Source organism: Trachemys scripta, chromosome 1 (genome assembly GCF_013100865.1).
Source record: "Trachemys scripta elegans isolate TJP31775 chromosome 1, CAS_Tse_1.0, whole genome shotgun sequence".
Classification (NCBI taxonomy): Eukaryota; Metazoa; Chordata; order Testudines; family Emydidae; genus Trachemys; species Trachemys scripta.
Window position 1 is genome coordinate 141,747,077 of NC_048298.1, and position 114,327 is coordinate 141,861,403.

The 114,327-nt window shown below is 43.4% G+C and overlaps 1 protein-coding gene and 1 long non-coding RNA gene across 2 annotated transcripts; both read left to right on the forward strand.

Moving 5' to 3' along the window:
• Nucleotides 1-13,250: 13,250 nt before the first annotated feature.
• On the forward strand, nucleotides 13,251-86,827 carry WARS2 (tryptophanyl tRNA synthetase 2, mitochondrial). Its single transcript, XM_034787986.1, has 6 exons — nucleotides 13,251-13,338; nucleotides 47,012-47,269; nucleotides 76,591-76,671; nucleotides 79,802-79,887; nucleotides 83,047-83,165; nucleotides 84,851-86,827. The coding sequence occupies exons 1-6, from the start codon at nucleotides 13,285-13,287 to the stop codon at nucleotides 85,297-85,299; spliced, it is 1,047 nt and encodes a 348-aa protein (XP_034643877.1). The 5' UTR covers nucleotides 13,251-13,284; the 3' UTR covers nucleotides 85,300-86,827.
• An 11,114-nt stretch (nucleotides 86,828-97,941) lies between these two features.
• On the forward strand, nucleotides 97,942-102,098 carry LOC117870993. Its single transcript, XR_004644119.1, has 3 exons — nucleotides 97,942-98,095; nucleotides 99,544-99,653; nucleotides 101,771-102,098. It is a non-coding gene; the product is annotated as an uncharacterized LOC117870993 (long non-coding RNA).
• The last annotated feature ends 12,229 nt before the right edge of the window (nucleotides 102,099-114,327 follow it).

Sequence of the window (114,327 nt, forward strand, 5' to 3'; positions counted from 1 at the left end):
GTCACAGACTCTTCAAAATTTCTCATATAGTTAGAACTCAGTGAAATTTTATTCATAGGCTACATTTGAATATATATTTCTTTACAATTAATGGTCATTTTCCCCCACAAGTCTTCATACCTAAAAGTTTCTTGATCTGTAAATACCTTAACTCTGCCCTGTAGGACAAAACCATATGATTTATGATTATGATTAAGACATTTTAGTATTTGTAGTCCCAGATTAGATTAAATTCTTTTTTAAAACTCATTAGATTTTCTTCATTATTTTCTCCTCATAGTTTACTACAGGATTGAGTTAAGGTTATTTGGCTCTCCTAACTGTGCAATTCCTTACTTTAACAGGTTTGGACTTCTTTAAAATTTAATTTTAACTGAATTTCCTGGGACCTCAATACTTGGCTTTTAGATAATTACAATATACCTGTAATGTATTTTGTACATATAAAATCAATGAAGCATATATTAAATAGATTAAAAACTGACAGATTTCCAAAAATAATTGTGATTGGGGAGTCATCAGATAAGGGTGTTTTTATGGGTTTTCTTTAGAGATCTGATCTTGCTCTAATGCTCTTGAATGTCTTTATCAACAATCTGGAAAAAAATTATTGCTGGTAGAGTTTGCAGATGACTAAGGTTGGTGGATTAGTAAATAATGTTGAGGACCAGACTGTTATACCAAGTGATCAGGATTGCTTGGTAAGAAAGACTCAGTCAAACAACGTGTCTTTTAATACAAATAAATGCAAGGTCATACATCTAGGAACAAAGAATGTGGGTCATACTTACAGGATGGAACGCTGTATCTTGGAAAGCAGTGACTGAAAATAATTTAGGAGATCATGGTGAATAAGCAATTGAACATGATCTCCCACTGCTATATGGTGGCTAATGCTATACTTGGATGTATAAACAGAGGAATATTGAATAAGCAGGTTGCATTAAGTGAGACTGTTACTGGAATACTCTGCCCAGTCCTGGGGTCCCTGCTTCAAAAAGGATGTTGAAAAATTAGAAAATGTTCAGAAAAGAGCTACAAGAATTATTTAAGGTCTGAAAATCCTGATTTAGAGTGAGAGACATAAGAAAAATCTATTTGTTTATCAAAGACAAGATAAAGAACTTATTTTATTATTTGGAGAGAAGATTTCTGAGAACAGAGGGCTCTTGCTGAGATGATTTAGTTGGGGTTGGTCCTGCTTTGAGCAGGGGGTTAGACTAGATGACCTCCTGAGGTCTCTTCCAATCCTAATCTTCTATGATTCTATGATTCCTTAGTCTATTGGACAATGGCATAATAAGATACAATGGCTCGACGTTGGAGTGAGACTAGTTCAGACTGGAAACGAGGCACAATTTTTAACAGTGAGAATAACTGGAATAATTTGCCAAAGGGGTGGGGTGGGGAGGATTCTCTATCACTTGAAGTATTTAAATCAAGACTGAATATCTTTCTAAAAGATATCTTCTAGCTCAACCAGAAGTTATGGGCTTTAGCAGGAATTATTGGGTGAATTCTTTTCAGAGTAGCAGCCGTGTTAGTCTGTATCTGTAAAAAGAACAGGAGTACTTGTGGCACCTTAGAGACTAATACATTTATTTGAGCATAAGCTTTCGTGGGCTACAGCCCACTTCATCGGATGCATGTAGTGGAAAATACAGTAGGAAGATATATATATATATATACAGAGAACATGAAACAATGGGTGTTACCATACACACTACAAGGAGAGTGATCAGTTAAGGTGAGCTTTTATTAGCAGGAGAGAAAAAGAACTGTTTGTAGTGGTAATGAAAATGGCCCATTTCCAGCAATTGACAAGGATATGAGGACCTGGGGGTGGGGGGAGGAATAAGCATGGGGAAATAGTTTTACTTTGTGTAATGACCCATCCACTCCCAGTCTTTATTGAAGCCTAATTTAATGATGTCCAATTTGCAAATTAATTCCAATTCAGCAGTCTCTCGTTGGAGTCTGTTTTTGAAGTTTTTTTGTTGTAATATTGCAACTTTTAGATCTGTAATTGAGTGGCCAGGGAGATTGAAGTGTTCTCCAACTGATTTTTGAATGTTATAATTCTTGACATCTGTGTCACATCATGTGTTCATTTATTCTTTTACATAGAGACTGTCCGGTTTGGTGATCTGTGCTATATAGGGGTCAGTCCAGAGGATCATAATGGTCACTTCTGGGCTAAAATCTATGACTACATGTTCACACATATATGGATGTATTTAATAACATCCTCAATATATTTCATAGTAGGCTGAACATAGCCAAACTATGAGCATACACAGGATTTAAGATGTCCTCAGTTTAGGGAGCCAGACTAAAGGTTAAAATGGTTGTAAAATGTCCAATAGCTGGTGTGAGGGAAATATATGGGGAAGATAGGATGGGTGTTGGATACGTTGTTGGTGTGTATAAGGTGAGATGTTGCTGTCTTGTCAATGAAGGATGAATCTGAGAATAGTCTATGATCATATTGATGGAACATACTCCAGGGAGGACAGATGGCTGTGTGGTAAGGGCACTGTACTGGGAGTAAAGAGCTCTGGGTTGAATTCTTGGGCCCATCACAAACTCCTGTGTGACATTGAATAAATCACTTAATATCTCTGTGCCTCAATCTCACATCTGTAAAATGGGGATAATACTTCTCCACCTCCCAGGTGTGTTGTGAGAGTAAATTATTCATTCACGTTGGGGGGGGGGCTTCACCCAGGGGCGCTGGAACAATTTTTATAGTGGGGGTGCTGAGAGCCATTGAACCAAACTGTAATAAACCCTGTATATTGTGGAAACCACCTCAAGCCAGGGGGTGCAGCAGGCCTCCACCAGCACCCCTAATTCCAGCACCTCTGGGTTCATCTAACTACCTTAGACAGATATTTTTCTCTTACGTTATAAATATATATTACAATCTTAGCACTATTTTAGCATATTTTTTGTTTGGGAATATCACTGTCAGTTTGGACGCACTGGAGACAGGTTCCATAGATAAGAGGAACAGCAAAGGAGATAAGGTCTAGTAACTCTCTTCAGAGTAAAATCCTTCAACTCTACTCCATGAATAGTTATTTAAGCAGATGGTGCAGAGTATATTAATTTAATCCAAGAAAATAATATAGGGCCCATTGCAGATGTTTTGCACATATAGAAAAGAAATTGTCATTCCACATGACAGAACCTTCTCAGCACCCAAGAAGAGAATGATGACTGGGGATCATGTGGAGAGGATGATGTTTAAATGTCTGCTGTCAGAACTGTAATGATTTATTATAAAGCCTGCTTGATCTCGGTGGATCAGTGTGGGAAGGAGTCTGTGACTCTGGTGAAAACTATTTTGGATAATATTTGTATTTGTTAAGCTACATTGGTACCTGGAAGTTTTAAAAGGAAGAAGTGTGTGGGAGGGAGGGGGAGAGCAGTTGAGGTGACATCCCAGCCATTCAATTCCCCCCTCCCCCCGCCTTTCACTTCTGGGTCATGTTCTTGTAAGACTGCTGTATAACATGAGGAAATACTGTATATATCTGCTTCCCCTCCCGATAGTTCTCTCTCATATACACACACTCTTCTTCCCTTCCCATCCCTCTCTTGTATTCTGGAAATGCATATAAAAATAGGTATCAGATCAGCACTAAAACTTTTCTTCATGTTGTCTGATTTGGATATTAATGCATCCTTTTCTTTCAGCCTGGGGATTTCATGTCATTTTTAAGTGGATAGATATTTCCACTGTCCCCCTTATTACCAATTCATATTATCAACATCTAAATAGCAATACTGCTACAAACTGAATTTGGGAAGCCAGAGAAATGAAAATGTAATTATTAATTATTATTTATGTGGCATCCAAAAATGTGCTAGGCACTTTGCAGACATGGAATAAGACATGGCTCTGCCCTGAATATGATTGGAGCTGTCTTCAGACATTCAGACTGGACAAACTACTGGAAATAATAGCAGACTTCAGCTTTTTTATTTACCATAGTAAAGCAACCTGGTCTAGAAACTCCTTATTGCTGCAAACTAAAGGTGTGTGTCTGGGGAGGGAGAGCTTTTCCCCTTGATGTTCCAGGACGTGGAAACACAATCCTTTTTCAGACACAGATGTTTGCAATAGAAAACTTTCACCCTGCACTCCTCTGTTTTTAATCTACCCATGACAGGAAACACAGATTCAAAATGAATGTTAGAACAGAGTCACCACAACGGGTGATAATACAAAAGAACTTATAGGAAAGATCTCCTTCCCCCAAAATAGTAGAGAGAGAAAATTCCAGTAGATTTTAGGTGTATGTATTTCTGCTATGTTATCAATGCAATTGTTTTTCATGTACTTCAGAGAAAATAATCCTTACCAAACTGTGCCATATAGTACTGTGCAAATATCTCTGGTTTCTGTGCACAATACACATTTACTGTCTCTGTCAGATACTCAGCTCTTTTCAAACCACTAAGTTGCTTCATGTGAAAAGCTCTGAGAACAAAACAGAAATGTCAGTTGTTAAAGCTTCCTCTTCTTATGTGTGTAAAATTTTTAATGGAACAGATATGATTATTTGATCCACTCCCTAGCTCCTCAGCCAGTCTCCAGCCCTGCTCTAACTCCTTAGGTCAGGCCTGCTCCCAAGCTCTGTACCCCCAAAGACATGCAAACATATACCTCTCAAATACATATTCAAACATTCACATGTACAAAGATAATAGAAGTGTAGACTGGAAGGGACTTCAATAGGTCATCTAGTCCAGTCCCTTGCACTCAAGGCAAGACCTGGGCTTGGTCTACACTAAACCCCCAAATCGAACTAAGGTACGCAACTTCAACTACGTGAATAACGTAGCTGAAGTTCGAAGTACCTTAGTTCGAACTTACCTCGGTCCACACGCGGCAGGCAGGCTCCCCCGTCGACTCCGCGGTACTCCTCTCGTCTAGCTGGAGTACCGCAGTCGACGGCGAGCACTTCCTGGTTCGACTTATCGCGTCCAGACAAGACACGATAAGTCGAACCCAGAACTTCGATTGCCAGCCGCCGAATTAGCGGCTGGGTGTAGACATACCCTAAGTAATAACTAGACTAGACCATTTCTGACAGATGTTTGTCTAAACTGTTCTTAAAAACCTCCAATGATGGAGATTGCACAACCTTCCTAGGCAATTTATTCTAGTGCTTAACTATCCTGACAGGAAGTTTTCCCTAATGTCTTACCTAAATCTCCCTTGCTGCAATTAAGTCCATTGCTTCTTGTCCTATCCTCAGAGGTTAAGGTGAACTATTTTTCACCCTCCTGCTTGTAACCACCTTTTATGTACTTGAAAACTGTTATCATGTCCCCCCTCAGTCTTCTCTTCTCCAGACCAAACAAACCCAATTTTTTCAAACTTCCCTCATAGGTCATGTTTTCTAGACCTTTAATCATTTTTTGTTGCTGTCCTCTGGACTTTCTCCAGTTTGTCCACATCTTTCCTGAAATGTGGCACCCAGAACCGGACATAATGCTCCAGCTGAGGCCATATCAGCGCGGAGTAGAGTGGAAGAATTACTTCTCATGTCTTGCTCACAACACTCCCGCTGATACATCTCAGAATGATGTTCATTTTTTTGCAACAGTGTTACGCTGCTGACTCATATTTAGCTTGTGATTCACTATAAACCCCAGATCCCTTTTCGCAGTACTCCTCCCGAGGCAGTCATTTCCCATTTTATATGTGTGCAACTAATTGTTCCTTCCTAAGAGAAGTACTTTGCATTTGAAGAAGTGTTTTTCTACCCACAAAAGCTTATGCCCAAATAAATTTGCTAGTCTTTAAGGTGCCACCAGACTCCTTGTTACTTTGCATTTGTCCTTATTGAATTTCATTCTATTTACTTAAGAAGAACATCAGAAAGGCCATATTGGGTCAGACCAAAGGTCCATCTAGCCCAGTATTCTGTCTCCCGACAGTAGTCAATGCCAAGTGCCCCAGAGGGAATGAACAGAACAGGTAATCATCAAGTGATCCATCCCCTGTTGCCCATTCCCAGCTTCTGGCAAACAGAGGCTAGGGACACCATCCCTGCCCATCCTGGCTAATAGCCATTGATGGACCTATCTGTGACGTTGCAGTCTATATGGTTTTATAAAAATATGCTAATGAGTGAATATAATGTAACTGGAATAGGTTTCATGCAAAAGGTCTCTTGGAAGGTATCATTACAAAGCTTATAATCTACTGAGTGTGATCATCCTATTTGTATAAATGTACCACTCTTGTATCTGAAACTAGAAATATGAAATATAACTCTGAGACCCTATTGTAATTATGCAAAGTGTGGGCCATTAATGGTGGTTTGGAATCTTGATGACTCCTATTAACCAGGACAATTGTCTGCAGATGTGTGTTTTACCTGTAAATCTTCCTGTATACATGTGTGCTGGCAAGTGGGCAATGAAGTCTTGCAGTGACATGTGATCTTGTCACCTGAACTGGAATCCATCTTTAACCTGGTGTCTTTCCATTGAGAAGGAGGGGGTGGGAACCCAGAGAGGGACAAAGGATTCCCGCCTTATGCAAAAGATATATAAAAGGGTGGAAGAGAACAAAGGAGAGAGAGGAACCATCATGAACAATCCCCTAGCTACCACCTGAGCTGGAACAAGAGCTGTACTAGGGGAAAGAATTGTGCCCAGGCCTGGAAGATGTCCAGTCTGAGGAAAAAACTTACTGAAGCATCTCTGAGGGTGAGATTATCTGTATTCAGTTTGATTAGACATAGATTTGCATATTTTATTTTATTTTGCTTGGTGATTTACTGTCTGTTTCGCCATGGAACCACTTAAATCCTACTTTCTGTATTTAATAAAATCACTTTTTACTTATTAATTAATTCAGAGTATGTATTAATACCTGGGGGAGCAAACAACTGTGCATATCTCTCTATCAGTGTTATAGAGGGCGAACAATTTATGAGTTTACCCTGTATAAGCTTTATACAGGGTAAAACAGATTTATTTGGGTTTAAACCCAATTGGGAATTGGGCATCTGAGTGTTAAAGACAAGAACACTTCTGTTAGCTGCTTTCAGGTAAACCTGCAGCATTGGGGCAAGTAATTCAGACCCTGGATCTTTGTTGGAGCAGACTGAGTGTCTGGCTCAGCAAGACAGGGTGCTGGGGTCCCGAGCTGGCAGGGAAAGCAGGGGTAGAGGTAGTCTTGCCACATGGGGTGGCAGCTCCCAAGGGGGGTTCTGTGATCCAACCCGTCACATTATCCTCCATGAATTTATCTAGTTCTTTTTAGAATCCTGCTATAGTCTTGGCCTTCACAACATGTTCTGGCAAGGAGTTCCACAGGTTGACTGTGCATTGTATGAAAAAATACTTCCTTTTGTTTGTTTTAAACTTGCTCCCTATTAATTTCATTTGGTGACCCCTAGTTTTTGTGTTATGAGAAGGAGTAAATAACACTTACTTATTTACTTTCTCCACACTATTCATGATTTTATAGACCTCTAGCATATTCCCCCTTAGTTGTCTCTTTTCCAAGTTGAAAAGTCCCAGTCTTATTAATCTCTCCTCATATGGCAGACGTTCCATACCCCTAATCATTTTTGTTGCCCTTTTCTGAACCTTTTCCAATTCCAATATACCTTTTTTGAGATGGGGCAACCACATCTGCATGCAGTATTCAAGAAGTGGGCATACCATGGATTTATATAGAGGCAAAATTATATTTTCTGTCTTATTATCTATCCCTTTCTTAATGATTCCCAACATTCTGATAGCTTTTTTGACTGCTGCTGCACACTGAATGGATGTTTTCAGAGAACTATCCACAATGACTCCAAGATCTCTTTTTTGAGTGGCAACAGCTAATTTAGACTCCATCATTTTATATGTCGAGTTGGGACTTCAGATCATTTCTCTAGATCATTTTGAATTTTAATCCTATTCACCAAAGCAATTGCAATCCCTCCCAGCTTGGTATCGTCCACAAAATTTATAAGCATATTCTCTATGCCATTATCTAAATCACTGATGAAGATATTGAACAGAACCGGACCCAGAACTGATCCCTGCAGGACCCCACTCAATATGCCCTTCCAGCTTGATTGTGAGCCACTGATAACTGGTGAACCCACAGAGTCGGACAACCACATCAGCATAGGTGCTTTCAAATCTCCTACTGAAGTTGTTCCACTTTATATGAATAATTAAATATTAATTTGGGCAGAGAAAGAATGAGTGACTCTAAGAGCACTCATTTCAGAGGTGGCAGATCCCTATTCAAATTAGGCATGTAAATACTGTTTAAAAAGTTAACTGTTTAAACAATTAAAAATATTTATTTTAAATGGTTAACCAATTAAGCAGCTGAGGTTGATCCTGCCGGCCAGCCGGCATGGCTGGGGTTGCTTTAGCCAGGGCTGCTCTGGCCGGGAAGTGCGGCTGGCCCTGCTTCAGCTGGGCGGTGTGGGGCCAGTGGGGCTACCCAGCCAGCCCAATGGTTAATTATTGTCCCTGTTTTAAAATATACACCTTATTTCCAGCCTGAAGCTGTTTAGCTTCAACTTCAAGCTATTGGATCATGTTATATTGTTCTCAGCTAGATTGAAGAGCCCATTATTAAATATTTGTTCCCCATTTAGGTACTTACAGAATGTAATCATGTCACCCCTTAACCTTCTGTTTGTTAAGCTAAATAGCTTGAACTCAAGTCTTTCACTAGAAGGCATGTTTTTTAATCCTTTAACCATTCCCATGTCTCTTCTTTGAACCCTCTCCAATTTATCAACATTTTTTTTAACTGTAGACACCAGAACTGGACACAGTATTCCTTGCAACGGTGGTAGCATTGCCAAATACAGAGTAAAATAACCTCTCTACTCCTTGAAATTCCCTTGTCTATGTATCCAAGGATTGCAATAACCATTTTGGCCACAGCATCACACCGGGAGCTGACATTCAGTTACCAATGCCCCCATTTTTTTTTCAGTCACTGCTTCTCAGGCCAGAGTCCCCCATGCAGTAAATACAGCCTACATTCTTTGTTCCTAGGTGTATACATTTAGCTGTATTAAAACACATATTATTTGCTTGTGCCTAGTTTACCAAGTGACCCAGAGCATTCTGTATCAGTGACCTGTTCTCTTCATTACATGAATGTTTTAATTAAGTAGACTGCATAAGGATTTATTAATTTTTTCAACAATTTGACACTAAATTGAAGTATTTCTGTGAAAATTAACTTTTAAGCAGTATTGTATGTGTGTTGAATGTCTCTGTTCTAAGGTCCGGCTACTAATCTGATCTAACCTACACTAAAACATAATCTGTGCAGATGACCTGAGGCTGAAAATAAGAGCTGAGCTTCCACCTAATGTTTCTTTATAAACTCCATCAAATGGCAGAAATGCCTCATATTTCGCATCTGTGGGAGCATATTATGGATTGACAAAGGCCCCCACTGCCACCCATACTAGTACAGCCTGGAATATATTACCCACCGTACTGCAGTAGGACGTTGGGGCTAGTACTGACTCAGAGAAGAGTGGCCCCTCCTGAATTAGTGATGCCACTCACTTCCTGCAGCCAGAAGTGGACTAAACAGTAGCTGGAGCCACCAAAATGCTGGGAGACCCTCGTAGACTGGTCTTCTTGCTCAAAAATTGACAGGCAGCTGGAAGCTACACACTGTCATCTTCTGCTCTGCCATTGAGCCACTGTTGCATCTGGCTCTTCCTAATTGTTGGGCCTGAATTACACAAATCCTGCAATAATCCACCCCTGCTTTTAGCACCGTGCAGGCTCCCAATCCTGGATCTGAGCCTGCCCATCTCTGTTCATCGGGAAGAACTGGAAGTGCTAATAAATAAATACAACTATGACATTGTTGGCATCACTGAAACTTGGTGGGATAATACACGATTGGAATGTTGGTGTGGATGGGTACAGCTTGCTCAGGAAGGATAGACGGGGAAAAAGGGAGGAGATGTTGCCTTATTATATTAAAAATGTACACGCTTGGACTGAGGTAGAGATGGACATAGGAGACAGAAGTGTTGAGAGTCTCTGGGTTAGGCTAAAAGGGGTAAAAAACAAGGGTGATGTCATGCTAGGAGTCTACTACAGGCCACCTAACCAGGTGGAAGAGATGGATGAGGCTTTTTTTAACAACTAACAAAATCATCCAAAGCCCAAGATTTGGTGGTGATGGGGGACTTCAACTATACAGATATATGTTGGGAAAATAACACAGTGGGGCACAGACTATCCAACAAATTCTTGGACTGCATTGCAGACCACTTTTTATTTCAGAAGGTTGAAAAAGCTACTGGGGGGAAGCTGTTCTAGACTCGATTTTAACAAATAGGGAGGAACTCATTGAGAATTTGAAAGTAGAAGGCAGCTTGGGTGAAAGTGATCATGAAATCATAGAGTTTGCAATTCTAAGGAAGGGTAGAAGGGAGTACAGCAAAATAGAGACAATGGATTTCAGGAAGGCGGATTTTGGTAAGCTCAGAGAGCTGATAGGTAAGGTCCCATGGAAATCAAGACTGAGGGGAAAAACAACTGAGGAGAGTTGGCAGTTTTTCAAAGGGACACTGTTAAGGGCCCAAAAGCAAGCTATTGCGCTGGTTAGGAAAGATAGAAAATGTGGCAAAAGACCACCTTGGCTTAACCACGAGATCTTGCATGATCTAAAAAATAAAAAGGAGTTATATAAAAAATGGAAACTAGGACAGATTACAAAGGATGAATATAGGCAAACAACACAGGAATGCAGGGGCAAGATTAGAAAGGCAAAGGCACAAAATGAGCTCAAACTATCTAAGGGAATAAAGGGAAACAAGAAGACTTTTTATCAATACATTAGAAGCAAGAGGAAGACCAAAGAAAGGGTAGGCCCACTGCTCAGTGAAGAGGGAGAAACAGTAACAGGAAACTTGGAAATGGCAGAGATGCTTAATGACTTCTTTGTTTCGGTCTTCATCGAGAAGTCTGAAGGAATGTCTAACATAGTGAATGCTAATGGGAAGGGGGTAGGATTAGAACATAAAATAAAAAAAGAACAAATTAAAAATCACTTAGAAAAGTTAGATGCCTGCAAGTCACCAGGTCCTGATGAAATGCATCCTAGAATACTCAAGAGCTAATAGAGGAGTTATCAGAGCCTCTAGCTATTATCTTTGGAAAATCATGGGAGATGGGAGAGATTCCAGAAGACTGGAAAAGGGCAAATATAGTGCCCATCTATAAAAAGGGAAATAAAAACAACCCAGGAAACTACAGACCAGTTAATTTAACTTCTGTGCCAGGGAAGATAATGGAGCAAGTAATTAAGGAAATCATCTGCAAACACTTGGAAGGTGGTAAGGTGATAGGGAATAGTCAGCATGAATTTGTAAAGAACAAATCGTGTCAAACCAATCTGATAGCTTTCTTTGATAGGATAACGAGTCTTGTGGATAAGGGAGAAGCTGTGGATGTGGTATACCTAGACTTTAGTAAGGCATTTGATACGGTCTTACATGATATTATTATCGATAAACTAGGCAAATACAATTTAGATGGGGCTACTATAAGGTGGGTGCATAACTGGCTGGATAACCCTACTCAGAGAGTTGTTATTAATGGTTCCCAATCCTGCTGGAAAGGCATAACAAGTGGGGTTCCGCAGGGGTCTGTTTTGGGACCGGCTCTGTTCAATATCTTCATTAACGACTTAGATATTGACATAGAAAGTATGCTTATTAAGTTTGCAGATGATGCCAAACTGGGAGGGATTGCAACTCCTTTGGAGGACAGGGTCATAATTCAAAGTGATCTGGACAAATTGGAGAAATGGTCTGAGGTAAACAGGATGAAGTTTAACAAAGACAAATGCAAAGTGCTCCACTTAGGAAGGAAAAATCAGTTTCACACATACAGAATGGGAAGAGACTGTCTAGGAAGGAGTACGGCAGAAAGGGATCTAGGGGTTATAGTGGACCACAAGCTAAATATGAGTCAACAGTGTGATGCTGTTGCAAAAAAAGCAAACATGATTCTGGGATATATTAACAGGTGTGTTGTGAGCAAGACACGAGAAGTCATTCTTCCGCTCTACTCTGCGCTGGTTAGGCCTCAACTGGAATATTGTGTCCAGTTCTGGGCACTGCATTTCAAGAAAGATGTGGAGAAATTGTAGAGGGTCCAGAGAAGAGCAACAAGAATGATTAAAGGTCTTGAGAACATGACCTGTGAAGGAAGGCTGAAAGAATTGGGTTTGTTTAATTTGGAAAAGAGAAGACTGAGAGGGGACATGATAGCAGTTTTCAGGTATCTAAAAGGGTGTCATAAGGAGGAGGGAGAAAACTTGTTCACCTTAGTCTCTAAGGATAGAACAAGAAGCAATGGGCTTAAACTGCAGCAAGGGAGGTTTAGGTTGGACATTAGGAAAAAGTTCCTGTCAGGGTGGTTAAATACTGGAATAAATTGCCTAGGGAGGTTGTGGAATCTCCATCTCTGGAGATATTTAAGAGTAGGTTAGATAAATGTCTATCAGGGATGGTCTAGACAGTATTTGGTCCTGCCATGAGGGCAGGGGACTGGACTTGATGACCTCTCAAGGTCCCTTCCAGTCCTAGAATCTATTAATCTTGAGCTAGCTGATCACAAAGCTATCAGGGAACAAGTCACCTATTATTTATAACCCCAGTGATGTTTATTGCTCTTGGTTCTGTTATCCTGAGCATGGCGAGGGGAGTGGGGTGCAAGATCATGCTGGATGGTTACGGTTAGGGAGAGGTGGTGGCCTTCTCAGTGGGGCTGGGGGAGAAGTGACAGGCTTCTGGAGGTGCTCTGTGCAGGCGGGTCTGACCCTTGGGCTGGGGATGGGGCTGGAGCCACGAGGAGAGCCGGCATCTCTGTGCAGGGACATGGCCCGTGCAGGAGTCTGTGTGGGACGGGACGGGGGGAGCTGTGCACGCGGCGGGGTGGGCAGATGCCCTGGGGAGCTCGGGCGCTGCGGGGGGGAGGCGCTGGTAGGGGCCGCGGGCAGGGGCGTGAAGGGCCTGGCTGGGGGGCGTTGGGACGACGCAATGGGACAGGAGGCAACACGCGCCGGCGGCAGCACCAGTGGGAGGTGGGGGGGGCTCTGACGAAGCTGCCGGCCCCGCCCCCGGGCAGGGCGGTAGATTATATTTGGGCCCCGCCCCTTGAAGCGGGTGCCAGGCGCGCAGGCGCTAGCAGTCAGCGAGGCCACGTGCGCAGGCGCAGGCTCCCCGGCTCGCTATTCCCCTCCCCCCAGCCATGGCGGCGCCGCGCGGCGTGATCCGGGCCCTGCACCGCGGGACCCTCACCCAGGTAATGGGCCGGGGCCCCTCCCCTGACCCTCCTGGGCGGGGCCCGCGCGTCCCTTGCCCCGCCCTCGGGACCCCACCCGGGCACCGGCCCCACGCTGCGCCCCGGCCTCTCCCTGCCCTGGAGCCGCCCCGAGCGGGGAGTCAGAGTCAGGGGCGCCGGTGCGTTTCCCGGCTCAGCCCCGCGCCGCCGCTCTCTGGCGCGCATCATCCCTCGTCTGGCCCCGTGCTCCGCCCCCACCGCATCACTGCCCCGCCCTGCATCACTCCCCCTCGTCCTTCCTCAGCCCCTCATCACAGCTCTGCCCCCTGCACTGCATCGCCGCGCCAGCCTTCTGCTCCACGCCGCCCCTCTGCCCTGCATCACCAGCCCTCTGCGTAGCACCACATCCCTGCCCAGCTCTGCAGCACATCGCCCCGCATCCCTGTCCCTCCTTCTGCTCAACACCGCGCTGTAGTCTGCCCTGCTGCACCACGTTCCCACCCTGCACTGCCCCATCCTCTGCACCACATCGCGGCCCTGCTGTTTGCTTTGCACCACATCCACGCACCTCCCATGTGTATTGCCCTACCTTTCTGCAGCATTGTGCCACATCTCTACCCCGCCCTCTGCACTGCATCCTTGCTCTGCATCGCCTGCCTGCACCACTTTACCAGATCAACACCTCCCTGCTGTGCTGCAACAGTGCACGACTGTACGGTCATGTTGCCTTGTATTTACTGTAAGAAAAAAAAAAGTCAAATTTAAGTTAGGTTTAGCTGGCACATGTGTGAGCTAAGCCCTACTTTACACTCATCCACTGTCCCTAGTCAAGACAAAGCCTTTGGCCTTGTCTGGACTAGGGAGAGCTAGTCCAATTTAGCACGTTAAAGGAAGACTATTTTCATAGATTCATAGATTATAGGACTGGAAGGGACCTCGAGAGGTCATCGAGTCCAGTCCCCTGCCCGCATGGCAGGACCAAATACTGTCTAGACCATCGCTGATAGACATTTATCTAACCTACTCTTAAATATCTCCAGAGACGGAGATTCCACAACCTCCCTAGGCAATTTGTTCCAGTGTTTAACCACCCTGACAGTTAGGAACTTTTTCCTAATGTCCAACCTAGACCTCCCTTGCTGCAGTTTAAACCCATTGTTTCTGGTTCTATCCTTAGAGGCTAAGGTGAACAAGTTTTCTCCCTCCTCCTTATGACACCCTTTTAGATACCTGAAAATTGCTATCATGTCCCCTCTCAGTCTTCTCTTTTCCAAACTAAACAAACCCAGTTCTTTCAGCCTTCCTTCATAGGTCATGTTCTCAAGACCTTTAATCATTCTTGTTGCTCTTCTTTGGACCCTTTCCAATTTCTCCACATCTTTTTTAAAATGCGGCGCCCAGAACTGGACACAATACTCCAGCTGAGGCCTAATCAGAGCAGAGTAGAGCACAAGAATGACTTCTCGTGTCTTGCTCACAACACACCTGTTAATGCATCCCAGAATCATGTTTGCTTTTTTTGCAACAGCATCACACTGTTGACTCATATTTAGCTTGTGGTCCACTATAACCCCTAGATCCCTTTCTGCCGTACTCCTTCCTAGACAGTCTTTTCCCATTCTGTATGTGTGAAATTGATTTTTCCTTCCTAAGTGGAGCACTTTGCATTTGTCTTTGTTAAACTTCATCCTGTTTAACTCAGACCATTTCTCCAATTTGTCCAGATCATTTTGAATTATGACCCTGTCCTCCAAAGTAGTTGCAATCCCTCCCAGTTTGGTATCATCTGCAAACTTAATAAGCGTACTTTCTATGCCAATATCTAAGTCGTTGATGAAGATATTGAACAGAGCCGGTCCCAAAACAGACCCCTGCGGTACCCCACTCGTTACGCCTTTCCAGCAGGATTGGGAACCATTAATAACAACTCTCTGAGTACGGTTATCCAGCCAGTTATGCACCCACCTTATAGTAGCCCCATCTAATTTGTATTTGCCTAGTTTATCGATAAGAATATCATGCGAGACCGTATCAAATGCCTTACTAAAGTCTAGGTATACCACATCCACCGCTTCACCCTTATCCACAAGGCTCGTTATCCTATCAAAGAAAGCTATCAGATTGGTTTGACATGATTTGTTCTTCACAAATCCATGCTGGCTGTTCCCTATCACCTTACCACCTTCCAAGTGTTTGCAGTTGATTTCCTTAATTACTTGCTCCATTATCTTCCCTGGCACAGAAGTTAAACTAACTGGTCTGTAGTTACCTGGGTTGTTTTTATTTCCCTTTTTATAGATGGGCACTATATTTGCCCTTTTCCAGTCTTCTGGAATCTCTCCCGTCTCCCATGACTTTCCAAAGATAATAGCTAGAGGCTCAGATACCTCCTCTATTAGCTCCTTGAGTATTCTAGGATGCATTTCATCAGGCCCGGGTGACTTGCAGGCATCTAACTTTTCTAAGTGATTTTTAACTTGTTCTTTTTTTATTTTATCCGCTAAACCTACCCCCTTCCCATTAGTATTCACTATGTTAGGCATTCCTTCAGACTTCTCGGTGAAGACCGAAACAAAGAAGTCATTAAGCATCTCTGCCATTTCCAAGTTTCCTGTTACTGTTTCTCCCTCTTCACTAAGCAGTGGGCCTACCCTGTCTCAATGAAACTCTTAAAATATGTTCACTAACATCACTCCATGAAATCCTAGTCTAGACAGTATTTGGTAATAGTTTTTCTCAGGGTGATGGGGAGCCAGAGCCTGACTTTCTAACCTTTTTTCCATAGTTTGCTGTGTTTATATGTGCGTTTTAGAACTTTGCAAAGCAAACCCTTTGGGCTGAAATTTATCAACCCTCTTCTCAGCCCAGACGTGGAATAGTTGGAAAACTGGTAAACTGTTTACATCAAAGTTATGTGAATCAGGGTGGATGGGAATAATTCAGTTTATCCAGAAGTATGTAGTGTAATAAGAGGGTTTTTTTTACGAATATTAAAAGGTTTTACCAGTCTTCCTCTTGTAGAAGAAATCTTTTTCAGGACAGAGCTTACAAATGTTATGAAGAAATAGGTCCCTGGGGCCAGCTGCATCGGCCGATTGGTGTGGCTGTCCCCAGGGCTGCCTGAGCAGCTGGTCCCAGTGCCAGCTGCTTGGGCGGCCCTGGGATCAGCCACACGGGCTGCTGCAGAAGTCACAGAGGTCACAGGAAGTCAGGGAATCCGTAACTTCTGCAACCTCTGTGACAAACACTGAGCCCTACTTATGCTAAACACTCTATTACATCTTGTATTTAGCTGAGACACTCTGATGGAAGCTGCATTACTGTAGCGCTTAAGTGAGAGGTCCCCAAAGTGGGGAGAGGAACATGCGGGGGGCACAGCCGGCCTAGGGACAGGGGGAGGGAGTGCCACCCAGCCCCTCCCTGCCCCCAGGTTTGCTCTGGTCCCACCTCAGCCTGGCTCTGGCTCTGATCCTGCCCCCAGCCTTGGCCTGTGGCCACGGCCCTGCTCCCAGCGCCACCCCCAGCTGTTTTCTCCTCCCACACCTTCAAGCTGCAGCCCTGCTTCCTGCTCTCGGGGAGCAGAGGGAGTGCAGACAGGGGTAAGGGGGGCATGACCCTCAAAAGTTTGGGGACCACTGGCTTAAGCGAAGACGCTCCTACATTGACGGGAGAGCACTCTTCTGTCAACATAGTTAATCCACCTCCCTAAGATGCAATACCTTTCTCCCGCTGATAGAGCGTGTCTACATGGTGGGTTAGGCTGGTATAACTATGTTGGTCAGGGGTGTGCATTTTTCACAACATAGTTATTCTGACCTAAACCCCAGTTTTAAGGTATAGGTCTGTAGTGTAGACCAGACCTGAGTAAGTTTCCCATACCTGAAGAACAGTTCTGTGTAAGCTCAAAAGCTTGTCTCTCTCACCAACAGAAGTCGGTCCAATAAAAGATATTTCCTCACCCACTTTGTCTCTCTAATATCCTGGGACAGACACACTACAACTACGCTGCCTATATCTCTACATTAGGGAACATTTTTAGAAAATTTCAACCATTGCTGTCAAGGTTCCTTCCCCACTCTGAACTTTAGGGTACAGATGTGGGGGACCTGCATGATAACCTCTATAGTGAATTACCAGCTTAGATCTGGTTTTGCTGCCACCACTCCCAAGTGGATATTGTTAATCTTTCCAGCTATACTCTTAGCCCAGCAGAAGAGTCTGTCCTATCTCGGGGCCTCTCCTTTTGTCCCTCCAGACCCATGAATATGATACAGTTCTGCGGTGACCTAGAATCCTACTTTCGACGTCTCCGACTCAAAGAATATTTCCAACATACCTCTGAACAGCATACTAACCCACAGAATCCTCCCTACCAGCACTACAAAAAAAAAGGATTCTGCATGGACTCCTCCGGACGGTCGAAACAACAGACTGGATTTCTACATAGATTGCTTCCGTCAACGTGCAAAGGCTGAAATTGTGGAAAAGCAACATCACTTGCCACATAACCTCAGCCATGCTGAACACAACGCCATCTACAGCCTCAGAAACAACCCTGACATCATAATCAAAAAGGCTGACAAAGGAGGTGCTGTCGTCATCATGAATAAATTGGAATATGACCAGGAGGCTGCTAGACAGCTCTCTAACACCACATTCTACAGGCCATTATCCTCTGATCCCACTGAGGATTACCTAAAGAAACTACACCATCTGCTAAAAAAACTCCCTGACAAAGCACAGGAACAAATCCGTACAGACACATGCCTAGAACCCCGACCAGGGGTATTCTATTTGCTACCCAAGATCCATAAACCTGGATATCCTGGACGCCCCATCATCTCAGGCATTGGCACCCTAACATCAGGCTTGTCTGGTTATGTAGACTCTGTCCTAAGACCCTACGCTACCAGCACTCCCAGCTATCTTCGAGACACCACTGACTTCCTGAGGAAACTACAATCCATCGGTGATCTTCCAGAAAACACCATCCTGGCCACTATGGACGTAGAAGCCCTCTACACCAATATTCCACACAAAGATGGACTACAAGCTATCAGGAACAGTATCCCTGATAATGTCACAGCTAACTTGGTGGCTGAACTTTGTGATTTTGTCCTCACCCACAACTATTTCACATTTGGGGACAATATATACCTTCAAGTCAGCGGCACTGCTATGGGTACCCGCATGGCCCCACAATATGCCAACATTTTTATGGCTGACTTAGAACAACGCTTCCTTAGCTCTCGTCCCCTAACGCCCCTACTCTACTTGCGCTACATTGATGACATCTTCATCATCTGGACCCATGGAAAAGAAGCCCTTGAGGAATTTCACCATGATTTCAATAATTTCCATCCCACCATCAACCTCAGCCTAGATCAATCCACACAAGCGGTCCATTTCCTGGACACTACTGTGCTAATAAGCGATGGTCACATCAATACCACCCTATACCGGAAACCTACTGACCGCTACACTTACCTACATGCCTCCAGCTTCCATCCAGGACACACCACACGATCCATTGTCTACAGCCAAGCTCTAAGATATAATCGCATTTGCTCCAATCCCTCGGATAGAGACAAACATCTACAAGATCTCTATCAAGCATTCTTAAAACTACAATACCCACCTGCTGAAGTGAAAAAACAGATTGACAGAGCCAAACGAGTACCCAGAAGTCACCTCCTACAAGACAGGCCCAACAAAGAAAATAACAGAACACCACTAGCTGTCACCTTCAGCCCCCAACTAAAACCTCTCCAGCGCATCATCAGAGATCTACAACCTATCCTCAAAGATGATCCTTTACTCTCACAGATCTTGGGAGACAGACCTGTCCTCGCTTACAGACAACCCCCCAACCTAAAGCAAATACTCACCAGCAACCACACATCACTGAACAAAACCACTAACCCAGGAACCTATCCTTGTAACAAACCCCGATGCCAACTCTGTCCACATATCTATTCAAGTGACATCATCATAGGACCTAATCACATCAGCCATACCATCAGGGGCTCGTTCACCTGCACATCTACCAATGTGATATATGCCATCATGTGCCAGCAATGCCCCTCTGCCATGTACATTGGCCAAACCGGACAGTCTCTACGCAAAAGAATTAATGGACACAAATCTGACATCAGGAATCAAAATACTCAAAAACCAGTGGGAGAACACTTTAACCTGTCTGGTCATTCAGTGACAGACCTGCGGGTGGCTATATTACAACAGAAAAACTTCAAAAACAGACTCCAAAGAGAGACTGCAGAGCTAGAATTGATATGCAAACTAGACACAATCAACTCCGGTTTGAATAAGGACTGGGAATGGCTGAGCCATTACAGACATTGACTCTATCTCCCCTTGTAAGTACTCTCACACCTATTATCAAACTGTCTGTACTGGCCTAGCTTGATTATCACTTCAAAAGTTTTTTTTTTTTTTTCTCTTAATTAATTGGCCTCTCAGAGTTGGTAAGACAACTCCCACCTGTTTATGCTCTCTGTATGTGTGTATATATATCTCCTCAATATATGTTCCATTCTATATGCATCCGAAGAAGTGGGCTGTAGTCCACGAAAGCTTATGCTCTAATAAATTTGTTAGTCTCTAAGGTGCCACAAGTACTCCTGTTCTTCTTTTTGCGGATACAGACTAACACGGCTGTAACTCTGAAACCACTCCCAAGTGCTAACTCCCTTCCCTGGGTAGCCTTGAGAGACTTCTTCACCAATTGCCTGGTGAACACCGATCCAAATCCTTGGATCTTAAAACAAGGAGAAATTAACCATTCCCCCTCCTTTCCCCCCACCAATTCCTGGTGAGTCCAGATCCAACCCCCTTGGATCTTAAAATAAGGAAAAATCAATCATGACACGCCCCCCAAATCACAGATAGTGTTGGACAGCCAGTTCCACACTGGCTGTGATTTCTTCCTGGAGCTCTAGGAGAAAACAGAGTTAATAAGACACATGCACTTTTAGACATACTACTGATTATATAAAACCTAACAATATGTCCCACATTCCAAGAACAATTTTTAACCAGTTGATTTTGGGAAACTTTCACGGGAGAGTGCATTAGCCACTTTGTTAGAAGCTCCTGAAATGTGTTGTATTTCAAAATCAAAATTTTGGAGAGCTAAACTTCACCGAAGAAGTTTTTTGTTATTCCCCTTGGCGGTATGAAGCCACTGTAGCGCAGCATGGTTGGTTTGCAGTTGGAAACGCCATCCCCAAACGTATGGGCGTAGCTTTTCCAGCATGTACACAATGGCGTAGCATTCCCTTTTGCTGATTGACCAGTGGCTTTCCCTCTCAGACAGTTTCTTGCTGAGAAACACGACAGGATGGAATTTTTGATCCGGTCCTTCCTGCATTAAAACTGCTCCCACATCACGCTCGGACGCATCTGTGGTTACTAGGAACGGTTGATCAAAGTCTGGGGCCCTTAGCACAGGGTCAGACATGAGTGTCGCCTTAAGCTGGTTAAAGGCCTTTTGACACTCATCAGTCCACTGAACTGCATTTGACTGTTTCTTTTTGGTTAGGTCTGTCAGTGGGGCGGCGATTTGGCTGTAGTGTGGTACAAATCGCCTATAATATTTGGCCAAACTTAAGAAGGATTGGACCTGTTTCTTTGACTTTGGGACAGGCCACTTTTGGATAGCATCCACTTTGGCCTGTAGGGGGTTGATAGTTTCTTGACCCACCTGGTGTCCAAGGTAAGTTACTTTGTTTAGGCCTACTTGACACTTTTTTCCCTTAAGAGTTAGTCCTGCCTGCCTTATGCGCTCAAAGACTTTTCTTAGGTGCTCCAGGTGTTCTGCCCATGAATCAGAAAAAATGGCCACATCATTGAGGTAGGCAACTACAGATTCTCCCAATCCCGTTAGGAGACCATCTACAAGTCTTTGGAAGGTGGCAGGTGCATTTCGCAGCCCGAAAGGGAGCACATTAAATTCATACATCCCTGCCTGGGTGATGAAGCCTGACCTTTTTTTGGCGGGTTTATCTAGTGGTACTTGCCAGTACCCCTTGGTTAAGTCTAAGGTAGAGATGAATTGGGCATGTCCCAATTTATCCAATAGCTCATCTGTGCGTGGCATTGGATAGTTGTCGGGACGAGTTACAGCATTTAATTTACGGTAGTCCACACAAAAGTGTATTTCCCCATCTGGTTTGGGAACTAGAACCACTGGAGATGCCCATGCACTCTTAGAGGGGTGGATTATACCCATCTGTAGCATGTCCTGGATCTCCCGTTTTATAGCAGTTTGGGCATGAGGTGACTCACGGTAGGGTGGGGTTCTAATTGGGTGAGCATTACCTGTGTCAATGGAATGGTATGCCTGTTCGGTCCATCCTGGGGTGGCTGAGAACATTGGCGCAAAGCTAGTGTACAGCTCCTTGATCTGCTGTTGCTGCAGATGTCCAAGGGTCGCAGAGAGGTTCACCTCTTTCACGCCACCATCACTTTTTTCTTCATAGTAGACACCTTTAGTCCACTTCGCGTCAGCTGTTCCCTGGGCTGTAAACTGGGAAACTTTTTAATTCTCTGGAATAAAAGGGCTTAAGAGAATTAACATGGTATACCTTAGGCTATATGTTGGAGGTGGGGGATGCTATGAGATAGTTAACAGCTTCTAGGTGCTCCTGGACCGTGAATAGTCCTTTCCATGACGCTTTCATTTTATGGGCCTGGAGCACCTTTAAGACTATGACTTGGTCTCCTCCTTTGAAGGACCGTTCTCTGGAATGTTTATCATACCAGGCCTTTTGCTCTTCCTGAGCATCCTTTAGGTTTTCTTTAGCAAGGGCTAAAGAGTGTCGGAGGGTGCTTTGTAGGTTGCTTACAAAGTCTAGAATGTTAGTTCCTGGAGAAGGCGTAAACCCCTCCCATTGCTGCTTCACCAACTGTAATGGCCCCTTAACCTCGCGGCCATACACAAGTTCAAATGGTGAAAACCCTAAACTGGGATGTGGTACAGCCCTGTAGGCAAAAAGCAACTGCTGCAACACTAGGCCCCAATCATTGGAGTGTTTATTTACGAATTTACGTATCATTGCCCCCAGAGTTCCATTAAACCTCTCCACCAGGCCATTGGTTTGATGGTGGTAAGGGGTGGCAACCAAGTGATTCACCCCATGAGCCTTCCCACAGGTTTTTCATGGTCCCTGCCAGGAAATTAGTTCCTGAATCTGTAAGGATGTTGGAGGGCCAACCTACCCTGGCAAAAATGTCTGCTAATGCCTGGCACACACTTTTAGCCCTGGTGTTAGTTAGCTTAGAGCTACTGCTTCCGGCCATCGGGTAGCAAAATCCATGGAAGTCAGTATGTACTGCTTTCCTTTGGGAAAGGACCCAAAATATCCACAGCTACTCGCTGAAATGGGACTTCAATTATGGGGAGTGGCTGGAGAGGGGCTTTGACCTGGTCTTGGGGTTTTGCCATTCGTTGGCACGCCTCACAAGACCGGACATAATTAGCAACGTTCTTGCCCATTCCCTCCCAATGGAAGGACTTCCCCAACTTGTCTTTGGTTCTCTTCACCCCAGAATGGCCACCGGGATGATCATGGGCTAAGCTCAAGAGCTTTACCCGGTATTTAGTTGGAACTACCAACTGTTTTTGAGGATGCCAGTCTTCCTGGTGTCCACCAGAAAGAGTTTCCTTGTATAAAAGTCCTTGTTCTACATCACAACCGGGATCGGTTAGAAGAGCTGAGAGGCAATGTGGTGCTCCATGCCGCCACCCAAGCTTTCTGAAGGCTGTCATCTGCTTCCTGCTCGGCCTGGAACTGTTTCCTTGATGCTGGAGACATCAGTTCCTCCTTGGACTGTGGACTTGGACTTTGTCCCTCTGGAAGCGATGCAGGTGCTGGGGTCGTTTCCGTCGACTGAGAACCGCTCTCCGCTGGTGCACTATGGGTATTTCAGGCTCTGGCTGAGCCTCTTGGGTAGGATTATCTGCTGTTTTTGCCAGTTTAGGTTCGCTGGTACCCTCTGGTTTTGGAATTGTAGATGGGGTTGCAAGCGCTGGACTCAGTGCTGGCAATGGTTCTGGTGCTGGTTGCTTTGCCAGTTCCGGTTCTGGGACTGGCTTTGGCTGGGTTTCTGGGATTTGATCCACTACGGCTGTTGCAGTCGTTGGCAGGGGATCCTCTGTCTGGGTCTCTGGTAACACAGACGGGGCCCTGGTGGACGGCTCAGGAACAGGGATGGGTGTAAAAGCTTGCTTAGCCTCGCTGCGGGTGACCATTCCCACCCTCTTGGCTAGCTTCACGTGGTTGGCCAAGTTTTCCCCCAGTAGCATGTGGATGGGATAATTGTCATAGACTGCAAAAGTCCACTTTCTTGACCAGCCCTTGTACAGGATAGGCAACTTGGCTGTAGGCAAGGTTAAAGACTGTGACATGAAGGGTTGAATTGTAACCAGAGCCTCTGGGTTAATGAGTTTGGGGTCCACTAGGGATTGGTGGATAGTCGACACTTGTGTCCCAGTGTCCCTCCACGCAATAACCTTCTTTCCGCCCACTCTCAAGGTTTCCCTTTGCTCCGAGGATATTTGAGAGGCATCTGGGCCTGGGGATCTTTGTTGTGATTGTGATGTAATGAACTGTAATCGGTTGGGGTTCTTTGGGCAGTGGGCCTTTATATGTTCCAGTTCATTACATTTAAAACATCGTCCTGCTAAGGTATTACCAGGGTGAGGTTGGTTGGTGTAGACAGGTGTGGTGGGGTGAGAAGGCGTTTGGGATTTTTCTTGGGATGTAGGTGGGGCCTTGGGTTGCTCCCGGTGATAGGGTTTTGTTTTGGGTTGCCCCTTCTGATATTCGCTCCAACTGCTACTAGTTTTTTTCTTTTCTGCCACCTCCACCTATTTGGCTCCAATCTCCCCTGCCTCGGTTACAGTTTTGGGCTTCCCATCTAGGGTGTACCTTTTTATTTCCTCAGGAACACCCTCTAAAAACTGCTCCATTTGCATTAGGAAGGGCAACTCTTCTGTAGATTTAACACTTGCTCCTGATATCCAGGCATCACAATTTTTCCCAATGTCATTGGCATGTCGGGTAAATGACACGTCTGTTTTCCACCTTAGGGCTCTGAACTGCCGACGGGCATGCTTGGGTGTTAGCCCTATTCTGATTCTGGTCTTGTTTTTAAAAAGTTCATAACTGTTCATGTGTTCTTTAGGCATTTCAGCCGCCACTTCGGCTAAGGGTCCACTGAGCTGCGGCCTCAGCTCTCCCATGTACTGGTCTGTAGAGATGCTGTACCCAAGGCAGGCCCTTTCAAAAAATTTTAAGAAGGCCTCAGTATCATCGCCTGCCTTGTAGGTGGGGAATTTTCTGGGATGGGAAGCGGTACCTGGAGAGGGGTTGCTAGGGTTGGCTGGTATTTCCTGCCTAGCCCTTACCAACTCCAGTTCATGCTTTCTTTCTCTTTCCCTCTCCTCCATCTCTTTTTCTTTCTGCTCCATAGCTCTCTCAGCAGCTTCTTTCTCGAGTTTTTTTAATTTGAGCAGTCTCTGATGTTTCTTTTCATTTTCTTCTGCTTCTGGTCTGGCCAGCTCTAGTTTAGTTGCAGCCTCACTGGTAGTCATTTTCCTGCTTCCCTGTGCTGGGTCACACCCCCTCTGCAGTTCACTGAAACTGGAGTGCATTCAGCTCAGGGCTGCTTAGTTAACAGAGACTTTCTAACTAGCTGTACCCGAGAGGTAGAAAGAAAAAAAAAAAACAATTCAGCTTGTAAATTCCTTTTGCGGGCTGCTTGCTCACAGCTTGAAACCCTCTCTTAACAAAGACCCTTGTTAAAAAAAACGTAACACCTCTGCCGTCAGCTAAGAGATAAGATATGTATCTACCTTCCCAGCTCTGTGTTCTAAGCAGCTACACAGGAGAAAAAAAAATCTTACTGGCTTTTGGTTCCTTTAAAATCCCACCTCTACCACCATGTCAAGGTTCCTTCCCACTCTGAACTTTAGGGTACAGATGTGGGGGACCTGCATGAGAACTTCTAAACTGAATTACCAGCTTAGATCTGGTTTTGCTACCACCACTCCCAAGTGCTAACTCCCTTCTCTGGGTAGCCTTGAGAGACTTCTTCACCAATTGCCTGGTGAACACCGATCCAACCCCCTTGGATCTTAAAACAAGTTAAAAATCAATCAGGTTTTTAAAGAGAAGTCTTTTAATTAAAGAAAGAAAGGTAAAAATCAGGATGGAAAATAACTTTACAGGATAATCAAATTCAAAGAGCCCAGAGGAATCCCCTCTAGCCTTAAGTTCAAAGTTACAGCAAACAGAGATAAACACTCTAGCAAAAGGAACATTTACAAGTTGAGAAAACAAAGATAAACCTAACACGCCTTGCCTGGCTGTTACAAGTTTGAAATATGAGAGACTTGTTCAGAAAGATTTGGAGAGCATGGATTGATGTCTGGTCCCTCTTAGTTGCAAGAGCGAACAACCCCCAAAACAAAGAGCACAAACAAAAGCCTTCCCCCACCAAGATTTGAAAGTATCTTATTGGTTCTTTGGGTCAAGTGTCAGCCAGGTTACCTGAGCTTCTTAACCCTTTACAGGTAAAAGGATTTTGGTGTCTCTGGCCAGGAGGGATTTTATAGTATTGTACACAGGAGGGCTGTTACCTTTCCCTTTATAGTTATAACAATTGCTAATACTGGTTTAGCTCTGTTTGTATTCGCAAAATTGAGAACCCTAGTGTAGATGGGTCAGTGGCTGCTGCTGGGATTGTTAACACTGTCAGACCTTCATTGAGCATGGTTATGTGACAGTGCTAAATAGATTGGTAACAACAGAATTGATGTTAACATGTCTTAATCAAAACCATGTGGATTTGCATTATGTCGGTAGAGGGTGATTCTTGCTGAACAAGAATTTTTCACCTCTAAGGAATAATGTTAGATAAAATGCCACTAATCCTAAAAATAAATAAAAATAAAAATGTAGCCTATACCTAGGACTGCACTGAGTTTTAATTATATGGAAAGTTTGAAGAATGTGATAAGGTGGAGTTAAGGTTGTTTGAATGCCCTGTTTTATAGTGGATGCTACACTGGGGCCTATCTCATTCTTCTTGAGAGTGCAGAGACATGAGGATAATGCAGTGTTTCTGGGTGAGGTGGAAGTTGGAAGTGGCAAAGATCTATTTGATCCCAGACCATCCCATGAGGGCCAGTGCAGGATTGTTTAGTACAGTGTAATTGTCATGCTTTTTTTCTAGTCCAGTTTTAAATTACTTGAAATGTGACTTCCATTGCTTCCTTAAAAGACTGTACACAGAAGAGCTTGTACATGATATTCTACCTCAGTTTTCGTTTTTATTACTATTATCCTTCTCCTAATTTTATGCCTTTGAACTGTTAGTGTTGGGTTTGCTCCTAGGCCTCTCTTACCAGTCTTCTGTTCTGATATAGCGTATTGGATAGCTTCACAGTCATTTGCTCTAAGGATTGAATATCCCTTTCAGATATCCCTTCAGACAATGGTGGGCAGCCTGTGGCCCGTGGGCTGCCCGCGGCCCATCAGTGTAATCCGCTGGGGGGCCACAAGACAGTTTGTTTACATTTGCACAGCCACCCGCAGCTCCCAGTGGCCGCGGTTCGCCGTTCCCGGCCAATGGGCGCTATGGGCAGCCGTGCAAATGTAAACAAACTGGCGGGTTGCCAGCAGATTACCCTGATGGGCCGCAGGTTGTCCACCACTGCATTAGGGACATTGTCTAGGCTAGAATTAAGCATCTGCTCTTTTCTCACTTTCAGAGGTCAGAGTGAGCCAGTATGTAGCAGTACAATGTACACTTCTGAGAGTCTCATTGAGTTTTGTGGCATTTAAGCTTTCATATAATAGTAAGTTACAAGAACTAGCCTCGTTTTTCAGACAGAAATTATAGAATCATAGAAATGAAAGGTCTTTGAGGTATGTACTAACCCTGTTCATCTCAGTGGCATTTTAACAATGAAGAATGACATATGATCAGTATTAACTTCTCTAGTGATCATTTTAATAGGAAACACCCCTTCATTCTGGTGTCTTGGCAGGGCGTGGTTAGAGTCCTACCACTCGTTCCCTCTCTAGCCCATAATTGAATCTCTTTGTTGAGCCTGATGTTAAACTGACAGTCCCGCATGCTGAATTTCTCTGTAAATATCCCCAGAGCAGGTTGTGATTGTCACCGTTTCAAGGGTTAACTGCTCCTTCTGACTCCCCCCACCCCGTCATCCTTGAGGACATCCATTTAAAGTTTCAGGCTTCCAGTAGTCACCTCTCATGAACAGAGACCTGTGTCTCTTTCCCTCCAGACGGGGAAGTTAGATTTGCAGTCCCTCTGCACCTCACAGTGATTTTCTCAGCAGATGTGACTGGGTTCGAGCACCTGGCGTTAACCTTTCTCCAGGGGTACAGCAGTGTATACCAGTTACCAAGCAACCTTCACAGAGCCAAATACATTCATTCTTAGAATAAAAGTATTATGGAGAAAACATATAAAACAACAGTAGAAGTTCCTATACACATGCTAAAAGTTCATCCCATTAATCTTACGGAATCCTAGTAAGCCATAGTCCTTCCAACCCTTCCGCAAGGATTGGGGATCCTTCTTCTTGGACAGAGGGTCCTGTCTGTTTACTGGGTCAGAAAGGAGGCCCTGTGTCCCAGGCTTTTGGTATAAACTCAGCCTGTTTATACCAAAAGCCCTTTATTTGTTTTGAGTCTCTGGAAAACAGAGTGTGAACCAATATATGCAAACCTCTCCAGGGGGTGATACTGCTGTAGAGTAGTTTAGTCTCAGTGACTCACCTTAGTCACCCCCTTCCCCCTCCCCCCCCCCCCCATTTTTAGTTCCTGAAGGCACTGTGGTAACCCTCCCCATGGAGTACTATGTAGTCATACATAAACCATGCATACATTTAGACCACTGGTCCCCAGAGATACTGCCTGGGGTTGCAATATCTATCAGAGTGATGTGTGTGAGATTATGAACTCTCTGTATGTATCTTTATCAAACTGCAAATTCCATTTCGAATGTGCAACTTGTTTGCCTTCTCTGTTGTCCTTTTACTTCCATCTTGGGCTGGAATTCAAGGGATAGTTGCCCAGGCTGTCAATGGAGGATGGTTAAACCTTGATGGTCTTCTATTCAAATAGAAGTACCCTACACAAAAGACTGGCTGCTACCCAGGAGAACTAGTTTATCAGGGGGAGGTTGCCTGACAATAAAGTCACCTGGTAAAGGTCTGTGGTCACCTGTTGAAGCTGATCGGTGTGGGTGGGTGGGGGAGTCATCACACAACAGGAGATTGGAAGGTTATAAAAGGGCAGGAGCTGCTCTATTCTGCATCTCCAGCTATTTTCACCAGACCAAGCTGAAGAGAGCTGCTGCTGCAGGAGCCTTGATGAGGTAGGGGGGAGACCTGGCTGTCTGAACAGAGAGACACTCAAGGGCTGGGTGAGCTGGAGTAAGGGGCGTTTCATTCAGGATGCTTGTTTTCTAAATGAATTGTGCTTTCTCTTTAGTAAAGAGTGACTGAGGTAGAAAGACTGTGTTTTGCTATTTGCTTCCCGCAACCGGAAGGCTCACAAGGTATTCTGGGGAACGTTCAAGAGCTGCTGGGGAGCCTTGGGGAAGATGGCACTAGTTTCAGGACCTAACAACTGAACTGTGGGGTCCTCATTGCCAAGAGTGGCATCAGATGCAAGGTCTGCACCTGGAATGCATGCATAGAGGCCCAAAGGCAGGGACAGTGCCTAAACTCATCTTGCCAGAGCTGAGCCCATGTTATGTGGCTTCAGCGTTTAGATCCTCTCACAGCTTTCTGGCAAGTCTGCCGTAGGGGGAGCTTGTCCAGACCTGTGACAAATACAATGGGGCAGTGGAAAACTTCCTCCAAACTGGCCTGCCCTCAGAGAGCCACCTCTTGGGGTATGTCAAGAGTAGAGTGTGTAGTCCTGTATTCACTGAATTTAATTGACAATTTAGTTAACTCAGGTTAACTAAAATATGATTATAAATTCAAGTTGAGATACTCCACAGCTCTTTGTTGCAGGACACCAAAATTGTTGGTTTACCCTCGGACTCCAAGGTTAGATGAACAAACACTTGTGGAATTGACTTTGTTCTCCTATTGTAACTCAAGTTCAGACAAACCTGAAGATTGAGGTCAGTTAAGTCTCCTTGGACCATTTAGCCCTTGACCTCAGCTGAAGTTGCATATAAGAGGGCTGATCATGGTGGTTTTTAGTGACTTGAGCATCTGTTCGCTAGGAAATGGGCTGACACCTTTCCCCTCTATTCAGACAGGCCAATGAACAGCCTTCAGGAGCCTCACTTGTTTCTGTTGGGTTTAAAAGATCTACCTAATACCTGTTAGCCAGAACAAACAATACTTGATTCACCACAGGTGTCCAGCTTGAAAGTGCTCCCCAATCTCTGCTGCAAGAAGGAATATTTTCTGTCTTTGACCAGTCCCACACTATTACCGACTGGCTGCCACAAGGGTGGGGGAGGGGGGTTCTCTGTTATTCTTAGCCCCCAGCTTCTATTTCTGTGAGTTCTTCGAAGACTTGCTGCTGTTTCTCTGAGCTTTTCTAAGCAGAAGAATGAAGTTGACCAGATTCTTACTAATTTCACTGATCCCCACAGGACTTAGAATAGCAGCAGTGACAGCTTACAGTACTCTGGCCAGTTTTCATGCTGTTGCACCTGGTGATTAGCAGCAGAGGTAGAACTGCATCAGTTACAACATTTTGTGTTTAGACAATAAAGGCTATACAGTTTGCAGAAGTGGAGTTTTCACGCACTGAGGGTAATGATTTGCTTTTTATGCAATCTTCACACTGGGCTTTTTCTGCCACCCCGAAGAGTCTCCTACTATCTAGGTTTGGGTATTTGACCAGTCTAAAAATAACTAGTCATTTGACCAATCACATATTGGTCAAATAATGTCAAAAATGGTCAAATATTTTAAAGCATTAATTTATTAAAACAATAACGACAGTAACAAAAAAAAAGTGAGACTTTATGGTCTCCAGTAGGATTAGCCTTGTGTACTTATGCCTAGTAACAAAAAACATTTATGAAACAGAGTTATTTTAACACAGAAAAATGTGTAACACAATGAAATTAAGATTAAAAAATGAAAGAATGATGCAATCAAAAAGGGAGGCAACTGCTTATATCAGGATATTCTTGATGGAGTATTTGACAATATTTGGCTGTGGTCAAATAATAGATGCTCAACTGGACAGTCAATTGACTGGCTTGCCAAGCCTAATCTGGTACAATGGTAGCACTTAGTGTCCCTCGTAAAACAGAGATCCCACTATTTTAGAATTGACACTAAGATCTATAATTGTCATACTCAGCACCCTTCCCATGTACACACCTCTTGTTCCAGCAAATGCATTCTGGCATACATAAGGATTTGCACTGGGAGGTTTCTGAGAGTGTAGTGTCTTTTGCGATGTGGACCATTGTCCAGTAAGATCTAAGGTGAGAGCGCCAGGCCTAATATAGGATTTGAACTCTCCTCTCCAGAGGCTAGTGCACTTGTCTGTCTGCACTCCAAAATCTGCCACATTTTCCAGTTCAAATTATCTGGAAACTCTTACTTTCAGCTTCTGACGTATGACTGTCCCAGAGCTAATGCAGTTCATTGTAACTCCTTTTAACATGTGACTCTGTATAAGCAGCTGTACCTCCACCTCAAGCCATGCTCCAATCACATATTTCAAGATGTGCTTTGTTGGGATGGGTCAGAACTTGGACTGGAGAAGTCCAGAGAATATGTATGTCCTGCCTCATATGGTATTTATGATAAGTACCATCTTACTTTGTGAGTCAATATTGAGCCAATGCTGGAGTGATACTGGGGAAGGAAGGACACTGTGCTGCTGGAGGTGCTATCTACTAAATAAGACAAAACTTAGGTCCTTATATGGATTTGGTGTTCACTTACTCCCCAGGCAGTTAAACTGCTGCCATGTTTCACTTCAGAGGTTGCTAAATCATAGTGATTCCTGTGTATATTTTGTGTATAACATTAAGCTTGTAGATAACTTTGGGATTCTTCAGGATAAAAGTGTGGCTATAAGATACTTAATAATCAGGAGTAAGTGAAAATTTTGGAACATTTATTATTTGGGGTTTTTTTAAGATGCTTTCTTGAATCCAGGAGAACATGTCATATTGCTGTGTTGCATTGTCTTTTCCTCCAGGAAGTTAGAGAAAATTACAGCTGGCATTTGGGATACACCTTTGCCACTACTCTATCAGCCTGTCTCAAGGATGCATTACTGGAAAGTTAGCAGTTCAGGGGACATCTGTTTTAATGAAGAGATCTTGCTTATATGCAGCAATTCATGCTAGAGAGGCTGTATTCAGGAAATGAGGATTTCCTGTGTAATATCCTATATTTCTGTGTAGCTCCTTTTAACCTGAAGAATTCCAAAAGCACCTTGTGACCTTAAACTGTAATGTACTGCTTAGATTCTTAGACTTTAAATTTTCAAAAGTCCCCAAGTCCCATTTTCAAAAGTGACATAGTCACTTAGGAACCTAACTCTCATTGAAAGTCGATGGAACTAGGGCCTGGCCTACACAATGGAGCTTAAAGCACCTTTCTGCTGGTGTAACTGTCCAAACTAGGGGGTTGCATTGCTTTGATTATTGTTTTCTAAACTCATGTTGTTATAGTTGTACAAAAATTGTGAGGACCAGCCCATAGTCCCACTGACTTTCAATGGGACTTGTAGTCCTTAAGATGCTATTGAAAAGGTGTGTCTATCACTGTGGGGCCTGAGCATCTTCCTGTAATTATTCTACATAAACATCATTGCCATGCTTGAGATGTAATTGGGCATCAATTCTTTAGTGCACAGCAAAACTGTGCAACAGTTTAGGACATGAAGAGAAGCAGAATTTTGAATCCAGCTGAAACTGCAGGGGGAATTTAGTGAGGCAGGATGTAATATGAGTTGAAATTTCACCAGGATGCTGCTGTTAATGGCCCATACAAAAAGTGCCATAGGCTCTTTAATAACCCAGTGTGGTCAGATTCTCAGTTTTGCATCCCCTCTGAGGACTGATTTAAACAAGCTGATTACCACGTTCAGTTAAGAAGAAAAAAGTTTCAAGTGATTTCTTGACCTGTTCAAAGGATTTTGCTTGTTGCCCAACCCCGAGAATTGTCTGAGAAGCCAGCATTTCACATCAGTCAAGTGTAGACCTTGAACTGATGAATTTGCTCTTTTACCATCTGGATACAGTAGAAGGGATGATATTTTTGCATTGGCTTACTGGATACTATCCAGAAAATAACATGGCTTGGGCATCAAAGAGCTAGATCAGAAGTGGTGCCTACCCTTTGGGATTGACTTTTTTTTAAAACATGGTTATGAGACATCCTGGAATGAGATCAGAGTTGCCAAAATTTATGATTTTTCTCTTTTGCCACCCCTAAATATTCACTTACGCATTCAAGCGTATCTTGGAGTTAAACCTCATTGTCTCTCTAAATGAGATCACTCCTGCCTGGGTAGCAGAACCAAGAGGGATGGGGGGTCAGCTTTGTCTCCTTGTAAACTCATGCACAGCAAGGGGTGGGGGTGGGGACCAGAGGTGAGAGTGGGACCAGCTGCTCTAGGGCCTGGGATCATTGCAGGGAGCGGGAAATGGAGGGGCTAGAATGGGACCAGGGGCAGGTAGAAAACTCTGGGACCCTCCTTCCCAACTTGGGGCCACCTCCATGCCTGCCAAGTCTTAGTACCTCCTCTCACTCCCCCTCCTGTCCTTCTACTTCTGCCATCCCCTGACTCCTGCAGTGCACCATGCATTTAAACAGAAGGCTGTGAATATCTCTGGGGCCTTAAACTTGGTATAGTCTAATGATGGATGACCAAACTTTGCCATACTGAGTATTGTGTTGGTAATTTGTAATGAACCTATAGGCCAGTGGTGGGCAGCCTGCGGCCACCTGTGGCCCGTCAGGGTAATCCACTGATGGGCTGCTTGACAGTTTGTTTGCATTGTTCGCAGCAGGGCTTTGGAGCTGTGCTCTGGCTCCACTCCAGCTCCAGGCAAAAACCTGCAGCTCCCCTGCTCTGGAGCTGCTCCGCACTTCAGCTCCCGGCCAATGGGAGCTGCAGGAAGCAACGTGGGCCGCAGGGACGTGCTGGCTGCTGCTTCCCACAGCTCCCATTGACCAGGAACGGCGAACCGCGGCCACTGGGAGCTGCAGCCGGCTGTGCCTGCGGATGGTCAGTGTAAACAAACTGTCTCGTGGCCCGCCAACGGATTACCCTGACGGGCCGCAGGTTGCCCACCGCTGCTACAGGCCATCCACACCAGACTTACATAAAACAGGGCAGATCGCAAATGGCCTCTCATCTTTCTTGCAGAGGAATGGTTCATGAAGACTACAGACCCAATCATGTGATGCTGCTTGGCTTAAGATAAATAATAAATAAGCTGTGACTTTCATGAGAGGCACTTTGGCCACCCTAGTCTTATGGGAAGAGTCCTCTGGATTTTAAATATCTTAGAACTCTATTAAGTGGCACACTGCTAAATACCCTGGCACTCGGTAAGGATTGAATTCACATTTTCACCTGTAAACTAATAGTTTTCTTTTAAGTCTACCCTTAGTCACTGCAACATTAAGGAAAATACGGCTTCCACTTTTGCAGCAGCCATAAAACCAACTGTTAGTTGTGTTGGTGTCTGTTAAATATGCTGATACATTAAGTGTCTAGATGTGAGAGGGTGCTAGGTTGAATTGGTAGTTTCTTACCATGTTTTAAGTGAATGCAGCATTAGTGAAAATTCTTGGATATACAGAAGTAGAGATTGAAGAATTGTCTATCTGAAGAATAGGTCCAACACAGAAAATGAAGGTGAAAGCCTCCTATCTGCCTGATCTCGACTAGGGAGCTTCAACCCCAACCTAGATTGAGCTTCTTGAGGGGGAAATGCAACTTGTGTATTTGGTGTGTTTGTTGATATTTAGGCCTGGTCAACTTTAGAAAAGATTTTTAAATCTTAGTTCAGTAATGTTGCAACACAAACTATGTTGATTAAGTAAAGGTTAAAACTGTTTAAATATGTCTATGTGAGGGATTCACACTGATTTAATTAGTTCCATTCTAAATCCATTTAAATTGGTATAACTTTTCTAATATGGAAAAGAAGTGCCAATTGTGTTTTTTGTGATGTGCACATTTGCCCACTAAGGAATGCACTGAGACTCCCAACTCGAACAGACTTCAGAGTGCCATCAGATGGTGTAAACTTTCATTTCCACCTGAGCTAGATTTGAGCCAGCGACCACAAAGTGAAAGTTTTTAAACAGCTGTGTTAATTTTGGCGCCATATAAAAAGTAGCTAACCTTTCCAGCCTTCAGGCAATTGCCAAACAAAATAACCAGTAGAAAAAATTATTTTCTGTTTTTAAGATGTATTATGAACAATTGAATAGTTAAAACACAAAACACGTTTTTAAAAAGCCACTGTAAATGTGACTTGATACTGTTTGTCCTTGTTTGTGTTCCTTTGGGCCAGTCTTGCTAGTATACAACTGCACACTTGAACCAAAAGTGCTATAAAATAAAAAACGTCCCCTTCATCTGAAGGTCAGCGAAGGAGACATTGAGATTGTATGTTTGTAAGGCACTTAGATATTACTGTGTTGATTGCAATATAAAAACTTAGCTAGCTAGTTCACTGAGAGGGAAGCAGGCAATTGGGAATTTGGTTGCCCTCTCCTAAAAAGAGACTGGGAAGTCTTCTTACAAATAAATGAAACAATTTTTGACATAATTCAGAGATTAGAAAAAGGAGGCGTCCAATAAATTAGCTACTTGCCCTTTGTATGTCCAATGGTCATTATTCTTAAAAGGTAATAAATACATACTGTCTTTTCATATTCTGAAAATAAGTCTTGCCTCTGTATTGCTTACTCCTCATTTCTAAAATCACTTTTCTTTTTGGAAACAAATCAGACTTCTTTCCAGCAGTCTTATGTGGTGCAAATAAATGGAGGTTTCTTCTATTTCTGAACGATAGTACACACAAGGCTGTAAGTACTAAATACTAAGCTACATGTCCTTCCAGAACATCTCTGTCTAGGTAGAACACAGAATGGTTGCAGAATTGTCAGTGTTCAATTCTTATCTATAATGGGTTTTTATAATCTCTTCCCCAAAACTTGTTAGAATAAGACAGGATTGGATCACATGATCTATTGAGCCTCATTCTCATTTCTTGCACAGCAATGCTTCTTTTTTTTGGTTTTTTTTTGGCTTTGTCTACACTGGAAAGTTGCAGTTTTCAATTGATTGGTATAGTTTAAAACAGTACAACCCTATAGTGTGGACATAGTTATACTAGTGTAAAAGTGCTTTATATCAGTATAATTATTCCCGTATGGAAAGGGAAAAATTTCCCTGCTGTAGTATTTGAAGTGTATTATGGCTCCCCCTGACTCTGCCTTTCTGTCTTCAGTTAGTGGATGTGTTTCTCAAAGCCCATTGGTTACCACCTTCATCCTGGCCTCTGGAGGGACTAGAAGCAGTAGCTGAGTGGCAGTGAGGTGTTCCCAGAACTCCACCTTCTATCCCCCTCATTGCCACCACTTCCTCAAAACACAAGAGGAATTCACTGACTAAAAACTTAGTGCAGAGTTAAGTTTGACCAGCAGCGCATCGTACCCCTCCAGAATGTCAAATGAACCTATATTTAAACCTCTGAAAACCAGGAAATGTAGAGTTAATGTACGTACCATCCCTGCACTGTAACAGTAACTGTACATTCTCTGTGTGATGCTCCAGTGCGACCCCTTTAACAGACATCTGTGAGGACACAGCACGGGAGTGTGATAGGAGGAACTGTCAGAGCGTGTCCTCACTAAGGGAAAAGTTGTGTTTAGGGCAGGGCAGAGGTGAAAGTAAGCCGGTACGCCGTACCGGGGCAGCCCAGCTTCCCCAGGGGGCAATTTAAAGGGCCTGGGGCTCCTAGCAGGGGCTGGAGCCCTAGGCCCTTTAAATTGTCACTAGAGCCCCACTGCTGGAGCCCTGGGGTAGGGCTGTGGGACTCTGGGGGCTATTTAAAAAGTCCGGGGCTCCTGCTGCTTCTACTGCCCTGGCCCTTTAAATAGCTGCCAGAGCCCCACTGCCACTACTCCAGGGCTCCGGCGGTTATTTAAAGGGCCGGGGTGGTAGAAGCAGGGGAGCCCTGGGCCCGTTAAATAGCCCCCAGAGCCCAGGGGTAGCGGGGGGCTCCAGGGGCTATTTAAAGGGCCCAGGTCTCTAGCTGTCTCTGCTGCCCCGGTCCTTTAAATAGCTGTGGGAGTCCCGCTGCTTCCCCAGGGCTCCCGCAGCTATTTAAAGGGCTGGGGTGGTAGAAGCAGGGGAGCCCCGGGCCCTTTAAATAGCCCCCAGAGCCCTGGGTTGCTGCTGCTACCCCGGTGGTGGGGACACTTACCTTACAGGGTGGGCTGGCTCTGGCTCTGACTTTGACTCGCTCAGCCACTCCCCTTCCACCCTAGGCCCCGCCCCTTCCAGGGCCCAGAGCTGGCCCCAGCGTACCAGTAAGTCACTGGACTTACTTTCACCCCTGGGGCAAGCTTAGTGGCACCAGCAGGCTACATCTGTCTTTTGCTCAACTCTGTCACCTGCTTTTCACAAACCATTCAAAAATTAGTAGATATTATCATCCTTTGACCCTTGTCCTAAGGGCTCTCTCTGCAACATACCTACACTAACGTCTGCATTATTACGTATGCTACCAGACTGCTACAGATCCGCATGGCAAGAATAGATTTTATGCTCCTATGCTTGCACAACCCGCATAAATTAGCACAGAAACGAGGGGTCTGTGATCCCTTTTGGGGGCACTTCTCTCCCCTGCTACTGCAGTGTTAGTCGTGTCAACCTTCTGCAAGTAATCCCTGCACTAATCAATACTGCTGTCTGTAACAAAGTGAAGTGCAGTTGCAGTCTCTTATGTAGATGAATAAGAGAATGCAGTTCTGTGTGACGCAGCACATCACTTAAAATGGCCCATTTACTTCATACATTCAGTACTTGCCAGCGCCAGGTTTGGGGCGGGGCTGTTGTGTATCTTAAATCTTTCTTTCCAGGTTTTCAGAGTTTCAAGTATAGGTGCATATGGCATTTTGGAAGGGTACAAGGCACTGCTGGACAACCTTACCTCTACATTAACTAAGTTTTTGGACAGTGCATTAATATAGTTTCTTAGTGCATGTCTATATTCAAAAAATTGCGTGGAATAAGTCTTTAATTACATCAATGCAAACCCCTAACTCTAAATGCACTTAAATAATTTAAACTGCATTTATACCAGTTTATCTTATTTTGATTACCAGCTTAAGCTAAACCAGTTTAAGTATATTTACATTAGGAGTGTACACTGATGTAATTAAATTGATTGAGTTACATCAGCACAAAAAATTGATGTCTAAACCAGCCCTTGGTTTCCCTGTTTCTTTTAAAAAGAAAGTGACAGAAATGCCTATACCTGATGATGATAGCACTTCAGTGGTCCCAGGTAGGCTTTAAAATGTATACCTCAGTTGCAGGGGTTTAATGAGGTAGGGTAAGTTCCTACCTTTCTTACTGCTTCAGACTTTTTTGTTGTTGTAAGTCTAGGTTAACAGGCTAGCATATCATTTAGAAAACAAATGCTTTTTATTTGCAAAATATTAATAAGGGAAGTAAAAATTATGTGCAGCCCCTAAAGATACAAGAGTTCATATTTACAGCCAGAGAATTTCTCCTGTCCCTGAAGATGAGGCAAGGTTTGGTTTTGTTTTGTTTTGTTTTCTTCTCCAACCCCCTCGGGAAGATCTTACTTATGTTTGATCAGACACTTACAATGTCAGGCACTTTTCTTTTGACTGTATTCACTTATGTATTGTTCTTTCTTCCTTCTGACACTCTGGTTTTCAGTCTTATGTGTTTCTCTTCTTTTGACAAATTTCAAGATGTTTCAGTTGGAAACTATGTGAGCCTTGGATAAAATAACGATAAAAAGGAGAAAAGTCTGTGAGTGATTCTTCTCTGTTTCCTGAGTCATTCCAGCCCCATTAATCAGTGCTAGTGCTGTGGAGGCTGTGTGGTGTGTTATGTCGCCAGCACAGCAGCTCCTCAGTCCCTTTCCCCCACCCCCTGCGTGCCTACACAGTGGGGAAAACTAGAGAGGGAAGCCATCAATCTTTCCCGTCACCACATGCCAACAGTGATTCCCCTCTCCACTTCCTGTTCTCTCTGTCTTGCTCACCACCTGTGTTTAGAATTAGCTCTGATTCTACTAATCTCACTCTCATCCTTACCTGATCTGCTCCGAGAAGATAGCAAATTGTCATACTGCTATAGTATTTGTGAGTAGTGACCACTTGAGTTTGGATTGTAAAATAATTTCCCTTATAACAATCTGTTGTGACTCTCTCCATTTTCTGTAACATTTATTCTTAGGGCTGAAACTCTGCTTGCTTTCACTTCAGCCCAATGATGAACTTTTGGGAGAGTTTTAAAAAACTGTAGTTAGCCATTTGTATTATTTGCAGGGATTGAAATATATACTATGCACTGTCTCGTGAGAGGACTAAACTAGCTAGAGGCAGATATAGCAGGTGAATGGATGAGGGTTGGAGGCAGCCTGCAAAATAAGTCCACAGGCAGTAGTTGGGTTAGAAGCCCAGTCTTTATGCTCAGCTGCTGGGAGGGTTCTTATCAGAAAGCTTTTGTACCCTGTTTGGGGCTTGGTCTTGATATCTGCATCTCACTAGTAGGCGTTTTGAAAATTAGAAGTCCCATCCCCTCCTCTTTTGGCTACTAATAACTTGGAGCCTCCGGGTTCTACTCCATAATCTCATCAGTTTGTCTCTGTCGAATAATATGGCCAAGTAAAACCTTTATTCTCACTGTCATGTAGTTTGTAGCCTGATCTAGATTATGAATAAAATTCCCAGCTATCACTTTGAGGGTTGACAGGTTCTTGTCCCAAGATCAGGCCCAGTATTTTTAAAATTATTGTATAGTTGAGAACCCCGATGTGCACAGATACAACACTCACAATGTAGGAACTCTTTTATATTTACAAATAAATAATTTAATAATACATTTAGCAAAGTCTCCCACACTTTAACTCAGTAAGATAGATAGAGATAATACAGAAGTACATCTGAACATCCACACTCACACCATCCCTTCCAGGACAACCTGAAATGTTAGCCATTATCTTCCTCATCACCGTCACCCTCCTTATCTTCGCCAGTGGCCATCATTCTGGCCCCTCTCAAGGGCTACATCTCTCCCCCTACTGTCCTGGGATGCCACTTTTGTAATATGTTACACTGACGTTATCATATCTAATGCATATTCAGTAGGGGTTTTCCCCCTCTTCCTTATATGTATTTCCTCCCCTTACCAATGTTAAGATGTCCTTCTTCTACGGGTTAGTGTATTTATGATTTCACCTCATTAACATATATGTCAATTCATTACCATGGCACTCTTGCAGTCAGATGTTCCGTCCAAAACCTTCCAGAAGCTGGTGTGAGTTCATATGCTGTGCTTGGCTGATGTCCTTATAGACAAAATTCCCCCCTACACTCTACTTCCAGTTCCCCAAAACTTATGAGTTACCTAAGTTTATCTATGCCAAAGTTCATAGGCCTCAAGCCTCATGCTAACTGCTGAAGCCAATGACTTACAGGACACAAGCCTGTAGGTTCCTTGCATTATTGCTGACTATAAAAAGCAGAATATAATGCAAAGCAGTGAATATAATAGAGGTAAGCTGGCCCACTAGGCTACAAGCTTGTATATAAATAAACTTTCTAGACAAAAAATAAATTGTTTATGGCCTTGGTAGAGTTAAGGTTGTAAGCAATATGCTTCTCAATTATTTAAGAAGAAAACTCCTACGGGAACGTTGGTAGTTTTTACAAAACCCCAGCAGGTGTTGGCCCGTCTGTTCAAAGCTAAGATTTTGCTAAAAACAACAAAATATTTGGAAAGAATGGAAATGTCCAGTTAAGAGCATCCAGATAACCCTAACTCTGCTCTTATCTGCTGCCACCCTTCTGTTGAGTGTATAATGGTGATATTCTTATAGACTTCTGGAGGGTTTTTGATAGGAACTGAGCTTTAAATCCACTTTATGTGCATAGCTTAAGTTGTCTGAGGAGCCAGAGGAACAGTAATACATGTTTGATACATGTGATCCCCCTATGATCTCGATGTGTAAAACTACTTCATTTGGGGTTCGCCTTTATGAAGTTCATAACCCTAAATATGGTAGCCATGGTCAAAATTTTGCGAAGGTGAGTAGTGATTTTTGGGTCCCTCGATTTGTGGGTGCTCATTGAAGGTGCATGAATTGGCCTGATATTCGTCAGAAGGTGTGTCCACAGCAGTTGCTGAAAATCAGATCCCGAAAAGGTGTCTTAATGAGCACATACAAACTGAGGCACCCCAAATCAATAGTCACCTTTGAAAATCTCTGGTCCATGTGTCTATGCTAACTTTTGCAGTATGACAGCACTCATATTTGAAATTACATAGAATATCATTCAGAACAATTCCTAAAAAGTGTTCACCTCTGGTCAAAAGATTTAAATCTGTATTTTTTTTCCCAGTGACTGACTGCTCATGGCCTTAAAGAAGGCAGAAGTATTTTGCTGTAGTGATGTAAAGACAGGTGTACTTCGGTTTATATGCTACAGCAGTAGTGCTCAGTTAATCAACAACAGTACAGTAACTTTAGTCACTGACAATGATTAAATGTGCTTTTGAAGATGGGATTATCTACTGCCTTTCAGTTGTTCCCGGGGTTGAGATACAGGTCAGAGTTAGGGTTAGCTTTTCATGGCTGTGCTTTCTGCTGTTTGCTTTTTGGGGTTTTTTATGGAACCTGAACTCGGAAGTTCCAAATTAATAATGTTTCTGTAATTTGAGAAAACTACAATGTTGTCAAGCCTTTTCCTTACAAGATAGATATTTACAAACTTATTTAAAGATTAAAGCTTTTGCCTGAGAGTTTTCTTAGTTTTTGAATGCATTTTATTGCAGTTTCTGTCACTTAGACATCTGTTAGGGATGTCTAAAAGTTGTGTATACTAATTTGGACATCTGTACAGTTTGGAGAGACATTAACAAAATAAACTTGTTTGCAGTGTTGTTGTAGCCTTTTTAGTCCCAAGATATTAGAGAGACAAGATGGGTGAGGTAATATTCTTTATTGGACCAACTTCTGTTGGTGAAAGAGACAAGCTTTCAAGTTTACACAGGACTCTTCTTCAGTTTGCTGAAATAAACTTGAGTTAGTTACAAGTCATAGAATGCAATAGAGAAACTTCATTGTGAAACTTTGGCTGCAGCTGTTTATGTCTAATGGAGCATATGACACGCTACTTTGAATGGTGCATGGAGCATTAGAGAGAACATGGAACATAGCACATATGTCTGCCAGCATCCTAAAGTTTGAATGGCATAGCCACTTAGATGAAGATTTCAGGCAGCCACACTGGTCAAGAGCTTGGAAGTTTCTTCATGTGCATTATGAATGGCACGTGGGGACATGCCTTATCCTGAAATAATTGTTTTAGTCCCTATAATAGATAAACCATCTCCAGACTCCTCGGAAATAGCAAAAGGCCCTCTTCCTTGTTGTCTAAGGACAGCTCAGGAAAACATACGGGGGGTGGGCAGGGGCTGGCTGGCCATTTCCCAGGTCAAACCACTTTTGATCTCTGAAGGGACAAAAACAAATGAGGAAATTTTTCATAGTCAAACACTCCATTCATTTTCGTCACTCCTGAATTTTGGAAATGTCTTGCCTTATTTGCTTCAACCTTTTCAGAAATCTTTTTTTCTGGCAGAGGGCTCTGTTTGCAAATGTTCAGGCAGACTAAGTGGCCCTTTGAAGTGCCTGGTGTGCAGTGGGTGTTCAAAATCAGCTTGATAATGGTATGAAGAATCTATATAGTGTGTGTGTGTGTGTTTATACACTCCCAGCAGAAGTAAATATAAATGTACCCTTCTAAATGAGCAGTATAAGCAAACTGCTAGTGCCATTGTGGTTTAAAAAACGCAGTTTATGGCAATAGACAGATTTTCTGTCCTTTTATCCAGCAATTACACTACATTCTCCAGTTTCAACAGATGGATTTCTTATGGAAACCAAGTTTGGTAGCTGAGGAGGAGGTCCAGATATTGTATGCATCCTCATCTCTAATATGGAGGTGTAGCCGCTTGAGAAGCTGGGTCTTTACATAGAATCATAGAATATCAGGGTTGGAGGGGACCTCAGGAGGTCATCTAGTCCAACCCCCTGCTCAAAGCAGGATCAATTCCCAACTAAATCATCCCAGCCAGGGCTTTGTCAAGCCGGGCCTTAAAAATCTCCAAGGAAGGAGATTCCACCAGCTCTCTAGGTAACACATTCCAGTGCTTCACCACCCTCCTAGTGAAATAGTGTTTCCTAATATCCAACCTAAACCTCCCCCACTGCAACTTGAGACCATTACTCCTTGTTCTGTCATCTCTCACCACTGAGAACAGCCGAGCTCCATTCTCTTTGGAACCCCCCTTCAGGTAGTTGAAAGCAGCTATCAAATCCCCCTTCATTCTTCTCTTCTGGAGACTAAACAATCCCAGTTCCCTCAGCCTCTCCTCGTAAGTCATGTGCTCCAGCCCCCTAATCATGTTTGTTGCCCTCCGCTGGACTCTTTCCAATTTTTCCACATCCTCCTTGTAGAGTGGGGCCCAAAACTGGACACAGTATTCCAGATGAGGCCTCACCAATGTCGAATAAAGGGGAACGATCATGTTCCTCAATCTGCTGGCAATGCCCCTACTTATACAGGCCAAAATGCTGTTAGCCTTCTTGGCAACAAAAGCACACTGTTGACTCATATCCAGCTTCTCGTCCACTGCGACCCCTAGGTCCTTTTCTGCAGAACTGCTACCTAGCCATTCAGTCCCTAGTCTCTAGCAGTGCATGGGATTCTTCCGTCCTAAGTGCAGGACTCTGCACTTGTCCTTGTTGAACCTCATTGAACCTCATCAGGTTTCTTTTGGCCCAATCCTCTAATTTGTCTAGGTCCCTCTGTATCCGATCCCTACCCTCTAGTGTATCTACCATGCCTCCCAGTTGAGTGTCATCTGCAAACTTGCTGAGAGTGCAGTCCACACTATCCTCCAAATCATTAATAAAGATATTAAACAAAACCGGCCCAAGGACCGATCCTTGGGGCACTCCACTTGAAACATGCAGTTCTCTATCTTGATGCCAAAAAGAAGGCAACATGCAGGGGCCGGTGGTCTCTAAAGAACACTCTATAAACAAGTCACACGGTAGGATTTGGTGTGGGCCATACTTTGGTTGTCCTGCAATAAGGGCCCTACCAAATTCACAGTCCATCTTGGTCAATTTCACAGTCAGAGGATTTAAAAATTGTAAATTTCATGATTTCAGCTATTTAAATCTGAAATGTCACAGTGTTATAATTGTAGGGGTCCTGACCCAAAAAGGAGTTGTGGGGGGGAAAGAGGTTGCAGTATTGCTACCGTCACTTCTGCACTGCTGACGGTGGTGCTACCTCCAGAGCTGGGTAGCTGGAGAGTGGCAGCTGCTGACCAGGAGCCCAGCTCTGAAGGCAGAGCTGCTGCCAGCAGCAGCGCAGAAGGAAGGATGGCATGGTATGCTATGGGTCCTCAGTCAGCAGCTGCCACTCTCCAGGCACCCAGCTCTAAAGGCAGCAGCGCAGAAGGAAGGATGGCATGGATTGCCACCCTTGCTACTGTGCTGCTGCCTGCAGAGCTGGGTCTTCTGTCAGCAGCTGCCACTTTCTGGCTGCCCAGCTCTGAAGGCAGTAGCACAGAAGTAAGGGTGGCAGGGTATGGTACTTCTGCGCTACTGCTGACGGGGTGCTGCCTTCAGAGCTAGGTGCCTGGCCAACAGCTGCCGCTCTCAGGCCGCTCAACTCTGAAGGCAATGCAGAAGTAAGGGTGGTAGTACCGCAATCCCCCTAAAATAGTCTTGTGTCCCCTCTGCTACTCCTTTTTTGGTCAGGACGACCGGTTTGAGAAACGCTGGTCTCCCCCTATGAAATCTGTATAGTATAGGGTAAAAGCACACGCCACACCAGATTTAATGGGGGAGAACAGATTTCACGGACCGTGCTGCATTTTTCATGGCTGTGAATTTGGTAAGGCCCTAGCAATAAGGTAAGCACAGACGTTTTAGTTATGATTAGACTTGGCAGGATTCAATTTAAATCGATAGGTGTCAGTAAATGTCATTATCAGATGACACTCTGAAATCAACAACAACAACAAAACCCATTGGTAATAGTTGTTCCGAATGAAGCCTGCCCCTCGCACCTTGCAGGTGTCACTGGCCCTGTGGCCATGCAGGGAGCCCTCTGCAGCCCTGTTGTCATGGGAGTGAGCGAGCGGGGCTGTAACAGCAGGGCTGTAGAGGGCTCCCTGCACAGCTACATGGTCGGTGACACCTGATCCCTGCAGGCACAAGTCACGGAGGAGCCTGCAGTTTTTACACTTGTCCAAGAGTATCCCCATTATTTTTTGTGGTTTTACAATCACATTTTTTTCCTATTTAAAAAAAAAAAAAAAAGACCTCCCATAAATGGGAAGCTCACCATCTAACTAGTCATGAAGGGGAAACAATGAAAACGGTTATAAACAAAATGCCATCAAATCCTCAAAGTAAAACTGGGAGAATTTTTTTCTTATCTTAGTTATAGGAATCTTAGATGTTACTTGTAACAGTAGTAGATAATCACACTTCTATTTGAAAGATTTTTTTTAAGTTGATGTCCTTTTAACATGTAAATTTCCTATGTTATGACTAATCTTTGTAGTGGTTCCATAGTTAAGATTGAAAGCAGGGTTACACTTGCACACCCTTAACTTTACAAAAAGTATTTTCACATAACATTGTTTAATTATTTTCAAAGTACACAGGAATTTTTCTGGTAAGTTTGGAGGTAATTGATCGAACCCTGCCAGCTTAAGTTTCTGAGGGTACATCTATAATAGTGCAAAAGAAAAAAAAAATGCGATAGCAAGTTACAGAGCCCAGGACTACAGATTTGGACTTGCATTACAGCACTAAAAATAGTACTGTGGATGTTTCTGCTTGGGCTGGAATTCAGTCTCTGAAACTCAGTAATGGGGGTGGGTGGGAACATCTCTGTAGACCTGGGCTCTCAGACTTGCTGCCGCTGGGAGTTTTTTGCAGTGTAGATGTACCTGAGCGAATGATCTGCCTGAGAGCCGGGACAGAGGAAAATGAACTTTCCAAAAATGTTAGTTGTCATTTAACCAAACTGTATATATTAACTCTTTTTAATCTTTCTATTAGAACACCTCTATCAATATTTTCCCATCAATAGGGATAAACCTTTTATGTTCACTGGAATGAGAAGTCAATTTCTTTTGATACTTTGAACATTTTGAGGAGAAATGTCTGAAATTCCCTTCACTGTCATCCTGAGCTTCTGTATCAATATGATTAACATGCTAAAAGAAAAATTTAAGTTACAGATCCAGAGCAAAAATGTAATCCCTTGCCTCTGTTGAAAAGTAGTCATTTCAGAATTCAATTTCAGCCAGTGCATTTGTTTTTACATGTAATTTGACTGGTTAAAATTATTCTAGATTTCAATATTTATTTAAGGTAAACAATAGGAAGTTTTAATGACTGATCACAATAACTGTTTCTGGACAATCATGAGCCAGGATATCTTTTTTTTTATGTAACAATTATACTTACCTTGTAGGAGGAAATCATAGAATCATAGACATCTAGGGCTGGAAATATACCTCAAGACCTTATCTATTCCTGCTAGCCCCCTGCACTGAGCAGTACCAAGTATATCTAGGCCATCCCTGACAGGTGTTTGTTTAACTTGTTCTTAAAAACCTATGATGATGGGGATTCCACAACCTCCCTTGATAAACTATTCCAATGCTTATTATCCATGTCTTTCTTAAAGTGTGGTGCCCAAAACTGGACTAATGCCAGTTACAGCAGAACAGTTACCTCCCATGTCTTACATATGACAGTCTTATTATAGTTCCAGAACTATGTGTCTTTTTCTCAGTTGCATCACACTGTTCACTTGTCTTCAATTTGTGATCTACAATGATCCTTTTCAGCAGTACTAGTGCTTTTTTCCTATTTTGTATTTGTGCATTTGATTTTTTTTCCTTCATAAGTGTAGTGCCTTATTGTCTTTATTGAATTTTATCTTGGTGATTTCAGATCAACTAAACAATTTCTCAAGATCATTTTGAATTCTGATCCTGTCCTCCAAAGTGCTTGCAACTCCTCCCAGCTAGGGATCATCCGCAAATTTTATAAGTGTTCTCTCCACTTCCATTATTGAAGTCAGTGATGAAAATATTTAATAATACCAGACCCAGGACAGATCCGTGCAGGTCTCCATCACATACATTCTTCCAGTTTGACAGGAAACACTGTAAAATAAAGAGTAGAAGGAAATGGAGAGTAGGTGAGGCACAAACAATGTCTGAAAAACAGTGACAGCCACAAGTGAAAGAAGCTGTGAAAAAGCAATGATGGTATAAAGTATTAAATGTTTTCATTACAGAATAGCGTCATGGATCGAATTTTCTCTGGTATTCAGCCAACTGGGAAGCTCCACCTTGGCAACTACTTTGGAGCCATCCAGAACTGGGTGAGGCTTCAGGAAGAGTACAACTCTGTGTTATACAGCATTGTAGATCTGCACGCTCTCACAGTACCACGGGAGCCAGCAGTCTTCCATCAGAGCATCTTGGATACCACTGCCACTCTCCTTGCCTGTGGTATCAATCCAGAGAAGTGCCTCCTTTTTCTGCAGTCACAGGTCAGTGTCCCAGTTATTTAAAACTTGATTCTCAGACATGGCTATCTGGTGTTCCCTATGCACCTTGCTGAGCACACATAGCAATGTGCAGGTCCTTTATTCTTTTGTACTGACTGTCCTAGAAATTCTTAGTGGTGTTAGATTCCAAACTCCTGCCTTCACTAACTCTCTGCAAAGGTCAAAAATTTGTTCACTAAGTCCATCCTGGGATACATATATTTCCCAAACAGTTTAGGAGTTTGTGGATCTTAAGTCAAATTTATTAAAAAACAGTGAGTCTTGGTAGCAATAGTGAAAGCTTGTAGTGTAGAAAGGCAGAGTCCACTCTTGCAACCACAAGTGGAGCTACAGAGATGCTGAATAGAGGGTCTGAATTTTACCAGTTGTAGACAAGTCCTAGTTTTCATTATCCTCCTCCTTGAACTTGGTTTTTGTCCATGGTTTGTGTGGAGTTTCCTGTGCATCTGTCAAACAGAAGTGCTGCAGAAGACAAACCTTAGAGGATTCCTTAATTCCCTGCCCTTTTGAGTGAGATTCTCAAGTAGGATAGATTTCATATAACGTTCCTTCACTAGTACTACTATGTCTACTAAGGCCTGCTCTACATTAGAAAATTCCACTGGCTTAACTAAATGGATTTTAAATCCGTCTAGTTAACCCAGTGAAGACTTCTAATGTAGATGCACTTAAACCAGTTCAACTTTTGACTAAACCTATTTATTTCTATTTGAGAAATTATCTCATGGTTTAAACTGGCTGAACCCTGGCTTAAGTGCAGTGGGGCTGGCACCAAGTTAACTAGATTGATTTAAATTGGTAATGCAACTTTTCTAATATAGATATGGGTAAACTGTGATCCTTTTGATTCTAAACATGCTAGCCTGCCTGTTTATAATATCTGGCATCCCTCACAAAGGTATTTATGCAGATACCACCTCCCTAGAGAGACTATTGTCTATGTATTAAATGTCCATTGTGTGTTAGTCATTCTCTTGTTCAGAGATTCTCAACCTTTTTCTTTCTGAGACCCTCCCTTACTTCCTCTCCCCCCAACAAGCTATAAAAACTCCACGGCCCACCTGTGCCACAACAACTTATTTTCTGCATGTAAAAGCCAGGGCCAGCGTTAGGGGGTAGCAAGCAGGGCAGTTGCCTGGGGCCCCATGCCACAGGGGTCCCCGCGAAGCTACATTGCTCAGGCTTCAGCTTCAGCCCTGGGTGGCAGGGCTCAAGGCCCCAGGCTTCAGACCCATGCAGTGGGGCTGGCCCTGCTCAGTCGATCCCCTGAAACCTGCTCGCAGCCCTCCAGGACTCTGGTTGAGAACCACTGCTCTAGTTACCCTCTTTTGGTAAACCAGTTCAGAGGTTCCTTTTTTTCTTCTTCCTGGTGTGTTTTATTTTTTATTAGTTAACTTTTTAACCCGCATTTACAGCATACCATCCTCTGGAAATTTGTCTACACACATTTTTTAACTTTCATTAATTAATTATTAACTAGCTCAAGTTAGCTAACACATTTGTACATGCTAGTCTGGATAAGTCCACAGGCAGTTTTGTGGAATGTCATTAGTATGTACGTATATGTTTGCCAATTAAATCAAGTTTAAAATTTCCTCCAGTGTAGACCTATCCTGGGTGAATGACTGTTATCAGAAATAAGTTTGGGATGCTAAATAGCTTCAGATGTTTTCTGTCCCTGACCGTAGGTGTTGACCAAGAGATATCTCATTGTCTTTTTTGAGGCAGGTATTATGTTTTGCCCATAATTCCTTTTTACCAGTATTTCTCCTTTATAGGAAATTTCAATTATTGACAGACCAGAAACCAGTCTGTCACAAGCCTTCATTTCGCCCAAGTGATTGTATGAATCATAGCTGAGTTCTTTTTGGAAGCCAGTGTAGCCGCTAATTAAATTGAATTGATAGTTCTATGTTAAACCCCAGTGTCCCTAGTGAGTGATTCCAGCTCCTGTGTAGCTAGAGTTTTATAACTTATAATACAAACAAGATTTCTTAATTGTAACTGTGTTTCATAGAACCATAGAATATCAGGAGGTCATTTAGTCCAACCCCCTGCTTAAAGCAGGACCAGTCCCTAACTAAATCATCCCAGCCAGCGCTTTGTCAAGCCTTACCTTAAAAACCTCTAAGGAAGGAGATTCCACCACCTCCCTAGGTTCCAATTCCAGTGCTTCACTACCCTCCTAGTGAAAAAGTTTTTCCTAATATCCAACCTAAACCTCCCCCACTGCAACTTGAGACCGTTACTCCTTGTTCTGTCATCTGGTACCACTGAGAACAGTCCAGATCCATCCTCTTCGGAACCCCCTTTCAGGTAATTGAAAGCAACTACCAAATCCCCCTTCATTCTTCTCTTCTGCAGACTAAATAATCCCAGTTCCCTCAGCCTCCCTTCATAAATCATGTGCTCCAGACCCTAATCATTTTTGTTGCCCTCCGCTGGACTCTTTCCAATTTTTCCACATCTTTCTTGTAGTGTGGGGCCCAAAACTGGACACAGTACTCCAGATGAGGCCTCACCAATGCTGAATAGAGGGGAATGATCACATCCCTCGATCTGCTGGCAATGCTCCTACTTATACAGCCCCAAATGCCGTTAGCCTTCTTGGGAACAAGGGCACACTGTTGACTCATATCCAGCTTCTCGTCCACTGTAACCCCTAGGTCCTTTTCTGCAGAACTGCTTACTAGCCATTTGGTCCCTGGTCTCTAGCAGTGCATGGGATTCTTCCGTCCTAAGTGCAGGACTCTGCACTTGTCCTTGTTGAACCTCATCAGATTTCTTTTGGCCCAATCCTCTAATTTGTCTAGGCCCCTCTGTATACTATCCCCACCCTCCAGAGTATCTACCACTCCTCCCAATTTAGTGTCATCTGCAAACTTGCTGAGGGTGCAATCCACACCATCCTCCAAATCATTAAAGAAGATATTGAACAAAACCGGCCCCAGGACCGACTCTTGGTGCACTCCGCTTGATACCGGCTACCAGCTAGACATGGAGCCATTGATCACTATTTGTTGAGCCTGACAATCTAGCCAGCTTTCTATCCACCTTATAGTCCATTCATCCAGCCCATACTTCTTTAGCTTGCTGGCAAGAATACTGTGGGAGACCGTATCAAAAGCTTTGCTAAAGTCAAGGAACAACACGTCCACTGCTTTCCCCTCATCCACAGAACCAGTTATCTCTTCATAGAAGGTGATTAGGTTAGTCAGGCTGACTGTTCCTGATCACTTTCCTCTCCTCTGAGTGCTTCAGAATTGATTCCTTGAGGACCTGCTCCACGATTTTTCCAGGGACTGAGGTGAGGCTGACTGGCCTGTAGTTCCCCGGATCCTCTTCCTTCCCTTTTTTAAAGATGGGCACTACATTAGCCTTTTTCCAGTCATCTGGGACCTCCCCCCGATCGCCAGGAGTTTTCAAAGATAATGGCCGTTGGCTCCGCAATCATATCCGCCAACTCCTTAGCACCCTCGGATGAAGTGCATCCGGTCCCATGGACTTGTGCTCGTCCCGCTTTTCTAAATAGTCCTGAACCACTTCTTTCTCGACAGAGGACTGGTCACCTCCTCCCCATGCTGTGCTGCCCAGTGCAGTAGTCTGGGAGCTGACCTTGTTTGTGAAGACAGAGGCAAAAAAGGCACTGAGTACATTAGCTTTTTCCACATCCTCTGTCACTAGGTTGCCTCCCTCATTCAGTAAGGGGCCCACACTTTCCTTGACTTTCTTCTTGTTGCTAACATACCTGAAGAAACCCTTCTTGTTACTCTTAACATCTGTTGCTAGCTGCAATGCCAAGTGTGATTTGGCCTTCCTGATTTCACTCCTGCATGCCTGAGCAATATTTTTATACTCCTCCCTGGTCATTTGTCCAATCTTCCACTTCTTGTAAGCTTCTTTTTTGTGTTTAAGATCAGCGAGGATTTCACTGTTAAGCCAAGCAGGTCGCCTGCCAGATTTACTATTCTTTGTACACATTGGTGTGGTTTGTTCCTGCAACCTCAATAAGTATTCTTTAAAATACAGCCAGCTCTCCTGGACTCCTTTCGCCCTCATGTTTGTGGTCACTGTATTCGTTCTTCGTGTACTCCTAGGGTGCCCCAACTTAAAAGAATTGCTAAGGGTGGTTTTCACCCTGTTGATTTTAAAACTGTAGCAACACAGGAACCAGACTCACTCACTGGGGACACTGTGGTTTAACACAGAACTATGAATTCAACTATCAATTCAATGTATTGACAAGTATTTTTGAGTGATGAGTGTGTATTAGGAATATAAGCAAGGTAAGCCTGTAATGCAGGGCCTACAGGTTAAGATCTGTAAGATTTCAATTTAGCCATACGAGGCCTCTGGCCAAAGGAGGCTTGACATAAGTAGGTGACCCAGGAATAACCCTATGCCAGTAAAGCTACACCAGTTTACATTCTTTTTTCTCAGTCTTTAGGTGTAAACTTGAAGCCGGTTCAGTGTTCTCTTGATCTCAGATGTAAAGCAACTGGGATTTTGTTTGCAAAACGTTCCCCTTAACATTTTTATTGTATGAATTTTTGACATGAATCTCCATGTCGTACTCCCAAATTTGGAAACAGGTGTAAGAATGTTAGCTACAGAGCTATAAAGGTAAAATTTTAAACAGATAAATTTTTTATCTTATTTCTCCTTTATAATAAAGATGACTTCATAATGTTTTTTGGGTTGTTTGTATTATTTACATTAAAAAATGAATATTGTCTCCTGTCTTTTAACATTTTATTAGAAGACATGGGCAGCAACTTGAGGATTGGGTTGATGACATCACACAAGTTTGAAAGTTGAGCTAATGTGGTCCAGTCTGAGCTAATGTGAACCAAGCCTTAGAATGTAATGGAAAGATTCCCTTGACTTCAGCGAGTGTCTGAATAAAGCTCCTAGTCTCTAGCTGATGGTGGAAGGCTTTATGCGTCTTGCACAGCATAAGCAATACAGAAGTTGATTCTTTCAAAGTCCCTTGAGAAGGCAATTTCTTAGTACAGTCTGTGAGACACTGAATATCCTGAGCTCCCTTTGCCATCCTTATGGGTTTAGGATGCTCCATACCTTGCAGGATCAGGCCCTTAGTATTTAGAGTTCTCTTAGTAACTATAGAGATTATACACTACAAACTATCCATTATATTTCATTTATCATTAAGCCAAATTATAAATGTCACACAACAGCTTGCATCCATTTTGGGGTATCAAATTCAAGAAAATTCTAATTGTTATTACAGAGCCATGGTACAGAGTCAGCATCTTAATAGGAACCTCTGGATTTCAAGAACATATAACATTAACAAGGAAGCATTCTCAAACATAAAGTTACTGCCAGTGATGACTCTTCACATTATGCAGTGGGTAGACTGGCCTCAATTAAATTGACTCTGGTACCTTTGACCTTTGGTATTAATATGCTCCAATTATCCATTGATGGAAAAATGTTCAAAGTTACCAATGCACTGTTATCTAGGGCTTGTCTATGCTAGTGATCTCAGTAATTCCTAACGGAAGTAGAGGGACAGACATTTGAAGCACAAACAATTCGCTGTATCTGGACGTGCTGAATCACATTCTGAACCACTGCAGTTTTGCCTATGGCCATGCTACTAATGTTCAAAACTGTTTCGATTTCAGTGCTCTTTGAGAAGTACCTATTCCACAGTTGCCAGCACAGCTCTCAGAAGCAGTGGATTCTGGGAGATTTTAAAATGCCATCAGAATACTGACTGACAGTAAGAGAAAGAGTATTTGAGTTGTTTGTGCTATCCAGATTGGCACTAAATTGTTTAAACTGAAACAATATTTAGACTTGCTGAAAACAAATGGCATTTGGCAGTCATGTAAATCTAGTGTCATACCTTTGTGTATACTACAAGTGTGTCACAAAAAAAGACAAGGGGAATTCATAGTACTGACAAGATCATCATTACAGCCTGTTCTGTACCTGTGCAGATTCTAGTGTTCTCAATCTGATAACTTGAACTATTAAATTCACTCAGCAAGGAAGAAATAAAATTCAAGAATGGGTAAAATTAACAAATATGTCAGTGCAGTACCAGTGAACAGATTTTTTATAAAGAAATTAAGGTGAATATGTTGCTTAATTTGAGGAAATTAAGGTCTACAAATGTGGGCTCCATTTGTGCACATAAACACACACACACACACACAGTTCATTTGCACATGAAAATCAAGGATAGATTTAGTAAAAACAGGTTTTGTGCATGAAGATTCTATCATTTGCATGTACAAGTGATAGCTTTACCCACGAAAGCTTATGCCCAAATAAATCTGTTAGTCTTTAAGGTGCCACCAGACTCCTTGTTGTTTAAGTGATAGTGTGTCAATGACATGGGTACAAATGGAGGCTGGGTTGAGACACTTAAATATTAGGCTTTATGCATGTAAGAATGTTAGGTAGTATGCCTAATACCAATATAGGTATTGCTATATAAAAACAAAATCTATGTAAGCTGACTAAGTGGTGACTTAAAAGGAGCCATAATGACAGTCTACAAGTATTTTAAATGTATAATTATCTAGGATCCCAAATAATTATTTAGGGTGGTGCCAGGGGGTTCGGTATAACTAGCTGTGATAGATTGAAATCAAGCAAAGGAAATGTTTAAGATAACTATCTAGAAAAACTTCCTAGTATAAAATCTGTTAGATACTAGAATAGAGTCTGAAGGAAAGAAGTAAAAGTCCCACCATTATTTACAAACCAAGTACTATGAATTACAGCCTGGCCAAGTTAAGGGATTTAATAAGAAAACAACAGGTCACAGAGGAGTAATAGTATCAGAGGGGTAGCCGTGTTAGTCTGAATCTTTAAAAAGCAACAGAGGGTCCTGTGGCACCTTTGAGACTAACAGAAGTACTGGGAGCATAAGCTTTCGTGGGTCAGAACCTCACTTCTTCAGATGCAAGTCTGAAGAAGTGAGGTTCTGACCCACGAAAGCTTATGCTCCCAGTACTTCTGTTAGTCTCAAAGGTGCCACAGGACCCTCTGTTGCTTTTTAAAGATTCAGACTAACACGGCTACCCCTCTGATACTATTACTCCTCTGTGACCTGTTGTTTTCTTATTAAATCCCTTAACTTGGCCAGGCTGTAATTCATAGTACTTGGTTTGTAAATAATGGTGGGACTTTTACTTCTTTCCTTCAGACTCTATTCTAGTATCTAACAGATTTTATACTAGGAAGTTTTTCTAGATAGTTATCTTAAACATTTCCTTTGCTTGATTTCAATCTATCACAGCTAGTTATACCGAACCCCCTGGCACCACCCTAAATAATTATTNGCCACACTAAGCACATTAATTCGGCGGTGTGCGTCCAAGTACCGGGGCTAGCGTCGATTTCTGGAGCATTGCACTGTGGGTAGCTATCCCATAGTTCCCGCAGTCTCCCGCGCCCATTGGAATTCTGGGTTGAGATCCCAGTGCCTGATGGGACAAAAAACATTGTCGCAGGTGGTTCTGGGTACAGCCTCACCCCTCCCTCCCTCCCTGCATGAAAGCAACGGACGGCAGACAACCATTTCGCGCCTTTTTTCCTGGGTGAACACTGCAGACTCCATACCACGGCAAGCATGGAGCCCGCTCAGCTCAAGACAGCAGTCATGAACATTGTAAATACCTCGCGCATTCTCGTGGAGTTTATGCTGAAAAACGAGGCGAGGAGGCAGCAGCGGCGGCAGCGCAGCGACAAGCGTGAAGAGGACATGGACACGGACACGGACACAGAATTCTGTCAAACCGCGGGCCCCGGTGCTTTGGATATCATGTTGTTAATGGGGCAGGTTCTATCCATGGAACGCCGATTCTGGGCAAGGGAAACAAGCACAGACTGGTGGGACCGCATAGTGTTGCAGGTGTGGGACGATTCCCAGTGGCTGTGGAACTTTCGCATGCGTAAGGGCACTTTCATGGAACTTTGTGACTTGCTGTCCCCTGCCCTGAAACGCCAGAATACCAAGATGAGAGCAGTCCTCACAGTTGAGAAGCGCGTGGCGATAGCCCTGTGAAAGCTTGCAACCCCAGACAGCTACCGGTCAGTCGGGAATCAATTTGGAGTGGGCAAATCTACTGTGGGGGCTGCTGTGATGCAAGTAGCCAAAGCAATCACTCACGTGCTGCTACGAAAGGTAGTAACTTTGGGAAATGTGCAGGTCATAGTGGATGGCTTTGCTGCAATGGGATTCCCTAACTGTGGTAGGGTGATAGATGGAACCCATATCCCTATCTTGGCACCGGAGCACCAGGGTACCTAGTACATAAACCGCAAGGGGTACTTTTCAATGGTGCTGCAAGCACTTGTGGATCACAAGGGACGTTTCACCAACATCAACGTGGGCTGGCCGGGAAGGGTTCATGATGCTCGCGTCTTCAGGAACACTACTCTGTTTAAAGGGCTGCAGCAAGGGACTTACTTTCCGAACCAGAAAATAACCGTTGGGGATGTTGAAATGCCAATAGTTATTCTTGGGGATCCAGCCTACCCCTTAATGCCATGGCTCATGAAACCATACACAGGCAGCCTGGACAGGAGTCAGGAGCTGTTCAACTACAGGCTGAGCAAGTGCAGAATGGTGGTAGAATGTGCATTTGGCCGTTTAGAAGGTCTCTGGCGATCGTTACTGACTTGCTTAGACCTCAGCCAAACCAATCTCCCCATTGTTATTTCTGCTTGCTGTGTGCTCCACAATCTCTGTGAAAGTAAGGGCGAGACCTTTATGGCGGAGTGGGAGGCTGAGGCAAATCGCCTGGCTGCTGATTACGCGCAGCCAGACACCAGGGCGATTAGAAGAGCACACCAGGAAGCGCTGTGCATCAGAGAAGCTTTGAAAACCAGTTTCATGACTGGCCAGGCTACAGTGTGAAATATCTGTTTGTTTCTCCTTCATGAAAACCCACCCCCTTTATTGACTCATTCTCTGTGAGGAACCCACCCTCCCCCTTCCCCCAGCTTGCTTTCAAACCAAATAAAGTCACTATTGTTTAAAAATCATTTATTCTTTACTAATAGATTATAAAAAGAGAGAGGGAACCCGGGTGGGGTTTGGGAGGAGGATCGGTGGGAAGGAAAAGGCCACTAAAAAAAGGTTAAAAAAATGACAGCCTTTTGCTTGGGCTGTCCACTGGCTTCTTTCCTATACTTTGAAACTGTGTCCTTCCACTCATTCAGATGAGCTCTGTCACTGCGGGTGGATTCCATGATTTCTGCAAACATCTCGTCTCGTGTCTTCTTTTTCCGACGCCTTATCTGTGATAGCCTTCGGGACGGAGGAGGGAGGCTTGAAGAATTTGCAGCTGCTAGAGGGAGGGAAAAAAAGAGAATTTTTTAAAAAGATACATTTTGCAGAACAATGCTTATACTCTTTCACGGTGACCAACACTATTCACATTACATAGCACATGTGATTTCTGTGCAAGGTCGCATTTTGTCTCTTAATATTGAGTGCCTGTGGCTTTGCTGCTAGAGATCACAGGTCCGGGCAACAGAATTCGGCTTGCATGCGGCCATGGTAAGCCATTGTCTTTCGGCTTCTGCGCCCTCCTTTTCCACATACCAAGCAAAGCCTGTTGAGTGCTGCAGTTTTCCTGTTAACATTCAGCAGCAACAGAAAACAAACTAACCGCCCCCACCCCCATCCAATTCTCTGGATGATCGCTTTATCCCTCCCCCCACCGCGTGGCTGGTATCAGGGAAGATCCCTGCAGGAACCAAACTAACCCCCCCGCCCCTCCTCCCGCCATGAATTCTCTGGGATGATCGCTGTACCCCTCCCCCCACCGCGTGGCTGGTAACAGGGAAGATCCCTGCTAGCCAAATGCGAAAAGCTCAGGGCCAATTCCCCCCCTGCGCTTGGCTAACTGCAGGGAAGGATTTCTTTTCAGTCACAGGCAAACAGCCCAGTAGGAACGGCCACCTCTGTCCCCTTAATTAAGTTCCCGTATTTCAACCAGGTTACCATGAGCGATATCACTCTCCTGAGGATTACAGAGCAAGATAAAGAACGGATGTTGCTTGAATGCCACCAGACACTGGGACCATACGCTGCCAGGCTTTGTCAGGCAATGATACCAGATTACTTGCTGCAAGCATGGCGTGGTCAAGTATCCTACCATGGAGGATGGAATAAGACTGCACTGCCCAGAAACCTTGTGGCAAGGCTTTTGGAGTACCTCCAGGAGAGCTTCATGGAGATGTCCCTGGAGGATTTCCGCTCCATCCCCAGACACGTTAACAGACTTTTCCAGTAGCTGTACTGGCCGCGAATGCATCCCAAGTCCTGAGGGCAAAGTAATCATTAAAAAACGCTTGCTTTTAAAACAAGTTTTATATTTTAAAAGGTAAACTCACCTGAGGTCCCTTCCATGGGGTCATGGTCTTGGATACTGGCTTGGGAGGGTTGGGAGGGTACTTCAGTCAGGCTGAGAAAAAGATCCTGGCTGTTGGGGAGAACGGAGTGCTGGGTGCTCTCTGCAAGCTCGTCCTCCTCCTCCTCCTCCTCTTCCCCATCCGCAGAATCCTCAGGTGTAGCTGATGAGACTATCCCCGACCTGGAATCCACGGTCACAGGTGGGGTAGTGGTGGCGGCCCCCCCTAGAATTGCATGCAGCTCGGTGTAGAAGCGGCATGTCCGCGCCTCTGACCCGGAGCGACCGTTTGCCTCCTTTGTTTTTTGATACGCTTGTCTGAGCTCCTTGACTTTCACGCGGCACTGATCTGAGTCCCTATTGTGGCCTCTCTCCATCATGCCCTTAGAGATTTTTTCAAAAGTTTTGGCATTTCGTCTTTTCGAACGAAGTTCTGCTAGCACTGAATCCTCTCCCCATATAGCGATCAGATCCAGTACCTCCCGTACGGTCCATGCTGGTGCTCTTTTTCGATTATCGGCCTGCATGGTTACCTGTGCTGATGAGCTATCTGTGGTCACCTGTGCTCTCCACGCTGGGCAAACAGGAAATGAAATTCAAATGTTCGCGGGGCTTTTCCTGTCTACCTGGCCAGTGCATCCGAGTTCAGATTGCTGTCCAGAGCAGTCACAATGGTGCACTGTGGGATAGCTCCCGGAGGCCAATACCATCGAATTGCAGCCACACTAACCCTAATTCGAAATGCCAAAATCGATTTTGGCGCTACTCCGCTCGTCGGGGTGGAGTACAGAAATCGATTTAAAGAGCCCTTTATTTCGAATTAAATGGCATCGTTGTGTGGACGGGTGCAGGGTTAATTCGAATTAACGCTGCTAAATCCGAATTAAAGTCGTAGTGTAGACCAGGCCTAAGGGGTAAAGCAATTCTAACTCCTAGAAATGCCCTCTCTCATAAAAACCAAATCAGCTGTAAAACCCTGCCCCGATTCTTCTCCAGAAGAAGCTTTTCCATATCTTCCTTTTCCTCTGTCTCCTCTTCTAGAGAATGGACTCCATCTTGGGCAGCCCAGCCCAAACAGGAACATTCAGGTCAACATTTTTTCCTAGTATAAGTTCTTGGCCATTGACATATACTTTTTGAAAAATATCAGCCCCATCTCTGCTATTTTTTCCTCGCCTCCTTTCTCCATTATAACTTTTTGCAGAGAGCTAGATCAATTCCTCAATTTACTAGGGTAGAAGCTACGTTTGTTGTATGGAATTCTGTTGTCATCCTTGTCCCGCTCTGTTTTAGCTTCTCCTCTGACAGAGGATAGACCCTAGACCTGCAAATGTCTGAATCACTAATAAGCAGGTCATTTTTTTCATTCATCAGACAACTTCTGCGCCCATTGCTTCCTGGTCTGGGAAACTGTTAGGAAAGGTTCCACTCAAACTTTGACAGCTGATGCCCAGGCTGTTCAGAGAGTATGATTCTGCCTAGAAAACTGCACTTCTTTGCAGGTAGATTTCCTGTGTTCAGTTCCTGAGGTCCATCTTCACATACCATTAGATTCCTCCCCAGTACACACCTAATCTCATGTTCATGGTGTGTTTAACTCGCTGCTGATAGGATGACCTATCCCTTTAATCTCATCTCAGCCCCAAGTCTGCATGGAGGTGGCTGCCAAATTTTGATAAGAAATGTTTTCACATTTATCCCTATCTAAGCAAGTGACTGTTCTGGGACAGTTTTGCCCTTTCTTGATAAGCCAGGACAGAATCCATCACTGCCTCTTGGAATGTGGATTCCTTACCAGTTGTGACAGGCTGTGCCGGGATTCTTCACAGGCCCTTATTCTCTTTGGCCTAATCTGAAAGACTCTGCGCAAGTGAGCGTCTTCCTCTGGATGGCTTTGAATCCCACCAGGAAATGCATTCAGATGTCTGGATGAGCTCAGGGAAGACATCAGTTACTTCAGGCCGCTGCCACTGCAGCTTCCTTCCTGCAGCTTTGTGCTGCCCTGTCTACCCCGCTCCATCACTTCTTTTGCTCTTCAGCCAGCGATTTTACCACAATCTTTAGAGTCCGGTATTCTACCAAAAATGCTAAGCTGGCTTCATTTGTCTTTGGGGAACAAGAAAAGTTAGTGCCAATGAAGATTACTTTCCTAATCCCTCCTTTACAGATCAAATCTGTAGTGCAGGTTTCTAAACTGTGATCCACAGAGCACTTGCTCAGAAAGGTGACCGATTGTGTGGTGCTGCCTGGTCCTTATTTCCAGCTGCTAAACTGCATTAAAGAAGCTAAAAATATATTAAATACTTTCCCATATCAACACTTGCTCTAATGTTTTTTTGTGGCTGTGCAGACCACCTCTCCCCATATTCACAATCTCTCTGTTAAAATGTTGTCCACATTATGAAAAAGTTTGAGAATTCCTGTTCTATAGAATGTGAGATCAACTGCTCACTCTAAAGCCCTCCTTAGTGCCACATAGAGTTGGTTAAATACTTATGAATTCACAATTTATATGAAATTTTTCATCAGAAGTTTGAATTTTGATTAGACAGTTTTTTGAGAATTTTAATGAAAAATTCTACCTATTTTTCAACTAGTCTAATGTAATCATGAGCATGGAATTTGTTCAGACTTATTTTATTGACTTACAAAGTTGAGGTTGTTGCTCAGCACTGAAATTTGAGGTCCAGATAATCAGAAAAACAAAACTGTTCCCAATTATTTGGATGAGAACAAGCATCTCAGACCAGGCTGTGTCTGCATTTCATCTCCAGTTACACAAGAACAATGATTGCCCCTCAAGTGAATCATGAGTATGAATTGCCTTGAACTCATGGCCATTGTCCTAGTTTGCATTAAAATACAGAATTCCCAATTAACCTGTTATATTCCAGTGAGATGACACAATTAACCTGTCACATTCTAGTCAGATGACACAACATCATGGGCTATGTAAATAATGAAGTGGGAAAAAAATTACAAATGTTCTGTCGAATCCAGCTGAGAGACACAAGGTTGGACAGGGTGGTCCAGGGAAAGCTATGTCTCAGCTTTGTCAAAACATGGTAGTCTGGAAAATCAAGGAGGAAGCCAATATACTTCTCATTGCACCTCACAAGTCAAGGAGCCCCTGTTTTTTCAAACCTTATTGTCCGAACATCAGAACTAATGGGAATTTAATAAAATCAGACTTATTTATCCAGCATCTGATCTTTCTCCGTGAACCAGGAAGACATGTCTAGCAGTTTGAAAGCTTAAAGGGAGAAGACTGACCTAGCAAGGGTACTCCAAAATGTCCATTTGAAACTGCTATGGCACCCAAAGAGGACTCAACTAATATATTACTTTCCAGGCTACTAAAATTACTACTAAAATTAATACATTGGGGTTCAAATTAGCAGATTATAATATAATAACTTATTATAATGTATTCAAAATTGATTATTAGGGATAAAACCTAGTTCCTTGAAGGGCTTTGTCTCAGTAATTGCCAGTATAATTGGATGAGACAGATCAGGGCATATCTTTCTATTCCCCCTGTAAGAAAATTGTCAAAGGCAGCATCTCTGCAGTTCATAACTTGTTCAAAGTCTGGAGCTTTAACTCTGCCCTTGCAGCCCTAACCCTTTCATCATTTCGACACCTGAGCTCAATTTCCTTATTTTCTTTTTCCATTAAAGCAGACTTTTTGCACAGTGATCACTTGTTAGAAGAATTTCAAAACTAGTGACTCTAGACGTAGTCCCATTGTTGCACTTGCAGTAAAAACAATATGATTTTATGGACTGATCCTGCCTTTGTTCCCAAGCCAAATATTGTTCGGAGATCTCAGGATATCCTACTGAAAGATCTGTCTACTCAGCTGTCAAAGTGGATGCCTGGTTGATGTCTAAAGAGCAATCAAAACTTTTATCCAAAGGTTGGATTCAGCAGGTAGTGGTGACATAGCACCACTTCTCTGAGAGCTCCATCAGTTTCTGCAGAATTAAATCTTCAGTTTCTAAAGAGAATTAATTTTCTAGCCCTTCTGGTTGTGATAGACCAGCTCCCAGCAACTGCAATCCGCAGGTAAATTGAAGCAGAACTCTGAAGGTGAGAATTTACCCATTCATCTCAGTGGGGTCTCAGTTCTGAAGCCAGAAGATGACAGTTTAAATGTTAGCATCAACTACTTCATTACTGATCATTTTCAGAAACATAACTTGTAACTTCTAAATCCATTAAAATATACTCAACTGGCATGGACCAAGAAAGACTATATTTAATAAGAAGAAATATGCGAATAGTTATTTTAATTCGGATAATTGTCCGTCCCTAGGATATTCACAGCAGTTTATACCACACGGTGGAACTGAAAGTCGTGGTTAAATTGGAGAGGGATTTTTTTCTCTTATTATCCATGTCTGTCAGTCCAGCTCCCTCCCCACCTCCCCCAAATTTCTGGGCACATTGCAATATTAATTCAAATGCCATTCCAGTTTGGAGTAATTTCATAGTTTTTCTTCGAGGAATGTCCTTGTGGGTGCTCCACTTCAGGTGATGGTGTATCCCCGAGAGGGGGACAGCGCATGCACGACCAAATGGGCACTGCTGCTGAAATTCTCCAATCAAAGACACAGGATGCGCCATCACCTGAAGTGAAGCACCCACAGGAACACCCATCTCAAAGAACCTCAGTTACTGCACAGGGTGAGTAACCTTCTCTTCTCCTTTAAATATTCTATTGCATTTTTATAAAAGAGGAGAGAGAAAAAAACACCACCTGCACCTGATTATTCTGATCTTTCACTTGTTTAAATGCTACAAGCTTCTCCTAAATATTAGGGGAACATAAATTATAAAGTTAGGCAAATATTTTTCTCTTTCCTCTTCTAAGTAATAACAAGTAATCCCTGTAGCAATCCACAAGCCATCTTCCCCAACTTAGTTCATTGCTCTTTATTTTTGGTCCTTCAGCTAGTCTACTGTCCATCTAACAATGATCTTATTCAAGCCAACTTGTATTAATTTCAAGAGCAAGAATTTGAGATACCATATCAAATTTCCTGAAATCCAGATAGTACTACTATTGGTTCCCTCTCACCCAGTAACTTTTGTGAATTAATAAAAAGAAGCAATCTGACTTGCTGCTTATTGTTCATGGTTCTGTTCTTCTTTATACACTAGTGATTTTTCTCTTCTATTTGTTTATTATATGGAGGTGCATTATCAGCAACCTTGTCAATGTTGCTTTAGGCTTTGACAGAACCTTACACCTCTTCGTAGTTCAGCCTAAAAATGGAAAACACTCTTACAGGTCTCTTGAATTTTTTGAGGGTATTGGGAGCACTGGCAGGTGCTCCTGAAATATGTATAAATCCTCTAATCTTTCCCTTTTTTGAAACTTTATTTGTATCTCTTCAGTTACACAACCCCAACCTCTAAATATCCCAGACTGCCCACACAGACACATTTTATTTTGTGATCTTTGATGTTAAGTGACCATCTATCAGAGTCAAGTTTCTCTGAGTGGCAAGACAGATTGGAATACCCAAGGGGATTCTGACACCATGCTACAGCTGTGTAGTGCCTGACGAGTTTACACTTGTTACTTGGTTGGTGAAAACTATGTATAGAACCCACAACAAGTTTGGGGTTTGTGCTTGCTTCTTAACAGTCTGCCCTGAGATTGGTATTCTCGCTCATGAGCCACTCCAGACAGTGTGACATTGGTGTAATCTTGGCCCAATTCACATGCCACTGGTCAGTTGGATTTATAGATCATAACCCAGTGCTGTTAAAAGTTTAAGCTTGGTATTGAGAGTTTTAAGGATTAAAGAATAGACACAGTAAGTGGGCCTCTGTTATATGATAGTCTTGTCATAAAAGACCTTGAACATGCATGGAGAGGGGAATATCTTTTAAAAGGAAAACCCCAAATCTGGAACTGAGAGCTTTGCTCATAAGTTTTGACCAGGCATCCAAGGACCCTGCTGCTCCAGACACTATTGGGGAACTGGTCTGATTGTAGTATTTGGCGGCCCAGGAAGAATGTAAACACGAGAGAATGATGGCAGAGTTGCGGATCAGGGAGACTGAGGCAATCCAAGCATCAGTCAAAGCCAGTGAGAAGGTTGAGGAGAGAGCCCACCAATGATACATAGCTAACAAACAGGTCAAGTAGAAAGCCCACTGAAGACATGTGGAACAGCTAGAAGCCGAGGAGAGGGCATACCAGAAACAGATGGAAGCTCATACATTGCAGGTCAAAGTACTGGAGCAGCAAAAAGAATTCCCTCAGCCAGTGATTACACCCTCTCCCTCCTCCACAGTAGCAAAGAGACTAACTGCATAGAAGAGTTCCTATGACACTCCACCAGAAAAGTAGATTGCATCTGGAACTGGACACCCAAATGCCCAGAGAGAATCTGCTTCAATACAGAAATAAAACAGTCTCTGACCACACACCCCTAGTTATCACCCTGACATCCACACTAGAATCCATATGGGGTATCATCAAATAAATTCATGGAGGATAGATCCATCAATGGCTATTAGCCAGGATGGGCAGTGATGGTGTCCCTAGCCTCTGTTTGCCAGAAGTCGGGAATGGATGGATCACTTGATAATTACCTGTTCTGTTCATTCCCCCTGAAGCACCTGGCATTGGCCACTGTTGGAAGACAGGATACTAGGCTAGATGGACCTTTGGTCTGACCCAGTATGGTCGTTCTTATGTTAACTACAACTCATACTCATTGGGGACCCCATCCTGAAAGACATCTTCCCTGAACCTGCACTTCTGGCCTTCAAACAACCCCTGACCTGCAATGATCAACACCCCCCCACAACACACCTTTCAAGAGCTATGGGTCCAACATGTGCCTATCGCAATATTTGGTATACCTCAATCCACTACACTAAGTGCCCCAATAACAGCTATATGCATGAAACCAAACAATCGCTATGCTCTTGAATGAACTCACAGGAAAATGATGAGACAAAAACAACATTTCACCTGTGGGAGAACACTTTTCACAAAGTGATCACTCTATATCTGAATAATCAGTCCTCATCTGCAAAGGAAGCCTGCACAACACTTTCAAAAGACAAGCTTGGGAACTTAAATTTGTAATTGCTAGACACTAAAAATCATGCACCTAATTAAAACACTGGATTTATGGCTTATTATAACAATCTGTAACCCACCGTCCCCCCTTTTTGTCCTATGACTACTGGGGTGTTAGCACATATTCTGAGGGGCCATTGTTAACTACTTATGCTGAACTATCTGTTTGATCTTGTATTTAGCTGTGACACTCTGAGTACCTTTCCCACACCTGAAGAACAGCTCTGTGTAGCTCGAAAGCTTTTCTCTCTCACCAACAGAAGTTGGACCAATAAAAGATATTACCTGACCTACCTTGTCGCTCTAGAAGAGTTCCTGTTTACCTCTGAGAGACTGTGTGGAATCCACAAGATCCCAGAGGATAAGTGGATGCCTATCCTCTTCACCAGATTAACTGGGCTAGTGAGACAAGTTTTTAATTATATGGAGGAAGAGGATGCTATGATGTGTAAGAATTTTAAAGAAAATGTATTGAAAAAATTAAAGATCACCCCTGAGATCTATTGACTGAAGTATAGAAATCTTAAAAATGTTTGACAGTATCACTCATGTTGAATATATACACAAAATGTGTAATTTTATGAGAAAATGGATAATGGGAGTAAGGGCTGAAGGTGATTATGAAAAACTGTTCGATCTGATGGCCCAAGAACAGCTGTTATGGGTAGTTACAGATGAGGTAAAGGCAGCCATCTGTGACAAAAAACCTTCCATAGACTATAGAAATTCCTGATGAATATATTGAATCAAGGGTCCATGGGGGATGCAAATCCCAGGGGAAGGCAAATTCCCTGTCACCCCAGTTAAGAGGGAGGAGGGGATTGGAAGTAAACCTAAACCCAATGTTGATAAGAAACCCCAGAGGAGCCCAGGTTTTAAAAACCCCTACCCTAAGAGAAGGCAGGTAGTCTGCCATCACTGTGGGGCTCCTGATCATATAAAATCAACGTGCCCAAAACTCTAGGTAACCCTATGATTCACAACCCCAATTGTGATGCCTCTACAATGGTACCAGAGACAGCAGTAGAGAAGGTGCAGGACCCAGTGAACTATGTAAGGACTGAGTGTTGGGAAGGCAGTGAAGATTTATTAGGGATGCTAAGGTAAATAGCATAGATTATAAGGGCTGGAGGGACACAGCATCCCAAGTCACTTTGGTCGAGGAAAGTTTGGTAAGGGAGAAAGACAAACACTCTGGTCAGAGTTCAAATATATTAGCTTTGGCTGAATGCTCTGTAGCTGTGCCTCTGGCTAAGGTCCACCTTGAGTGGGAGGATTTTAAGGGTGATGATATTGTGGGTATTAGAAATCTGCTCCCTGCTGATATTTTAAAAGGTAATAACATTTTAGCCATGTCTAAGCAGGTTGATGTTATAACTCGCAGCTAGAAACAGTATAGCTCTACCACACTGGTTTGTCTGTGGACAGCAGGAGGGGCTGGGAGCAGGAGGGAAATGCCCTCAGTCCTTCGTCAGCTGAGAGTAGCAGTTTGTCTTCAGAGGAGAAATTTGAAAATTCCACTGCTTTGCCAGAGTCTGCTGTGAGTTTAAGGGAGACTCCAAAGGACTTTATTGAGGCATAACAGACTGATCCTTCCCTGGACCAGGAGAGGGTTGCGACTCAGAATAATACGCCAGGTGAGGAAGGAAAGGATAGATTTTTTTCTTTAAGGAGTTTTGTTGTACAAAGAGGATTCCATAGGAAAAAAGAGGTGTGCTGTTTGCAAGCAGGTGCTTGTACCTGATAAATACAAGACAGAATTTCTGCAGTTAAGCCATGATTTTTTTTAAGCTGGGCATTTAGGAGTAAAAGGAACCCGTGAGAGACTTAAACAGAATTTCCATTGGCCTCACATGTGTGAGACAGTAAAAAATTATTGTAAGAGCTGTGACTTATGTCAGCAGCATGAGACGTTAAAAGGACTTTGCAAGGCACCTTTGCACCCATTGCCCATCATTAACGTGGTGTTTGCCAGAGTGTCTCTGGATATTGTGTGGCCTGTGTCCAAAGCATCCAGGATTGGAAAGAAATATATTCTTGTTGTGGTGGATTCTGCCACCAGGTACCCTGAAGCCACAGCTCTATCTAATATAGAAGCTGAGACCATGGTCACTGTCCTATTCAGCATTTTAGCAGAGTAAGTTTTCCCAGAGATATTTTGTCAGACCACAGTGCAAATTTTAAGTTATGGAAATTGTGTGAAGTAAGACTCATAAAGGCTGCTCTCATCATCCAGAAATGAATGGTCTGATGGAAAGAGTTAATAATGGGACTTTGAAAGCTATGCTGAAGATGTATGTTATCAGGCAAGCGAGAGACTGGGATTTGTTACTTTCTTATGTGTTATTTGCACACGGAAGTGTACCTCAAGAATCTACTGGCTTTGCCCCCTTTGATCTCCTTTATGGAAGACATGTGAGGGGATGATTTGAGGCTTTTGGGAGGGTAGAACAAAGGAGACAAGACAGCCTGTAGGGGAGTATGTCAATCATTTTAAAGAGAATTTAAAGGCTATGATGGATTTAGTGCAGCAAAACCTTGAAAGAAATCAGGTGACTCAAAAAGCTCGGTATGGCAGGCATGCTGAAGAGAGATCTTTTGACATAGGTGATTTGGTATTGGTGTTGATTCCAGTGAGGAGGAACAAAATGCAGGATTGTTGGGAAGAACCTTTTGAGTTGATAGAGTGAATGAGGTCACTTACGATGTAAGGAACCCCTGTGGCAGGGGAGCTGTGCAAACAGTACATGTTGCTAGAATGAAGGCTTACCATAAAAGGGAGAAGGGAGTGAATATGATTTGTTGTGCTGATGAGGGAACGTTAAGTGCCCCTTTAATTGATTTGGGAGAGTAAGAAAGAAATCCCTCTGGAGAGCCTTGATATATGGGAGGGTTTGAAACCCATCCAAAAGCAGGAGACGTTGGCCCTTCTGCAACACCACAGGTGGCAGATATTTTCCAACTGGCCAGGTTTAACTGACAAAATCATACATTCCACTGAAACCACAAGGGTAGTGATCAGAGGAGTGCAGCAGTCAACTGGTAGAAGAGAGCTAGAGTCTAGGAGAGAAGTTGTCACACAGGAGAAGCTCTAGAAACAGTCAAGCTTTGGGTCTCAATTTGTTAGTGTTGTTAGTTTATTAATAAAGTCAAATGTCAAGAAGAGGGTGAAATTGGCCCTATATAGTATTGTGACTTTATTAGAGCAGCATGGGAATTGCAAATGATCACAGAATCCTAAGGTGTAGAAAGAAGAGTAGACAACTGAAAAGCCATTTGTCTTTACGGAGGGACAAACTGGGCAGCAAACCAGAACAAGTTTCCTTTGAATGAAAGAAGGGAAACATATGCTGGACTTCCAGGGAAGTGCGTGGATCATCCACATGTAACCATGTTTGCTGTAAATGTCACTGAAGTTTTTAAAAGTCTGAAAACAGGTTAAACATAGATCAAATGTGAGCTCCACAGGGAAAGGGTCCAATAGTTTGCACTGGAAATAATTTTTATCAGCAATCAGCAGGAAATACTCTTGTGTTGCTGTGCTGATTTGATGCAATGAAGATTGAAGGTGAGGGGACGTGAAACCTCTACATCACTGTTAGGAGTGGGGAGGCGACAGTCTCAACCTGCTGAGAGGTGTTAAGAAGTTTTTTTGGCTTGTGAAAGATTTGGAAAGATGTGGGAGTGGGAGAAGAGAAACGGGAAGACTTGAACTTGAGCACACAGACGTACAGAACAGATCGACAGCACAAACTTGATGTATTTAGCAAAGGCGTGGTCTTGGTGGCCAAATAGAGGGATTCATCATGTGGATGTGGTTAGTTTTTTAGTGAAAACAACTAAATGAGAGATAGCTAGTTTCCTAAGGGAAACAATAAATAGGGGATTTGTAAGACTGATAGTCTTCAAAATTCTTGAGCCAAGCTGCAGGAAATATGTTTTGATATTTATATCCTTCAGGACACAAAAGCAGCTGGAGCTGACATGCAGGATTTAATGGATTAGATTAGATAGCTGCTAGTCAGGGTTTCTAATAGTGATGTTCTGGTAGGTTGACTTGACATGCAGTCAGTGACATCTCCTAAATTGCGGTTTTGCTCATTGCAGAAGAAATCCTTGAGCGCTGCTTTGGGAGTTGGAAGATGTTCATTTGCTTTGCTCCATGTATGGACTTTTTCTGGTTTTTCTTCATCTCCATCCAACAGACACATCTGCTGACTGCTCCTTCATGCAGTTGCTTGAACTCTAGTTAAAATAGTCTGCAGGACTTGTGGAAAGCTTAGAGAAGACTTTACTCTTAGATTTTTCTCTTTCCTATTAAATTTAGCAATTGGCAAGAATGCCCTTTGAACCTCCACCTCCATTCTCTTCCCATAATTTCTGATCAATTTACATCACCTTGTGCGTATGTAATCTCTTATGAATTTTGTTATAAGTAGCGCTGACAGTTACATCTCTAGTTAACTTTGCCAAACACTTTCTCTTATAAGAACCTCTTTTCAGTTGCTTACAACTTTGCACACCTTTAATCATTGGAGTTGAAATTTTTCATTCCAGGTGCCTGATTTTTATTTTTATTTTAAGCATCAGTCATTCTTGAAAATACAATTTGGGAAAAATAGGTTGTTTTGCAAATGTTAAATTTCACAACCATTTAGTTGAGAAGAACTAGTTCCTTAATGCTTCAGAGCAGAGTCTTGAAATTTGGGGTGCGTATGAGGCAGAGGGGTGGTGGAGATGGGTGTTGTCACTCACGGTGAGAGAAGTGCCTTTTTGCTATCCCCATGAAAATCCATCCATATCTAAGTTACAAGTCTCAGAAAATCACTATTTATGCATGCTCAATAGAGGTTTGTTTAGTTTGGCATCTAAACTATCTGAAGATTGTCTGCACTCAGCATGCTCCAGCCCACTGCTGCCGATGCTGAGCAGAACTTTCCCTATGGTTGTATCTCTTGGTTCCTGGGGCCCACTGTGATACCTGGTGCTGGAACTGAGAGCAAGGAGATTGTCTTGCCTGTGATCAGGGCTTCCCATGCTGATGCTGAGGCAATGTGGAGGAGGCAGCAGCCTGATTCAAATTCAGAGGAGTGAGAGGCAGGCTGTGGGGATAGAATCACTAGAGCACACTCCTCTCCACAACCTGGAATAGAATTTAGGATTCCAGAGCCTCAATGTTTCCTCTCTTGTCCAGCAAATATCTGTGAAACCAGCTGGTCCCCATAGTAGTTAACAGCCTACAACTGCTATCAGTTACTCTGTTATAGAAAATGGTTCCTCATCTAGCAGAAAAAGGCAAGATAAGAAAAACCAATATCTGGAAACTGAAGCCAGACAAATTCAAATTAGAAATGAAGTATAATTTTTTAACTGTGCTAGTGATTAGCCACTGGAACAAACTACCAAGGGAAGTGGTAGATTCTCATATCCTGATATCTTCACATCAAGACAGGATGCCTTTCTGAAAGATATACTTTAGTCAAATACAAGTTATATTTTCATCAAATAAAAGTTATTGGGCTAAGTAGGTGAAGTTTGTTGGCCTATGATATACAGGAGGGTCAGACTAGATGGTGTAATTGTCCCGTATGGCCTTAAACTCTATGAATGAGCTTGAGTGGTAGAGGTCTGTGATGTGAATCTGAGGGTATGTCTAAACTTCAATCTGGTGGTATGATGCCCAGCTCAAGGAAACATACTTGCACATCCAGCTAGAATGCTAAAAATAGAGTGTAGCTGCAGCGGCATGACCGGCAGGAGGGTCAGCTCCAGCTATGTACCTGTTCAAGACCTTAGACATGTACTCAGGGCAGCTAGCCCCTCCCGCCAGTCGCATGGTCATGACTACTCTGTTTTTAGCAGGCTTGATCTGATTGAGCTAGCCCAAATATGTCTTCTTGAGCCGGGCTTCACACTCCCAGCTCAAAGTGTAGACTTTACCTAAAGATTGCAACACTGCCAGTCAATAGACATGGGAGTCAGTATAGTTCTACATGATGGAATTTCTGTTTTTAAATTTGCTTTTTTTTTTAATTGAGAAACTTCATACAAAACTACATTTTAAAAAGTTAACATTGCAAAGTTAAGCACTCAGAAGTTAGGAAATACCAATTTTAAGGTTGCCTGTGCAACATTAATTCAGCCCCTTTGTGCATATGCATTATGATAGTCTTTAAATTACTATTTTGCCTGCAGCACACCTGCATCATTCTGTGCACAGGATGGATGGTGCTTGGGGAATGAATCAGAACTGTGTAGTTAGTAAAGCTAGCATCTATGGGATCCCCTACTTCATAGATATACTGGCACTAGAAAAGGTTCAGAAAAGGGCAACTAAAATGATTAGGGGTTTGGAACGGGTCCCATATGAGGAGAGATTAAAGAGGCTAAGACTCTTCAGCTTGGAAAAGAGGAGACTAAGGGGAGATCTGATAGAGGTATATAAAATCATGAGTGATGTGGAGAAAGTGGATAAGGAAAAGTTATTTACTTATTCCCATAATACAAGAACTAGGGGTCACCAAGTGAAATTAATAGGCAGCAGGTTTAAATCAAATAAAAGGAAGTTCTTCTTCACACAGCGCACAGTCAACTTGTGGAACTTCTTGCCTGAGGAGGTTGTGAAGGCTAGGGCCTGGTCTACACTGGGGGGGGGGTCAATCTAAGATACGTCGACTTCAGCAACGCTATTCTCGTAGCTGAAGTTGCGTATCTTAGATTGACTTAGAATCACTTACTTTGCGTCCTCACGGCGCGGGATCGACAGCCGCCGCTCCCCCGTCGACTTTGCTTCCGCCTCTTGCTAAGCTGGAGTTCAGCAGTCGACGGGAGAGCATCGGGGATCGATTTATTGCGTCTACATTACACGCGATAAATCAATCCCCGATAGATCGATCACTACCCGCCGATCCGGCGGGTAGTGTAGACGTACCCTAGGACTATAACAGCATTTAAAAGAGAACTGGATAAATTCATGGAGGTTAAGTCCATTAATGGCTATTAGCTAGGATGGGTAAGGAATGGTGTCCCTTGCCTCTGTTTGTCAGAGGGTGGAGATGGACAGCAGAAGAGATATCACTTGATCATTACCTGTTAGGTTCACTCCCTCTGGGGCATCTGGCATTGGCCACTGTCGGTAGACAAGATACTGGGCTAGATGGACCTTTGGTCTGACCCAGTACGGCCGTTCTTATGTATGTTATGATAGACTTAACTTTTCATGTCACTTTATTTTTAGATTTTATTAGTGTTGTTGATTAATCACAGTTAACTCATGCGATTAACTGAAAAAATTAATCACGATTTTAAAAATTAATTGTGATTAAATATAATTTTAATCACACTGTTAAACAATAAAATACCAATTGAAATGTATTAAATATTTTTAGGTGTTTTACTACATTTTCAGGTATGTTGATTTCAATTACAAGACAGAATACAAAGTAGAAAATGCTCACTTTATATTATTTTTATTACAAATATTTGCACTGTAAAAATGATAAACAAAAGAAATCATATTTTTCAATTTACCTCATACAAGTACTGTAGTGCAATCTCTTTATCGTGAAAGTGCAATTTACAGATGTAGATTATTTTTTGTTACATAACTGCATTCAAAAACAAAACAATGTAAAACTTTAGCGCCTACAGATCCACTCAGTCCTACTTCTTGTTCAGCCAATCGCTAAGACAAACAGGTTTCTTTACATTTATGGGAGATAACGCTGCCCGCTTCTTGTTTACAATGTCATCTGAAAGTGAGAACAGTCGTTCACATGGCACTTCTGTAGCCAGCATTGCAAGGTATTTACGTGCCAGATATGCTAAACATTCGTATACCCCTTCGTGCTTCGGCCACCATTCCAGAGGACATGCTTTCATGGTGATGACGCTTGTTAAAAAAAAATTGTTAATTAAATTTGTGACTGAACTCCTTGGAGAATTTGTATGTCTCATGCTCTGTTTTACCTGCATTCTGCCATATATTTCATGTTCTAGCAGTCTCAGATGATGACCCAGCATGTGTTGTTTGTTTTAAGAACACTTTCACTGCAGATTTGACAAAATGCAAAGAAGGTACCAATGTGAGATTTCTAAAGATAGCTACAGCACTTGACCTAAGGTTTAAATATCTGAAGTGCCGTCCAAAATCTGAGAGGGACAAGGTGTTGAGCGTGCTTTCAGAAGTCTTAAAAGAGTAACACTCCAATGCGGAAACTACAGATCCTGAACCACCAAAAAAGAAAATCAACTTTCTGATGGTGGCATCTGACTCAGATTATTAAAATGAACATGTGTCGGTCTGCACTGCTTTGGATCGGTATCGAGCAGAACCCATTTCAGCATGGACGCATGTCCTCTGGAATGGTGGTTGAAGCATGAAGGGACATATGAATCTTTAGCGCATCTGGCAAGTAAATATCTTGCGACACCAGCTACAACAGTGCCATGCGAATGCTTGTTCTCATTTTCAGGTGACGTAAACAAGAAGTGGGCAGCATTATCTCCTGCAAATGTAAACAAACTTGTTTGTCTGAGCAATTGGGTGAACAAGAAGTAGGACTGAATGGACTTGTAGGCTCTAAAGTTTTACATTGTTTTATTTTGAATGCAATTATTTTTTGTACATAATTCTACATTTGTAAGTTCAACTTTCATGATAAAGAGATTGCACTACAGTACTTGTATTAAGTGAATTGAAAAATACTATTTCGTTTTTTACAGTGCAAATATTTATAATAAAAAATAAATATAAAGTGAGCACTGTACAATCTGTGTTGTAATTGAAATCAATATATTTGAAAATGTAGATAACATCCAAAAAAATTTAAATAAATGGTATTCTATTATTAACAGCGCGATTAATCGTGATTAATTTTTTTAATCACTTGACAGCCCTAGATTTTATGTGAAGTATTTTATGTATAGAACAGCCTTAACTGATACACAATACTGTGTTTTTGTGTATTAGTTTCCCAGGTTTTTAGATAGGATCCTCAGCATTTCAGTTACTTCTTTCAGAAAGAACAGGACCTTCATCAAAGAGTTTTTTGAAGCTATTGCCCTTTGTGGAATGAGCTGTTTGTGTGTCGAAGGTCTTGCTCTTCATTAATATTAGCATGATAAATGTTATGAAATTTGATACAAAGCTACTGAAAATTAATTGACAGTGATAAAGCAATGGGGCATGTCTTTTTTACTTTTGACTGTTTCTTTCTATAACAGGAACTCCTCACTTACCGTTGTATTTATGTTCCTGAAAATGTGTCTAAGCGAAACGATGCTAAGCGAATCCAGTTTCCCCATAAGAATTAATGTAAATGAGGGGGTTAGGTTCCAGGGACATTTTTTTCACCAAACAAAAGGCTGGTCCACCCTGGTTCCAACCCCCCACCAGCTAGCTGCAAGGGGCTGCTCTTCCTGCAAGCAGTGGACAAAACAGGCAGCTGCCAAATGACGTTAGAAGGGAGCATTTCACAACTTTAAACGAGCATGTTCCCTAATTGATCAGCAACTTAACATTGAAACAACGTTAACCGGGATGACTTTAAGTGAGTGTATATGAATTAACTCCATGGTCCCTTGTTTAGTAGCATAGAGAAGTCTTCCTGCAATATTTTAAATGAATTTAATTCCATTTATACAAATCAAGTTCCTCCAAGGATACTACTTGACTTCACTGATTGCAGCTCTGGCGCTTTGTAATCCATCACTGCTGAGCGTACTAAGCAGTATTGGGACAATGAGTTAACAAGCCTTTTATTTATTTTACCCTGTGTGATTGTTTTTCTTTGTTTCTTCTGTGCTTCTTTGCGCTTCCTCCCTCCTCCCCCCCATCCTTTCTTCTTTACACTAGCATGTATTCTTACCACTTTGTATTAATAATGGACCATGCTTCATGCTTCATTTGGCTTTGGGGGCTAGAAGTGAATGTAACTCACTGCTTAGAGCCAGGGCTGCAGAATGGCTGATCGCTCAGTGTTCCGGTAACACATGGGATGTCAAAGCCACTGGCACAGTAGGCACATGCAGCCTTGGTTGTGGGAGGGAGGCATGACAGAGGTATATAGTGAAATCCGTTGCTTTGGAAGAGAGTCCTTGTCAACACCAATGCAGCAGAAAAACATCCCCTCTTTGTGACTAGAAGAAAGAAACGATAAATTGTTTTGTACCAGATGGTGATTCCTCCTAAATGAAATAGACATGGGTTAAGTCAGTTCCATCCAGCTCAGTTTACATTGCATATTGCATAGAGGACACATTTGCTGCCATTTTGTCACCCTTTGCCTTGTGTACTAAAGCCAGGCAGGCAAATGAACATGAAGGAATAAAAAAAAAGAAGGTCTGGGAGGCTTCATGTCATTGTAATCAGTTCCTGAGCTGTTCACCTCAGTTCATCAGTTCAGCTTGGACCATAACATTAGTGACCAAAAGTAATTACAATCTTAGGGCTATTTGATGGATATTAAATTTAGTCAGTGATGGAATCGATCCTTTTCCAAGTCTACATACAACACCAAAATGATTTCTGCAGATGATATTAGTAATTGTCCCACTTTTTAATAAGCACTTTTTAATGCTTTTTATCTGAGCTCTTAGATCGAAACACAAGCATGTTTCTCAACCCCTCTGTCCTAGTTATTATCATACCTCTCAACCTTCAAACCTACCAGCATGTGATAGAGGCAACTGAAATGTGTGGCAAATCACCAGAAGTGGAACACCTGTGTTTTGTTGCACCTCACATTGTATCTCATAAATTACATCCAGACAAAAACTGTTAAAATGGAGTTAAGATTGAAAATACACATCAATGATTCATGGTGGGGGGGTTTAATACAGCAATGTTGTAATTATTTCCAAAACATGCATTATAAACCCAGGAAATTCAGAATTAAGGTTAGGATTCCTGTTAAAGTTTAACACATTAAGGCATAGAAATGTGAGGGCACCAAACAACCTTAACTCTGCCCTGTAGTGAGTGACACCATTAGGAAAGAAAAAAATCTAAAATATATTTAAAAATCATCTAATCTAGTCTTACAGATGCTAAAATGTGTTCATCATTTCATTTCCTGAAGGCGTTTTGGTGGTTGTAGTCCCACATTAGATATGGCATCCTGGCTCTCTGCCCCATGCATCCTTCCCTTAGTCAATCGATATTTTGAGTCAGTCTTCCTCTTTCATTTGCAAAACATCTCCTGCCTTTGGTGCTGCAGAACAGGCAGGCTGATTAACCCAAAATGTAGAGCATGCCACAAAATCCAGAATACTTAAGAGGTCTAGGTTGTCCCCATTTTACAGACAGGACAACTGAAGCACAGAGATGTGTTTGACTCCCACAGCAAATTAATATTGGAGCTAGGACTAGAAGCAAGGGGATCTGACTAACAGTCCTGTGCTGTAATCCCTAGCCCACTGCCTCAAGGTACTTGGAATTTCAGCATAAAGGCCAAGATCTGAATGAACATGAAAATTAAAAACCTGTCTCACCTCCACGGTTTTCTTTCTTGGTCAGTTAGGGCAGGCTGACCAGGTAGGGTGGGGAAGCTTGTACTGCTGCTGCAGGAGTTGTACTTGTACTATGAATCAATATAGGTTCTTCAGCCACCAGGGCTCTCTGTTACTTCTCACCAGCACTAAACTCACTGAAAAAATGATAGCCAAAAATAAACTAATCTTACTACTCTCTGGTTTGATAGCCTTTACTGGCTGTACTTTCTCTGGAAATGATGTGTGCAGGTGAAAATACATTCAACCTAGTCTGATTTCTTACGGCTTTTTTTTTTTAGGTGCCTGAACATGCAGAACTCGGTTGGATTCTTGGGTGCTTAACTAGTATGCCACGTATACAAAGCTTTCCGCAGTGGAAGGTAAGGTTTGTATGATCAGCATATTAAACTAAAAGGATATTTAAGGAAATTTAATAACAACAGTATTGTCCTTCTTGTAAAAATTTCTGTTGCCTGTGGACCATAAACACTGGGCCAGTCATTCTTACTAAAAGGTGATGGAGTCACTTCAGGAAGAGGAAAGAAAACAACCCTGTACAATATTATTACTATAGGAGACATAACTGTATATTGTGAGTCAGTGAGGCTGCTGCTGTGGGAGGTTACAAAGTAGCATACCTGTATAAGCAGAGAATACAGAGGCAGTTAAAGAAGGTTTTCAATTATAGACTGGTATTTTTAATCATTTATCAAAATCCTTAAAGTTCTTATTTCAAGCCTAGTAAAATAATAAAATGCAAGAACTACAACAGAAACATTAAGGCTAAAAAATCAAGCAGTCACAAGTAAGGAAATTCCATAAGTAAGTCTTCTGTAACATTAGTTAGATATTCTGTGTGTTGTATGGTATGGAATATATTAAGGTTTACATTTTAAAAGGGATACAGAAATAAACATTACTAAAGATGACTGTGGCTGAGTTGATGTTCTGAAAAATCTTCCCTTTTGCCATTCATGACATATGTGCTTAGTTTCTTAGTATTGCATCAACACTATTTTTTGCATTTAATTTCTTTGTGTTTTCTTTATTTAACAAGAAGAGAAATCAGAAGTGTGCTGGGGTGTATAAACCCCACACTGACAGGGAAGGTGTTAGGGAGGTTCAGTGCCAAGGTAGCCCCACCTCTCTGGCCCTTCCAACCATGCATGGTAGGGCAGAAAGTGTTCAGAGGAGGAAGCTGCAGTCAGCAAGGGGGAAGCCTTGAGAATGGAGCGGCTGGAGAGTCTCCTGAAGCAGCAGGAGGAACCTCCACCATGCCCAAGACCCCCAGCTCTGGGAAGAGTCCAGTGAGCCCCAGAAGCAAACCTGGCAAGGAGAGCGTGATTGGGCTAAGCCCAAAGGACTCCAGTAAAGCTGCTACCCAGGCATCCCTGAAGTAAGGTGGTGCCACTGACCTTTTTTTGTTGTTGACCCCTGGAGGGGCTTCTTTGTTGACTTTGAACTTTTGCTTTTCTTCACCCATAAACAAAGTAAGGCGTCTGCAAGGGTGGGGCCCACTGCAAGGGCTAAGAGGCTGTGGTCTTGACTGGGCCGACCCTGTGGCGGTAACTAGGCATGGCAAGGGGCCCCAACCCAGCTAGAGAAGTACCCCAGAAAGAATCTCTTACAAGTGGTGGAGAATGCGGGCACTTGGTCAGCTCTGCTGAAAGGGAGGGGAAAAGGGGGCAGGGAGTGGGGAAAAGGAGAGAAGAGGTTTGAGGTTGAGAAAATCCTGACAGAAATAACCTTGTAATGGATCTGGAATGGCTGTTAAAATGCGTCACAGAAAACCAGCAGCATCAGGCCACCCTACAACAAAAACAGCAGCAGCTGCTTCAACAGCTTGCAATCCAGCAACAGCTGGGGCAGCAGCAGCAATAGCTGATAAGGGAATTAGCCACACGCTAACCTCAACAACAGAACCTGGAGCAACAGATGCTGTCAGTTCTCCAACCTCTAGGGTCACCCAGGGCTGTGGTGGCCACTAACCCTGGGCCCCCAACTCAACACCCATCCCTGTGAAGCTGTCTAAGATGGGCACCACCAGGGGACCTCAAGAGATTTTTCACTACTTTTGAGCAGGTGGCATCTGCCGTGGCGTGGTCCTCAGAGCCATGCTATTGGTGCCATCTGTCAGGACCGGCTCAAACTGAATGCCATGAACTTGATTTGGCAGCAGCCCAGGACTATAGGAGGGTCAGAGAGGCCTTAACTTGACTGTTTAGATATCACTACCTCTCTGGGAAGAGTCCAATGAGCCCCAGAGGCAAGCCTGGCAGGAAGAGAGTGATTGGGCTACCTGGCTGGAAGAACTCCAGTAAAGCTGCTCTCTAGGCACCCCGGAAGTAAGGTGGTGTCACTGACCTGACCCCAGGAGGGGCTTCTCTGTTGAGTTTGAACTTTTGCTTTTCCCCACCCATAAACCAAGTAAGAAGGCCTGCAAGGGTGAGGTGAGGCTAAGAGGCTGGGGCCTAGATTGGGCCGACCCTATGGTGCTACCTGTATTGGGGTGTGGCAAGGGGCCCCGAACCTGAAAGTCTGTTTTACAAGGAATCAGGAGAGAGACAAACAATGAGAAGAAAAAAAGAATCCAGAGCAGTTTAGTTCGCAGAGTTCACAACTGGAGCAGGCTAAATACCTCCAGATGTTTGTGGGTGGTTTTTTCCCCCTTCCTGTTTTTTCTTCTTAATTAAATAAACTCATTCAAATTTAAATGCAACAAATAGTGTTAATGCAAAACTTAGATTAAAGCCAAGCTTTTCAAACCTGAGTTTCTCAAGTTAGACTTGTAAAGCCGTATTTAGGTATCTAAGTATAAGTGGTTGGACTTTTAAAACCCACAAATAGGAGCTGCAGGTGCTTGGCATCAGGTCCCCCGTATTTAAGAGCCTGGAGATGGAGACAGGAGAGTATGATCTGGATGACGGGGAGAGGAAAAAGATATAGGAAAATATGAGAAAGTCTGGACAGATTTTAAGGATTTTTTTAAATGTAGCTACAGTTAAAACAAAAAGCAGGAAACTAGATACTTGAACATCTACAGACCAGCTGGTCCAGATGATATGCATCTAGGGTGATAAAGGAATTAGGTATTGAACTTTTGAACCTTTGATAACTATTTACAAAAAGGTGGGTTAATCTGGAGGGTACCAGGACTTTGTATAAAAACAAGTGCTGCATACCAGTCTTCCAACAAACAAAAACAAAAAAGGAGTGAGTTTGGCTGTTACCATCCCACACATCTAATATATCTCCCTAGTAAAATAACAGAACAAATATTATGAGACGAGATGTATAAATATCTCTAGAAAATAACGGATCCATGAGCAGTAAGTAGCACTGAGCATTGAAAAAGCACGAATTCTGTTAGGAATGCTTCTTTGCTAGAATGACACAGTCAGTGAACGAAGCAGACTCACTAACTGAAACTTAAAACCAAAAAAATCAAAATCAGACATTGACATCATTAGCCAAATGGATGATTTCCCTATGTCTTTCTTTTGCAAACAGGTAAAGAATGCCAGCCAGAATTATGAAGGAACCGTTGGTCTGTTTACATACCCTGTGCTTCAAGCTGCAGATATTCTGCTGTACAAGTAAGAGACAGAATGTGAGCCCACAGGCAATGTCTGTTCAACTGCTGTAAGATGAAAGTTCTTTGGGTCAACATGTTAAATACCAAAGGGCGTGAATAGCTGAGAGGACTGGGAATGGATGAAACCTTTTCGTCTTTCAGTCACTGATTAAAATCTTGCTCATATTGATAGTGGTTAAATATCAGGCCACTAGAAAGCCATTGGATGGTATTGTCTAAGAAGAGTTGGTCACCTCAGAACAATTTAGTGCATGTCCCTGAAATCACCAATAAAACTAACACCAATTGGCCCATGTAGCTGTTGCGTTGGATTGATTGACTGAATGGGCCACAGAGACTAAACTAGTTGTGGATCCTCAAGATCAGGGCTGATTCATGTTGTTACTTCCCATGATGGACCTGTTATGAAGCTAGAGAGATTTAGTGTCCAGACCTTTCAGTTGGGCACTTTACACCACTATTAAATTCATTTACATTTTTTTCAAGTTCTGGCATAGATTATGCTGTGTCAGTGGGGGAGGAGTTCTCTGCACAAAGGGGAAGCTAAACCTCATGTGTTGCCTTCATGAGAAAGTTGAGACCCATTACAGAAGCATAGTTCTATACTAGTCAATTATCTTCGATGTAAGATTAGCAGAGGTCCCAGCTTTGACATGAGGTGTAATGCCTGGCACCATCAGGATGTCATGTAGCCATATGGCACAATATTTGAAGAAGTCTTCTGCAAATTGGGAAACTATGAAGTAGCATTTTTTTTTCACATTTTAACTCTTTTTTACATCCCTAAGGAGAAGTTTACTGTACTGACGAAATGTAGACAATATCCTTCTTTCAGTTACTCATTCTTTTTTTCCTGGTTCTTCCCGCATGTCTCTTGTAAACCTAATCCCTCTTCTTCTCCCTGCCCACCTACCCAGTGCTAGCAGTCTGACTCCTATACCACTTCACTCCAGCTTCTTGATGGTTCCACTCTACACTCTATTCTCCCCATACACGGCTGAGATTTTAGTTCCTAGGCTGACTCATGAGACTGAAATCAAGAGCTAGTAATGTGGAGGAAGGTTGCATCTGTGAATGAAGCATAGTTAAGTCGGGTAATATGTAAAATCTTAATTAATGAATCTCCAAGGGAGAGTAAGTAGTGCATCATGTTTGCAGATTATATTGAGTTGTGTGGGTTCGTCAACTCCTGTGAGGACAAAGAAATGATACAAAAGGGCATGGAGGGTTTGGGAATATAGAGTAGGCAGGAATAACAAGGCTTCTGCCTGAAAAATACATCTCGGGTAAAATAATCCAAAGCATAGAGTCAATGGGAGGGAAAACAGTCATGTCAAAAGACTTAGGGATGATATTGCTAGTTTATATGTATCATAATTAGGAATATTGGGGTAAAAGTAAAGGGAAAATGTAATTTGAATATTAGAAAAAACTTCTTAACTGAGATCTGTTTGATAGTTGAATAGTTCCCCAAGGGGAATAATAGAAGCCCCATCAACTAAAGTAATTTTAATAAACAAAACACTGGACAAAACACTGGCAACTTCACTATCAGAAACCATTCTGCACTGGGCCCTGGGATGGACTGAACTACCTAGATCTTTCCCATCTCTGTGTAATAAGATTCTGTACTTTTGATTATCAGTGCTCATTTTAGCTCAATTTTTGCATGTTAAGTCCTGGCTGACTGAAAATAAATGACAAAATAAGGAGGTGTGAGAGAGAGAGCACATATATTAAAAGATATATATTTATCAAGAGAGATCTTTTATATTCAAAATTATAGGAAATGGGACAAGAGGCAGGAGAAAATGGATAATTAGGAAAGGAGCAGCAGTCATAGAAGGAAGAGCAGGAAAAGCAGACACTGAAATGGTACAAAGCAAAACTAACTGCAGAAATAAGGACACATAAAAATGGCAGAAAAGATTCAGCAAATAAAATATCACAAACAAAATAAATGAAGTAGGGGGAGGAAGCAAGGGAGAAACAAAAACCAACTGATGTGACCTAGGAGGAAAAAGAGGATTAGGGAGAAGGAAAAAAAAGTAAATTAATAGAAGGTAAATAAATAGCATGTGAGAAGCAGGAGCAAAGACAGCAAGAAAACTAACAAAAGAAAATCAGAAAGAAAGAAAGTCATGCAGAGGCATTTATAGAAACACAATATGTTTTTGGGTCAGTGGGATAACTTTGTGATTCTGGAACCATTTTGGCATATGGAAATGTTCCCTTTGGGCTGCTTAAGTGTATTGATTAAGGTAACTGTTTTTTCTGTGTTGTAAGACACTGTGATTTCCTATGGGCTACTGTAACAGTTTTTAGCTTGTCCTGATTACTCTTTGGTGGTAGAGGGGTGAAGAGATTGACCCCCTGTAGTTTAGGATCATAAATAAAGAATACCATATTGAATTGAAATTGTCTGGGTATTTAGAGACGCAGAATGTAAATTAGAATTTGGCCAGGACTTGGTTTAGCATACACCAACTCTTTAGAAAGTGCAGTGGAAGCTTTAATAAACAAAAGAGGACATGATTTCAAGTCTATATCTCATCTAAAAAATCACAGATTAACAGTGAGGGCGATTAATCATTGGAAAATAACACCAGGGAAAGTGATGGATTCTCCATCTCTTAAAGTCTGCAAATCAAGACTGGATATCATTATGGAAGATATGCTTTAGCCAAATACAAGTTATTGGGCTTCAACACAGCAGTAATTGAATAAATTTGTATGACCTATGTTATACAAGAGATCAAACTAGATGATCAGACGGTCCCTTCTGTCCTTAAAATCCACGAATGAATAGAAGACAGTGGGTAGTAGAAATCTTATAGAAAGTGGGAGATGCTTGCAGAATGCAAGTGTACATGCCAGTATTGTTACTCTTTCTGGTATATTTCCCATTTACGTTCAAACTTTGGTAAAAGGCTGTTCTTTTGCTGCTGAATCTGCATTTCATCCCATCAGACACAGCAGAACCATATTAGACAGGAGCCGTATGGAATCTTGTTCACCCAGAAGAGAGTGAGTTAGCTGTGATTGAACATTTGGCTCCGTCTGGCCCTCAACTATGGCAGGAGCTGTGACAGTCTCAGGTAACGTTTCAATAGAACCAGAGAATTTTGCTGAGTTTCCTGTATCTGTCTTTTATTAAAAGGTCAACACATGTTCCTGTTGGAGAAGATCAAGTCCTGCACCTGGAACTGGCTCGAGATATAGCACAACACTTTAACAAGAAATATGGAAACTTCTTTCCTGTGCCCAAAGCCATTTTAAGTGAGTAGGGAGATGTGTGGTTAAATACTAGATTGTAGTGTGTTATTAAGGGTTGAGGTTTGACTTACAGGTAAGGTAAATCTATGTGGGAGCAATTGTGGAAAAGGGGGCAAACTGATGGCAAAGTTGATTAATAGAATATAATGAATATGGGGCTTTGAAAACCCCCCAGAAAGGAATGTGTACAGTATCTGCTATTCCAGTCCTGCCCCCCCCCCTCACCCCCCAATGCTCTGCTACTGCCTTTCAATCCTGCTTGGTTACAGCCCCTGCTCTTGCAGGCATGGGCCTCTCATGAGGAGAGAATATGTTCGATGGTGCCAATTAAGGAGCAATTTGTGATGCCCGTTAAGGTGTTGAATAAGAGACCACCAACCAGCATAACGCTATAGTGTTTGCTTGTAGTAAATGCTGTAATTGAAGTTGCAAAGCAGTTTCTATTTTATTACCTTCATTACCATAGCACACAAAAGTTCATTAGGTGCTTTGACATATGCTTGTAAATTTCAAGAAGGCTCTTCATTGGAGCTAAACTTTCCATTCTTGGTCACAGCCTAAAGCTTAGGAGATTTTGAGGAAAATGTGTTCAGCCATTTTTTGCATTATGAGGCCATGAAAAATTTCTGAAACTTTCTGTAGAGCAAATGGCACATGTGGCAGGAAACATGAGCAGCTGAGTACAGAAAAAGTGTGGTATCTTTGCATTAGTTCATAATCTAGAGGAATGTGCAGCCCCCAGGAGCAGGGAGTTCTCCCCTTAGAAAAGATTACTTTGCCAGGATATCGTTAGTAGCCCTCTTTTCACTTTAAAGCCCCAGTTAAAAATGAGAGGTCACCCATGAGAATATTGGGTGTTACAAACCTTGGTGCGGTGTCTTGTGAGCAGTTTGAGAACAAATACTGTGATGTCTGTGCAACTGTGATTCTGTGCTATGCGATTCTAGTAATTAGATCAATGGCTCATACTGCATTTTGTGTATAATAATAATAATGGGAAGAGACTGTGAATTAATGGAGTGGTGTAACTAGATGAATGTTGCCAAGTGCTTTATAATACTGGTATCCTGTCTTGCATGCATGCATGTGTCTCAGTTATTTCTAAGGCACCTATCACCCTGCCAAAAGTTAAGCAATGTTTTCCCCCTGCCTAGTTTTTGAGTAGATAACACCTGGGAGGGAGCTATTTCTAAGGAGCTCTAGGAGAGTTTCAGGGGCTTCTTGTGTGGGACAGCTTCTCATGGTGAGGAGGCTGGTCATTTTGAGACTCTCCTCTGGAGTCTGATCTGACCCAGCTCCCCATTGTTACGGGATCCCTCACACACTTCTAGTTTGTGCTCCCTGGGTTACTCGCCTCGCCAATACCAGGTACCTAAAGGAGGAGGTGGATTGGTAGGGAAATCAGCATAGAGCCATAGCAGGGAATCATCCCAGCAGCAGTAGGTAACTGGGGAGAAGGGGAACTAGGTTCAGGTTCTTTGGGTGATTATGGGGGGAAAGGGGAATGGCTGGGGTGCTTTTGATGGGAGAGAATGAAGATCAAGGATGAGTGTATTTTGTAATGCTTGGGAAAGTAATTGTTAAAGCAGGGCAAACAGCCAGGGCAACCTGTTATAGGTTGTAGTATTCACCTAAGAAAAGTGCCAAATAAGCATTAATAGAAAACCATTATCTGTTTGTGTTTTTAGGTCCAACAAAGAAGATAAAGTCTCTCAGGGATCCAACAGCCAAGATGTCCAAGTCAGACCCTCAGAAGTTAGGCACACTCAACATCACAGACAGTCCAGAGGAGATTGTTCTGAAATTCCGCAAGGCTGTGACTGACTTCACCTCTGAGGTGACCTATGACCCAGACTCTCGTCCTGGTGTCTCCAATCTAGTGACCATTCATGCTGCAGTAACAGGACTCAGCATAAAGGAAGTGGTGCACCAGTGTGTTGGTCTTGACACTGCTCACTACAAAGGGATAGTGGCAGAGGCAGTTATTCAGAAATTTGCACCAATCAGGAATGAAATTAAGAGGCTCCAGGAGGACAAATCCCACTTGGAGAAGGTTTTACAGGCTGGAGCAGAGAAAGCCAAAGAACTAGCTTCCCCTGTGTATCAAGAAATAAGGAGATTAGTGGGGTTTCAATAGAACCTCTGAATAGTTTAAAATTATCTTATTTCCTGAGATAGCTCTTGTTCATCATCTCCCATCTCAGAGTCTGAGAGAGAATTTTCTTTGTCCTGGAAAATCAGACAAAAACAATCAGAGATGATTTTTCCATGTGATTATGACACCATCCAATGGGACCAGCATCAAGCCATTCTGGATGGTCAAAGGAAGGCACAGACACACAATTTCCAAAGAAACTCACAAAACCAGAACAGTGAAGCTGACCAAATTAACTGCCTGTTTTCATAGAGCAACATAAAAAGTTGAAATAGAAGACATGGTCATTGGGATGTCAGAGTTGCTGCATTCCTGATTGCTCCAGCAGGAGAGGAAGTCACAAGCTTCATAAAATCCTCCCCTATTACACACACAACCCCACAGAGAAAGACAACTGTTTCATAAACTTCAATGACAGTTACACTGTGGTGAATGTGATGGCAGAATGTGCTTCTGGATAACTAGAATAAAAATACATACTAGAGACTGGAATGCCCAGGACATTGGTAATGGGAAAGAGAGTCTTTCACCTCTAAATCCCCAGTTCAAATGCAGCCTAGTTTGGTAATGACAGCTAGTCTGTATGAAATAAGTTGGGCTGTTAGTCCGTTTCCTGATATACAAATGTCCATATTACAGAAACCACCATGATCGTTGAAACTCTGCTTCTTTTTGGCAGTCTCAGTAAAGAATTCATGGAGTGAATGGAACCTGTACTCTCTACCCTGAACTCCCCTCTCACTTCTAGGTCATCTTAGTAGGTCAGGATTAAGATCCATTGGCAGGGGACTGTCTGTGTTGGGAAACTTGCTCTGCAGCTGTCCATTCTGCAGCTATTCTGTAGAGAAGTAAAGGCTCGAGCACTGTCAGTCCAGCACCAACTACAGGATTCATTTTAGAATCTCTGTCCTGCAGGGAAATGACTTTAGGCTGGGAAACCAGAGAACTGGCTGTAAAATTGACAAAAACTGCTTGTGTAAGTGACTACCTGACTACAAAGCCATGGTTATGATCAAAGTATTTTTCTTAAAATGAATAGGCCTAGTAATGAGAGCTGCACTCAGCTGCCACAGATCTTATTCCTCCCAAGCCCCAGTGAGAGAGCCCGGAATGAGTGAGCTGCTGCTGAGGAGCAGAAGGAAAGGGAGAAATTGGCAAAAAGGAATAAACTCTTCTAAAGGGAATGGAATGGAGAGGGTAGAGAAGTGCTTAAAGCAGTGCAAAAGCAATTATTGTACTGTTGTGGAGAATTTCACTGCATCAGTGCGTTGATGCCTCACATTTGAAACCACTGTATTAAAACTTAAACTAAGTTTATAGTACCACAATCATGGCAGGTACTGCAAAGAGGAAAATGCAAGTGTCTGAAACATGTCTTCACTGTTTCTTTCTCCTGAGTTGGAAAAGGTGGAAGTTATATCAAGAAACTAGGGCAACTTTATACTCCTGAATCAACATGAACTGATCTTTTTTCTGTGTAATACAGACAAATAAAAAACTGATGAATTTGTTTACTGGTTGGAGTGAAGTGATGAGTGTTCACTGACTCAGAATCTTTAGCTCCTGTATATTGCAAAGCAAGAAATTCACAATTGGATGTCCCTACCATCCAAGCTAAGACCTGGGTTTATATATAACGGATCTGTAGAAAGAGAAGAATGAGATCAGAATTTTCAAGTAAGATAATTACTAAAGCTAGTCAAGACTAGAGGAGGTATATGAATGGACACAATGATGTCAGTTAGAAAACAAGTGCAAGGTAATGAACATTGGAAGGATTAAATGCATCTATTCATACACGTAGCTGGTTTCTAAATTAACACACAGGGAAAGACGTGGGTGTCATGGACAGCTCATTGTAAAATCTCTGCTCAGTGGCCAGCAGCGGACCAGAAGGCAATTGTTAGGTTTCATGAAGAATAGGGTAGAAAGTACTACTGAAAATATCATAACACCACTCTAATACTCAAGATAAAGACATACTGTTCATTTCTGGATGCTCCATGTTAAAAACAACAGAGGGTCCTGTGGCACCTTTGAGACTAACAGAAGTATTGGGAGCATAAGCTTTCGTGGGTAAGAACCTCACTTCTTCAGATGCCTTGCATCTGAGGTTCTTACCCACGAAAGCTTATGCTCCCAATACTTCTGTTAGTTTCAAAGGTGCCACAGGACCCTCTGTTGCTTTTTACAGATTCAGACTAACACGGCTACCCCTCTGATACTTGACACCATGTTAAAAACGTTATAGCAGAAATAGAAGATGGTCAAAAGGTAAGGAATAAAAATTATAGGCAAAAAGATTGAAAAGATTGACTGTCTTCTTTACAAGGAAAACAAGGGGGGCCATGATAGAGGTGTATATATAATAAACATTATAAAGAGAAGGTGGATTACATGCTTATATTGCCTTATAATATCAGAACAAGAACTGTCCAATGAAATTTAAAAAGACAAACTTAAAAACTGATTTTTTTAAAATTGTTTTACAGAATGTATGGCTAACCTCTGGGGGGAGGGATAGCTCAGTGGTTTGAGCATTGGCCTGCTAAACCCAGGGTTGTGAGTTCAATCCTTGAGGGGGCCACTTGGGGATCTGGGGCAAAATCAGTACTTGGTCCTGCTAGTGAAGGCAGGGGGCTGGACTCGATGACCTTTCAAGGTCCCTTCCAGTTCTAGGAGATGGGATATCTCCATTTATTAACTATTAACTCATTCACACAAAATATTAAAGTGCAAGTATTTAGCAGGATTCAGAAAAACTTGCACATATATGAATAAAGAATATAAACTATATGCTTCAAAGCATAAAACGTGGACTGTAAGCAACTGACAGATTAGGCTTAAGAAGAAACTTCTACTGTGGGCTGGTTATTCCATAACTGTTCATTGTGAGGATTTTTGTACCTTCATCTTGAAGCATTTGCCGCTGACTACTGCTAGAGACAGGATACCTAACTTAGATGGACAACTGGTCTCATCCAGAATGGCAATTTCTGTATTTCTGAGGGAATTCTGTGCAACAAAATTCTGGTTTGGGACTATCTGAAGCAATTGGCTCATAGTTTAAATCTATTTCTGTTTCTACACAGAAACAATTCAGTTCAAATCCACCCAATTTTATCAGAAAAATAATCAGGAAAACAATGGGAGTGTCTTGGACCTGCCACTAAATGAACCAGTTTAGATTAACCAAGTTGCCCATCACTATACACTGTGATTAGGCTCATTACAGTTCTTCAGTTATCACAGATATAGCCATGCAGTCACATATGGAGATGTTTCTCACTGGTACAAAATAACTTATGGGCTCTGAATTGTTCAAAATGAGCTGGCCAGTATTAAAAATGACCTATAAAAGAAAACAAAAATGTTGTATCCTTTTTGTTTCTTAACGATGTATGCAGAACGCCCACAGGTATTTTTTTAATGTTTTTCCCTGCTTGTTTTTTGCATTAGAAATTCAGCTCTCATCTGCTGTGTTTTTCCTAGGGGACAACATAGATGGCTGGAGAACTCATATGGTTACAAATGACATCAGAGATACCAGGAAGATAAACCTGATTAATTGGTAGGGGAAGGAATTTTTATTCAGCCTGTTTAAAACACTCTCTTGATTTCTGTTGACACCTGTTTAATTCAAATGCCTAACAAACACTTTAGTAAAATATATTTGTTAAAAATTCTATACTGTACCACATCAGATAAGATTAGAGGCTCCTAATCCATTTCTTCCTCTTTTAAAAGGGGATGTCCAGCAAAAGACAAATCTTGATATTCCTAGGGTTTGGTTTTGTGTTTTAATCTTTAGGTTGTTTGTTTTTTAAGAGAGATTTCAGAACTCTGAGATACCAGAGCACACAAATTCTGCACTAGTGTTGCAGCACTTCATGTACAGACTGTAGCCACACTGCATTGTGTTATGAATGTTCTTGAATTATTTTGTTTTAGCTCCATATGGGCTTGGGGTTCAACATTTCTCCCTTTTAAGCAAAGAAACAGGAGCAAGTATGCTCTTAAAGTAGAAATATTTCATACCAGTAAAATAAGAAGGATGGGGACAAAAGAGAGAAACTCCTGGCATGTTGGAAGAATGGATTGTGAACAGAATGTTTCTAACATTCTCCAAGAGGTGTCATTGAGATTTTTCTGAGAAGCCAAAAAATGTGCTTGGGGCAGGGAGAGTGGTTCTTATGAAGATCTCTCTCTAATGTAATTTGGCTTTATTAAGTTTAAGGGTTTACCACTGTTTCCAGAAAATTTGCTGCTTTCTTTCCTTTTGTTTGCATTTAAGAGTACTGATTTTTCCTTTTTATTTCTTTATTTAATTTTCTTCCCTTAAACATACTTTACACTTTTACCACATTTTTATAGAACATGTTGATCATTTTATTTTCTTTGGGAAAGATTTACTTCTACTGAACATACAACCTAAAAGTATGATAAAAATCGGGAAGGGGGGGTTTTTTAGGGGGCTGGAGGGAGGTATTTTATATTTCACACGAGCCAAGTTCAAAAGAGAAATCATTAAGTATGATTTTCACCCTAGCATAGGCCAGATGTGCAGCAGATATAATCAAAGTAGTTTTTTATTGTCTGAGTCCACCCATAGATTAAAAAAATAACCAGGAAAGAAGTGTGACGTGTCCCAGTCATCTCAATAGGTTGTTTACTCTGAAACCTAATGGTTAACTGTCAACATTATTTACTATTTCACTGCTGATCAAAGTACACACACACCAGGTTGTACCAGATTTAATTGGGGATTAGGTCCTGCTTTGAGAAGGGGGTTGGACTAGATGACCTGAGGTCCCTTCCAACCCTGATATTCTATGATTCTGTGATTATGCAGAATGTTCCACAGTGGAGCTATCAGGCTGCTTGTTGTAAGAGAGACTTTTCATCTAATAACTGTAATGTATAAAGGAAGATTTACTGAGCTGGGAGCCATGAGTTGTGGTTTCAGTTCTAGTGACTGCTATTTATACTTCAGCATGCTTCCTAGCCCCTATCACTGAGCAAAGCTTTATACCCCAACCCTAGAAGGCAGTCAAATATTAGTCCATTTTCTATTTTACATATAGGTTTGCAACAAAATTGTATGATCTCATTTCAAGCTGACTGAAAATTGAACCCCTGCTGTCTAATACAGCAGAGCTAAATTTCATCAGGTTAGCCATGCTTCCTTTCATACTGCATGAACCAAATCTACATGCTGTGGTTATCCTATCTGTAACCACTCCTTCACACTCCCTGCCCACAACTAAGGATAGAACCTGGAATTCTTGATCTCCAGTATGCTTCTGCTGTCATCAAACAGTTGTGTAACCCACTGGAAAGTGTGTGTCAAATCTCCCTGTAATATTTGGTCTACATAAGGCTAGCAATTTCCCCAATAGCTCAACTAGCTCACCAATCTGTAATGGGGATTTAGAGGTCCAGGATTCGGATTCTGTTCTTGGGCGAGGGGTGTGGTTTCACAAAAGATGGGCTTGTTTTTCTGGGGTGGGTTGGTTTGTTTGCTTGTATGTTTGTTAATGATTTATTTAATTCACACATTGAAATAATATCCTTTAAATAGGCTTTATAGTTAAAAAAATCATAATCTGTCAATTATGGTGTAACACACAAGATACAATAGCAGTCAACATTGTGCTCATTTGTCACACATCTTGCTGGTATCACACACTGAGAAGTTTGATGGTTAAAGAACCACCTTTTTATTTTATTTTTTTAACCTAGCTGAGCTTTGGCTCCTAAACCTAACTGTTCTCAAGCTGCTTTTGAGGGAAGGGGTTAGCTGAAGTGGCAATGTCTTTGTGATTTAGGGGAAAGTTTTAGTGGCTGATGAGTGGGCTACCACAAGCAGGACCGCCCAGAGGATTCAGGGGGCCTGGGGCAAAGCGGGGGAGCTGCGGTGCTTGTACTCACGCGGTGGTGGTCTGGGTCTTTGGCGGTGGGGGGCCCTTCAGTCGCTCCGGGCCTTCGGCAATGCTGAAGGACCTGCCACCGAAATGCCGCCGAAGACCCGGAGCGACTGAAGGGCCCCCCGTCACCGACATGCCGCCGAAGACCCGGACTGCCCCCGAGCCAGGGCTCGCGGAGCCCCTGCGGGGCCTGGGGCAAATTGCCCCACCTTCCCCCTTCCCACCCTCTGGGCGGCCCTGGCCACAATAGGACTCTGAGTGGGCTGGGGAGATTGTATGGATACTGGGACATTTGATGTGTTTTTTAATAAAATCTCCATAGGGCCTGGAACAAAAGATAAGTCTGATAAATTGTAGTAAATAAAGAGCAAATTCTTCCTTCAGGATACACTCCTGCAACTATACAGAAAACAACTGCATTAGTGTAAGGGCAGAGTTTTGTCCCTTGTGTATAATGGCTCTTTATTACCTGCCATGGTTCCCTGCTCCTTGAATAGGATTGTATTCTGGAGGGAAGAAGCTTGATCTTGTTAAAACACAGGAATAGGAGTCTGGAGACATGGCTTTGCATATGTTTCCTGTGTGACCTTGGGCAAGTTACTTTAGCCCTCTGTGCCTCAGTTTTCTCAGTTGTAAAATGAGGCTAAGAAGCCTTCCTTGCCTCACAGAGGTAAACTACTGTTTGTCAACCTAGAGTTATAGCATTTCAACCTGAGACACTGCCAGTGGAGTGCATGGCATAGACAAACAATGAAACATGCTAGGGGGCCGACATTTCAATCCTGCATAATAAATAAGGAAGCCAATGAAAGCATTAAGTCTTTGTGTCTTACAGAAATCTACAGGCGAGGCCTTCCTATCTTGGTTTTCTTGCTCTGCTCCAAGGGCTCAGCTGGCTTGAAAGAAACTCGCATGGCCCTGCACTATTGTAGCCCCTTCATCTTTCCTTTCTCCTGGCAGCTTGAAAGGGAGGGCCTCCACTGAGGATCTAATATCAAAAGGGAAAGGGTAATGCCATTACATGGAGGGGGGAAATAATTACCAAATTTCCTGAATAGTAAACAGCTTTAAAACCCCTGAACGCTTTGCTAGCTGGGCCCTAGTGGATGCCTGCACAGTTTTATCATTCATCGGTGCCTGCTGCAGTTTGGGCTATTGTTGCAGCTTTCACACACACGCCCGCACACAAAAAAAGTTGGATTTAAAAAGTATAAACGTTAATAGCGGTGGACCCGACAGGAGAAATTGAATGAATTCTTCAAAGTCCGTGGGCTGGAGGGAGTTTCTCCAGTGCGGCTTCCCCTTCTCTGCAGGGAATTACACCGCTCCAGTGGAGCACTCCGCAGCCGCACACGGCAGGAGTTCAAAGGGAGAGAAAGGGCCGGGGGACAAGTAGTAGCTCGGGACGGTCAGCAGGGGGCAGCGTGGTGACTTGTCTCGGGGCTCCGGCGGAAAGCGGCCGCCGCGCGGTGAGTCTGGTCCGCAGCTCCGGGGGGCGGGATTGGGCGGGGAAAGCGCTGCCCGGGCTCTGCAGGGCCCGGGCTCCCCTGAGTCCGCTGTCTCGGGACACAGATCGCTCCCACCCGCCAGCCCGGCGCTGCTCCCTGCCCGATGCCGCTGCTCTGCCCGAGGCGAAAAGCCAACCGGGCTAGAGACCGCAGCTCCGGCTCCCCAGAGGAGCCCCGCCTGGCTTTGCCGGTGGTGGGTGATTTTCCCTGGGGGCCCGCGGCGCTGGGGGGAAACTTTCCAAAGCGGGTTGGAGCCAAATCACGAAGTGGCCCTAGCGGAAGGGGGGAGCAGTGGCAGAAGCGGGAATGGGGGGGTCTCAGCAGCACCACCCCTGGTCTGTGCTGGGGCGAAGCCCGCGCTAAAGCTGTCTGACCCTGGCCAGCCAGAGAACGGGTCCCCAGTCCCACCCGGCTCCTCCGCCGCTTTCTATGAGGCCCCCGGGCGGGCGGGGGGGGGGGATCCCACCGCCGCTGGGAAGGTCACGGATCAATAAAGGCAGGTGTCGCTTGAGATCAAGTTGCATGAAACTCCCCATGGCCGCGGAGGGACCAGCGCCGGAACGAGGAGTGCAGAATCGGGCCCAGTTTCAGCTCCTTGGAGCCCGAGGGACACGTTAGGATCCGGGTGTTGAGGGTGGGGGGTCCCTTCCTTCAGCACTGAAATATTACACGCTTTGGTCTGCCCTCTTACCTTGTAGATTTCACAGCAGAGATGTATAGGGGACAATCCCGCTCCCTTGGGGGGAGGAGGTTTGACACTTGGATCAGGCAACCTAAGGCGGTCAAGCGATCCTGTGCCCTAAAGCAAAAGTGAGTTTAATACAGGGTGAGACTCGTGTTGTTCTTTAGCGCACGAGACGCTAAGGCACAGATGAGATTAAATCTGTGCACCAAACCCCTCTGCTTTTCCTAAACACACACAAAACGCGAGAGGGGCCAAGGATCAGGTTGGGCCGTAGGGCCTCTCTGAATGTCTATCGCACGTAGGGGGAGACGCACGGTCTATTTCACTGGAAACTTTTAATATTCCGCTAAGGAATTTCCCCCAGGCATCTTGCTAACCACTGTTGGAAACCCAGTCAATACATCCATATCTAAAGGACCGTTACTTGGATGTGTCACTTAAGTACGTTACCCGGCTCTTGGTTTGTCTTGGATTCAGTTCTTCGCCGTGATGTATACCAGTGGTTATGAGAGGATGGCTAAAAATATTCCACCTCCTAAAGAGACCGCTGATCCTCAGTGAATAGCAAAGGCAGTCGCCTAACCTGCGGGCTCTTCCGCTCTGCACTTGCTTGTTCCATGCTGCTAAGGGCTCTGCATCCCGCAGGGTGAGACGCGTTTAGTCACTGCCACTAGTAGTAATCACATCTCCAAACAATTGCAATTGAGCGAATGAGGGTGGCGGAGGCTGGGAGCAGCCTCAGGGGGGAGCATTTTCTGTAACCCTTCATCTATAAAGTCCTGCTGGGGCTGCAGATCTAGATCAGGACTGTGTAGGTGGGAAATGCAGAATTGTCGCACCCATCCTAATTGCATCCCTATTCCAGTGGCTTTTAGGGGAGAATTCGCTTAAGTGAGCCTGCGTCAGGCTGATCCTAGTTCGACCGAAGTGTATATGTTTTCGGAAGACAAAGAATAGCCTGTAAGCTGCGAAATACCCCAAAAATGTAACATTTCCAGCCCTGGCACATTCGAACCATTTTGGCAGAGCACGACGTCAACTTTAACTTTACATGAAAATGCATCGGGGAAACACGCACCAAGCTTTGGAGCTGGCAGGCAGAAACACTTTTGCCTGAAATGCAAGAGTCCTTGTTTTTCATGCATCTCAGAGTGGGGAATGAAAGTGATTTCACAGGGAAGGGAAAAAAGGTTTAAAAGAAACATAAAAGCACAAAACAGTTACAGACCTGATTCCCTTAAAGAAATTAAATCCCAAGCTCCGGACAAAATTCCGTGCACGGAGTCCCTTAGTTCTCTATTAATGCCTCCTTCCTCCCCCCGTAAAGATTTACAGAGCCATGCATGCTAAAGAGGACTTCACCAAAGACTCTCACTTGAACACTAGAATTCAGCGTTTAGAACATTGTACAAGAGCGAACATTCAATGCGGATACAGTTCTAGTTAGCTCCCTCGCCTGTCTTCCCGTTGTTATGAAGTCTGGGCTTGCTCTCTGACCCCACACATTTCTGGGATTTCAGCATTCAATTTCATAAGATATCCTTTTTATATTGGAGGGAGGAGGAGGTCCGGAGGGAATAAATCAGTGATTCAATAAAAAAAAAAAATCCTGGGTCCCAAATACTTTCAAAGAATATTGCAAGTTCCCTTAATTATCGTTTTTTTCTGAACAAACATTTATCTTCAAAATATGGACAGATTCTTTTTTATTTACTCGCTGTGTATTTCTGTATCTTATAGTGCAATACAGTGTTTGGTCTTGTACACGTGTGCGTTGGGTTCCCCCCCCCTTTAATTCTTGAGAGCTGGTCAGCTTTGAATTATGAAATGAGTATTTATACGTGTCTGACTGTTTCCACATTCTAGCACAATACAATGTATATTGCGCCTTTGGAGATCCATTTGGATACAGTCCTATTCAAACACACATGAAAGAGGATTTCAGGGAGGAGATTCTGTATTTAAGGCATAGAAATCTGCATAGCATGTGGGTGCATAGTCCGTGGGAATACGCATTTTGTATGGGTGTACACAGAGACAAATTGCATAGGCGAGATTTGGTGTGTAAAGCATAAACGAATAATATAGTGGGTAACAGCTAGACATGCAATCTGATTGTCAGAAAGTGACACACATACTCTCTCTCACTCTCTCTTTCTCGCTGTAAATACTGCCTGTCCTTAGGTACCTCTACCTCACCAAAGCAGTAATTTCTCGACATGGTAACTCTATGGATTCATTGAGATTACTCTCTGAAATAAATACTATTTCAGGCTCTGGAGCCAAGGTTCTGTAGGTCTCGTGCAGGTCTTCTGCTCCCATGGTGCTTCCTCTTATCTTGCTGTGGAACAGGGTGCACACGATGAAGTAAGAACTTTAATGTTTTGAAATGCAATGTTGAAAGCCCCGCGAAATTGATCTTTTCACTAGCTGCAAAATATTTTGGAGACTTCCTCCAAACCCCTCTCGGAAAGGAAGGTGCTTTTCAAAGACCCCCTTAGCCACCGCAGATATGGAGGCGCTGCAGATTTGAGTGCAGGCGCTGCAGATATTCTGAAACCCTGGACGGTCGCACGTTTCTTGATGTCTAATATCTTGGGACATGCTATCCAGTGGCAATCAGTCACCCTGTCTTCATGCTTTCTCTGGGGAGCAACTTGCGTGGTTTGGTGCATGCGTGTGTGTTAGCCTGCGTGTTACCAGTGTTTCAGTGAACTTTATGCTCTGTAAATTTGAAGGGTATCCCTGATTTCTCTCTGACTTTCCCACCCTCCTGTGGGCAGGCTGGAGTCCCTGAGTATTAATGGCACAGCCCCATGGCTCTGACCTTCTCTTCTCGATATAAGGGAGCTCCGCTTCAATTCCCCATCCAATGGCTGGATGTTGAAGCTAGACAAATTCAGACTGGGAATAAGGGGTACATTTTTAAGGGTGAATGTAATTAACCTCTGGAACAATTTGCCAAGGGTCCCAGTGGATTCTGCATCACTGACCATTTTTACATCAAGTTCAGGTGTTTTTCTAACAGATCTGCTTTACGAATTATTTTGGGGGAAGTTCTATGGCCTGTGTTATATAGGGGGTCAGACTAGATGATCACAGTGGTCCTGCTAGCCTTGGAATCTAGGAATATCTGCGCTCCTAACCCATCCACTCTCTGGGTATTTTTTTATCTTCAACTTTTCAGCAACCCTTTATTCTCAGCTCTCCTCCCTGTCCTGAACTTGTAGTGAGGCAACAGAACGATGTTGGTGAAACGTTGTGTTTTGTGGGAGGTGATGATTTCAAGAGATCCATACAGTTGAGCCTCCCGCCCAAATAAATACATAAAAATCACACCTATTCTCTTAAAGTCGCTTTTCCTTTCGGAGGTGAGCTCTTGCCCCTTTTCTAACTTGCAGATCGACCTAGCTAGCTATCATTTGCTAATCGTGCTACGTGGTGGGCACATTATAAATTAGACAAATCGATACAATCGGTTAGGTTCGATATAAATGATAATGTGCCCCTCACTTTAGTATCTAGTTTTTCTTGGCTGGTCTGGTTCTTATGCAATGAATTTAAAAAACAAAAACAAAATCAAACAAAACAATCCAAGACGTTTAAAAGAAAACCCCACCATCACCAGCCAGAAAAGCAAGGGACTTTGATTGAGAGTTCTGTGAAGGAAATGTATTTATCTGACTTGACTATAGCAAAATCGTACAAACTCGCAGGCCATCAAAACTATGCCAATGCATAAAACAAGAAAAAAAGATACAATTCAGCTCTCATCAAAGGCCTCTCACAGTCTATTGCTACTTTTCAAGAATAAACATTATTTTTAAAATGTAAAAACCCAACGAGTTCTGATTTTCTTAATAATTTTCCTTTCAGATTTTCAACCCTTCTATTTTTTAACGGCTCTTCCTTAGAAAACAAGGGAATCAGCAACGGTGGAGTCTTGCCTTCTGATGAAAAAGTGAAGAAATAATGCCTATAACCCTATTTTGTTACTAGAGGGGGACATTTGTTGGAAAATGGCAATAAAATTATACAAATAATTAAAAGTGAGCCCCAACGTGAACACATGAGCAGAACACCATTGTGAATCACAGGGAACGTTGGCTCTAGAAATTAAACAGGGCCCGATTCTGCAACTTTTGCTATCTAAAAAGTCAAAATTATTCCCTACTCCAGCCAATAGATACACCGAGTGGTGAGGATGCAGGATCTAGAGCTCACCGAGGAACTGCGGAACCGGCGGTTACTGCAAGATTTATGGTTAGGGACCTTGGAAGGCTTTAAACAAAAACACCCAGCGGATTTAATGTCTTGGATTCGAAATGGCTGCATTTGGGGAGTATTTTGCATCTTGCAGCAATTACCTATGATCCATATTGTATCGCTCAGGTGTCCTCCCTCAGGTACTTCTACCACCTGTGGCCGATTTCTCTCTTAATCTCTTGCGGGGAGTAATTTGCCAAATGGTCTCCCAAAAATGTAAAGAAACTTTTTAACCAAGGTTTTTTTGTTTTGTTTCGTTTTGTTTTTTTAAGTGCTGTGCAGTCCTGAAAATTAACAGTCCTCAGGGGACCAATTATGAAATCTGAAGCTGGTACAGGTAACCCTGAAAATCTTGAAGTAGAAGAGAAGGAGGACTCGTGTAGCATAAATTGGTCAGTACTGTGCTAAGCCTTGTGTTTAAAGAATAATAAGAGCGATAAATATGGTAGCTACAGTAAGGAAGCTGCTAAGAGAAACGCAAACTCTGGCATAGGGAGGGATATGCAAAATCTGGTTTGCGCGTGCCAGCCTGCATGTCTAGTCGTATGTTTATGCAGAAGAATATGAGCTTGAAAGGGAAAGAAAAGGACGGGTGCCAGGTTTGACAGACATTGTTTTCTGCACTGCTGTGTGGAAGAACAGTTGAGTCCCTTCTGCTCTTCTCTTTAGTGTAAACGAAGCGGGTCAGTAGAGCATCCCAGCTAGGGCGGAAGTAAAGGCGAAGTGATGGGCAGGACAATGGGTTTGATCGCCATCTGTTCTAGCGCTCTGTACCTGGGAATGTCTGCGGGAGCATCACCATGAGAACCCACACCGGACACCCGGGATACATACAAGGCAGCAAAGAAGGGCGACCAGGGCATACAACTGTGCCAAGGGTGTCTGTTTGTTTCTTTGGGGCGAGGGGGGAATCCTTGCTACTGCAAAGTGTAGTCGCAACACTATCTTTAGAGGGATTGAATCCGTATTATTCGTGGCAGGTTTGTCGTCTCTGTTTCGCAGCCAGATATTTGTTGCGGAGGCCCGCAAGGTACCGGTCACAGCATTAATCCTGCAAAATCTGCTCAATCAAGTAGGCTCGTGCTCACACGAGTGAGGGGCTACAGGCCTGGGTGGGGCCTTTATTTTGCAGCGAAAACCCTTTTTAGATCCACGCCTGGGCCAAGAGCTCAGAATGAAACTAGTAGTCCAACCAGCGGGCTCTAGTGACCCTTCTCCCTCTGCTCCCATCTCCTCTTCCTGCCTGGGGGCTACCCCCAAAGGGAAAGAACAAAGACCCAGATCGCAGCCAGAGTCTGATATTTGTGGCGTTCAGATATTAACCAGGAATAATCTGTAGAGACAATTATTTAGATAAGGAACGTTCACAACAGGGACCTGCGGAAGGGAGCCCAGACCTCTCCCCCGAAATCTCACCGCCTTCTCTGCTGTCCCCTCTCAGCCTTTTGATGGTTTGGAGGAAGGGCTGTAAGCGGCTCGTTATTCCACAGTCAGTTGGGCGCTGTCATTTCTCCTCTGCAGCCCAGCCAGGCGATTCCTTCTCCCTTTCTAGTGTGTGTGCTGCTCTATAAACTTCACAATCATTCTTTGCAAAGGGCCGGTCTCGACTACCAACTAGAGGTACAGACCCCCCCAGCCGGCCCTTTCCCTTTTGCAGGAAGCCCTCTGACAGACTAGCACTGCGAGAGGGGGCGAGACGGGGCGATAATGACGTTGATTATATAACTGTATATTTTCGACACAGAGATCAGGACATAGGTGCTGGGGGCGCTACCGCACCCCCAGCTTGAAGTGGTTCCCATCCTATACAGGATTTACAATTTGGTTCAATGGCTTTCAGGTCCCCCATTGTACAAATTGTTCCTGGGCACGATCCTGCGAGAATTGCTAGAACAAAATCCATGACATCCGTGGGAGTGGAAGCCAAGCAAGGAGAGTGGCTAAACGCAGGTACACCTGCCTCCCTACTGACTAACTCTAAATGCCTGTCTGTTATGGATAGTTTTATACGATGGGTATGTTTAATTTCTTGGTATACAACGAAATAAACATTTATCTGGAGCCCCTAAGGACCTGACTGCGTTGGTCCTCCACACCTGAGAATACCCTGCTGGGAGCTGGCTTATTAAAACAAACTAATCCTGTCGTGTCCCCCCCCCCCTCATTGCACCGTGTGCTATTGGGTGACGTTAGGCTATTGTACCATGCAGGGATGTGGTTGCTTTTTAGAACCTCCTATAAAAGAATAAAGCATAAGGCGCAGTCTGGGTCTGAAACTCGTTTTCCTGCGTATTATTAAACTGCAGCCTTCATATTCCGCCAAACAGCTGTAGAAATGGCGCAAGGCAGAGAGAAAGACCACTCTTGTGTCTCTCCCGTTTTATGGACAGAAGAAAGCTGCGTAAGGCGTTTACTGTCTTGAGGTTTTGTGCAGCTCTTAGGCAGGTTAAGTCTTTGGAGCCCAGCCACCGAATCCATTGTCTTTATCGGATGCTTGAAAGATTGGGATGGGGAGGGGGGGAAGAGGGAGAAAAATCATGGTTGAAAACACTTTGAAGTCGTCCAACTGTTGCAGCTCCAGTTTCCCCCCCGCCAGTCTCCAGATGCACCACAACTCCTGACTTTGATCTCACAAAGCCGCGTTTTATATTTTTTAATTTTTCAAAAAATGGCTGGGTGACTGAGAGCATGATGGCAACCATGCCGGGAGTGAGGTCATGGGGCGGGGCGGAGGCAGACAGTTCATGGAGCTGAGGAAGGAAGATGCAGGGAAGGGTTTTCTATCCACGGGCTCTACAGGAACATCTGCACCGGGCTTGTTTTACAGCCATTCTTGTACACAGGGGGAAACTTTCCGCCAGTGCATATGGGAGTAGCTGCCGTATGCGATGCGCTTCCCTTTATGTGTACACGGGTCTATTCGCGGGCTGCGAGAACTAGGGCAGGGTGCGTGGGAGGTGGTTCACACCTGGGGATTATAAACAGCCTGGGATCTTTTAAAACCGGGGAAGTTCGTACAAAAATAACGCGGGAATTTGAGTGGGCTGGAGGGCCAGGAGCCACACATACGGGAAAGCCACTTGCAAGGGGCCCACGTCCTTCCAGAGAGGACAGGAGAAGGGATTTCGGGTTTGCTTTGGGAAAGGGCACTGCCGTCCTGAATCGCTCCCCTAGCAAGGGGCTGAGTGAAACGAGACGGCTCCTGCGGTTTGTTTTGTGTCTAGAGGTTTAGTGTCATAATCCCAGATCGGCTGGGGATTAGGGAAAGAGCAGGATCATGTCAGCCAGAGCCGGGGCCGCCTGCATTCCTCCTACCCCTCACCAGGAGGGCAAGGGCTCTGGTTGCCCTGCATTTCTGAGGCTCCGGATCTGGCTCCAACAAAGTCACACGCTCTTTCCACAGCCCCCAGGCTACAGTGAATGAATGTCTCTGGGCCGTATAGGGGGCGTGCTGCAAGGCAGAGACCCTGGGCACCTTCAGAGGCCTGTAGCTGAGTAATCAGGGGATCTGGCCCTACTTCCCCTGAAGCGCGGTGTTCAGAGTCCCCATTAACACTCCCCTAAAGCCCTGAGCCGGTGGATGGCCCCTCCCACCTGTCCAGAGCCCCTGATCATTTCAGGGGCTTCATCAGCCAACCCGCTCCGGACTTGTGTCTGGCCCTGGCATACTGGAGCAGGAAACAAGACGTGATGAAAATCCGCTCGCTGCTCTTTGGGAGAGGAAAGCGAATCCAGAAGTAAAACACAAGAGAACCCGAGAGGCAGTATCCGGTGCCCAGAGTTCTTTTAATATAAAAGGAAAAACATGCGGTGAATTCCACGTCACCACTAACAATGTTCAGATTCCTGGTGCTAGCGGGGACATAATTGCTGTGTTATTTATTATGATCGTTATTTATTAGAATTACTGTTTTATTTCTTTTACGTTATTAATCTATTCGTATTTTACTTATTTCATTATTAAAACCCTTTGCCTTTCAAAGATGTAATTCAATAATTATTTTAAAAATCTATCTGAATTATTAAATACACTTTCTTCATATTCTCTTTCTTTCGCTATACCCTAGCCCGCCCTTTTTGCCATTGGCTTTATTGGAAGCAGGATGCTACACAAGAGCCATCTAGTCCTCTGAACTAGACGTCACAGGAGCAACAGATTCTGTTTTCCTACGAATTGAAGATTATCCCTGTGGAAGTGGATTAAACGTAAATGGAATGTGGCACTCTTATTCCGTAATAGGAGTGTCCACACACGAAGTTAATCCGGAGTAGCCTTTTTAAAAGCCTTTTCAGTAATGGAGTGTTTTGGGGTGTTTTCGAAAGGCTCCAGCGCCTACGCAATGCATGGAACATATTCTATTCGCGTTTATATTTCTACTGTCCCTAATAAATAAAAGAAACGAAATCAGTACACTTGCTTACAGTCCGCAAAGCAAAGCAAAGCAAAGCATACACATTAATTAATGAGATTAAATAAAAATTACAGGGCAAAAACATCCACAAAAAGGATATATTAATTGAACAACAAAAAGTGAAGGTTGCTGCTTGGCGCAGGATGTCTTGGTTTTATATATCATATTGCCAGGTTAATACAAATTGCAGACCCAATCCTGCAAGCCCCCTGTTCATATGAGTAGACCTTACTCCTTATTAGGAGTGAGGATTTCAAAGGGACTTCTTATCTCACCTTCCTAAAGCTTTGCAGAATAGGGCCCACGTATAATACATTAACCAAATGTAAACCCCATAAAATCAGATTCAGGGCAGGAATAGACACTGTAATAAGATTGTGTGTGCACGTACAGAGCAGACCTATATGGAACCAAAATGTGAATGTCTCCCACACCAGAGACCCAATTCACATGCACACTGGCATGCAGACTAGAGCACTCATCATTCACAAAATCCTCATGGACGAGCCCGCGTGACATTTCCGTTCACTAACAAATAAAATAGCATCAGAATTCAACTAGAGACGTGTGAGTCTGCCTGCGTGTTAATATGAGGAAGAGACAAATAGACTAATGGCAAAATTAAGTTGTAGAGAAGAAAAATTTTACCAGGCTCCTCAAAAGACGAAAGGAAAAATGAAGGGGAAAAAAAAGCGACAGAAATTGTTAGACGCGGACACGGAAGAGTTATGGGGAGACATCAGCATTTGGTGCCTATAAACCACATCAAAGAATTGCAAAGCAACAACAAAATGTCTCGGGATACATTTTAATGTACTGTTTGCGTTGGGCAAGTGCACACGTGACGCTGAATTTGCCATCAGAGGGGAATGAAAGCAGCAGAGGAGGAGTTTTTGCCAACATTCCCCTGAACCTCATAGTCAGGGAGGAAAAGAGAGATTTTATCCTGAAGAGCAAGAGGAGCAACAACACCAGCCGATAAGGACTAGATGCAGCAGAGCAGAGTTGCTCTGGCACATCAGGCTGGTAAGAAATGGACTGATCTGTTGCAACACCTCTGTCCAGAAGAAAGCTTCGATTTTTACTGTAAGAAATTATTCATTCCCTGCCACTAAACTAAAGACCCCCGCCCCTCGCGCTCCCGCCCCCAGGCTGGTGGACCGCAGGCTGAGGTTTAGGTATCAGTCGACGGCGAGGATTTCTGCGCAGAGTTGCCAGTGTGGAATCGGTTTTCATAGGGGGCCATTTGCAAGCACAGCCCCAGGGTGCCCGGCACACTGATTAGACGAGAGGCAAGGGCAAGTCTATGCGCTGATGGGGAGCCCAGCTAAACGCCGTTTGATTGCCATTGTGTCTGGCTTTGTCTTTTCCAAAGGCAGTAATTCTGCAATCAGCCAGTGCCGCCCGGCACACAGCTTGTGTCTAGTTATCGGAAAGGGACGAATAGCCTGAAACAAACTCCTCTTTAGCTGGGCGCCGCCCACCACACAAAAGAGCAGCTAGTTCTACATGGAGAAACATCGACCCTCTGTCCCGAGCACAGACCCGAGCTCCCTATCTAAGGGCTGCTTAGCTTGCTGCCTGTAGGGGATGCCCCCCGGTCTCTGGCTGGGTTATCAGGCACTTTACTAAACCCGAGCTACAGTGGTGCAGACTCTGCTGTGTCTTTTTGCCACTAGCAATTTTCTTTTTCTCCCCAGTGCTGCCTGCACGAGCTCCCCTCATGGTCTGATCTCCCTGCCTATGGCAACTGACCCCTTTGGCCTGCCGGGTCAATCCAGAGCCGAGTCCTTGCCAGCCTTCCCATTGCCAAGGCTGGTCCCTGGCAACTGAGCTGCACACAGGCGCCTGGGTGGAGAACAGAACTCTGCTGCCCTTCCCATCACATGTGGAAACATGTCCAGGCGGGGGCAGAGCTGTCAGCCACGCAGCGCGTTGATGGACCCAGTCCCCGGGACCCAGCAGGCCGGGCGCTTGCTCGCTCCTCTTCAGGGATGTCATCTGTCAATAGCTGGCCAGGTGGCCGCGGACTCGCAGGCTGGGCCTGTGGCATCTCCCAATTCTGGTCAAGTCCCTGCCTCTGTAGCTGTGTGAGCTCTAGGCGCTCAGACACTGGACCAATTTACAAGCCTGGGGATTGCTAGCCCTTCACAATGATGGGCAATTAATCACTGTCTCCCTGCCCAGCGGCCAAGCCATGCCACTTGTTTCCGGGCCAGTGCCAGGCTTTCTGCGCTGCAGTCTTCCCCTGTCGGGTCTGCGGTTCGGGTACTAGACTGCCACTGCCGAGATCGCCTCAGCTCTGAGCTCTAACACGAGCTTTCTGCCTGACCCTGGGCTAAGCTCTGATCTCCCACACGTCCCTGTCTCACAGCGTGGGGGCAAGGCTAAATCCATACAGAGCAGGGCGGCCCTCAGATACCAAACTGCTGGGCGCCATATCAATTCCCTTCTACATGGTCCGCATAGCTTCCGGGGTCTTGGGTCTGCTTCTTCACTACTAAGGCTGAGGACCCGATGGGGAAGTTGTCTTCCTTCAGTCCTAAGGATAAATCTTTGAGATCAAAGTCTCCTTCTGGAGCAGAACAGGTGAAATAACACAAGAAGCGAGTCAGGACGAAAAGTAACCAGAACCGGTTACTCTGCTGAGTGGGGCTGTGAATTTTCACATTCCTGAAAATGTTCGGAAATGCAGAAAGTTTTAGAAATTTTAGTATAGGTGACTGGCCTGAAATTCTGTATCAGAAGGTTTCAGAATGGCATCAGTGTTAGTCTGTATTGGCAAAAAGAAGGAGTACTTGTGGCACCTTAGAGACAAACAAATTTATTTGGGCATAAGCTTTCCTGGGCTAAAACCCACTTCATCAGATGTGTGTAGTGGAAAATACAGTAGGAACACACACATATATATACAGAGAACATGAAAAAATGGGGGTTGCCATACCACCTCTAATGAGACTAATCAATTAAGGTGCGCTATTAGCAGGAGAAAAAAACTTTTATAGTGATAATCAGGATGGCCCATTTCAAAGTTGATAGGAAGATGTGATAACAGTAGGGGGAAATTAACATGGGGAAATAGTTTTTAGTTTGTGTAATGACCCATCCACTCCCAGTGTTTATTCAGGCCTAATTTAATGGTGTCCAGTTTGCAAATTAATTCCAGTTCTGCAGTTTCTCATTGGAGTCTGTTTTTGAAGTTTTTTTGTTGAAGAATTGAGACTTTTAGGTCTGTAATTGAGTGTCCAGGGAGGGTGAAGTGTTCTCCCACTGGTTTTTGAATGTTATAATTCTTGACGTCTGATTTGTATTCATTTATTCTTTTGCGTAGAGACTGTCTGGTTTGGCCAATGTACATGGCAGAGGGGCATTGCTGGCACATGATGACATATATCACATTGCTAGATGTGCAGGTGAACGAACCCCTGATGGTGTGGCTGATGTGATTAGGTCCTATGATGGTGTCCCTTGAATAGATAGATATGTGGACAGAGTTGGCAATGGGCTTTGTTGCAAAGATAGGTGCCTGCATTAGTGTTTTTGTTGTGTGGTGTGTGGTTGCTGGTGAGTATTTGCTTCAGGTTGGGGGGCAGTTTGTAAGTGAGGACTGCCTGTCTCCCAAGATCTGTGAGAGTGAGGGATCCTCCTTCAGGATAGGTTGTAGATCCTTGATGATGCGCTGGAGAGGTTTTAGTTGGGGGGTGAAGGTGAGGCTAGTGGTTTTCTGTTACTTTCTTTGGTGGGCCTGTCCTGTAGACTTGTGGGTATTCTTCTGGCTCTGTCAATCTGTTTCTTCACTTCAGCAGGTGGGTATTGTAGTTTTAAGAATGCTTAACCCTACGTCCCCGCTAGCACCAGGAATCTGATGAAGTGAGTTTTAGCCCACGAAAGCGTATGCCCAGATAAATTTGTTAGTTTCTAAGGTGCCACAAGTACTCCTTCTTCTTTTTGTATCAGAAGGTGTGACCCATCAATCAGTGTTTTCTTCTTTAAAAGGTTTGAGTCGTCCAAATAGGGAGAAAAATCAATAGCCGATTTTTATAAATAAACAAATCTATTCCTAGAAGTTGGGAGAGGTGCCTTAGAAAAAGGAAATAGGATTAAATGTGCAGTGAATATTCCTGACAACTAATAAATCCACCAACTCTGTACAAAGAGGACAACAGTTATATATTAATAAAATGTAGTAATGCGTTAATTATTTATTATTATTAATTTTTATTTATTTATTTATTTATTTTATTTGCATGGGTGGTCGATCGAAATTAATCGTGGAAATTTTGTAAATGCTGGAGTCTGATTTCTCTCACAAACTTCAATTAATTTGTTCAATAACTTAACTTGGTTAAATGGAAGAGTTTTACATAACTAGGAATACATAAAAGCATAATACCCATTCGACGACTTTTGCAAGCATGCCTTGCATTTATAGTAGCTATACAAAAATTATTGTAATGGCTATATCCTGCAACCCTTCCCTATTTGAATAGTCGCAGTGAAGTCTGCTATGCTTTAGGGTCAGACCTAAAGTGTGATGTTTACAACATAATATACATCTAGTGTGGGGCTGGGTAATGCACAGGCCTTTCCAGACTCAATGTTTGGTTCACAAGAGCTGTGCCCACCCCTCGATCCCCCATACAAAACGCCCTTGTATTTATTATTTTGGCTGAACGCACATTGAAATGCCCTGCAAAGTTAGACTTTAGACCCTGGAAAAGCGGGGTAATAGTTCTCTTGTCCAACGTGGATCCTATTTCGGTAACAAGGGATGGCTGTCCGGGTGCAGCAGGTCATGTGAGAGCCAGTGTGCGTGAGAGCCCAAGCCCAGCACTTTATGGGAAACGATTCACATTTAAAGCGTGCAGCTGCCGGCTTTGAGTGCGCTGACGTGGGAGAGTTGACTTTGCAAGGCGGGCCATGCACAGAGGGGGCAAATGATGGATGCAAGCGGGTCAGCTCCCTTTGGAGACTTACAGTTTGCATTGTTTTCCACTTTGCCTTAATAGCTCTCCTCTTCCTAAAGCTAGTTACCCGCCGTCTGGGCCGGGGAGTTTTCCTCTCGTGCTTCTGAAATTCCGCTCAAAGGAGATTGTTGCTTTCTCTGCTTAGTTCTAGTCTGGGTAGTGATGGCAGGAGGCTGCGGGGCGCCCAGAGAGGTCCCTTCCCCTCTCTGATCCGGGGTGGGAAGGGATCCCTCATCAGCCAGATGGCCCTGATTCCCTTGAACAGGAAACAACCGGCCGAGCGCTGGTTCGCACTTCTAGCCAATAGAAGGGGAGCCTTCAGGGCCCTGCTCCGTTCCCAACTAGGGGAGGAATAAACCCAAGAAAGGCTCCCGGGCTTGCACAGCCCCATTTGACTACCCCCGGCTTTGCGCACTCCGCACGCTCTCCCTGCCCTGCCCTGGGGATTCTCACGCAGGTTTGAGACAGACCCTGTCAAACCCGGCCTTCCTCCTTCAAAGCCTCCCCAGACCCCGAATCTTGAGTCATGGGGGACAATGGCAGTGCACTTGTGTCCCTAAGGCGAGCAAGGAGCGTTGGCAGGAATAGGGGTAGGCAGGAGAAGGCCTCTAGGTCTCCAGGCTGGGCTCTGTGTCCTTGTGTATCCTGACTGGCAGAAGCCAGCATCAGGAAAAGAAGCAGATTTGCTGAGACACTTTCTGGCGGTCTCCCGGGCCAGCTTACCTTTCCCTCGGAGAGACTCGCCTCTCAAAAGCAAACCCACCGTTGCTTCCCTGTGGCGCGCTTGTCTCAGGGATGGGCCCCATGGACTCACAGCCCTCCACAGCCTGCAAATCTCTCTGAGTTACAGGGCGCAGAGAGGTTTTTAGGAAAGAATCACACACCCTTTTATGCAAAAAACGAACCCTGTTTGTTCCAAATCAAGTTATTATTGCCCAGACTTTCTCACGCCGGCACATTCACCCCGCAAGTAATTAAAAAGCAGCGGGTGGGAAGCTAACAAACGTATGACTTTGCCAACAACTTTGTGAAGAGTTGCCTTTTTATGAATTACAAGTCAAACCCTAAAGACCTGATTTCCAGTGAGGTCAGCGGGAGTTTGCCTAGGGACTGAGCAAAGGATCTCAGAATTTGGCAGAACACTTTAAAATAGGATCACACAAGCAAACTATATGTTTAGGCGTTTAAATCTAGTTTGCCAGCCAGAAAGCAACAGACTTTTTTTTTTTTAACTCTCCATGAGTCTGACACGGAGTAAAATGATAGCAAAGAAAGTTCATCTGTTATCAGTTTGCAAAGAAACCATCCATTTTCCTTGGCTTCTCTGATTCTCCTAGGTCTGATTCCCTGGACTACAGTTTTTACCCACTGGCTCAAACAATGTATAACACTCTTACACTATTGTTGTATTTCATAGTACATAGAGGCTGCTTCTATTCAAAACTGTTTAACTTCTTGCTTCCAGCAATGCGATATTGTTCCATGGTTGTTATATTTTATCAAATAATCTTGGAATGATTTAGTGAAAATCTTTTTATTCCCAATTACCATTTAACCATGTTAACATCATCAGCATTTAAGAGTGACACGGTCACTTCAATAATGATACTATTTTATTTTGTCTGCTACATAATGAGAATATTCTGTGTATACACTTATACACAGGAGAGATAAAACTGTCCTCTAACCTTCCAATCTCTGGGAGGCGGTTGTCGTTTTGTGGCTTGATTATTACAGGTATAAAGTCCTGTACAAAAAGCGATCGCAGAAATAAATATTCACGCGCACACCCATGCACACACATACCCGTTCATGTACTCCTCTGCGATTGCTGTTACAATAGACCTGACTTAAGCTATAGCTCTGATTTAAGCGTCTGCCAGAGGTAAACCTACTTGCCATCTCGCCTCTGCTCTCAATTTATCCCAAACATTTCAGGATTCCACCTTCCCCATTTTCTTCATTCGCTTTCTCGAGCTTGCCTCTTTTCCTCTGAAGTATATGTAGAAAACGACAGTTGAGGCTTTTAAAATATACGATCCCATTCTCTAATCCTTCCTCTCCGTGGAAAAACAAATACACCTGCAAGCCAGGAGCAAAGCGGCTGAGTTAGGAGCCCACATGAAAACATAAAAACAACTATAGGAACAAAGCATACGCCTAGTATTCTTTTCCTTTCCAGCCTGGGCTCCGGTGTGACAGCAACTTCCCCTCTGTGCCAGCTCTATTCTGCAGGACAAATGCGATGGCCAGAAAGGTAATAAAGTGAGCTGTGGACAAGGCACTTTGGCACAGCTGACTAGACCCCTGTCTTTCTCCTTGGCCTTCCCGCGGGTTCAGGGGAGCCGAGAACACTGGCCAGTCTTAAGTAACCATATTTCTTTTGCAATCGCTGCTTTCGAACCAGCGAGCGCTGCAGCATTCCCGGGCGTTTTGTGCCTCTCTCTTTCAGGTGCCCTTCGGTTAGCTCGCTTTTGTCCCGAATGATCTGGGACCAGTGACCACACGAGCTCACCTGTCAACAGAGACCTCAGCAAGAGCAGGTAGCGAACTTCAAAAGAAAGTTACTCCGCCAGAAAGCCGTGTCGTTATACATCCCTATAGCGCGCGCGTGTGTGAGGGGGGATTTTGTGTAGCGATGTGTGTTTGTGTGGAAGCTGTGTGTTTACGACTGGGGTGCTAATACCAGGTGCTAAAATGTGTAAATCTGTGTGTGGACGCGGATGTGCGACTCTGTGGGGGTCGCAATGTCAAAAGGCTTAAAACTCTGCAGACACTCTCTGTGCAGGAGAGCCGAGTATAGTGAGTTTTAGATTTAAAATAAAAATAGACCCGCCTGTTGCTCGGGGTTACTTGGAGATTTAGCGTCGAAAACGCAACATAAATGTCTGTCAGCCCTTTATTTGTTGAGCTGGGAGATAGGGTGCAAAGAGGCTTCCTTGCCAGCCTAGTTCGGACTGTGGGCTTGACCAGTAAGGGAAATTTATTGGGTATGAATTATCCATCGTAACTATTTCCAAAACGCTCCCCGGGAATGCTTCACAACAGTCAGAGAGACACGGTGGGTGAGGAGAGATCTTTCACTGGACCAGCTTCTGTTGGGGAGAGAGGAGCCTTGCAGCTTCCGAAGAGTTCTGAGTAATCTCCAAAGCTCGTCTCTCTCCCCAACAGAAGTGGGTCCAATAAAAGCTATTACCTCACCCACCTTGCCTCTCTCATATCCTGGGACGGACAGGGCTACACTGCCGCTGCATTTCACAACAGTCAGGTCTGGTTAGTGCCTGGGAAGAAGCGACGCCTGGAGCTGGTGGAAGGTCAGGGGCAGTTTTAATTCCAGAGGGGTATCGCCTTCTGGGGGCGGGGGCACGCGGGCACTTGACTGGCTTTAGAGAAGGAAATTTCCTACCAAATCCTTGCTTTGGTGATTTTTAACTTTCGCCCTGAAAACAAAAGGAAGGCAGACCAAGCCCGGAACAACGGGCGGGCTTTGGGGCTGTACACCCCAAAGCCAACCAGGCTGAAGTCCTGGTAAAATGGAGGGGAGCTGGTGGCTTATTTTATAGTCCAAGTGTATAATCAGATTTTTTTTCTCTCTCCTGATAGAAAGCAGATTAATTTATGGAGGGAGAGCTAAGAGAATAATTACAGGGTGAAAGTAGTTAAATTTTATTTCGAGTCCCCAAAGGCAAAACCTGACATTTTATTGCAAACATCTGGAAGGTTTAAGAGGCTGGCATGGTGTTTGTTTAAAATACTAATAGAGATTTTTATTCTATAAAAAACGAACAAAACCCCACTTAAAAACGCTTGGAACTGCAAACATTTCGCGGTGCTTTACTACTCAAAGCCTGAGCTGGACCCAGGAGAAGCGGTTGAAGGAGTCCGGTGTCAAATGGGTGCATAGTTATTAATTAGCTAATAATAAATAACAATACCGTTTGTGCAGGCTATAAAAAGAGAGTGTAGGCATATTTTTTACAGTCACAATAAATGACCTTGCACAGCACAGGAAATTCACCTCTCTTAAAATTCCACTGGCAAACTGCAATTCTGCCTAATTTAATCTCGCCTCTTAAACAAGCGCTGGTTTAAACATACTCCAATCCGCTTTAAAGACAATCTAAATTGTATTAAAGACACGTAAATCATTCGCTCACATTATAAGGCAGCCTTCAGCCCACACCCGCTGACTAGCTTTAACATTGTTTTCAATTACTAGCTCGAAAAATCCCCAGGCTAGCTCTGGCTGCTACAGGATTCTAGTTAACGTTTCTCGTTTTGTGTCTGAAACCAGCTCCTTTCCGCCTCGGAGAGCAGAACATCTGCACGGCTCTCCCACCCCGCAGCAGGCACCCCCATTTCTTTCTTGCATTAATATTGCCAGAGAGAAAGGAATATCTCCAGCTTGCACTGCGACGACTGGAAAGCTGGAGTCTGATTTGTTTATACACCCTCGGACCCGACCCTGCAACCCTGGGTCTTTATTCAGCGGAGCAGCTTCCTTGACAATGGGGGCTACTCCGGCAAATCAGGACTATTCGCCCCTTGACTAAGGATCAGGAATTTCCTATGAGTTAGATACATTATTTTTTAATGAGGAAAGGTCAAATTCTGACACCAGTTCCTGCGGTAAATCCGGAGTAACTCCAAACTGACTTCAGTGGAGTGACTCCAGATTTACGCAGCTGTAACCAAGATGCTGGTCCCAAATACTGCTCTTTTAGTTCACCCGAGCAGAACTTCAATGGGCCAAATGAATCCCTGAGGCAACTCCATTGAGTTTGACTTATTGACTTCGTCGTGATGTGAATAAGGCACCAGGATTTGGCCCTAGACTTTTAAGAATGAATGGAGATCTCATTTTATGTTTGCTTCTGATTAGCGAGGACTCGCACAGACAATACTCCTTAACACACAAGAAGAAATCTTTGCAAGAGGGCAGTCTTTGTTTTCCCCATAACAACAACAAACAAACAAACAAACAACAACAACAACAAGACTATTAAACTACTTTCTGTCGTGTGCAGGAACGGTGGCCACATTTCAGAGAAACAGAGGCATTTCTTTGCTTTGCGTTTCTGCTCTTGGTTCAAAATCAGTGATAAGCCGCTAACAGGTTGGGTGTTGTTGGTCACAACTTTGGTCAAATTTTCGACATTCATTAGAACTACGAATTTGCATTATGCGCGTAAATTCTACAGGTCACAATGATACCAGGGAATTTTGACCTCTTTCTGTGCCTGCAAGATAATAAATGTAAAACACAGCCCTATATTAATATATACTGACTGCATCCAAACTCTCCAGGAACTTTACCAAATGGAAATTAGTATCTGAAAATCTTGCTCCTTCTCAATTATTGGCAAACTTTGTGACTCTTTGAGTCTATAATTATCGGTTGTATGATTATGGGATGTAATCTATATATGCTAGCGGGTTTTGTAAATTTTATTTAAAAACTTGTTCCTGTATCAGAACCTGTGAAACTAAAGGTTGTATAGCACATACAGATAGATAAATTAGGGAGGGAGGGAGGGAGGGAGAGAGAGAGTCTATATATCTTAACAATTATAATGAAAATTGGTAGATAATTTAAAAAACTATTGTCTACTAAACCAACACTTTTTTTTAAAGCCTGGGAAACGTATCTGACGGAAATATAAGCTCAACATGTGATTTAAATATACTGCTTTTCAAATACAATTCCGTTTTGCTAAACTTCATAAGTGATTCTGTGTGTTCTTGATCTTTTTCTTCTTCTTCTTCAAATCTACCTCCTAACTTGCGACTCTCCTGTAAAATCGTCCTGTCTGTCTCTGTCTCGCAGAAGAATGCTACCAGGCGTGCAGAAAAGAGGGAATAATTTTTCAGGAAATTTCTTCTCCCTTAGCTTTAGAGCGAAAACCCCTGGAAAACAATCGTATTTAAATAAATCTGACCTCTCCAGTTGCCTAAGAACGTAGAAGAAGTAGTAGTAGTAATAATAAATAATAATAATAATAGCTTCCTCAAAACCTCCCTTCCGAATGGCCTCTTTGCAACCAGGGTTAGCTGAGAATGCCCTAAGCCCCAAATGGCATACCATGCAGGGAAAGGCGAGAACACCGCAGTGCACCTCAGTTTGTCGCTGTGTATGTGCCTGGTGCTCAGCCCCTGTGGATGTGAGCTGTCGAAAGCGATATATTTTGAAACAAACAATTCCCAGTTCCCGCCCAGGAAAACTGCATCGAGTTTCCCCATGTTACTCAGCTGTTGAAATCACACCTTTCAGGTCTTTTATCTTTAAAACCTCTTCCTCGCAAAGGTTATTGTTTTAACTTTACCAGAGGGCTACAGAGTATTGGGACAGAAAGAGAGATGTGAAAGCGTCTTTGATACCACACACGGACACGGAGGTGTGTGTGTTCAGCCCCAGAAACTGATCCACGGCTGCCTCAAAGTCAGGGGCCCTGGAACAATTTGTACAATGGGGAAGCTGAAAGCCGTTGAACCGAACTGTAAAGCCTGTATAGGATGGGAACCACTCCCAGCCAGGAGGTGCTACAGCACCCCTAGTTCCAGCACTTATCCCCAAAGTTTTCATTTCTGCCCACAAGTCTTTGGGATGGCGCATCCATCGCAAAAGTTAATTTAAAATTAGCCTAGCCATGTCCAGCCGTTCTACCTAGTTTGAAAACAGCTCCAGGTCAGCCATTTCTCTCTTTTTTCCTCCGTGACCATCAAAATAAATAAATAAATAAATAAATAAAAACAATCCGTTACTGAATTTGAAGTGTCTATTACATTTTCCTTCTAATTTATTCGATGACGAAGATCCAATTATTATGTTGTTCGGCCTTCTATTTTTCTAATTTCTATTTTGTTGATATATTTTCCATGTTTCATTTATTATTTACTTCATAAAATGCTTAGCGTTATGTTTATCTGTCTATCTAATCATTCAAAATATGTTTCTTGCTGAGATACATTAGCGGAAACATACGAGTTTTTTCTTGGTAAATCGAGTTATTTTTATTTTTACTGCGAACTCACTACCCAGATGGTTATACAGATGTATACTATTATTTATTTATGTGGCCTTTACCTGATTTTCTCTGGCGGGATAAAATTATACACTAGCAAAAGAACATGGAAAATCCAAATGTCAAAATACAAGGTAGTCCCAACGGCAGCAAATATTTACAACTAGGGCAAAATGGCGCAGTCAGTTTAACACCGCTTTCACAGCCCGATTGTTATCAAAAT

Coding starts and splice junctions, on each gene's coding strand:
- WARS2 (XM_034787986.1), top strand. CDS start 13,285: ATGGCGGCGCCGCGCGGCGTGATCCGGGCCCTGCACCGCGGGACCCTC. Junction 13,339..47,011: donor ACCGCGGGACCCTCACCCAG/GTAATGGGCCGG, acceptor TTTTCATTACAG/AATAGCGTCATGGATCGAAT. Junction 83,166..84,850: donor TGTGCCCAAAGCCATTTTAA/GTGAGTAGGGAG, acceptor TTGTGTTTTTAG/GTCCAACAAAGAAGATAAAG.